Here is a 144,179-nt window from a genome sequence, read left to right as displayed (position 1 = left end):
AGACATTTTTGGAGTGGTTGAAAAACGAGTTTTAATTACTCCAACCTAAGTGTATGTCAACTTCAACTGTAGATGTAGGGTCTTTAGCCAGTTTGCTACAGCAGGAAAATAATCCTGCAGCAACAAGAAATTAATTATTATGTGGATTATAATTAATGGATTTTTTTTGTAGGGGTTGATACTATTTTTGTCAAGGCAAATCTAGTCGGACATTTTAAAGTGGAAATTATAAGCTGTAGATGCCTTTTTAAAACTCAATACACTACAGGAAAATTCTCAACAACAAAAGAGTGATCGAATTAAGATCCTACATCTGTAGTTAAGTCAATAGGACCAAACCAGCAGCGTACCACCCTGCATACCACTGCTGGCTTGCTTCTGAAGCTAAGCAGGGTTGGTCCTGGTCAGTCCCTGGGAGACCAGATGCTGCTGGAAGTGGTATTGAAGGGCCAGTAGGAGGCACTCTTTCCTCTGGTCTAAAAAAAAGATATATATCCCAATACCACAGGGCAGTGATTGGGGACATTGCCCTGTGTAGGGTGCCATCTTTCAAGTGGGACGTTAAATGGGTGTCCTGACTCTCTGAGGTCATTAAAGATCCCGTGGCACTTATCGTAAGAGTAGGGGTGTTAACCCTGGTGTCCTGGCTAAATTCCCAATCTGACCCTCAAACCATCACGGTCACCTAATAATCCCCAGTTTACAATTGGCTCATTCCTCCTCTCCTATTCCCCAGGTCGTTGCTGCAAATGAGAATGTGTTCTCAGTCAATTTACCTGGTAAAATAACAGATAAATAAAAAATAGACATTTATACAGTGTCTTTTTGTTATACACAAATCATAATGTATTACAATAAAGGTACATTTGAGGACTGCATTTATCAATGTTTATTTGCTTCTATATCTCAGTCTCTTCAGCCCAGAAAGTGGGTTTATGAGCTGTAGTAACGAGTGACTCTGGTGTCGGATTACATTACATAACCACCGCCACTGGAAGCTGGAAAGTCAGCCTATCTTCAGCCAATTTCATTCTCTAAAAGGCCTGTCACTTCTTGGCAGAAAGTTACACATATGCGCATGGCACTGTCAAACTAAGTACAAAGCTGGAAATCTATCCTCATCCCCATAACTAGTCTGGGCATCATTCTATGACAAACAGAACATTTTATATTGAGTTCAATATAAGAAAACAGAGAGAGGGAGAGAGAGAGACTGCCAGTTCTTTAATGTAGCCATTGCAAAACATTAAGGAACTGGCAGTCTCGCTCTCTCCCTTTTCTTCAATTTATCTATATGCAGCATAATATTTAAACACTTAGCTGTGTGGACAGGGGGGAACACATGACAGGTGTCATAAGGTATGGTATAAGACAATGGTAATCTATAAGGTATTTATTCTGTGATTTTCTTCTTTGTCAAATATAAACTCAATGACCAGTTTATTAGGTACACCAGCCCGTTTACGAAAATGGTTCGCCCTAATCAAGCTACAAGAAACCTTCCCAGAAACCTTCACAGTTGGAGGAGAGTCCCCTGCTCTTAGTAGAGAACAAATACCCTTTCCCCCTCCCTCTAATAAAATCTACACTCTACTTTCCCCAAATAACTGTTCTCTATGAAGTAACGATAGAAGTAGCCAATGCCAATTGGCTATATAGACACTGAAAAGATAATTCAAAGGGGAAATATAGCATGTATAACAACTGTTCTATGGATGTACATGTGTGTGGGAGTATTGATGTGTTTTTGTGTATATGAATAGAAGTTTGAGGGAAGAGTTAGGGATGGTGAATATACATTAGTGTAGGAGGGTGGGAGAGCATGGGTGTGTAGATGCATAGGGTATATGTTGGACGGGAATGAATGAGAATGGATGAGTAAGTCAATGGATGGACGGGTGTGTCGGAGAGGTACGAGCAGGGCATGCTTTGTGGCAGGTAGATTTAAAAACCTACAAGCTACTCAGATTTTTTTACCAGCAAAAATATTTTTTCCTGATAATATTACACCAACAAATCACAAAAAAAATGATGGTCATGCTTTGTAATGTTTTAAAACAATGAATGCATTACTAGTAAGACGTAATGTGGTACAGTGCCTTTGGAAAATATTCAGACCCCTTGACCCCATAATGACAAATCAAAAGCAGGATTTTTTCAGACCCTTTACTCAGTACTTTGTTAAAGCACATTTGGCAGTGATTACAGCCTTTGAGTCTTCTTGGGTATGATGCTACAAGCTTGACACATTTGTATTTGGGAATTCCTCCCATTCTTCTCTGCAGATCCTCTCAAGCTCTGCCAGCTTGGATGGGGAGAGTTGCTGCACTGCTATTTTCAGGTCTCTCCAGAGATGTTTGATAGGGTTCAAGTCTGGACTCTGGCTGGGCCACTCAAGGACATTCAGAGACTTTTCCCAAAGTCACTCCTGTGCTGTCTTGGCTGTGTGCATAGGATAGTTGTCCTGTTGGAAGGTGAACCTTCGTCCACCATCTGAGGTCCTGAGTGCTCTGGAACAGGTTTTCATCAAGTCTCCCGATTTTCCTCCTCAACATCTGGAGACTGTGTCCAGAGGAAGTCTGTGAAGGCGGAAAATGTGCTGAATGACTAGCTTAGCAGTCTCAGGGGCTGATGGCAGCTTGGGCAGCGGAATGAAATGTGCCGCCTTGGAAAAGCGGTCCACAATGACCAGGATGACCGTGTGTCCCTCTGAGGATGGAAGGCCCGTGATAAAATCCATAGAGAGATGGGACCAGGGTCGAGAAGGTGTAGGCAGAGGATGAAGAAGCCCCAGAGGCTGCTGGTGAGGAGTCTTGTTCCGTACGCAGGTTGGAAAAGCAGCCACGAAGGTCCGAGTGTCCGCCTCCACCGAGGGCCACCAAAACCTCCTCCTCAACAACTCTAGCGTTTGCTGCCCTCCTAGATGAGAGGTGAGACGCGATGAGAGAAAGGGTATCCGGCTTCACGTTCTTAGACCCCGGACGGTACGATAACATGAATCTGAACCGAGTGAAGAAAAGAGCCCAAAGAGCCTGTCGGGGATTGTGGCGTTTAGCATCCTGGATGTAGGCCAGTTTCTTGTGGTCAGTCTAAACCATAAAGGGATGTTCCAAGCCCTCCAACCAGTGTCGCCACTCCTCCAACGCCATCTTGACTGCAAGAAGCAGTCAAGCTCCCGATTGCCGACATCGTAGTTCCTCTCCGCTGGAGTGAGACGCCTGGAGAAGAAGGCACAGGGAGGAAGCTTTTGGTCTTTTGGCGAGTGCTGAGACAGAACCGCCCCCATGCCCACGTCAGAGGCATCCACCCCCACCAGGAAGGGAAGAGAAGGATCCATATGAAAGAGAATGGGTGAAGAAGAAAACCCAATGTTTCAGGTCCTGGAACGCCTTCTCCGCAGCAGGGGTCCAACATACATGTCCAGCCGAGCCCTTGGTGAGTGTTGTCAATGGTGCCACCACAGCACAAAATGTTCTCACAAATCTCTGATAGAAATTAGCAAAACCCAAAAAACGCTGAACTTGCTTGACCATGCTGGGCCACAGCCTACCTTTTTGGAGTCCATCTGTACACAGCCCTGAGATATGATGCACCCCAGGAAGGAGATCTGAGGAACGAACGTGAAACTCACACTTTTTGGCCTTCACAAACAAATGATGAGTGAGGAGTCTTTGAAGAACCTGGCAGACAAGTTGGACATGTTCTACCATGGACTTGGAGAAGATGAGGATGTCATCCAGGTACACAAACACAAACTGGCGAAGGAAGCAGCACATCATTAACCAGGGCCTGGAAATGGCTGGAGCATTAGAAAGTCCAAACGGCATGACTCAGTACTCATAATGTCCAATGGGAGTGTTGAACACTGTCTTCCACTCGTCTCCTTGTCTGATGCGCACCAGATTGTTCGCGTTCCGTAATTCCGATTTATAGAAAACCGTAGCTCCCTGGAGTTTCTCATAAGCTGACATAAGAGGAAGGGGTAATGGTTCATGATGGTAATGTTATTTAGCCCCCGGTAATCGATACAGGGACGTAATCCCCCATCCTTCTTCCCAACAAATAAAAAACCCGCTCCTGCAGGTGAAGTTGACGACCAAATAAAATCAGCCGCCAGTGCCTCCTTAATATAACTGTTCATGGCTGCAGTCTCTGGGCCTGAGCGAGAACACAGCCCTCCCCTCGGACGAGAAGTTCATGACAGGAGGTCGATGGCACAATCGTAGGGCCTGTGAGGAGGTAGTTTGCTGGCCCTTTGTTTGCTGAAGACCTGACCCAAATCCCAGTAATCCCGAGGTACGTGGGAAAGATCAGGCTTGTCATTCCCAGCCCGAGGGACAGGAGGATCGGAAGTCTCCAGACGAGCAGGGCCGGAAAGGTGTGGAGAGAGTTGCTGCCAGGTGAACTGGCATGAAGAATGCCATCCCAGAACTCTTCCCGAAGGCCAGTCAATTTAGAGGATTATGGGTGAAAATCCATGGATGTCCAAGAACCAGGGGAAGTTTAGGAGAGGCCACCAGATGTAACTGGATAAGCTCCACATGGTCATCCAGAACTCGTAGCTGAATAGGCATGGTAAGTTGCTTCACCTTCCCAGACCCTAGGGGTTGCCCATCCAGCACAGTGACTGACAACGGAGTGTCCAGCTTAGTGAGTGGCAGTCTCTGTTGGCGAGCTAGTGTGCGATCCAGAAAACAGAAGCCGGTTGTCAATCTGGATGGTCAGAACGATAAGCTCCTCCAGAGTGTCAGGGTTGTCCCAGGAAGCCAGTTCATCCTTGAGAACCTCACTGTGTCTGTTCAAAAAGACTGAGTGAAGTGCCTCCGTATTCCAACTGTTCTCAGCAGCGAGCGTCCAAAAATCTATGCGTAATCCGCTATGCTGTCCTGCCGAAGCACATTGAGTCCTTGAGCAGCATTCTTTCCACTGATGGGGTGATCAAACAACCTCCTCATCTCCTGGGTGAAGCTTTGCCAATTGAAACAAATGTCTGCTTGCTGCTCCCATATGGCCGTGGCCCAGGCCAGAGCCTCTCCCGAGAGCAAGAAGATGACATATGCCACTCTGGCACGCTCAGTGGGAAACGTTGATGCTTGCAGCTCAAAGACCAGCGAACATTGGAGCAGGAACCCATGACACGTCCTAGGATGTCACTCATAGCGCTCCGTTCCCTGGAGATGAGGCTTCTGAGGGGAGGAAGACAATGAGCTGGTAGAAAGTGGAGGGTTAGGAACCACCACAGGTGCAGCAACCGTTTCTCCCATCTGTCTGTTCTGCAGAGTGAACACAAGAGTTCCTAAATCCTCTGATAATGTCTTCAGTCACACCTCATGGCGACCAATCACAGTTCTATGTTGAGTGAGAGCAGACCATAAGTGGTGGAGCTCGGAGTGTCCCTCGGAGGACGGAGAAATCTCTGCTGGGTCCATTTTTTTGGCTCAGGTCTAGTGTGACAATAAGTGTTATATAAACTTGGACCCAGCCGCAGAGAAACACAGCAGGCAGAGGTGAGGATAAATCCAGAACATTTATTGAAGTTTAAACAGCAAAAACAACAAAGCACTGACTCATGAATCACTAAACAAAACAAGAGACCTGAGCAACATAAGGGTGCCCTCAGGGAGTACACTCAAAGGTGACCTCTGACCTGTGACAGGACGGAAGTCCCGGATGGGTCCGGGATACAAAAATGTCCCGGGTCGGAACCCAGGAACTTTCCTTCGGACTGTAACCCTCCCAGTCCACGAGATACCGACTCACTCCTCGACATGCGTCAGTACCATCTTTTGGATGTTAATGCGAGTGTAGCGAAATGCTTGTGCTTCTAGTTCCGACAATGCAGTAATAACCAACAAGTAATCTAACTAACAATTCCAAAACTACTGTCTTATACACACAAGTGTAGGGGGATAAAGAATATGTACATAAAGATATATGAATGAGTGATGGTACAGAGCGGCATAGGCAAGATACAGTAGATGGTATCGAGTACAGTATATACATATGAGATGAGTATGTAAACAAAGTGGCATAGTTAAAGTGGCTAGTGATACATGTATTACATAAAGATGCAGTAGATGATATAGAGTACAGTATATACGTATACATATGAGATGAATAATGTAGGGTATGTAAACATTATATTAGGTAGCATTGTTTAAAGTGGCTAGTGATATATTTGACATCATTTCCCATCAATTCCCATTATTAAAGTGGCTGGAGTTGAGTCAGTGTGTTGGTAGCAGCCACTCAATGTTAGTGGTGGCTGTTTAACAGTCTGATGGCCTTGAGATAGAAGCTGTTTTTCAGTCTCTCGGTCCCAGCTTTGATGCACCTGTACTGACCTCACCTTCTGGATGATAGCGGGGTGAACAGGCAGTGGCTCGGGTGGTTGTTGTCCTTGATGATCTTTATGGCCTTCCTGTAACATCGGGTGGTGTAGGTGTCCTGGAGGGCATTCATTATTCTATTAACTATGACTGAGCGTGAGACATGTTTTCCACAATGTACGTTTCATGCATAAACACTGAACAAAAATATAAACACATCATGTAAAGTGTGCACCAAAAGCTTATTTCTCTCAAATTTTGTGCAGAAATTCAAATGTTGCTACATAAGAACGAATCCAGGTGGTGAGTCACATATGAACTGTAACTCCGTAAAATCTTTGAAATTGTTGCATGTTGCATTTATATTTTTGTTCAGTACACATTTGAACAAAGAACATCATCATAAATAATGTTTCACCATTTATTGAGTACGAAGACAATTAGCAAAGGTGTCTCAGGCAGTATTTGATGTATCTAAATATAGTGTAACCTACCAATCAATGTACTGTATATCATCTGCCAGTAACTGCTGAATGGATTTTACCCAGTGGTTATTTCAGAAGCTAGCAGGAGTAGTGTAATGCACTTAAGCACTACTTTAGTATTTTTGGGGTGTATATGTACTTTACTTTACTATAAACATTTTTGACAACTTTTACTTTTACTTCACTACATTCCTAAAGAAACGTATGTACTTTTTACTCCATAAATTTTCCCTGACACTTAAATGTACTTGTTACATTATTATGTTTAGCAGGACAGAAAATGGTCTAATTCACAGTCATCAAGAGACCATCCCTGGTCATCCCTACTGCTTCTGATCTGGCGGACGCACTAAACACGTGCTTTGTTTGTAAATTATGTCTGAGAGTTGGAGCGTGCACCGGGCTATCCATAAATAATGAAATACTAGAACATGTGGTCGTCTGCTTTGCCCAATATAAGGAATTTGTCATTTTAGCAATTACATTTACTTTCGATAATTAAGTATATTTAAAACCCAAATACTTTTAGACTAGTCGTTTTTTACTGGGTGACTATCACTTTTACTTGAGTAATTTTCTATTAAGGTATTTTTTACTTTTACTCAAGTATGAGAATTGGGTACTTTTTCCACCACTGGCTAGCAGAAGTTCACATTCATTGCTTTGTCAAAAACACTATCATGAATCTAGCAAATATGTTTTGTGGATCAGGGTGTAGTATTTATTTCATAGCACAAACATTTTCTAGGAAGTTTCTGACACTGGGTTTATGCAATGGAGGGAAAGGCCTGCCCGGGTGCGAAGTTTCCTTCCGTAGGAAAGCAGGGGACAATTTAATGAATATGCATGAGTCTCGACATAGAACCCGTCGGGTGATTGGCCGAGCCTTCTTGAGTGCGTGACGTCGGATGTTCTCCAGAACCATCTGTCATGCCGCCGGCATGAGCAGTTAGCACCGACCAAACGACTTGGGAAACCCGGCTTCAGCTTGATCACCAAATGAATTGGGAAATAAATGAAAGCCTCTAGCTAGCTACCAATCTATTTTAGTTTCACTGTCCGATCATTATAAAATGAGCCCACTAATTTTTATTTTTACCTTTCCACAAACGGTCTGGTATATGTTGCTTGATAGGAGCAAGTTAACCAAAATCCATCAAAGAATAGGTCATGCATTCACAATTAGTTAGCTAGTTCACTGGCAAGCCATTAGCCACTATCTACATTTCAGCAATTAGCTATTCTCCTTAAGGCAGATGTCGGTGGATAGAGTTCAGAAAATGTGTCTGAAAACAAACTAGTTGGCCGTTATTGTTGCCCGTGGTGTAATCATGTCTAACCAGTTGGCTAATGTAGCCTGTGTGCCTATGAGCTCCCTTGTCTAGATAGCTGTGTCTTTTGGCGTTCACGATAAACTAGCTAGCTAGTTGGCTACTGCATGGCCAGTTTGAGCCAGCATGCTAGCTACATTTCAAATACGAAAAATTGGGGTGTTCAGATGATTACACTTAGATAGCGCTTCGGTCTGCAGGTAGTATAACTTTTCATTACATTTCATTACATTTCATTATAGTACAACGGTTTGATTTGTCTAATCTTAGCAATTTCTTCTTAGCTAGCTACATAGCCGTCTTTCTATCAAAGATAATTGCGTAATTATCGTATTTCGTCGTCCTAACGTAGTCTACACTGCTACCTGCCCAGCAGCTAGCCAGCTAGCCAGCTAGCAAACGTCCACCGTCTTCCGAATACCAGCACTGTAAAAAACTATTACACTCAACTGAACGACTTGATTAGTGTAGTGTTAGCTAGCTACATAGTTGTCTTTGCTGTCTTCGTATCCAAGATAATTGTGTAGTTTAGAGTGTGTAGTCTTAGAGTGATTATCTTAATTTACCGAGGTTAGCTAGCCAGCTATTTGTCGTCCTTAACGTAGGAGACACTGCTAGCTAGCCAACAGCTAGCCAACGTCTACCGAATAGAACTTCCTCACTCAACAACCCGGTCGCATTCGCTCCACAGGTAGTATCACATTTTCATTTCATTTCATTACAGTACAACGGTTTGATTTGTTTGATCGTAGCTAGCTACATAGCCGTCTTTGTATCAAAGATAATTGTGTAGTCTAGAGCGATTTTCTAGGTTAGCTAGCCAGCTATTGTCGTTCTTTTAACGCAACGTAACGTAATCAACACTGCTAGCTAGCCAGCTAGCCCCCCGAATAGCAGCACTGTTGAAACTATCACACTCAACGGAACGACTTGATTAGTGTAGTGCCAACAACGCAGCCACTGCCAGCTAGCCTACAAAGTCAACAGCGCAGCCACTGCCAGCTAGCCTACTTCAGCAGTACTGTATCATTTTAATTATTTTAGTCAATAAGATTCTTGCTACGTAAGCTTAACTTTCTGAACATTCGAGACGTGTAGTCCACTTGTCATTCCAATCTCCTTTGCATTAGCGTAGCCTCTTCTGTAGCCTGTCAACTATGTGTCTGTCTATCCCTGTTCTCTCCTCTCTGCACAGACCATACAAACGCTCCACACCGCGTGGCCGCGGCCACCCTAATCTGGTGGTCCCAGCGCACGACCCACGTGGAGTTCCAGGTCTCCGGTAGCCTCTGGAACTGCCGATCTGCGGCCAATAAGGCAGAGTTCATCTCAGCCTATGCCTCCCTCCAGTCCCTCGACTTCTTGGCACTGACGGAAACATGGATCACCACAGATAACACTGCTACTCCTACTGCTCTCTCTTCGTCCGCCCACGTGTTCTCACACACCCCGAGAGCTTCTGGTCAGCGGGGTGGTGGCACCGGGATCCTCATCTCTCCCAAGTGGTCATTCTCTCTTTCTCCCCTTACCCATCTGTCTATCGCCTCCTTTGAATTCCATGCTGTCACAGTTACCAGCCCTTTCAAGCTTAACATCCTTATCATTTATCGCCCTCCAGGTTCCCTCGGAGAGTTCATCAATGAGCTTGATGCCTTGATAAGCTCCTTTCCTGAGGACGGCTCACCTCTCACAGTTCTGGGCGACTTCAACCTCCCCACGTCTACCTTTGACTCATTCCTCTCTGCCTCCTTCTTTCCACTCCTCTCCTCTTTTGACCTCACCCTCTCACCTTCCCCCCCTACTCACAAGGCAGGCAATACGCTCGACCTCATCTTTACTAGATGCTGTTCTTCCACTAACCTCACTGCAACTCCCCTCCAAGTCTCCGACCACTAACTTGTATCCTTTTCCCTCTCGCTCTCATCCAACACTTCCCACACTGCCCCTACTCGGATGGTATCGCGCCGTCCCAACCTTCGCTCTCTCTCCCCCGCTACTCTCTCCTCTTCCATCCTATCATCTCTTCCCTCTGCTCAAACCTTCTCCAACCTATCTCCTGATTCTGCCTCCTCAACCCTCCTCTCCTCCCTTTCTGCATCCTTTGACTCTCTATGTCCCCTATCCTCCAGGCCGGCACGGTCCTCCCCTCCCGCTCCGTGGCTCGACGACTCATTGCGAGCTCACAGAACAGGGCTCCGGGCAGCCGAGCGGAAATGGAGGAAAACCCGCCTCCCTGCGGACCTGGCATCCTTTCACTCCCTCCTCTCTACATTTTCCTCTTCTGTCTCTGCTGCTAAAGCCACTTTCTACCACTCTAAATTCCAAGCATCTGCCTCTAACCCTAGGAAGCTCTTTGCCACCTTCTCCTCCCTCCTGAATCCTCCTCCCCCCTCCTCCTTCTCTGCAGATGACTTCGTCATCCATTTTGAAAAGAAGGTCGACGACATCCGATCCTCGTTTGCTAAGTCAAACGACACCGCTGGTTCTGCTCACACTGCCCTACCCTGTGCTCTGACCTCTTTCTCCCCTCTCTCTCCAGATGAAATCTCGCGTCTTGTGACGGCCGGCCGCCCAACAACCTGCCCGCTTGACCCTATCCCCTCCTCTCTTCTCCAGACCATTTCCGGAGACCTTCTCCCTTACCTCACCTCGCTCATCAACTCATCCCTGACCGCTGGCCACGTCCCTTCCGTCTTCAAGAGAGCGAGAGTTGCACCCCTTCTGAAAAAACCTACACTCGATCCCTCCGATGTCAACAACTACAGACCAGTATCCCTTCTTTCTTTTCTCTCCAAAACGCTTGAACGTGCCGTCCTTGGCCAGCTCTCCCGCTATCTCTCTCAGAATGACCTTCTTGATCCAAATCAGTCAGGTTTCAAGACTAGTCATTCAACTGAGACTGCTCTTCTCTGTATCACGGAGAGCGCTCCGCACTGCTAAAGCTAACTCTCTCTCCTCTGCTCTCATCCTTCTAGACCTATCGGCTGCCTTCGATACTGTGAACCATCAGATCCTCCTCTCCAAGTTGGGCATCTCCGGCGCGGCCCACGCTTGGATTGCGTCCTACCTGACAGGTCGCTCCTACCAGGTGGCGTGGCGAGAATCTGTCTCCTCACCACGCGCTCTCACCACTGGCGTCCCCCAGGGCTCTGTTCTAGGCCCTCTCCTATTCTCGCTATACACCAAGTCACTTGGCTCTGTCATAACCTCACATGGTCTCTCCTATCATTGCTATGCAGACGACACACAATTAATCTTCTCCTTTCCCCCTTCTGATGACCAGGTGGCGAATCGCATCTCTGCATGTCTGGCAGACATATCAGTGTGGATGACGGATCACCACCTCAAGCTGAACCTCGGCAAGACGGAGCTGCTCTTCCTCCCGGGGAAGGACTGCCCCTTCCATGATCTCGCCATCACGGTTGACAACTCCATTGTGTCCTCCTCCCAGAGTGCTAAGAACCTTGGCGTGATCCTGGACAACACCCTGTCGTTCTCAACTAACATCAAGGCGGTGGCCCGTTCCTGTAGGTTCATGCTCTACAACATCCGCAGAGTACGACCCTGCCTCACACAGGAAGCAGCGCAGGTCCTAATCCAGGCACTTGTCATCTCCCGTCTGGATTACTGCAACTCGCTGTTGGCTGGGCTCCCTGCCTGTGCCATTAAACCCCTACAACTCATCCAGAACGCCGCAGCCCGTCTGGTGTTCAACCTTCCCAAGTTCTCTCACGTCACCCCGCTCCTCTGCTCTCTCCACTGGCTTCCAGTTGAAGCTCGCATCCGCTACAAGACCATGGTGCTTGCCTACGGAGCTGTGAGGGGAACGGCACCTCAGTACCTCCAGGCTCTGATCAGGCCCTACACCCAAACAAGGGCACTGCGTTCATCCACCTCTGGCCTGCTCGCCTCCCTACCACTGAGGAAGTACAGTTCCGCGCAGCCCAGTCAAAACTGTTCGCTGCTCTGGCCCCCAATGGTGGAACAAACTCCCTCACGACGCCAGGACAGCGGAGTCAATCACCACCTTCCGGAGACACCTGAAACCCCACCTCTTTCAGGAATACCTAGGATAGGATAAAGTAATCCTTCTCACCCCCTTAAAAGATTTAGATGCACTATTGTAAAGTGGCTGTTCCACTGGATGTCTTAAGGTGAACGCACCAATTTGTAAGTCGCTCTGGATAAGAGCGTCTGCTAAATGACTTAAATGTAATGTAAAATGTAACTACCTAGCAATCGGCGGGTGGGTTGTTTAGCAACAAAACCAATGGGTTGGCAAAACAGACGGGGTTGGCTTACATTAAAAGGATTTATGACAACGTAAACTATATTTAGTCTCCAAATGTTTATTGAAAACATAAATGAATTAGTTTCAGCTGATAATAAAACATGTTTTATTGAGTTACTTTTTCCTCAACTTGTTTCTCTTACTTTGTAGCAAGTCAAGCTAGCTTACGTTAGCTAGCTAGCTAAAAGATAGGCTGAAGATACTGTAGCTACACCTAATAATTGTCAACATAAACAAACGTCATTACTTTTCAGAATGAAAATGGGAAGCTACAGTCATACAGTGGCCCTCAAACCATCACGGTCACCTAACCCCAGTTTACAATTGGCTCATTCATCCCCCTCCTCTCCCCTGTAACTATTCCCCAGGTCGTTGCTGCAAATGAGAACGTGTTCTCAGTCAATTTACCTGGTAAAATAACGGATAAATAAATCAAATAAAAATACAGTGGGTATAGAAAGTCACCAACCCCTTTGAAAATGTTCACATTTTGTTGCCTTACAGCCTGAAATGAAAACACAGAAATTCAGACTTTTTCCAGCTTTATTTACATACAGTAACCCACAAAGTGGGGATTTTTTTAAACTAGGATAATTCATTACAATTTAAACATTAAAATACCATATTTGGATAAGTGAACACCCCCCTGAGTTAATACTTGGTGGAACCACCTTTTACTTGAATTACAGCCATGGGTCTCTTTGAATATGTCTCTACTAACTTTGCACACCTAGATTGTGCAACATTTGCCCATCCCTCCTTGCAGACTTGTTCAAGCTCAGTCAAATTGCATGGTCACCGCTCATGGACTGCAAGTCATTCCACAGAGTCTCGATGGGATTTAGGTTGGGGCTCTGACTAAGCCACTCAAGGACATTCACCTTCTTGTCCTTCAGCCACTGTATGGTTGCTTTGGAGGTGTGCTTTGGGTCATTGTCATGTTGAAACGTGAACCATCTTCCCATTGTCAACTTCCTGGCAGAGGGCTGCAGGTTCTCCTCAAGAATCTGTCTGTATTTTACACTGTCCATTTTCACTTCTATCTTGACAAGTGATCCAGTCCCTGCTGAAGAGAAACCCCCACAACAGGATGCTGCCACTCTTCTTTACTGTAGGCATGGTGTTCTTTGGGTGGAAAGATTTATTGGGTTTTCGCCAATAGGACAATAAGTTCAATTTTGGTCTCATCTGACCAGAGCACCTTTTGCAACTTGGCCTCGGAATCTACAATGTGCTTTTTGGTAAAGCTCAAATGAGACTTGATGTGGCTTTTTTTAGGAGTGTTTCTTTTCTTGCCACACTCCCATAGACGACAGATTTGTGGAGGGTTGTGATATTGTGGTCACATGCACAAATTGACCAGAAGGCCAGAAGCTCCTTCAAAGTCACAATTGGCTTCTTGGTAGCCTTTCTGATCAGTCTCCTCCTTGCCCGGTCATCCAGTTTGGAGGGACAGTCTGATCTATGCAGGGTCTGGTTGGTGCCATACTCCCTTCTACTTCTTAATAATGGTATTAACTGTGCTCCGGGGATAGACAAAGCCTTTGGAATATTCTTATATCCATCCCCATGACTTGTGCCTTTATCTCGTAGCTCTTTTGAAAGTACCTTTCCACCCATAGTGGATTCTTTGCTATGAATTGCACTACTAAGCAGTGGAGTCCTCTATTAACAATTGCTTTTATTCTGAACTAATCAAAGTCACTAGAATTGAGCACAGATGGAAGCCAATTAGCTTGATTTGTGATCTGGAAGTTGGTTGTTTATACCTCAGCAAATTGGCTATTGCAATTCTAAGGGGGGGGGGGGGGTTCACTTATCCAAACAGGATATTTAACTGTTTTACTTTTAATTAATTGTCAGAGTTTTTTTTTCACTTGGACATTGTGGGTTACCATGTGTAAATAAAGCCGTAAAAAGTCCAATTTGATGTGTTTTAATTTCAAGCTGTAAGGCAACAAAAGGTTAACATTTTTAAAGGGGGTGGTGACTTTCTATACCCACTGTATATTATAATTTGCTTGACATTCAATGTACTATTCAACATTTGTTATTAAAATAGTACTCATTTACAGTACCTCATTCTGGGGTTTGGTCATTTCCTGTTCTATTGACGGACTCTGACCGGACTGAAGACGATGCAGAGTTTGGAAAAATGTTAAATAATGCGGCATCCTTTTTGCAACAGAGCCTGTGACACAAGGGGGTACTGCTAGGCCACTCTGTTGCGGACATTCCTCCATTGAAATGAATGACATCCAGCGCAACGCAATGGACTGCAAAGTTGGGATGTGAATGGGGCATTACACTCCGCTGTGATCAAAATCTTCCTCAGTAAAGTGTACTCCCATTAGCTTGAATTCACTGATGCAGCAGTGAAATCCAGTCTCCTGAACTGCACAAACCTCAGCCAGGCTCGAAAATGTGGACTATTCTTGCAGGCTCTCCTCAAGAAAAGGTGTATCCTATGGTATGACTGGTGTTCGAGCTACCGGCAAAAACAGATTAGAGTCGTCAGAGTCGTCTGCGTGGCCTTCACCTGAACAAACATCAAAAGCTAAATAATTTACCTGCACCATGGTCTTTAAGTACACATCACCTAACCTTACATGTGATTGGAAGGACTAGGACATAACTGACGTAACAGATAAATTCAGTAACTGGCAGTGTGGTTAGTAGAAGAGAGTTGATCATGTTGGTACCTATTCAATGGCATGATTCATGATCTTGGTGGACACCCATTTTCTCCACATTTGACTTAGCCTCTACAAGTTCACTTTCATAAGTGACCAACTGCTTACAACTGCTTCACTCTCATTTCGTCCCTAGAAAATGTGGAGGAAGCTTTGTTTGCATGCTCTCTCACTGCCTCTCAAAGGGCTTTGTTTGCATGCTCTCTCACTGCCTCTCAACGGGCTTTGTTTGCATGCTCTCTCACTGCCTATCAAAGTGCTTTGTTTGCATACTCTCTCACTGCCTCTCAACGAGCTTTGTTTGCATCCTCTCTCACTGCCTCTCAAAGGGCTTTGTTTGCATGCTCTCTCACTGCCTCTCAACGGGCTTTGTTTGCATGCTCTCTCACTGCCTCTCAAAGGGCTTTGTTTGCATGCTCTCTCACTGCCTCTCAAAGGGCTTTGTTTGCATCCTCTCAACGGGCTTTGTTTGCATGCTCTCTCACTGCCTCTCAAAGGGCTTTGTTTGCATGCTCTCTCACTGCCTATCAAAGTGCTTTGTTTGCATGCTCTCTCACTGCCTCTCAAAGGGCTTTGTTTGCATGCTCTCTCACTGCCTCTCAAAGGGCTTTGTTTGCATGCTCTCTCACTGCCTCTCAAAGGGCTTTGTTTGCATGCTCTCTCACTGCCTCTCAACGGGCTTTGTTTTGATCTGTCTCCATGTCGTTCAACGGTAGCTGTAATATGATGCCAACATTACATAAGTCAAGCTGGTCCAGATCTCTGGCAGTGGGTTGAGAGTCCTATTAAGAGATATATTATTTTTATACTCCACGGCCATGCCAACCCGCCTGCCATCCCACTGCTCAGTGCCAAATTGAGGCCCTACTTGGGCAGCGGTTTATACAGGGACCAACTGAGGGGTAAATTGCATTGCAAGTAGCATGGTGTTAATGTACGCACACACATGCACGGAACACAAACTCCTGACACATAAAGAGACAGGTGCGCACACACACACACACACACACACACACACACACACACACACTCTCAATGACTCACTCACTCACCCCCCCCATTCCTCTCCTAACCACATGGCCTGATCCCATGCTGATGGCTTTACTGTATTGGGCTGATTTATCAACAGGAGCAGAGGACAGGACAGGGTGACTTAAACAGGTTCTTGTCCTAAACAAGCTGCTCTGATCCCACTCGGTGTGTTGACCTTCACATTTTAGCTCCCAACTCAATGGGTTTGGATTATTATCTTACTTACCTATGAGATTCACATATCCAAATGAACAAGGTGCTAGGTATGAATTAAAGGCACACTCAGTTGCTCCTTGGCGGGTAATGAAGAGGTACTAATCTAAGTGAATGTTAACTGGGTAGCTTATTACAATTTAAAATCGGCATATTGACTAGTCATATTGTTGCAACCTCACTGTCGTATCAACACAGCTCTCAGATTATTACTATGCTTAAGACTCCATATCCCTGGATAGACTGGGCTCTTTCAGAGTGCTTAAAGCTCTATTTAAAGTTGTGTGTAATGTTAAAACCGAAAGTACCGAAGTCAGACCTGAAGTTGTTCTGTGTACATACAGTAGGACTGGACAGGTGTTTTTGGTTATTCCAGGAAGAAATATAGCGTACGCCGTATGCATAGCATTTATTTATAGAAAATGAATCTGCAACTATGAAAGTCCTCTCAGAGTCAGAAACTTAGAAACGCAACAGCGACCCCAGTGGCCAGATCTAAGCCAATGGGTGGTAAGCATTGAGTTGTGGCCGGGGAGAGAAATTATAATTACAGTGTATGATGGATATGTGGGGTCGCAAGCCAAACAACGCGGCACAGAGCATCCTCTCAGAGTCCATTTTATACAGAACAAACACACAAGATGGAGAATGTTTCCTTTGTATATACTGTATATACAGCACTGCAAATACTGTAATACTGTACATATGATGGCTTTTGACTGGAGCATAGATTTCAGTAACGCAAGTAAAGACTGTTGTCTTTTTCATGATAAAGTGACCTTGTCTGTGCCAGTCCAAAAATGTAGTTCAACTGTGTATCTGTTTTGGAGTCAAAACGAATGTACGATCCAAGTAGTTGTTGTTGAAGTTGGTATGTTATTAGGCCTAGTGTTAGACATAATGTTACTGTACCACATTTTGTGCCTGTGATTAGTTTCACTTTTTTTCTGGAGGCATCAATGATAAATCATATGACACATATATTAGGTTTATATGTACATTATGTAATGGGGCTATTTAGATCCATTTAACATATACTCATGACAAAAAAAAGACCCATACTACCTCACTCTACTGTAACCCTGATGAGTTTAATACAGTAACATGCGCACACACACACACACACACACACACACACACACACACACACACACACACACACACACACACACACACACACACACACACACTAAGGTACTGCTTTACTGGAGAAATAGACAGAACAGAAGTGTGGACAGTGTTCAAATGCCTGGGGTTGGATGTCAGCGATTCCTCTATAACCCTAAGCAAAACAATCCATAACCTTAATCAATCTATAACCCCAAGAAAAACAATCCACTTGCTCAAAGGTTGGATTCAAACAACAGAGAAGTGAGGTTGAACTCCTGGGGTTAGAGGCTACTTCAACCTACTGTCGAGGAGTGTTAAACATGTTGAAGGTATTAATGATAAGAACCTGAAGCAGAAGATAAGAGTTCATAGAGATAGAGTTTCTGATGCAGTGTTGCCCCTCTGTGGGCTGAAATAGATATAACACCCAGCCTGTGAGATTGAAGTAACTGAGGTGTATAACATATTGTATTCATTAGGACACACAGTTTTGCAACAGAAAACAAAAAATAGTGTTTCTCATTGGACAAGTTCCCGGGTGACATTGCAAAAACAAATAAAGCAGCATAGATCAATGCAATTGACACCACAGCTGTGGCACCTGACATAACTTTGTTGTGATATACAGTACCAAACGTTTCAGTAAAAGGCATAAGCTGACGCATACCCAAAAATGAAACTAAAAAGAAAGAAAGAAAGAAAGTTGCACACTCTAATTATGCTCCCAAATATGTAATGGGTGTAGCAACCATAGTTGCTACAGTATACCCATTAAATGTTAGCATTATGCTCCCATGAAATATTTAGGAGCACAATTAGAATGTGTCACTTTCATTCCTTCTTTCTATACAAAGTGTTTAATACAGTAACAGCATCACTACTGTGTCATGGGTGTTATATCTGTTTGTTGTACGGTGGAAACTGACCTGTTGAGATGTTCTCTCACACAAATTGAATCATCTACAGTGCAGTTCAAGAAGAGTTAATAGCAAATAGACTAAAGTAAAAAATTATAATAAAAGTAGCACAATAAGAATAACAATAACGAGACTATATACATGGGTACAGGTTAGTTGAGGTAATTAACTTGTGTCTGATCTCAACGTCATTGGACATTGTTGATCAAGAATCAATAGACTGTGTCCCTCCACAAACCCCAATACTGAGATTCTTTAAAAGCTGCAGCGTACTGCGGCGCAGCTTGCATGGTGCCACAGAATTCTATGGCATTGTCACTCCCTGACCTTAGAGATCCTTTTTATGTCTCTATTTTGTTTTGGTCTGGGCGTGAGTTGGTGTGGGCATTCTATGTTTTGTGTTCTATGTTTTTTAATTCTGTGTGTTTGGCCGGGTGTGGTTCTCAATCAGAGGCAGCTGTCTATCGTTGTCTCTGATTGAGAACCATACTTAGGTAGCTTTTTCCCACCTGTGTTTTGTGGGTAGTTGTTTTCTGTTTTTGTGTCTGCACCAGACAGAACTGTTTCGGTCGCTCTCTTTTGTTATTCAGTGTCCAGTTCTATTAAAATATCATGAACACTTACCACGCTGCGCTTTGGTCCACTTCTTCAAACAGCCGTTACAGAACTACCCACCACCAAAGGACCAAGCAGCGTGGTGTAATGGACTCCTGGACATGGGGGGAGATCCTGGACGAGAAGGGACCCTGGAGGCAGGCTGGGGAGTATCGCCGTCCACAGGAGGAACTGGAGGCAGCTAAGGCTGAGCAGCAATATTACGAGGGAACACGGCTGGCAAGGAAGTCCGAGAGGCAGCTCCTCCCAAATAATTGTGTGGGGGGCACACGGGGAGTGTGGCAGAGTCAGGTTGGAGACCTGAGCCAACTCCCCGTGGCGGGCGTTGTACTGGTCAGGCACCATGTTATGCGGTGGAGCGCGCGGTGTCTCCAGTACGTGTTCTTAGCTCGGTGCGCTACATCCTAGCTCCCCGCATCTGCCAGGCTAGGGTGAGGATCCAGCCAGGACGGATTGTGCCAGCCCTGCTCTCCAGACCTCCAGACCTCCAGGATATCCTGCGCCGGCTCTAAGCACGGTTTCCCCAGTTCGCCAGGAGAACCCAGTGCGGCCTGTTCCATCTCCCCGCATGTGTCGGGCTAGACTGGGCATTCAGCCTGGAAGAGTGGTGCCAAGGCTACGCACCAGATCTTCAGTGCTCCCCCACAGCCCGGTCTATCCTGTGCCTCCTCCACAGACCAGGCCTCCAGTAGGTCTCGCCAGCCTGGTGAGTCCTGGGCCTGCATCCTGTCCACCAGAGTCGCCCTCCTGTCCGGCGCCGCCAGAGTCGTGTTCACGGTGACACAAAGCGGTATCCAACTGTAGGAACCAACATCGTGAAGCCACAAGGGAGCTGCCAGATGATGGTGGGTGCAGTAGCAGAGTTGCCGGTACCTCTCCTAGTGGGACGGGATTGTCCGCTGTTCGCGGCCCCATGGGGGCATGAGTTGAAAAAAGGTACGAGCTGACCGAATAAGAGAGCGGGGACGACCCATCGCCTGTGCAGCCCGGAAGCAACCGGTTAACTAACCTGTATCTACGGGTCCGGGGTCTGAGGCGGCTGAACCCCCCCCCCCCCCGAGGAACCACTGGAGGAGGAGCCCAGCCTCCCCACCCGCTGGGGGCCAACTGAGGGGACAATTCGGGACGCCCCAGTGGGAGGATCCAAACTTGAAAGCCGCCGCAGCCCAAGTGACAGCGGTGGATGGACAGCTACCTCCGGGGGTGAGTGACTGGTGATACCCCCATTTCCAAATCAAGAATAACCTTTTGTATCAGGTGTCGCGCCAACAGGGGGAATTTCGAGAGGTATTGTTGCTGCCCCGACGGTACGTGGGAACCGTTCTGCTGGCCCACACCCACCTGTTGGGGGCGCACCTGGGAATGGAGAAGACTCGGGAATGGATCGCCGCCCAGTTCCACTGGCCCAGGATGAGGAGGGCCATGGAAGTCTACTGTCACAGCTTCCTGGAGTGTCAACTCACTGCCCCGAAAGCACACTTCCGAAACCCACTGGTCCCCCTACCGATCATCGGGGTGCACTTTGAATGCATCGCCATGGACATAGTGGGACCCCTGGAAAAAAAACAGCAAGAGGCCATATCAGTACATCAGCCCGGTACATCAGCACCCTGGACCTGAGCAAAGGATATTGGCAGGTACACTTGGCAGGCTCCTCCGGGGAGAAGACGGTGTTCTCGACACCAGACGGTTTGTCTCAGTACCGGGTACTCTCGTTCGGTCTCCACGGAGCCCTGCCCACATTCCAGCGACTGATGAACAGAGTGCTTTGACCCCACCAGCAGTACGCAGCAATATCATCATCCACAGCCAAGGTTGGGAAGAACACCTGACGCACCTCCAGGCGGTGCTGGACACGCTCAGACAGGCCGGGTTGACCACAAACCCCAAGAAATGCAAACTAGAGTTTGAGGAGGTGGAGTACCTGGGGTATTTGATCAGACGAGGGAACGTCAAGCCCCAGGAGACGATGGTTCACGCAGTATGTGACTGGCTCGTTCCACGCACCAAGACACAGGTCAAGTCCTTCCTGGGACTGGTAGGATACTATAGCCGGTTTATCCCCAACTTTGCAGCTATAGCTTCCCCCCTCACCGATCTAGCAAGGGCCCACCTCCCGAAAACAGTGAAATGGATGGACGAGACAAAAGCGGCTTTCAGTCATCTGAAGGAAGCGCTGTGCTCCCATCCGATTCTCATAGCGCCTGATTTCCATGTGCCGATAGTGGTCCAGACGGATGCATGTGATACGGAACTAGGGGCCGTACTGTCCCAGATACAACGATGGGGAGTAGCACCCCATCATGTGCATCAGCCAAAAGCTGATACCTAGAGAAAAAAAAGTACTCTAATGTTGAGAAAGAGTGTCTATCGGTGAAGTGGGCGCTAGAAACTCTCAAGTACTACCTGTACTTCACCCTGGTCATGTACCATGCTCTCTTGGTCTGGATGGCCAGGGGGAAAGGACACAAACAATAACCGGGTCACCAGGTGGTTCTTGTCCCTTCAACGCTTCTCTTTTTCTGTTGTGCACAGGTCAGGGGCGAAGCATGGAAACACGGATGCCCTATCGAGAAAGGAAAAATACGTTGCACTGATGACAGTTCCGTCCCCGACAGAGCTAACACACCTCAATTCAACATAGACTATAGATAATTAACAGGCAGCACTTGTTAACTGTTCTGTTACGTAACGATCACGTTTTGGAACCGTGAGTGCATTCTGACATCACATGCATAAAAACTCACGCTGGGGGCGACCGTTAGAGATATTCGGAACTCACGTATGAAAAGGTTAAATGTCTATTTTAAGATTAACATGTAATGTGCTGAATTTATCAAATAAATCAGCCAATTCAGAAGGGAAGAGAAACTTTGGAGGGAGCTTCCTTTTTTAAGGTAGCTCTCGAGACTAGTCTCTCTTTCTGGGATCAACCTTCACAATAACTGGGCTTGCACTGTCTATCAGTCCCCTAAAGATGGAGGGCTCTCTCCATACTAAGTCTCTACCTAGCAAGTTAAACTCTAGTAACCCATTATACTTTCATACATTGTTAATTTATACAATTCTGTAACCCATTATACTATTAATACTATTAGTACATTTTACACCACTTAATTACATGTGGGTGTGCAAGTTGTGTATATATATATTTTTTTTTCTATTGTTACTTCATCAGATCTCTAGTAACCCATTATACTCAATATTATGTTACTTTATCTCTAATAACCCATCATACATGTGTGTTACATCACAAATTCCTCCTCTACACCATAGTTCTATTCATACAGAGGTTTAAATATTCACTAGTGTTCCATTTAACACCATTATCTTCAACTCACAAGAACAGTGAACCACTAAAGTACTCCTGTAATACTATGTTTGAGATGACATGTTTGGGACCATGTATTTCCCATAATTTGATTCAGATAATGTTTGTGTCTAAGTTAATTGCAGCTAATAAATAATGCTAAAAAGACTTGTGGTCGATGTTTGCCTGTAGATAGACTGGAACCAGTCTACGGCGGCCCTACGCAACTGGATCAGAGGAAAGTGCCTGGCGCCTGAGTGGAGGTTGATGGACAGGTACGAATATTGCCACGGTTCCACCTGTCCAGTTCAGTGACATCAGTGCAGATGAGGTAAAGAAGAAAAGGAAAGGAGGCCACTATCTAAACCTCAACTAAATCTTGTTATAAATAAAACATTTGAGTGAGTTGAGGAGACTAAACTGCTTTGAGTTACCCTGGATTGTAAAACTGTCATGGTCAAAACGTATTGATACAACAGTAGCTAAGATGGGGAGAAGTATGTCCATTGTAAGGTGCTGCTCTACCTTCTTGACAGCACTGTCAACAAGGCAGGTCCTACAGGCCCTAGTTTTGTCACACCTGGACTACTGTTCAGTCGTGTGGTCAGGTGCCACAAAAAAAGGACATGAAAATTGCAATTGTTTCAGAACATGGCAGCACGGCTGGCCCTTGGATGTACACAGAGAGCTAATATTAATAACATCGACGTCTCATAAATACAAGCAGTGATGAAGTCAATCTCTCCTCCACTTTGAGCCAGGAGAGATTGACTTCATCACTGCTTGTATTTATGAGAGGTATTGACATGATGAATGCACCGAGCTGTCTGTTTGAACTACTGGCGCACAGCTCGGACACCCATGCATACCCCACAAGACATGCCGCAAGAGGTCTCTTCACAGTCCCCAAGTCCAGAACAGACTATGGGAGGTGCACAGTACTACATAGAGCCGTGACTACATGGAACTCTATTCCACATCAAGTAACTCATGCAAGCAGTAAAATTAGATTTAAAAAACACCTTATGGAACAGCGGGGACTGTGAAGCAACACAAACGTAGGCACAGATACATGCATACACACACACACGATAACATACGCACTATACACACACGTACACATGGATTTTGAACTGTATATATGTGGTAGTGGTGGAGTAGGGGGGCTGAGGGCACACAGTCTGAATGTATTGTAATGTTTTAATTGTATAAACTGCCTTCATTTTGCCTTGGCAGCAGCTAATGTGGATCCCTAATAAATACAAACACAAATTGAGATGCACTCAAAAGGCTAATTCCACTGTGGTCTCTCCTACTGTCTCCCTTCTAGATTGTGACGTTCTACGGCTCCACTCTGGTTGACAACGGTGCGGCTGCTAAAGGACAACCCCTGCAGATCCCTGGTGTCAGTCGACCCGGTCTGGTCACTAAGGCAGGCCTGGTGCAGTTTGGACACGACGGCAAGATGGTAAGTCGCCTAACGTTACACAAATGTTATTTAGACATACATTTTATTACCAGGGTTGCTACCATAGATTGTCTCTTTTTTTAATATTTTTTTTTAAAGGCTTCCGACATTTTACTTTGGCCCTATGCTTTGGAAGAAGAAACCCTGTTTATTTTTGCAAATACAAAAAAAACTTTTTGGATTTAAACATAGGCCTATGTAGCATCCCTGCATGTAGACATGCTGTACTACCTGGCCTTGAGATCAGGACTATCATGGCATAGTTTCAGTGGCGTTCATTCCCTGCAATCTCTCAGGGACTGGTTCCCGCACCGATTCTGGCTGTTCCCCCTCATTGGCAGGAGAAATAACTTTGGATGTTTTCCAGTCGAACCTTAGGCCTGCGCTGGAAAGCTCTCTGTGAGGTGTTATGTATTCTCTAGGAGCAACTGAGAGAAAGAGTCAGGGGATAGAGAGAAGGGTTCAGAGATTGTGAGTCAAGGAAGTTAGGAAAGATTGGGGCCAGTGTGAGTGAGAGTTTGTTAGTGTTGCATCAGTTTATGGGAAATGTGTTGAAAGAGAATTTTGGGGACAGAGGGCTGCATCACAAAGGGTTGGAGATTAGGCTGTGTGTGTGTGTGTGTGTGTGTGTGTGTGTGTGTGTGTGTGTGTGTGTGGAAGCGGAAGCAGGGAAATTGGGCCGTGTCCCACCGGGTCCAAAACCCGGCACCTATGGTTATTTGAATTATCTAAGGAAAAATGGTTGTCCACATTTTATTTTTCAACAGCCAACAGCACAAGAAGCAACAGCAAAATCAGACAACCCCATTGTAGAACTGTTTACACATTCAATTGTTCAGCATACCATAACCCCACGCCACCATGGGGCACTCTGTTCACAATGTTGACATCAGCAAACCGCTCGCCCACGCAACGCCATACACACTGTCTGCTATCTGCCCGGTACAGTTGAAACCGGGATTCATCCGTGAGAAGCACACTTCTCCAGAGTGCCAGTGGCCATTGAAGGTGAGCATTTGCCCACTGAAGTCGACTACAACGCCGAACTGCAGTCAGGTCAAGACCCTGGTGAGGATGACAAGCACGCAGATGAGCTCCCCTGAGTTTCTGACGGTTTGTGCAGAAATTCTTTGGTTGTACAAACCCAGTTTCATTAGTTGTCCGGGTAGCTCATCTCAGAGCATCCCGCAGGTGAAGAAGCCGGATTAGGTCCTTGGCTGGCGTAGTCTACAGTTGTGAGGTCAGTTGGACGTACTGCCAAATTCTCTAAAATGACGTTGGAGGTGGCTTATGGTAGCGTGGCATTGTGTTGTGTAACAAAACTTCACATTTTAGAGTGGCATTTTATTGTCCCCGGCACAAGGTGCACCTGTGTAATGATCATGTTGTTTAATCAGCTTCTTGATATGCTGCACCTGTCAGGTGGATGGATTATCTTGGCAAAGGAGAAATGCACACTAACAGGGTGTAAACAAATTTGTGCACAAAATTTGAGAGAAATACATTTTTTGTGCATATTCATTTTTTATTTTGTTTTATTTTTTACCTTTATTTAAGCACTAAGACCACGGTTTCTTTCGCAGATGCATGAACACATCAATAAACAACAATTATACTATACATATCTGTATACACCTCAATTACACAATGCATGAAAAGCAAACACAGAACACAAAACACAATCATATGAAACACACTCATCCACCTGAATTGCCCAACATGAGTATTAAGACTAGCTGTATTTCTAAGATATGCTATTGAGCTGCAAACCACACATGGTTTATAGAGCTGCAAACCACACAGGGTTTATATGCAGATGTGATGTATCCAAGCCCAGAATGAGTGCTGCAACAAAGGGGTTTATTTGCCCAATCTGGGCTAAGAGGAGTTTTGACCCAAGTCTACTACACATGGTCTCAGTCTAGATAGGGGAAATACACTACTCTTCTCTACCACTCTTTGACCTCTACTTTTCTGACCTCTACTGGTCATATAACTGTACTACAAGTGGAGCTAAATTCAATGATTAGTTTATCTTTATTTAACTAGGTAAGTCAGTTAAGAACAAATTCTTATTTACAATGACGGCATACCCCGGCCAAACCCTAATTGTGCACCGCCCTATGGGACTCCCAATCACGGGCAGTTGTGATACACCCTGGAATCAAACCAGTCTGTAGTGATGCCTCTAGCACTGAGATGCAATCCCTTAGACCGCTGCGCCACTCAGGAGCCTACAAATTATGGGGACCTCCTTCCCAAATACAAACATCACGTGACTCATTGTAAAAACGAGGAGAATCTAGTTGTGTTCATTAGGCACCACACTGAAGAAAATGTACTGAAATGGAGGGACTACCTAGTCTTGTTCAATAAAAAATACTCATTTGTTTTACTTTATTTGATTGAGTTTATTTTACTTTACTTGATTGAGTTTATTTTTACAGGGACAGTTAACATGAATCAACATTTCAGTAATGTATTTTAATTTTTTTACATTAAATTGTTAAATGTTTTCCGTCGTGTGCACTAATGAACACGCCCCTGGAGTTTTAACATTGCCCAAAATCATGCTGCAATAGATAGGACTTGCTATAGCTATTTATAAAGTTACCCTGCATGCGTGTTTGGACAGTAAAGTCAAATTTGAAGTCTGTCTGAAAAACCCTTTCAGTGAACATATCGGTAATGACGTTCCCTCCATAGTTGAATTGGTAAACATACAGCAAGTTAATTTCCTTTAATAATATGTCATATTTTTCTAATATAGCTGTCAGATTGAGAACTGGCATTCTTTGAATAGGTGTAAGTAAAATGTTAGGCTACGTTGTTTACATTTTAAATATATAAACCTCTGTCTTCCACACATAGGGAAGAGAATGACATCCAAGATGTACAGATTTAAAACATATATATTAGACAGTGATATGCACTCCATTAGTGACTCCCCCAAGCTATGGAAATCCATCTGTTTGACTACCTTGAAGTGCTCCGTTTAAGACGGTCTATAGACGGTCTATAAATGATCGATACAATACAAGGTACCAGAGAACTAGTTACATGGACTTTTTCCTCATGAACTCACTAGCTAGGTTTCCATCCAATTGGCGACAGATTTTCATGTGAATATTCAAAAACTTTCCCACCAGAGATGTTTACATAAAATTTACTTGTTGCGGATGACGTAGTGGACATAAAATAGACAAATAGTGTGGTTAAATTCCCATGAACTGAATTAAAAATACAAGTTGAATGGGTTTCCATTGCATTTTCAACTCTAGTGATGGTTTTGTCAAAAATTAAATTGCGTTATATAGCTTATGTGCCCACTCTGATCTTGGCACGTGTACTCTAGCCAACAGCTTGCAGATACAGTGCAGGTAGGCTTTCCTACATGGTGAGGTTAGTATGGACAAAAGAGCGAGATTACCTCGATTTGTCAAACAGCCAAAAGCATCGATCATCATGTGACCAGAATAAGAGTTTAAGACGGTCTATATTTATTGGAACTGATTAAAGCTCATCACCGTGCACTTTCACCAGCCTGTGAAGTTCATCATTTATTGAATCTGTAGCCTAATAAACGACATGCTTTTTGAGTCGCAGTGGGAGGACCACACAACATATCACCTTGTGACTTTTACTTCGATATATTTGAGAATAAAGGCGTTTCCAGCGCCATTTGTTGCATAATTGACTTTACCGACACAAAGGGATCCCACTCTGTATAGCATGTGTCGACATTTGGAAAGTTAACTGTACCGACAAATTAGCTGCTTCCATCAGGGCTGTCGTGACATATTTCTTCCCCAACGGACTTTACTCGCTTAAAAATATTGGATGGAGAACCACGTAGTGCCGTGAAAAAGTATTTGACCCCTTTCTGATTCCCTCTCATTTTTGGGGGGAACTGAATGTTATCAGATCTTCAGCCAAAACCTAATATTAGATAAAGGGAACCTGAATTTACAAATAGGTATGTATTTGTTGTGTTATTAATAAAGTTATGCAACACCCAATTCCCCTGTGTGAAAAAGTCATTGCCCCCTTACACACAATAACTGGTTGTTATAGACTTGTGTGTTTTGGATTAAATTCAGCTCTGTATCAGAGAATTCTACAGGAGAATGTCAGGCCATCCGGCTGTGTGCTGAAGCTGAAACGCAGCTGGGTCATGCAGCAAGACAATGATCTAAAACACACAATCAAGTCTGCATGAAAATGGCTAAAAAGCAACACATTTGAAGTTAAATCCAGGCCTAATCCCAATTGAGAGGTTGTGGCAGGACTTGAACAAGCAGTTCATGCTTGAAAATCCACAAATGTCACCGAGTTAAAGCAGTTCTGCATGGAAGAGTGGGCCAAAATTCCTCCACAGCGACGTTAGAGACTGATCAACTAACAGGAAGCAGTTGGTTGGAGTCATTGCAGTTAAAGGTGAGTTATTGAGTGTAAGGGGTCAATTACTTTCTCACACAGGAGCATTGGGTGTTACATAACTTTATGAAATACACTACATGGCACAAATGTATGTGGACACCTGCACGTCAAACATCTCATTCCACAATCATGGACATTTGCTGCTACAACAGCCTCCACTCTTCTGAGAATGCTTTCCACTAGATGTTGGAACATTGCTGCAGGGACTTGCTTCCATTTAGCCACAAGAGCATTTGTGAGGTCGGGCACTGATGTTTGGCGATTAGGCCTGGCTCGCAGTCGGTGTTCCAATTCATCCCAAAGGTGTTCGATGGGGTTGAGCTAAGGGCTCTGTGCAGGCCAGTCAAGTTCTTCCACACCATGTCGACAAACCATTTCTGTATAGACCTCGCTCTGCGCACGGGGGCATCGTCATGCTGAAACAGGAAAGGGCCTACCCCAAACTGTTGCCGCAAAGTTGGAGGCACAGAATCATATAGAATGTTACTGGATGCTGTAGCGTTGAGATTTCCCTTCACTGGAACTAAGAGGCCTAGTCCGAACCATGAAAAACAGCTCCAGACCACTATTCCTCTTACACCAAACTTCACAGCTTGTACTATGCATTGGGGAAGGTAGCGTTCTCCTGGCATCTGCCAAACCAAGATTTGTCCATTGGACTGCCAGATGGTGAAGTGTGATTTATCACAAAGAATGCATTTCCACTGCTCCAGAGTCCAATGGCGGCGAGCTTTACACCACTCCAGACGATGATTGGCATTGCGCATGGTGATCTTAGGCTCGACGAACGGTTCTTATGCTGACGTTTTTTTCCAGAAGCAGTTTGGAACTCGGTAGTGAGTGTTGCAACCAAGGACAGATGATTTTTTATACGCTTCAGCACTCGGCGGCCCCGTTCTGTGAGGTTGCGTGGCCTACCACTTTGCGACTGAGCCATTGTTGCTCCGTTCCCACTTCACAAGAACAGCACTTACAGGGCAGCTATGACGGTGCCACGTTGAAAGTCACTGTGCTCTTCAGTATGGGATTTATATACACCTGTCAGCAACTGGTGTGGCTGAAATAGCCGAATCCACTCATTTGAAAGGGTGTCCACATACTTTTATGTATATATATATATATAAATTGTTCACTCAGGTTCCTGTCATCTAATATCAGATTTTGGTTGAAGATCTGATAACATTCAGTATCCAACATATGTAGAAGTAGAGAAAATTGGAAATGGGGCAAATACTTTTCCACAGCACTGTACAGACAACCAACCACATAGGCTACATGCTTTCTAGAAATGCCCTCCCATTTATGAATTTTAGCTAAGATAGGAGCTTCGCCTCAAACTTTTCTTACTCTGTGGACAGATTATGCTTCCTTTTTTCCTTCAATAACACATTTCAATTGTCCTTATCATGACTGCCAGACTAAAACGTCTGTGTCACCAAAGGCATCAGGGAAAGGACAGTAACGTCAAAGGCCCAGGACAATCTTACCACAGGCCACTGTCCTATGCACTTGCAGCTCTCCCATCTGACTGAAGCTTTCGCCACAGTCATGGCATCGGTATGGGTTCTCCTTGTGAGTCCTCCTCAAATGCCCTTTCATATGAGCGTCCTGCCTGAACGCTTTCCCGCAGACTGGGCAGACAAACGGTTTCTCTCCTGTGTGAACTCTGATATGCTCGTTCAGATGACTCTTCACTTTGAAACCTTTCCCACAAAGGTGACAGCTGTGTGGTCTCTCCCCTGTATGAGTCGTCATGTGGTCTCCCAGACCCTTCCTGGCTGGGAACCCCTTTCCACAGACATGGCATCGAAATCGCTCGTATGAAGCGCGTCTCTTCATAAATTCAGACAGTGTTCCTATATGCCTAAATGGTCGTCCTCTCTTTGTTTTCCGTTGCAGGGGGCTCATGTTTTCACTCGGAGCTGCAGAACAGTGTGCGTTTACTGCAAACAGGATCTGTGGGTCACTCGTTGGTACTCCGTAGCCCTCTCCATCGGGTTCTGTTTTCATGTGTTCCACTAGGGTACTCGACAAATTATTAATCTCATTGTCCTCCACAATCTGGGTTTTAAAAAGGTGCGAGGGCCAAGGGTCCTGGTCAAACCCACTTTTCACACGAGGAGGAGTGAATACAAACTCTATGTTATGACTATGAGACTCAGGCCCTTGCAGTTGCTCTTCTACCAGTCTCATCCTGAAGTCCTGTCCCACTGTACTTTGTGCGGGCTCTGAACTTTCTTCCCGCAGACTGAGGCCCTTCGTTTCCTCTTCTGAGACATGATGCCTAGGTTCTGGAGGGAAGGAAAGGCAAATAAATGTTAGTCAACAGAGAGCCATATTAATATATCTTACTGAGACCAGCGGAGTAAAAAAATCTAAATGATCAGCTTCAATTCAGTTGGCGCATAAAAGCACTTTGTCAGGGGTGGGTATAATTTGTGGAACGTTCCAACAGGAATCTGTTCCAAAAACGTCGTTAATAACAAGGATGACAACAAACAACGCATACAAAGTAGCATGATCAACTCACCACGTAGCTTATTCTTAATATTTGTCCATAGGCTACCAGAGTGAGGACAGACATTTTTCGGAATACACCTGGTGAGTGGAAAAACGTAACAAAATTGCCCACTCCCTACCCGGTAACCTGTTCTGCCGCTATACAACTGTGTATATGTGTTGTTTGTTGGCATCCTTGTTATTTACGACGTTTTTGGAACAGATTCCTGTTGGAACGTTCCACAAATTATACCCACCCCTTTGTCAGGCCAAATACAATATATCACACACTCCTTTCTTTAAACATTTATATATTTCCCCTATTGAAAACTGGGATTCATAGTTTACTGGTAACATTACTGTCCTTTACTTTAATTGAAAAATATCCCTCAAACTTTGTTAAAATTCCCTTGACTTGCTAGTAGAGTGGGGAAATTGTTGTAAAGTTGCGCGCTCACAGAATCGTTGGGAGGCACAGAATCGTCTAGAATGTAATTGTATGCTGTAGGATTAAGATTGGCCTTCACTGGAACTAAAAGGCCTAGCCCAAACCATGAAAAACAGCCTGGCATCCACCAAACAGATTCGTCCATCGGACTGCCAGATGGTGAAGCGCGATTCATCACTCCAGAGAGTCCAATGGCGGCGAGTTTAACACCACTGATCTTAGGCTTGTGTTCGGCTTTTCGGCCATGGCAACCCACTTCATGAAGCTCCAGACGAACAGTTCTTGTGCTGACGTTGCTTCCAGAAGCAGTTTGGAACTTGGTGGTGAGTGTTGCAACCGAGGACAGACAATGTTTATGTGCTTCGCACTTCAGAGGTCCCATTCTGTGAGCTTGTGTGACCTACCACTTCACGGCTGAAGTTGCTTCTAGACGTTTCCAGTTCACAATGAGAGCACAATTGACCGGGGCAACTCTAGCAGGGCAGAAATTTTACAATTTGACATGTTGGAAAGGTGACATCCATAACTAGGCAAGTCAGCTACATTGGCCTAGCTGACTTAGTTAGCTAAATTTATCTCCCCCAGAGACCACCAAAGAAAAATCCTGATTCAAACTTTTTCCTCGTCGGTTAACCCTTTCCTTTCTAACAAACTGAAAAGATTCAAAAAACATAATTGATAATAATAATAATTGTTATAAATCCTTAGCCTTTCTCTGAAAAGCAGAGCAGGCCCTCATTGTTCCCCACTGTGTTTGGGTTAGTAAACATTTGTAGAGTGGCTCTTTTTGCCCTCAGCATGCATTTTATTCACCATTCTTATTGTCTAAAGAACCCATATGTTCTTCTGAAATATTAACATAAATACTAAACATTTTGAACTCTTATTATGGTGACGATTTTACAAAATTACAGTCATGATCATTAATTGGACTCGCATTTTTCTGGTCTCGGTCTTGACTCGGTCTCAGACCTCTCGTCCCCACCCGGTCTCGGTATGGACTCGATTCGCTCCGGCCTTGAATCGTTCTCGCTTTAGGTGGTCTCGAACACAAAACTGTCCACAGATATTGGGTTCCAGCAAGTTGATTTAACAGGTGACAAGAGAAGTGACACACACTGTGAGCTTGCAGTGCGCGGAACGTCAAGTAAGGGCAGTGAAATAGAGTAGGATACAAGCCAGTCAAACACTAAGTTGAAGTAGTAGTCGTTACAAACCTGCTCTATGTAACTTTATTTGTGGTTTCATGACCAAATCCAACATGTTCTGTAACCGTTTGTTCTCCTCCTTCGAACGGGAGACTTCTTCTTGATACTCTACTATCGTATTTTCAACTACTCCAAATATCTCTACAGCAGCCGCGATCAATCGCTCACGCAGAAACACATTGAGCAATTGTATTTTTGACATGTTGGGAATGCACTGTTACTAGTATTTTATTATCAATTTATTTCAATTTAAAGCTGTTTTGAAACCCTTCTTGTTAAATGTGCCTGCCAGGAAGTAAACACTGCTCGCTATACTTTTTCACTGTGCGTGCACGGCAACACAATTATCGCACTACCGCCGCCTGTTGTCCGGAGTGGAAACAAAGGTTGACAATACGCTGACGTTTTTCAACCTATATTTTTGGTTCACATGTAAGAAGAGACAGACATGACGCTGGCTATTGGTTAAGATGCTGGTAGTTCCATATAGTCAATAACCTTTCTGTCCTAGTACTGTACACCATTTATGAATACAGTTCAGTCCTGATTCAGGGTATGCTAATGGTATGACTTTGGACTGTTTGGAATAAACATAATAAACTGCAGTGCATGCAGACATGTTGAACTGCATGCTTCTTTTCAAATGAATATGTGTGCACTGTTTACAGTTGAAGTCGGAAGTTTACATACACCTTAGTCAAATACCTTTAAACTCAGTTATTCACAATTCCTGACATTTAATCGTAGTAAAAATCTCCTGTCTTTGGTCAGTTAGGATCACCACTTTATTTTAAGAATGTGAAGTGTCAGAATAATAGTAGAGATAATGATTTCTTTCAGCTTTTATTTCTTTCAGCACATTCCCAGTGGGTCAGAAGTTTACATACACTCAATTAGTATTCGGTAGCATTGCCTTTAAATTGTTTAACTTGGGTCAAATGTTTTGGGTAGCCTTCCACAAGCTTCCCACAATAAGTTGGGTGAATTTTGGCCCATTCCTCCTGACAGAGCTGGTGTAACTGAGTCAGGTTTGTAGGCCTCCATGTTTGTAGGCCTCCACACACTTTTTCAGTTCTGCCCACAAATGTTCTATATGATTGAGGTCAGGGCTTTGTGATGTCCACTCCAATACCTTGACTTTATTGTCCTTAAGCCATTTTGCCACAACTTTGGAAGTATGCTTGGGGTCATTGTCCATTTGGAAGACCCATTAACGACCAAACTTTAACTTCCTGACTGATGTCTTGAGATGTTGCTTCAATATATCCACATCATTTTCCAACCTCATGATGCCATCTATTTTGTGAAGTGCACCAGTCCCTTCTGCAGCAAGGCACCTCCACAACATGATGCTGCCACCCCCGTGCTTCACGGTTGGGATGGTGTTCTTTGGCTTGCAAGCCTCCCCCTTTTTCCTCCAAACATAACAGTTCTATTTTTGTTTAATCTGACCAGTGGATATTTCTCCAAAAAAGTACAATCTTTGTCCCCATGTGCAGTTGCAAACTGTAGTCTGGCTTTTTTATGGCGGATTTGGAGCAGGGACTTCTTCCTTGCTGAGCAGCCTTTCAGGTTATGTCAATATAGGACTGGTTTTACTGTGTATATAGTTACTTTTGTACCTGTTTCCTCCAGCATCTTCACAAGATTCTTTGCTGTAGTTCTGGGATTGATTTGCACTTTTCCGCACTAAAGTGCGTTCATCTCTAGGAGACAGACCGCGAGCGGTCCTGAGCGGTATGACTGCTGCGTGGTCCCATGGCGTTTAGACTTGCATACTATTGTTTGTAACAGATGAACGTGGTACCTTCAGGCGTTTGGAAATTGCTCCCAAGGATGAACCAGACTTTTGGAGGTCTACAATTTATTTCTACGGCCTTGGCTGATTTCTTTTGATTTTCCCATGATGTCAAGCAAAGAGGCACTGAGATTGAAGGTAGGCCTTGAAATACATCCTCAGGTACACCTCCAATTGACTCAAATGAGGTCAATTAGACTATCAGAAGCTTCTAAAGCCATGACATCATTTTCTTGAATTTTCCAAGCTGTTTAAAGGCACAGTCAACTTAGTGTATGTAAACTTCTGACCCACTGTAATTGTGATACAGTGAATTATAAGTGAAATCTGTCTGTAAATAATTGTTGGAAGAATTACTTGAGTCATGCATAAAGTAGATGTCCTAACCGACTTGCCAAAACTATAGTTTCTTAAAAATAAATTTGTAGAATGGTTGATAAACGAGTTCTAATGACACTTAGGTTGGAGTATGTAAACATCCGACTTCAACTGTATGTATTTTGTTTGTGTCCTTGTTCTTCCATCTCAAGTCAGCAACAACTATCCATCATTTTGTTCCTCTGCAGGTTAACTGAATTCTGCAAAGGTGGCCAGCGCAGGGAGAGAAGGACAGAGCAGCATTGACTCATTCTTGACCACCACAGGTGTCCATGTGTACAGCCAGGGCCACCCCAGGCAGAAGGCCATAACAGAGGCTATACTGCAAGACCTGATCATTTCCTGCAAACTGCCTATGTCCTTAGTGGACAACCCTCACTTTAGGCATTTCCTGTCAGTGGTAAATGATAAATATACACCAGTAAGTAGGCCCACGTTGACCAGGTGCCTGCATGACTTAACACTGAACAAAGAGGCTACAATCAAAAGTGCCCTAGAGAAGACAGAATCAGTGTCTGTCACTGTAGATATATGGACTGACATGATCATGAGGGGCTTCGTGGGAGTAACGGCCCATTACATGGCTATGACAGAGAGAAAAAACTCCCCGACTGGAGTCAGTTCCGTTGAGCTGTGATAGATTCACAGGGTCACACACTGGGGAAAGAATCAGTAATACATTTGAAGTAATATGTGATCATTTTGGCATAAAACATAAATTAGATTGATATCATATGTGATCACGCTGCAAATATGAAAAAGGCCTTCACAGTTTGTTTCCCCAAAGTAAGCAATGATCATGATGATGATGATGTGGATAACCCCAGCCTATGGGAATAATTTGGTGAAGAGTACAATGCTGATGTAGAAGCTATCCGAACCAACTGCAGGCAACCGCGCTTACAGTTCTTTGCCCATTCATTACAACTAGTGATTAGAGATTGACTAAAGGAAACACCAATCATAAACAGCCTGCTGGCTAAGGTAACTAAACTTTGCAACTTACTACATACTACCTGTGGTCTGAAAGAAGCATTTGAAGCTGAGTTCGGAGCCAATCGTTGTATCCCTGCTGATGTGTCTACCAGATGGAATTCCATCCTCCCAAGGACACAAGGAACTCTGCTTATCACCAAGGGAATGGAGCCAGCTATTGGAGCTAGTGGACATTTTGGACCCTGTGGTGACTCAGTGCTGCCCTTCCTTGTGTACTGTCACTCAACTATCATCTGCAAAGTATACTGAGCACAAGTTGTCACCTAGTCAGTCTTGTAAAAGCACTGCAGCGGTCACTCAGGCGCCGATTCCAGGGGGTGTTTGTGAATGTCAGAATGGAGCACTCTGATGAACAGGCAACAAAACTTCCATTTGGTGACAATGTATACATAATGGCTGCACTGCTGGACCCATCCCTCTGCCTGTTCTGGCTTGATTATAATGTCCTCATACCACATGAGGATAAAGCTGAATTGAAGGAGTCTGATTGGTAGGTACAATGCATTGCAACATGCAACGTTTTCTATGTCACTTGCAATCAAATAATGATGTATTTTTTTCTCCATATACTGTTATTCTTGATTATATACATCATTTAATGACATTTTTTCAGACCTTGTTCTGGCTGAAGCACGGAAAGTCACCATTACGGAGAGCAGTAGTAGAAGAAGAAGAACAACCACCTGCCAAAACGTCTAGACTGTTCTCTGGCCTCCGCAACAAGATCAGCAAGAAGAAAGGAGACATAAAGTAATCTGTCAGAGCAGAGATTTTATTTCGCTATATTGAGGTATCTTCTGATGAAAATGAAGTTGATTGCTTGGATTTTTGGAGAATCCATGCAAGAGACTTTCCAAGGCTCAAGCAGGTAGCAATGAGAGTGTTATCTGTGCCTGCCACCAGTAGAGAGAGTGTTTAGTCATGGAGGCCTCATCATGCGACCTCATCGTGCCAGGCTCAGTGCAAGAACGCTGACAAACTTGATCTTTCTGAAATGTAACCTGTCTACAACATACATTTTCTCTGTCCTAAGGGCACAGAATGTAATGTACTACTTGCTACAGGAAATTGTGTTTCTGTTAAGTGTCCAGGCCAGTAAGTATATTTTAGGGATAAAGGTTCCGGTTCCGTTGGGGAGTTGCACCGATGAGACAACATCGAAATTACGAAATTGGGGATTAAAAGGGGGTAACAAAAAAATATATATATATATATATATAAAGAGGTACTTTGACCACAGTGGGACAACCTGGTAGTTTTAAAGCTACTACATCACTTTGACAGTGTATTGAGTGTGTTTCCTGTCTCTCTCTCTCTCAGTGGTTCTCAACCAGGGAACTTGGCTTATCCACAGGGGGTACTTGAGAAGACTCATGAGACAATAGGCTTATTGGTCAAATCCACATGAGCGGGTACTTCAGAGCTAAATTCAGTTGGTGGTACAGTCACCGAAAAAGGTTGGTGAACCACTGCTCTAGGCCGTCTGTAATGTGTCTCTGGCTCAAGCCAGTGACCTGGACTGAGCTGTGACGGCTGCCAAGGAGGCGTTCGAGGAGGGAGAGTGGGGCAAGATGAACCCCGGTGACAGAGGCAGACTCATATACAGGTCAGTATATTAGACACAGATACTCATACCAGTATAATATTCAGGTGGCTAGCGGTCTGTCTGACACAATCATGAACTGGTCGAGGTGAACATTTGTACCTAGGAATGGTGCTGTGTATTTCATTTAGTCGTAAATGTTCTATGTGACCCCTCACTGACCCCTTCAGGCTGGCTGACCTGATGGAGGAGCACCAGGAATAGTTGGCCACCATACTCATGTAGCCATCCAGACCTTCTGCTACTTCACTGGCTGGTGTGACAAGCTCCAGGTGAGAGAGAGAGGAACATGGACACAATGTCCATTGTCCAGTATTTTTCATTTTGTGCAACAATAGGCTATATAGCAACTTATAAGAATGTGCTTCAAGGAAAGTGAATATTATCCTTACCTTCATCATCATAATACTACTTCTACTGTGAATATCACAGAGAGAGGGGCGGTCATTCCTAGTTTTGTTAATTAAAGGCTACAGTTTCATAATGCTCTATGACTATAAGGTGCTATAAATATGTTTATAAAGCAATATAACACTTCGTGATGTGCCCAGGTGTAAAGGTGATCACAGTTTTCAGCCCAATCTTAACCTCTCCTTCACCAAGAAGTAACTAATTGGGTGACATACACCACCAGAATTTGAGAATAAACATGTTGTTTGACCTTTGACCTCTCAGAGCATGCGCCATTGTTATTCCCTGGAACTATCCTCTGATGATGCTGGCATAGAACACGTCTGCTTGTCTGGCTGCTGGCAACACTGTGGTCCTCAAACCTGCTCAGTTGAGGAGCACCCCCAATACCTCCAACCATCAGACTACCTTTCCTCTAGGTCATGTTCATTAGGTCACACAGTAGCAAAATGTTTTGCAATGGAAATGAAAACATTTGTCAAGGTATATGAAATATGTTTGGAAATAACACATAGCTAGCATGTTGAATAATTTTGGTTATTCCAAAATGTTCCTATTTTCCCCAGGGGACTCCATTCCCCATGTAACTCCATTGACAGCAGTGAAGTTTGATGAATTAGCAGCGAGGGCAGGATTCCCCAAGGGAATGATCAACATTCTCCCTGGATCAGGTACATTTTACAAACATTTTCATATCAAGAGAGAGTTGAACCCATGTTTTTCTTTACACAGCTTCGATTTTCAGCTGCATCTCAGTTCTCCTCTCAACCCCTTTTAACAGAGAATCTGGGAAAGTGCGAAAAGAATTCCTAGATGCCTGACAGGTTGACTTTATACAAGGCTGTGTTGTAATGCTGACAGTTTGCTGGTACATTTTCTGCTGTCTGTCAGGTGCTCTGGTGGGCCAGCGTCTGTCTGACCACCCGGACGTCCGGAAGCTGAGCTTCACCGGCTCCACTGAGATAGGCAAACACATCACGAAGAGGTGCGAGGTCACTATTTTGGGGGTTAACCTCAGTCCAGAGAGGTCATGACTTTAGGCTCTGAGTGGTTGGCGTTGACCTTGACTTTCAATAGCATACTGTTTGTACAGGATGTGTATGTAGTATAGTAGCTGTCTCTGTGTGTGTATACCTTGACACCTGTTTGTGTTTTCCTCTATCCTAGAGGAAGTCAGTAATGTGCAGTCAGTAATGTGAAGAAGGTGTCCCTTGAACTGGGGGGTACATCTCTTCATCATCTTCAGTGATTGTGACATGGACAAGGCTGTGCACATGGTCAGTGGATCTTCACTGTGTCTTCATTAAATCATTCAAATGTTACTGCAATTTCAATGCTGGTCAGTACCTAACAGTAATATAAAAATATGAATATTTGATATATTCTTTAATATACATATTTCCGAATATTTTAAGGCATCAATAACAGTGTATCTTAGGGCTAGGGTACTTTTTTCAGAATTTCCGCCTGACTGATGTGCCCAAAGTAAACTACCGGTTAGTCAGTAATTAGTAATTGGTACCATTAGATAGAAAACACTTTGAAGTTTGTATAAATGTTAAAATAATGTATGAGACTATAACACAATTGATATGGTGGGCAAAAATCCAAAGACAAATTAACCAGATCCCATGCTCTTTCAATGTAAAGCCATGGGTCCTATGCAATTTCAGCACTCCGATTACAATTCCTATGGCTTCCACTAGATGTCAACAGTCTTTGTTCAAGGTTTCAGGCTTGTTTCTTCCAAAACGAGGAAGAATTTTGAGTTTTGGTACTGGGAGTCACAGTTGGAAATCAGTCTGTGGGTGCGCGACGAGGAGTCTGTGGGCGCGCGACACTTGCTAATTTTACTTTTCTATTGAACATACTTCTTTCCGTATTAAATATTTTTTTTAATATATTTTTTGTTGTTGAATTTTACTACTTTTTCTCCCCAATTTCGTGGTATCCAATTGTTTGTAGTAAATACTATCTTGTCTCATCGCTACAAAAACTCCGGAGAGACGAAGGTTGAAAGTCATGCGTCCTCCGATACACAACCCAACCAAGCCACACTGCTTCTTAACACAGCGTGCATTTTCAGAGGAAACACCGTGCACCTGGCAACCTTGGGAGTCGCTGGTGCGCGATGAGACAAGGACAATCAGTGCGTCGCCCTACAGACCTCCCGGTCGCGGCCGGTTACGACAGAGCCTGGGCGGGAACCCAGAGTCTCTGATGGCACAGCTGGCGCTGCAGTACAGCGCCCTTAACCACTGCGCCACCCAGGAGGCCCGTATTAAATATTATAGATTATTTACCTTTTAGGGTACCTGAGGATTAAATAGAAATGTAGTTTGACTTGTTTTAACAAAGTTTAGTGGTAGCTTTTTGGATTCCTTTGTCTGCATGTTGAACGAGTGGATTACTGAAATCGATGGCGCCAACTAAACTGACTTTTTGGGATATAAAGAAGGATCTAAAAGAACGACCATTCATGTTGTAACTGGGACAATTGGGATTGCAAACAGAGGAAGATTTTTATTGAATCGCTATTTGTGATTTTATGAAGCCTGTGCTGGTTGAAAAATATGTTGATGTGGGGCCCCATCCTCAAACAATCGCATGGTATGCTTTCGCTGTAAAGCCTATTGTAAATCAGACAATGCCGTTAGATTAACAAGAATACCCTCCAATTTCACGGGATGTTGTCAACGGGTATCCCGCTGATGGGACGCCTAGCCCTAAGAAGATTTATGAATATACATTTTTCTGAATATTTTAAGGCATCAATACCAGTGTATTTACTGTATTTCATGGCATGAGCTGTAACGTTCGTCGTTGGGAGAAAGAGAGGAGGACCAATGCGCAGCCTGGTAAGTGTTCATAGCTTTTAATGACGTACTAGAACACTGAACAAAACAATAAATAACAAACGAACAGTCCCGTAAGGTGAAAGATCAAAACACTAAACAGGAAATAAGCACCCACAACTAAAAAGTGAAACCAGGCTACCTAAGTATGGTTCTCAATCAGGGACAACGATTGACAGCTGCCTCTAAATGAGAACCATACCAGGCCAAACACAGAAATCCCAAATCATGGAAAAAAGAACATAGACAACCCACCCAACTCACGCCCTGACCATACTAAAACAAAGACATAACAAAAGAACTAAGGTCAGAACGTGGCATGAGCTCAGTATTCTTCAACAAGGGAGAGAACTTTTGTTTTGTTATAAATGTCATCATGCACCCCGATTGACTCAAAGTTGTTTATTTTAAACACATGAATGCAATTAAATGTTTTCTCACATAGAATCATATCTAACGTCTGAATATTCCCCCTTATATTCCCCCTCATTTCACCTCACAAATCCTGGGTTGATGTCACATTATTTTGAAGTCATTCCTAGTACAATGTAAGAGAGATTTCCTTCTTGTTTGGTCGGCTTTGAGCTTTTTATCTCTGATGTGTGGACTGTACCAAAGAGAGAGGTCAGGCTGTTTACACTGCGAGGTCAACAGACAACAGTCAAGGGAGGACCCCTGGTTGGCAGCAGGTGTGTATTTGTTTTCTGCATACTTTTATGTGTTCGGCAGTTTGTCTCACACACCGAGGATGATCCTCAGTGGAGGTATCCTGACCTGGACTAATAATAGGATGCTGTGCAGGTGGGTGAAGGGATTCTATGTCTGGAGGGGGAAAAGTTTGAGTTGATAGACAGTATGTAGGCTGCCTGTTGTCATGTCGTCATACTTTATATACTAAGTTGATGTACAGTATGTTTATCTGGCTTAATGAAAGATAATTGCGATAGATGCCAAGAAAAGGTACGACATTAAAAAAAACTGGCCTACCGACACTCATTTACTCCTTACTTTTAATTCAATCATAAAACATCAAATCAGAGTGGGTAGTAACACATTACACAAGTCACAGTAATACTAGGAGAGTGAATCATCTGTGACTCTCCGGTGTTCACATTTTGCACATTTGATAAGTGTCTTTCTATTTAGCCTCTCACTCTTTCTCTCATATAGTCTGTGTAGACCGTAGATGCTTATCTTCCGGATTCTGTTTGTGTCGTTGTGAGGTGGCTGAACAGTGGAAGAGGGGAGCTGGAGGGGTTAGGTCGCTGTGATCTAATGAACCCTAACACATCAGTCTTTGTCACAATGGGATGACCGAGGTCTGTTACGTTGTGTGCAGTTTTTAACGCAGCTTAAACTTCATGCAGAGTTTGCATACATCTAAAAGTTTAGAAGGGCTCAACTTTTCATGGACCCCAGTCAGACAAAGTAGGATGTATAAGCATACAAAAATGCAATGCATCCGTCTCTATCTCTACAGGCCCTATTTAAAAAAAAAATGTCACCAAGTTCAACCTCAGACCAGAGGCAAGTTCTGCATAGCAAGTGCCAGACAGTATTCCTTTGGATTTTATTATGCAATCCTGGAACCCAGTCAATGTGTTTGCAATGCGGTCTCTACGCTGTGATATACAGTCCCATAGACCTGTCGCTTTGTCATTTAACAACAAACCCCGAAAGGCCATCGCTATAAATAATCCAGTGTGTACTTGTACGTTTGACTAAGGGCTCTATTCAATCTGTAAAGCTGAAGCGTTACAGATTCCGCAATATAAACGTAAAGGTCATTTCCGATCGAACCGACACATGCAGCGTTTACCATGAATTCAGTCTCCACTAAAGTGGGAACATTTCCGTTTCATTTCAATCATGCTGTAAAGCTGAACTTCCACGACGCAGATTCAATGGAGCCCTAAACTTTGTTTTCACTGCACACACTGAGGATTATGTGGTCTAAAAAGGCCACGTTCACACTCAAGTTGTACAACTGATGTACAGCACATTTGGCACAATGGTTTTTGATACAGCAAAGTTTTTCTTCAGAAAAATAATTATACAAGCATTGTGGAGACTGCACAATGGTTGTGTTTACTGTACATGTATGTTGTATCACAATAATAGCAGTTGTGCCACAACCATTGTGTCAAATGAGTTGAGTATTTTAGAATTTTATTAGGATCACCATTAGCTGCTGCCAACGCAGCCACTACTCTTACTGGGGTCCACACAAAACATTTCAAATCGGAATTCACACTTTCATACACTTAGGTCGTACATTCCATGCTTAATAACATTAGACATACGCCAGCACATACTCCTTCGTTAATCATAATATGTTACAGACCCAGTGGGTCATACTGGGTCTCTTGCGGTATAATGTTAACCTTGGTGGAGTCTTTCATTTAAAAAACAAATAGAGTCACACCGGATTGGAGCCATTCACCCAGTGAACGGAGTCCCATACATATGTTATATGTTATATGTTTATACAGTCATCTCCAGACATAGTGGGTTTCTTTTACAGTGAAGTGAGACAGGTTAGTTGTACAACCTACGTGTGTACGGGGCCATAGAAGCTAAAGTGATTGGTATTTTGACATTTCAGGTTAAGATTTTGTGTTTTCCTCTGACTTTTTTTGGGCAGTTGTTTTCTAGTCATTTTCTGGCCGTTTTTTGGTAGTTGTTTTCTTGTCATAGAGGAAACCCCTACCGGGACTTACTGGCACTTACCAATAAGCTCCTGCTACCCTTCTCCTAAATGTGTCCTTGTGAAATCTCAAGAACTGGATTTACTGTACCACAACTAATCCTCAGAAGTTTATGTTGTGAGACTGAAGTACAAGAAGTTGCATGACATTTCCGGGAGACTATCTCTGTTTGTGTCCCTCAACAATTAGATAACTTTTTTTCCCCTTTTTTTTTTATTCCAGGCTAATCAGAGCAGGCATTATCATATAAATAGAATGACTAATTAAGTAGTTATATTTCTATGAGAATTATCTTATGGGCACAAGCAACACATAATCTCTCAATTATAACTGTGTTCCAGAGTCCTCTAAGCCCTGAGTTTACAATCCGTATTGCAACACAGTGTCAGTGGGGGGAGCAGGAGGAGAGAGCAGACTGTACACATCACGTCTCAGGGACACCTTTCAGCTGAGTCACTCTGTGTGTGTGTGTGTGTGATTTTTGTGTGTGTGCATGCATAATCACTTAAAAGGGAGAGATAAAGAGCTGGGCTCAGTTTCCTCTCTCCCTCTTTAACAGCATGCAAGACTCAAATCTCTGTCATGGTCATGGATGATTAAAAAGTTATTGATTTTTACTTCACTTCCAGTGTTTTGCTGATATTTACTAAATATCTTTCCGGTCAATATTTTTTTCGATGTTTTTTTAAAATCTGAATTTAAGTGAGAAGGAGAGGGGGATAGGGGGAGGGGGAGAGAGGCAGACTTGCTAATAAAGACTGACGCAGAAAGAGCCAAAACCCCATTAGATGCCACGCCAATGGAGGGGAGACAGTCAACCCACCAATCAAAAAGGAGAGGAGATGTCCTTTAGAGGAGACTGGGCTAGTGCCACGTGTTTGTGAGAGGTGAAACACCTGCTGGCACAGAGGATGTGTCACAGAGTATGTGTCACAGAGTGGGGACAGGGAGGCTAGGAGGGCGAGAGAAGAGAGAGAATAAAGAAAACAGAGTTGGGAAAAAGAGTCGTTGGGAGGCAGAGATAGATAGAAAATAAAAAGAGAGCAAAGGAGAGAGAGATTTGAAAAGCAGAGCAATAAAACTACAGAGAGAGAAAGAAAGAGACCCCGTTTCAGTCTGTTAGCCCTGCTCATACAGAAGCCAGCAGCACCCCCTCCCTCCCTCCCTCCCTCCCTCGCTCCCTCCCTCACAGAAGCACCATCACAACAAACTCTGTCTGCATACCAGAGTACAGGAAACCCCTGGTGGCAATGGTACAGGTACTCTAACGCTTTGCCTGGCGACTCACACCTTATCGTTCTCACTCGATGTCTCACTGCAGTCCTTCTTCGGAGCCTTAGAACCACGGACCATCACCTTATTACCTCATTTCTCTTCTGCGACACACCGACAAACAACCACCGTCACGTCTCTCCAACCCAACATGAGGAAGGGGCTCCAGGGAAGCCAGGCTGCTCACACAGGGCAGTGGGAAGAAAAGGAGAGGAAAGAGGAGAGGCATCACGAGCAGCAGCAGCTGGGGAGGGCAGAGAAAAAGTTAGTAGCGTTCTGGTTGTCCTTGTCCCAGAGGACGTGGACATTTTTCAGGCCCCGCAGTGGCGAACGCACTGGCTGCTTCCAGCGGAGCCCCTCCGCAGCTCGCCTGCTGAAGAGCGAGGCGTGAGGATTGCGAGAGGCCAAAGGCAGTCCGTGCCATTCTTCAGCTTCATCCACCATAAGCAAAACATTTTTTTTTGTTATATTAGTAACGTTGGCTAAAGACAGAAGCACAAGAGAGAGCGACAGGTGAAGGACAAGGGGAGGGAGGGAGGTTCGTCAAATGCCCTCTTCTTTTCTGGGCTCCCTCCGGATTCTTTACCTTGGGGAAAAGCATTAGGCAGCAGCTGAACTGTTACTTTTTGAACATTACGACAACAGACTGTCATTACATTTACTTCACGTTCAGAACATTAAGGCAACAAACTGTGACTCAAAAGGCGTTGTGCTGCTGTCGACTGGAAGAACTTCCTGCCCTCCTCTTGTTTTCGTCAAAGCCAGGCCTCCCTCCTCTGAAGAAACTTCCACTCACGAAACTAAACTATAAAGTTTACCATAGAGAAGATATTAGTGGTGGAGATTGCTGGAGGTTAGTGTGACAAGGGGCAGGTGTCGCTCCCTAAACCCCTACTCGTCTTCACAGGAAGAGATGGGGTAACTGGGACCTGCTGAGACCATGGTGGTCACCCATCTGGAGCTGGAACTGTGCTACCAAGGGAAGAAGCTGAGAGGCTTCACCTGTAAGCTGACCCGCTCCCCCTATGGCTACCTGCCTGAGAGTGCCTGGCTCATCGCAGCCCAGATCCTACTGCCCTTCCTGGTGGCCGGCCTGGGCATGGTGGCAGCGGGCATAGTCATGGACGTGGTGCAAGTATGGGCTAACTTTGCGTTTGTGTGTCTTGTAAAGTACATTTGTGTGCATGTGTGTGTATGTAATATCTGTGAACAATATCCATGTATTCATGTCTTTTCTTGACCTATTGTTAGGCTTTGAAACAGTATATTTGTGTATATCAGGGCATGACGTCATGTGTTGTAAATCCCCTTGCATTTAAGCAAAAAAACAGGTGAGAGAGGTGCAGCTCCACAGATGTTTGGGCACCTACATTGTTACATTGCTTTGTATCAGCAATAGCCCACCAGTGGTGGGAACTGGTGGGGTTAGAAAAGGGCACACTGGCTACATCCCAAATGGCACACTGATCCCTTTAAATCTCAGACACACCAGTTTGTCTGCCACAGTACTTAGCACTTCTGAACAGTGTCGGCAGTCAATCTCTTATGTTTACACAGCAAAGACCTTGAAGTCGTCAGCCACCCAGCCTTGTTAAGATACCCCAAACCAGAAGGTGGCAGTAGTGTTGTTTGGCAATGCACGTTTATGTGTGTTGCTATATGGTCTAGTCAATGTTAGCTAGCTACCTAGCTAGCTGCACACAGTTTGCCCTTGTTGATAATAGCCAGATGGCAAGATCACAAATAAACAATTGAATTCACTCTCCATAATCACATACAGGCCTCAGATAAATGTTTAGCTATCTGGCTAATGTTAGCATGATACACTAACTAGCTGTTGTGCTAGCTAGGTAAAGTAAAGATACTGCATTGACTCTCGGCAGCCAGCTACAAGCAGCTGCTACATCGAAACTAATCCATTGTGATTTAATTACAATGTTGCTAGCTACAGTGGCCAAATAGCTAGCTTGGTAAAGCATTAAGTGTTCTGTGCAATGTTCTTCACTTAACACCCCATTTGTTTAATATGAAGTGTGTGCGACTGCATTGCTCAGTTAGCTAGCAAGCTAACTAATAAGGTAGTGCACATTATCAAACCTTACAAAAAAAAATCCTTATTCAAGCACGAAACTCCTTACCGAGATGTAAAATATGTAAAGACTTCCTCTAGAAAGAAAATATATTATGCAGGTTTATTGTTTTAGTTTTATTTATTTTTATTTTTTTAACTTTAGTTTATATGGTAAAAAAATAAAAAATGTAAGTAACACAATAACATAACAATAGCAAGGCTATATACAGGGGGTACCGGTACCGAGTCAGTGTGCGGGGGTACAGGTTAGTTGAGGGTTCATGTAGGTAGTGGTGAAGTGTCTCTGCATAGAGTATCAGCAGTGTACAAAACAAATGGCCTCCCCCCCAGGTGGTAAGGGTAGGTAACAACACATCCATTATGCTGATCCTCAACACAGGCGCTCCTCAGGGGTGCGTGCTCAGTCCACTCCTGTACTCCCTGTTCACCCACGACTGCATGGCCAGGCACGACTCCAACACCATCATTAAGTTTGCAGACGACACAACAGTGGTAGGCCTGATCAACGACGAAACAGCCAACGACAAGACGGAGGAAATCAGAGACCTGGCCGGGTGGTGGCAGAATAACAAGCTATCCCTCAACGTAACCAAGGCTAAGGAGATTATTGTGGACTAAAGGAAAAGGAGGACCAAGCACGTCCCCATTCTCATCGATGGGGCTGTAGTGGAGCAGGTTGAGAGCTTCAAGTTCCTTCGTGTCCACATCACCAACAAACTAGAATGGTCCAAACACACCAAGACAGTCGTGAAGAGGGCACGACAAAGCCTATTCACCCTCAGGAAACTAAAAAGATTTGGCATGGTTCCTGATATCCTCAAAAGGTTCTACAGCTGCAACATCGAGAGCATTGGTTGCTTCATTGCCTAGTACGGCAACTGCTCGGCCTCTGACTGCAAGGCACTACAGAGGGTAGTGCGTACGGCCCAGTACATCACTGGGGCTAAGCTGCCTGCCATCCAGGACCTCTATACCAGGCGGTGCCCTAAAAATTGTCAAAGACCCCAGCCACCCCAGTCATAGACTGTTCTCTCTACTACCGCATGGCAAGCGGTACCTGAGTGCCAAGTCTAGGACAAAAAGGCTTCTCAACAGTTTTTACCCCCAAGCCATAAGACTCCTGAACAGGTAATCAAATGGCTACCCGGACTATTTGCATTGTGTGCCTCCCCCACCCCAACCCCTCTTTTTACGCTGCTGCTACTCTCTGTTTATCATATATGCATAGTCACTTTAACTATACATTCATGTACATACTACCTCAATTGGCCCAACCAACCAGTGCTCCCGCACAGTGGCTAACCGGGCTATCTGCATTGTGTCCCACCCACCACCCGCCAACCCCTCTTTTACGCTACTGCTACTCTCTGTTCCTCATATATGCATAGTCACTTTAACAACATCTACATGTACATACTACCTCAATCAGCCTGACTAACCGGTGTCTGTATGTAGCCTCGCTACTGTATATAGCCTGTCTTTTTACTGTTGGTTTATTTCTTTACCTAACTATTGTTCACCTAATACCTTTTTTTCACTATTAGTTAGAGCCTGTAAGTAAGCATTTTACTGTTAGGTCTACACCTGTATTCAGCGCACGTGACAAATAAACTTTGATTTGATGTCAGTTAGCCTATCAGAAGCGTCTAAAGGCATGACATCATTTTCTTGAATTTTCCAAGCTGTTTAAAGGCACAGACAGACAATACAGTGAATTATAAGTGAAATAATCTGTTTCATCTGGTCTGATGAAACCAAGATTGAACTCTTTGATCTCCAGAATGCGTCTGGAGGAAAGCTGGCACCATCTCTACGGTGAAGCATGGTGGTGGCAGCATCATGCTGTGGGGATGCTTTTCAACAGCAGGGATTGGGAGACTAGTCAGGATCGAGGGAATGATGAACGGAGCAAAGTACAAAGAGATCCTTGATGAAAACCTGCTCCAGAGCACTCAGGACCTCAGACTAGGGTGAAGGTTCACCTTCCAACAGGACAACGACCCTAAGCACACAGCCAAGACAATGCAGGAGTGGCTTCGGGACAAGTCTCTAAATGTCCTTGAGTGGCTCAGCCAAAGCCCAGACTTGAACCCAATCAAACATTTCTGGAGAGACCTGAAAATAGCTGTGCAGTGACGCGCCCCATTCAACCTGACAGAGCTTGAGAGGATCTGCAGAGAAGAATGGGAGAAACTCCACAAATACAGTACAGGTGTGCCAAGCTTGTAGCGCCATACCCAAGAAGACTCAAGGCTGTAATCGCTGCCAAAGGTGCTTCAACAAAGTACTGAGTAAAGGGTCTGAAAATGTATGTAAATGTCATATTTCAGTTTTTTAAATTTGTAATAAATTTGCAAAAAAAAAAAAAAATAATGTTTTGTTATTATGGAGTATTGTGTGTAGATTGATGAGGGAAAAATATTTAATACATTTTAGAATATGGCTGTAACGTAACAACATTTGGAAAAAGTCAAGGGGTCTGAATACTTTCAGAATGCACTGTATCGTCCTTTTGCTTGTTTGATGGCTCTGCGGACGTCGTAGCTCGACTCCTTGTACTAAAAACAAAGGACGCCTATTTAAATATAGGTGTTTCAAGATGGATCGTATAAAGAATGCTCTTGCCAATTCACATGTTATTTTCAATAGGAGTTGGCAAGACAGCACAATAAGATCTGGGACTCAGGGTACTTGTGGCTATACCTCATGGAACATTTTGGAGATGACAACTCTTTTTTTGTATTTTTTTTCTAAGTATACTCTGTAAGACATGCAGAAAGGCATAGTGTGTGTAGCTAGTAGTATAGCAAAAGGACATAGAGGCAGATAAGAGTAGAGCAGTGCAATAGCTCTTTCCCTGGTTAACCTTTTGGAAAGATCCCAGCAGTTGCATGGCATGACTAACTCCCTGAATAATGGAATAGGTTGGTGGGTTGGGAGTCACTTTGACTGAAGTTGGCCTTGAAAGCTATCCCCCATTTGAATTGGAAATGACAAAAATGTGTGTGTGTGGGGGGGAGGGGGAAAATACATTCATTCAAACATTCACCTGTAACTCATAATAGTTACTTTATATCAAGAAAATAAGTATTTGGTCAATAACAAAAGTTTATCTCAATACTTTGTTATATACCCTTTGTTGGCAATGACAGAGGTCAAACGTTTTCTGTAAGTCTTCACAAGTTTTTCACACACTGTTGCTGGTATTTTGGCCCATTCCTCCATGCAGATCTCCTCTAGAGCAGTGATGTTTTGGGGCTGTTGCTGGGCAACACAGACTTTCAATTCCCTCCAAAGATTTTCTTTGGGGTTGAGATCTTGAAATGCTTCTTATCAAGCCACTCCTTCGTTGCCCGGGCGGTGTGTTTGGGATCATTGTCATACTGAAAGACCCAGCCACGTTTAATCTTCAATGCCCTTGCTGATGGAAGGAGGTTTTCACTCAAAATCTCACGATACATGGCCCCATTCATTCTTTCCTGTACACAGATCAGTCGTCCTGGTCCCTTTGCAGAAAAACAGCCCCAAAGCATGATGTTTCCACCCCCATGCTTCACAGTAGGTATTGTGTTCTTTGGATGCAACTCAGCATTCTTTGTCCTCCAAACACGACGAGTTGAGTTTTTACCAAAAAGTTATATTTTGGTTTCATCTGACCATATGACATTCTTCTTCTGGATCATCCAAATGCTCTCTAGCAAACTTCAGATGGGGACACGTCTGGCACTGCAGGATTTGAGTGTGTTACTGATGGTAGGCTTTGTTTCTTTGGTCCCAGCTCTCTGCAGGTCATTCACTAGGTCCCCCCATGTGGTTCTGGGATTTAGGTCTACAATTTTGTTTCTGGTGTCCTTTGACAGCTCTTTGGTCTTGGCCATAGTGGAGTGTGGAGTGTGACTGTTTGAGGTTGTGGACAGGTGTCTTTTATACTGATAACAAGTTCAAACAGGTGCCATTAATACAGGTAACGAGTGGAGGACAGAGGAGCATCTTAAAAAGAAGTTACAGGTCTGTGAGAGCCAGAAATCTTGCTCGTTTGTAGGTGACCAAATACTTATTTTCCACCATAATTTGCAAATAAATTCATTAAAAATCCTACAATGTGATTTTTTTTTTTCTTCTCATTTTGTCTGTCATAGTTGAAGTGTACCTATGATGAAAATGACAGGCCTCATCTCATTTTTAAGTGGGAGAACATGCACAATTGGTGGCTGACTAAATACTTTTTTGCCCCACTGTATGTATCGATAACAGTCACTTATTAATCATGACCTCATATCATTCTCATTCTGAACGTTGCAGACTAATTGAATCTGCAAGAATAACAGTATTTTCTGATTATTCAGTACTACACAAATTAATTGTATTATTTATTTACTAACTAACTAAACAATAACACAGAATACACATACACTATCATGAGACAAAAGTCCCTAGTGGATTGACAAGATATATGGAGAGTGGGGTGGGGGAATATGGAGAGGGGTGGGGAAGAGAGAGATAGAGAAATAGACATTTATTGTGGATACATTCTGTAATTCTCCTCAAAGTAATATTAATACTTTGCTCATGAACCACTGCCCATTCGGATAAGAAATGTAATGTATATATTTACGCATAGATGTCTTTGTTCGTTGTCTATCTCTGTTGAACCAATCAACCCTTCTATGGGGACTGGTGTTGTTCACACTTTGGCGATCGTCTCGGCGTCGGTGTAAGGCTCGGCTTGTCCACCAGAGGTTACAATGTCCTTCTTAGTTGTAGAGCTTCTCTGGTAGTGGTGTTTAAATAGAACCGCTGCTCAGATGCAACAGTGATTGTCTGAGATGGGATTTCTTCCTTTCCACCTTGTGTCTTTAGTCATTTCTATGACCACTTTTACATGCACAGCTGCAGACTGTGAATGTTTTTAGTCTCGTCGTGGAGGTTATCTTCTCATCTCGTGTTGGTGTTCAGAGTTTCCAAACATTTCAATGTGTGGACCATGGTCTCACATCTTCTGTCATGGTATGTTAATTCTTGACGAGTCCATTTAAGCACTCTGGTCGGAAAGGCGGTTCCATCACACTGACACACTATTCTGACCTCATTAGGGGCATGGCTTAGTTAATGTGCCAGGAACACGAAAAACCATTTACGACAGGGTTTGAAGGTGTCATAAAACTGGCCCAGCCCCCCACCTCTGAGGCCTTGGATCCTTGACCAGGAGAGTCATGAAAACAACAACAGAGAGTTATTTTAATCTGAATAAATAAATTATATAATACCGATATTAATCATGTCCTGTTACAGTGAATTATTCTGCTTGCCAGATCTGTTTGTGCTTGAGCCAACTCCTTTGTGTTTTGGCATGACAACGACCAAACAGTTGGCTAAAGCGCTAGTACTGTATATCTGGCAATCAGTCTAGCAGAAAATATGTTGGGAGGGATTGGGATGTTTCATCATTGAGAGGTGTTTAAGGAGATCATTGTGAATGTTTCAGCACTGGCAAGTTCTTATGGATATTATTCAGAGTGGTATGTTTCAGTAATAGCTAGTGTTTAATTGTGTATTATTCAGCACTGGGAGGTGTTTAAGGAGATCACAGAGGTGTTTATCTTGGTGCCAGCCCTGGTGGGACTGAAAGGCAACCTAGAGATGACACTGGCATCCAGACTGTCTACAGCAGTGAGTGGACACGCATTGCCACACACACACTCATAGGCACGCATGCACACACACACACTCGTAGGCACGCATGCACACACACACTCATAGGCACGCATGCACACACACAGACACTGACGCACACACACTCAATGCTGGCACGACCTGTTTAACGCTCAAACTAAAACATGTGATTTTACACACACACACACACACAACCATTTAGAGGCTGTTGCCATATATACAAAGACTTGGAATCACTGGCCACTTTAATAATGGAACACTAGTCCCTTTTAATAATATTTAAATCGTGTTTACGTGCTGCTTTACTCCTCTCATATATACTGTATGCTATTCTACTGTAATCTACTGTATGCCGACATAGCTCTATCTAATATTTATATATTTCTTAATGCCATTCTTTTTGTTTCAGATGTGTGTATCGTTGTGAATCGTTTTTAGATAATACTACACTGCTAGATACTACTGCAGTGTTGGAGCTAGGAACACAAGCATTTCGCTACACTCACAATGACATCTGCTAAATATGTGTATGTGACCAATGAAATTGTATTTAATTGAATTGAAATGTTATATCTCACCACTTTTCCTCTCCAACTCCCCCTCCCTCCTCCCTATCAGGCGAACACTGGGCAGATGGATGACCCGAAGCAGCAGTGGAGGATGGTGTGTAGCAACTTGGCTCTTATTCAGGTGACACCGACGTCTCCATCCAGCAAACACAGCCTAGCTGTGTTTGGCTAGCATGTACAGTCAACCACACAAGTTATTATGGAGTGAGTTTATCTGTGAATCCAACAGAGGGCACAAGAGGGTGTCATTGTATCAAGGCAATGACATGTCTCAGTACCATGCTTCATCTCTCTCTCTCTCTCTCTCTCTCTCTTGCTCTCTCCTCTTCCCTCCCTTACTCTAACCTTTCCCCCTCGATCTACCTCCTTCCTTTCCTGCCTCCCATACACTTCCCTTGCTGACTCACCTGTTCCCTCTCTCTCCCTTTCCCTCTCCCTCTCCCTACCTATCTCTCTCTCTCCCCCTTCTCTCACTGCCAGTTTCTTATTCCCCTTCTCTCTTCCTCCATAGGTCCAGGCAACAGTGGTGGGCTTCCTGGCTGCGGTAGCCGCAGTGGGGTTGGGTGCGTTGACCAGGGGTCGTGTAGACTTTCTACAGGCTGCTGTCCTATGTGGCAGTAGTGTCACGACAGCCTTTGTAGCTGCCCTGTCCTTGGGTAGGTCAACGTAACAAAAGCACAACAGTATACTTGCCACTAGCTTGATATACAAGCTCTGACTGACACCAGTAATTCTAGGTAGAATTGTAGGGAATGGAAAAGTGAACCCAGGTTGCTAGCGTGAAAGGCAAGCGCCTTACCCATTGCGCCAGCGTAATCCTATATACCACCCATGGTTAAGCCACTTTGTGAGAATTGTATCAGGGCTCATTAGTGAAGATTGCTACACCATGTCATCACTTTGATTGTTCCGATGTTTAGCAGCTGTATATTTACTAGGTATACCGGAAATTGAGAGTGATCTTCTATCTTTTGGCAATAGATGACAGTCAGGAACCCTACAAACCTTAAGAGTTGTCCTGCTGAAATGGTTGAATAAATAAATAAAACTAAATATGCACTTTGATATGGATGATTCTATTTTAGATTGACAGTAGGCCATAGTATATGTATCCTCTCTCTGTATCGGTAGGACTAGTGATGGTGGGAGTGATCATCGGCTCCAGGAAGGTGGGCATCAACCCTGACAATGTGGCAACACCCATCGCTGCCAGCCTGGGTGACCTCATCACCCTCTCTCTGCTGGCCGGGGTCAGCAGCTTCCTCTTCAGGTTCAAAGGTCAGATCAATCGCCATAGAATAACTGGAATGTGCCGGAATCCTGTCGAGCTGTAAGTCTCTCAACAGCCGGACCACTTGTACTTATGTTCCAGCCTCGGCTCGACCGCTGTCTGTGTCCTTCCTACCTGTCATTCCTCTTTCATTGTCTGTCCCCCTCACTTCATACTGTCCTGTCAGGAAAAAAAGGACGTTTGAATATCTGATTTCCTTTAAAAGAAAAATAAGCCCACATTTTATCTGAACCTTCACACCTACCACTGACTAGACTCATCTTGAAGATTGCCAGGACTGGATGCAATATTAAGCTAAGCCTAGGTAGAGCCAGAGCCATTATTATATTAAATATATGGCTCTGAGTAGAGCTATTTTCATATGCCTAGGTTCCGATTCCCTACACTTCTTCCCAAAATGGGCACTTGTTCCCCCCCCCCTCATGGATTTAAAAGTATTGGATTAATGTATGCATGGACTAGACCATAGCCACGGGAAGTAGGAGTGACGAGGGTGCTGCAGCACCCCCTGATTAATAATTGTTTTGTTTTTAAATGTCCCTACTAAATTAGAACTTTTATTACCTTTATTACTCCTGTATGAAAAGAGAAAAATACTTGTCAGAAGAGCGGAGAAAAATACTCCTCAGCAACCCCCTCTGTCGACTGCACCTCCGTCAACAGCACCCCACGGGCATGGGCTAGACTAGATGGAGTTTCCACAATATGTTTTACACCAGTCCATGAAGGGGAATTAATGACTGCACACTTTGAGGAGAAGGGTAAAGAATCCGACAGAATCCCAGGTGCTTGGTAGAAAAGAGTTGATTTAAAACTGATCTCTCATTGTTTCCAGCTGGAATAGACTATGATCATAAAGTAGATATTTTACATCATCGTTAGTTCATTTTACATTTAATCTCCTTTCCAGGCAAAAAATCTTGTTGACCGTTGCAGTGAATAAAAAATCTTACGCCTGACAAGGCCAATGAAATCTGCATTTCGCCGGAAGCCCTGCCTTCCACAGGTGACAAGCCCAAGGCTCGGATTCATTCCTTTAATTCTTCTGCTCTTCACTTCGACGTGAGCAGCAACGATTGACACGACTAAAAAACAAACCCTTTGGGAACATTTTGTGGTAGTGCGTGCTCACCCCCTGGGCTTTGTGGGCTGGAGTTGTTGTATTTGTTCTCCTAGTTTCCTAACCACAAACCAACAACTTTTTCTTCGTATTGCTTGACCTGGCTGTAGCAAAGAGTAAGATCGCTGACGTGACCGAAAAGACAGGCTAACAAGCCAGGTTTGGGTTCACGACCATGCCCAAATGAATATAAAGATACTCACATGTGTTGCCTTGTATGTCTCAAAGCATGCTCTGGCTGCCCTCACTTGATTCAGTTTGTGTGCGGGACTAGGGGATGAAGTCAGTAACAGTGGCTTGCCCGCGGCTGGAACTGTTCTCTTGACAATCGTGTAGCATTCTTGAGGGGGCTTGGTGTTTCCGATAGTGACTTCCTCTCCCTGGTGCCCGTACCTCGGCTGAGTCTGAGTTGCTGGACGCAGAGATGGATTGGGTCTGGTTGGAGCAAAAACCTTGTCTGCCTGGGCGTGGTGTACGCGGTTGCTGTCGCCAGTTACGGGAGGCTACTCGAAGAGAGAGGGTGGCAAGGTTCGGTGGGTACCCCTTGCTGCCTGTGTCTGCCTCGGTCAAGCACTGCTTGCCTCTCTTCCCAGACTTGTCAATGATGGGTCCGGTCCTACCTCAGTGATCCGGTCCTATGCAGACTTCCGAGAACAGCCTAGCTAAACAAGTGCTGCATAGCGTGCTAGCCAGGTTAGCTAACTCGCCAAGCTATTCCTGCCACCCCACGTGGAGTTGCTAGGGTAGCTCTCTTGTTTAATATATGTAGCATTAAGTCGCTATCTAGCCTAGCTTAGACTAAAACATCTCCTGGCTAAAGTTGGCTAGCATGCATAACTTCTGGTGAATGAAACTTCCTAGCTTTCCCCCAGGATTATGGCAACTCGTTCCTATTTCCAATTCCTGGAGTGGAGGAAGCGGGGCTTGCGTGCACCTCCGATAAGGAAGAAGCCCCCGAGCACTTGGCTTGGTTAACCCACGGAGCAGGGGGCCTTAGCTCGGAGGGACCAGTGCGCCCCTCCACAAAAACATTACCGTGACAACAGTACCTCCACATTTGGTTACATCCCAAATGGGGTACTTTATTTATTTATCCGTTATTTTACCAGGTAAATTGACTGAGAACACGTTCTCATTTGCAGCAACGGCCCTGGGGAATAGTTACAGGGGAGAGGGATGAATGAGCCAATTGTAAACTGGGGATTATTAGGTGACCGTGATGGTTTGAGGGCCAGATTGGGAATTTAGCCAGGACACCAGGGTTAACACCCCTACTCTTACGATAAGTGCCATGGGATCTTTAATGACCTCAGAGAGTCATGACACCCGTTTAACATCCCATCCGAAAGACGGCACCCTACACAGGACAGTGTCCCCAATCACTGCCATTGGGACATTTTTTTAGACCAGAGGAAAGAGTACCTCCTACTGGCCCTCCAACACCACTTCCAGCAGCATCTGGTCTCCCATCTAGGGACTGACCAGGACCAACCCTGCTTAGCTTCAGAAGTAAGCCAGCAGTGGTATGCTGCTGGCTTGGTCCTATTGACAGATGTAGGATCTTAATTTGATCACTCTTTTGTTGTTGAGAATTTTCCTGTAGTGTATTGAGGTTTAAAAAGGCATCTACAGCTTATAATTTCCACTTTAAAATGTCCGACTTGATTTGCCTTGACAAAAATAATATCAACCCCTACAAAAAAAAAATCCATTAATTATAATCCACATAATAATTCATTTCTTGTTGCTGACTGACCAGGACCAATCCTGCTTAGCTTCAGAAGCAAGCCAGCAGTGGTATGCAGGGTGGTATGCTGCTGGCATCAGCCATCGCCAGAGCCCGGGCTTTGTGCAGGCTATATAGTCTCAAGGAAGCACAACGTATTTATTTATTTTATTCTACCTTTCTTGAAATAGGCAAGTCAGTTAAGAACAAATTATTATTCACAGGAATAAGAATTCCTAGGAACAGTGGGTTAACTGCCTTGTTCAGGGGCAGAACGACAGATGTTTGTCTTGTCAGCTCGGGATTTAATCTAGCAACCTTTCGGTTACTGGCCCAATGCTCTAACCACTAGGCTACCTGCCGCCCCTAGGCTACCTGCCTAAGGGCGGCAGGTACCCAGGGTGAGAGTAATAGGTTTGCTCTCTGTCCACAAGGAGGCACCCCTCCCCATAGGTGGCTCATTTCTGGGATTCATTGCTGATTCCTGCCTGTAGCTCACTAGTCCCTATGAGGCATATCTGCCAGAAGTAGGGGTGCTGAGGGCAGCAGCACACCCTGGAAAATCCTAAATAAATGAATAATAAGAATTTTTGCACAAAAGTAGTGCACTGGGCCTTTAATAGCCCTGTATAAATGCCATGGGCCATTTAACTTGGTGTCCATTGGGGCCGGCTTGGGGCGGGATTTCCTTTCCCCATAGTTCCTTTCCCCCTTTCCCCACTGAAAAGGAATGTAAAGGTATGACTATAACTACTGTTTCCTGAAGGAGGGAAACGAGGTACAACACAACTATGGGGAAATGAATTAAAGGAACAAATCTGAGCCTCGGCTTATCACCTGTGGAAGGATGGGCTTCCAGCCAGGCGCGGATTTCATTACCCTTGTCAGGCGTAAGTACGACTCCCCATAGTTGTGTTGTACCTAGTTTCCCTGCTTCAGGGAACAGTAGTTATAGTCATAACATTCCGTTTTGCTGGCTATTGCAGGTCTGCTTGATAAATGTCTAACACAGTGCATTGGGTGTGTTCCAGATACACATTTTCTTATTTTATACCTGTGTATGTGGAATGTGCTCACTTTCGCACACACACTCGCTACCTGTCCTGTCTTCCAGAGATGTGGTACCTGCCTGTGCTGGTGTGTGGCTTCTTCCTGGTTCTCATCCCGCTGTGGGTGGTCATTGCCCGGCGCTCTCCTCCAATTAGAGAGGTCCTGAGGTCTGGGTGGCAGCCCGTCATCGTAGCCATGTCCATCAGCAGGTAAAAGCCTGGGGCTTTCAACAATCTATTGTTATTCAATCAACATTCTATCAATATTCAATCAATGTTCTATTAATGATCTACAAAAGACTCAAAAGGAGTTTCCAACTAGTTTCCTTCAAGGAGTCAAGCGTGCAGTATACACACTTAAAGTGCATCTTGAAGGACTTAATCGCTTCCTCTTTCCTCACCTTTATCTAAACTGATTTGATATAACTGGACAAGTAAAATATACTTCTCAGTAGGCTTTCAGATCAGTGCAGATAATTTAAAAAATACTTTATTATGACACCTTTCAGCTTTGGACATGTTAAGTGACGTTTGTGTCCCATTGTGTCCTTTTAAACCACAGTATCGGAGGCCTTATTCTGGACAAGACCGTGAGCGACCCGAACTTTGAGGGCATGGCGGTGTTCACCCCAGTAATCAACGGTGAGTGGACCGAACCTTACTCCTCAAACAAATGAAAGGGCGGGACCTGTGTGTAATTCAATGTTGAATGTTGAATAGTTCCTACTTCCTCCTAAGTAACAAATATCCTCAAGAAACCACCCGAGAAACAGCTGTCCCACTGGGAAAATACTGGTTGAATCAACATGGAAAACTGATTGGATTTGCAAAAAGTCGTCAACATAAGGGCATTTAGTCTTTTTTTTAACACAACTTTTAACCTAAATCCAATGATATGGTGACATTGTTGTTGATTTCACGATGAATTCATGTTTGTTGACAACTCCACCAAATGTAAATCAACTAGAAGTTGAAGTTACGTCTGTGCCCAGTGGGGTATGGGAAAAACTAGAAACAGGTTTAACCTTTTTGCAATGCTGTTTACCATTACTAAATATGTCTCTCGTAAAGCCACCATTAAATCTCATTTGTGCTCATGTTGGGAAATGGGTTCGAGTCGAGAAGCCATAGCTTAATTGGTCTCAAATTGTTATAAACACAGCATTACTTTACATATGTTTCTTATCCTTAGCCTGTCCACTACTGTAAGATATTATGTAAGCTTAAATGTAAAAATCTGGTACTCTTTTCCCTCAAAGACAACATCTGGTTTTCTTGGTAGAGAGATATATGACGTATGACAAAATAGATGGGTGTGGGATCTTGTCCTATTTAAACAGTCTTTGAAGTATGACAGTAAATTACTATAATTTGTGTGATTGTTTACAAAAGCACAACGGCTTAATGCAAAGCATCTAAATGGCATCAACATTTATTTCATTAGTCATAAGTTGGTTTTCACACAAGTTGCAGAGTGCCATGTCACTAAAGGCCTAGTCTGTGATATTTACAGCCATTTTTGACCATTTAAATTAGTGATATATACCCATTAATTGTGAAGAATATCACTTGTAAATGCATGAGTCTTGAAAGCCATGACTACGAGGCCTCCCGAGATGTTCATTACTTATACGGAATAAAAGGACGCTAATTTAAACCACTCAGCAGCCTAGTCAGAACATCAGAGGGGAAGGAGGAAAGTATTGAAGTTCCCACATCTTCTGTAAATAAGACTCTTAGTATGGCGATGTTTGTTACCCATGGCTAGCCACCATCGCTGGAGAGGAATAACAATAGGGTTTACATAAACCTCAGCCTGTTTAGAATGACAACTATGCACTCTCTGCTTCGGATTTCCTCTATACTGCATATTTTCCAGCCTCAGCTAGCGATACCAAAGGTTTTCGCTTTTATCTGCATTTCAAGACAGGAAGTACATTTGCATTGCCATTCAGTGATTCTTTTTTCTCTCTCTCTCTCTCTCTCTCTCTCTCTCTCCCTCCATCACTGTTTATGTCTCTCTCGCCGCTCTCCCTCTGCCTCCCTCACAATCTCTCTCTTCCTCTCTTTCTCCTGCCTCTCCAATCACTCTCTCCCTCTCCTCCTCTCTGCCTCTCCACCTCTCTCCGTTCCTCTCAACCCCATCCAATAATATGCAAGACTTAGCTGTTGGCTGTGGAAGCATGGCTGTTGAGAATGTAATTTTAAGAGCTATTGCAGGGAACTACAGCGAGACACGCTCAAGGCTATTAGACATGTTTGTATTCCTCTCGGAGAGATGCGCCCAAGGCAATAAGATATGCATTCATCATCCCATCACATGTTTCTGAGTGAGGATGTTGTTAAGATTATAAGGACCATATTGAGTTTTTCATGACTGGATGATACAGTCTTCAACAACACCTGTAGCGTTGTGCTTGCTACCACGCCTTTAATACTTCTCTGATTTGAAGAGAAGCAGTATAATCTCATGGATACAAGATCATGCTCTCTCTTTGCACGAACTCACTTTAAAGATATGCCATTACAGTTACAGCCGAACAAGCCCTACTTGAGGAACTATAAAAAGTTGCAGAAAACCAAAATTACCTACAATTACCTTAAAGATGCTTCATAACCTTGAAAATACCTATCATTTATTAAACCCAGAGCTCAAGCCTAAATATGTAACAGACCATTTCGACAAATGATCCCAGAAAAAAAAGTATATTTCCAATTATTGTTCTGTTCCATCCTTTCACCCAGGTGTGGGAGGTAACTTGGTGGCCATCCAGGCCAGCCGCATCTCCACCTACCTCCACTACTGGAGCATACCTGGGACCCTGCCCTCCAAGATGGCACAACACTGGCCTGGCCCCTGCCTGACCTTCTGCTCCTCAGGTCAGCAGTCAAAACACACTTCAACTTCAAACACACACATACAGTTGAAATCGGAAGTTTACATACACTTAGGTTGGAGTCATTAAAACTTGTTTAAAACTTGTCCAGGTGCACTTTTGAAAACTTTAGTTTTTTTTGGATAGCAGTGGCTTCTTCCGTGGTGTCCTCCCATGAACACCATTCTTGTTTAGTGTTTTACGTATCGTGTATCGTAGACTCGTCAACAGAGATGTTAGCATGCTCCAAAGATTTCTGTAAGTCTTTAGCTGACACTCTAGGAATCTTCTTAACCTCATTGAGCATTCTGCGCTGTGCTCTTGCAGTCATCTTGCAGGACGGCCACTCCTAGGGAGAGTAGCAACGGTGCTGAACTTTCACCATTTATAGACAATTTGTCTTATCGTGGACTGATGAACATCAAGACTTTTAGAGGTACTTCTGTAACCCTTTCCAGCTTTATGCAAGTCAACAATTCTTAATCTTAGGTCTTCTGAGATCTATTTTGTTCAAGGCATGGTTCAAATCAGGCAATGCTTCTTGTGAATAGCAACCTCAAATTTTGTGCGTTTTTTTATAGGGCAAGGCCGATCTAACCAACATCTCCAATTTTGTCTCATTGACTGGACTCCAGGTTAGCTGACTCCTGACTCCAAATATCTTTAGCCTAGGGTTTCACATACTTTTTCCAACCTACACTGTGAATGTTTAAATGATGTATTCAATATAGACAAGAAAATACAATAATGTGTGTCTATTGTTGTGATTTAGATGTAGATAAGATCAAATTTGATGACTAATTTTTGCATAAATTCAGGAATTCCAAAGGGTTCACGTACAAAAACATATGTATTCTTCACACTACCAGCATCAACTTATTTTTGCTTGTGCAAGTATTCATCCCCATTTTCAAAGGGCCTCTCTTGTCGGACATCTACAGTTGAAGTCGGAAGTTTACATACACTTAGGTTGGAGTCATTAAAACTTGTTTTTTCAACCACTCCACAAATTTCTTGTTAACAAACTATAGTTTTAGCAAGTTGGTTAGGACATCCACTTTGTGCATGACACAAGTAATTTTTCCAACAATTGTTTACAGACAGATCACTTCACTTATACGACCCAGTGTGTCAGAAGTTTACATACACTAAGTTGACTGTGCCTTTAAACAGCTTGGAAAATTCAAGAAAATGATGTCATGGCTTTAGAATCTTCTGATAGGCTAATTGACCTCATTTGAGTCAATTTGAGGTGTATCTGTGGATGTATTTCAAGGCCTACCTTCAAACTCAGCCTCTTTGCTTGACATCATGGGAAAATCAAAAGAAATCAGCCAAGCCCTCAGGAAAAGAATAGTAGACCTCCACAAGTATGGTTCATCCTTGGGAGCAATTTCCAAACGTCTGAAGGTACCACGTTCATCTGTACAAACAATAGTATGCAAGTATAAACACCCTGGGACCACGCAGCTGTCATACCGCTCAGGAAGGAAGCAGACCACTGCTCCAAAACCACCATAAAAAAGCCAGACTATGGTTTGCAACTGCACATGGGGACAAAGATTGTACTTTTTGGAGAAATGTCCTCTGGTCTGATGAAACAAAAATAACTGTTTGGCCATAATGACCATCTTTATGTTTGGAGGCAAAGCCCTGACCTCAATCCTATAGAAAATGTGTGGGCAGAACTGAAAATGCGTGTGCGAGCAAGGAGGCCTACAAACATGACTCAGTTACACAAGATTTGTCAGGAGGAATGGGCCAAAATTCACCCAACTTACGGTGGGAAGCTTGTGGAAGGCAACCCAAAACATTTGACCCAAGTTAAACAATTTAAAGGCAATGCTACCAAATACCAATTGAGTGTATGTAAACTTCGGACCCACTGGGAATGTGATGAAAGAAATAAAAGCTGAAATAAATCATTCTCTCTACTATTATTCTGACATTTCATATTCTTAAAATAAAGTGGTGATCCTACCTGACCTAAGACCGGTAAAGTTTACTAGGATTAAATGTCAGGAATTGTGAAAAACTGAGTTTAAATGTATTTGGCTAAGGTGTATGTAAACTTCCGACTTCAACTGTAAATAGAGATTGTTAAATACCCACACGAACACACAACATGACACAACACTGTCCTGACCCCCCTTGCCTGACCTTCAGCTCCTCAGCTAACCAGTCAAAACAAACTTCAAAAGTAGCGCAAACAGTACAAAATCCCAATTTGACGACTGCACACATCCACACACAATTTTACTTACCCATAGCAGTTGTCTTGCACACTTCCTCCGACCTAGACAGTAATAAGATAGTTAACTTTTTAAAGTTTTAGATGATTTTTTATTAATTTACCAAGAGTGCTGTCATTTAATCCAAACCGTTTTTAAGTCCTCGAATTTTCCTGTTTACATCCACAGGGGTCAACTCCAAGTCAGCCAGAGTTCTGGTCTTCCTGGTGGTTCCGGGTCACCTGCTCTTCCTCTACACCATCCACTTACTGAAGGGCGGCCACGGCGCCCTCACGTCTGCCTTCGTCTGCCTATACCTGTGTGCAGCCCTGCTACAGGTCAGATGTCAAATATATATGTACCACAGACATTCAACTAGCTAAACCATAGACTGTATACAACTCTTACTGTAACAGCTGACATACTGTACATTGAAAAATCTATAGCTGACATATGGACATAATAATAATTAATTAGAGTGCAATTATTTATTTAGGTTTTTGGGTTTATAAACTTCAATGATAAAAACCAAATAGGAATTGTTTAGAAATGAGGGAAAAATGAGTTTCACACCCCTGTGTTAGTTATAGTATTTTATTCTATGTCATTTCATTGAACCTAGTTATTCCATAGTGACACGCTGCAAAAAGAAAGTAGGACACCTTTATTGCCATAAACCTGTGAACTTTGTGAAAAAGTTAGGTCAGTTTCATGGAGGAATGTTTATTTTCTTGACATCTCTTTTTTTGTTTGGATCTCACACATTAAGGAGGGTTTGAGTCCAGGGAATCATAGGTGTACACTAAGAAAATCATTTGGATGACTTTATCACGTCAAGACAAACAATGGCCTTAGTAGAAATGTTTCATAAAAAAAGATTGACAGTTTTTCAGCCCTCTTGCTTGGCCAAACTCCAGCGCTGCAATTCAAACCAGATGTTGCTGAAACAGGTCGACCAACAGACTGACACGTCTGTCTAGAACACAACAGTGTTTTAGTCCTGCTGTTTATCACATCAAATGGTCTTTTTCAGTACAGTTGAAATGACCAGTGTTGCAACTTTTCAGTGTAAACCTGATAGCCGCTTATCAGTAGGGGACGTATAAATATAATTATACACCATATACAGCAACAGACAGATGTGGCTTACAAAAACCATATGTGATATAAATGTGCGGACTTGTACAAGAGCATATGTGTAATAGTAACTATCTAAACCTAGACCGTATAAAAAAACAAGATCTAAACCAAGAGGCAATGGAATGATTACTGCTCAATAAAGATTGGGTTTGACTAAAGTCCAGCATACACAGTGGGTTGTCAGGCCCAGTGTTGCCAAATTACTGTATCAGTTCTTCTTCTCAGCATTGCTCCATGAACATAACCAAAGCTTAATCGTTCAGTTCCAACCAGTATGAACATAACAGTGGCATAACATGGAACAGAGGAGCGCTTGTTTGGTAATACAGTTGAAGTCGGAAGTTTACATACACCTTAGCCAAAAAACATTTCAAATCCATTTTTCACAATTAATGACATTTAATCCTAGTAAACATTACCGGTCTTAGGTCAGGCAGGATCACCACTTTATTTTAAGAATGTGAAATGTCAGAATAATAGTAGAGAGAATTATTTACTTCAGCTTTTATTTCTTTCATCACATTCCCAGTGGGTCAGAAGTTTACATACACTCAATTAGTATTTGGTAGCATTGCCTTAAATAATTTAAACTTGGGTCAAACGTTTTGGGTAGCCTTCCACAAGCTTTCCACAATAAGTTGGGTGAATTTTGGCCCATTCCTCTTGACAGAGCTGGTGTAACTGAGTCAGGTTTGTAGGCCTCCTTGCTTGCATATGCTTTTTCAGTTCTGCCCACAAACTTTCTATAGGATTGAGGTCCTTTGTTGTCCTTAAGCCATTTTTCCACAACTTTGGAAGTATGCTTGGGGTCAACGTCTATTTGGAAGATCCATTTGCGACCAATCATTAACTTCCTGACAGATGTCTTGAGATGTTGCTTCAATATACCCACATAATTTTCCTACCCCATGATGCCATCTATTTTGTGAAGTGCCCCAGCCCCTCCTGCAGCAAAGCACCCCCACAACATGATGCTGCCAGCCCAGTGCTTCACGGTTGGGATGGTGTTCTTCGGCTTGCAAGCCTCCCTCTTTTTCCTCCAAATATAACGATGGTCATTATGGCCAAACAGTTCCATTTTTGTTTATTCAGACCAGAGGACATTTCTCCAAAAAGTACAATCTTTGTCCCCATGTGCAGTTGCAAACCGTAGTCTGGCTTTTTTTATGGTGGTTTTTCAGCAGTGGCTTCTTCCTTGCTGAGCGGCCTTTCAGGTTATGTCAATATAGGACTCGTTTTACTGTGGATGTAGATACTTTTGTACCTGTTTCCTCCAGCATCTTCATAAGGTCCTTTGCTGTTGTTCTGGGATTGATTTACACTTTTGGCACCAAAGTATGTTCATCTCTAGGAGACAGAACGTGTCTCCTTCCTGAGTGGTATGACAGATGCGTGGTCACATGGTGTTTATACTTGCGTACTATTGTTTGTACAGATGGACGTGGTACTTTCAGGCATTTGGAAATTGCTCCCAAGGATGAACCAGACTTGTGGAGGTCTACATTTTTTTCTGAGGTCTTGGCTGATTTCTTTTGATTTTCCCATAATGTCAAGCAAAGAGGCACTGAGTTTGAAGGTAGGCCTTGAAATACATCCACAGGTACACCTCCAATTGACTCAAATTATTTTAATTGGCCTATCAGAAGCTTCTAAAGCCATGACGTCATTTTCTTGAATTTTCCAAGCTGTTTAAAGGCACAGTCAACTTAGTGTATGTAAACTTCTGACCCATTGGAATTAAGATGCAGTGAATTACAAGGGAAATAATCTGTCTGTAAACAATTGTTGGAAAAATTACTTGTCATGAACAAAGTAGATGTCCTAACTGACTTGCCAAAGCTATAGTTTGTTAACAAGATATTTGTGGAGTGGTTGAAAAAACAGTTTTAATGACTCCAACCTAAGTGTATGTAAACTTCCGACTTCAACTGTAGATGTCCGACAAGAGAGGCCCTTTGAAAATGGGGATGAATACTTGCACAAGCAAAAATAAGTTGATGCTGGTATTGTGAAGAATACATATGTTTTTGTACGTGAACCCTTTGGAATTCCTGAATTTATGCAAAAATGTGTCATCAAATTTGATCTTATCTACATCTAAATCACAACAATAGACACACATTATTGTATTTTCTTGTCTATATTGAATACATCATTTAAACATTCACAGTATAGGTTGGAAAAAGTATGTGAACCCCTAGGCTAAAGATATTTGGAGTCAGGAGTCAGCTAACCTGGAGTCCAATCAATGAGATAAAATTGGAGATGTTGGTTAGATCGGCCTTGCCCTATAAAAAACATGCACAAAATTTGAGGTTGCTATTCACAAGAAGCATTGCCTGATGTGAACCATGCCTTGAACAAAATAGATCTCAGAAGACCTAAGATTAAGAATTGTGACTTGCATAAAGCTGGAAAGGGTTACAGAAGTATCTCTAAAAGTCTTGATGTTCATCAGTCCACGATAAGACAAATTGTCAAATGGAGAAAGTTCAGCACTGTTGCTACTCTCCCTAGGAGTGGCCGTCCTGCAAAGATGACTGCAAGAGCACAGCGCAGAATGCTCAATGAGGTTAAGACGATTCCTAGAGTGTCAGCTAAAGAGCATACTAACATCTCTGTTGACGAGTCTACGGTACACGATACGTAAAACACTAAACAAGAATGGTGTAATTGGGAGGACACCACAGAAGAAGCCACTGCTGTCCAAAAAAAAACATTGCTGCACGTCTAAAGTTTTCAAAAGTGCACCTGGATGTTCCACAGCCCTACTGGCAAAATATTCTGTGGACAGATGAAACTACAGTTGAGTTGTTTGGAAGGGACACACAACAATATGTATGGAGAAAAAAAGGCACAGCATACCAACATCAAAAGTTCATCCCAACTGTAAAGTATGGTGGAGGGAGCATCATGGTTTGGGGCTGCTTTGCTGACTCAGGGCCTGGAGAGCTTGCTATCATCGACGGGAAAATGAATTCCTAAGTTAGCAATACATTTTTCGGGAGAATGTTAGGCTATCTGTCCGCCAAAAAGTTGGGTGATGCAACAGGACAACGACCCAAAACACAGAAGTAAATCAACAACAGAATGGCTTCAACAGAAGATAATATGCCTTCTGGAGTGGCCCAGTCAGAGTCCTGACCTCAACCCATTAGAGATGCTGTGGCTAGACCTCGAGAGAGCAGTTCACACCAGACATCACAAGAATATTGCTGAACTGAAACAGTTTTGTCAAGAGGAATGGTCCATAATTCCTCCTGCCTGTTGTACAGGTCTGATCCGCAACTACAGAAAACGTTTGGTTGAGGTTATTGCTGCCAAAGGAGGGTCAACTAGTTATTAAATCCAAGGGTTCACATCATTTTCCCACCCTACACTGTGAATGTTTACATGGTGTGTTCAATAAAGACATGAAAACGTTTAATTGTTTGTGTGCTATTAGTGTAAGCAGACTGTGTTTGTATATTGTTGTGACCTAGATGAAGATCAGATTTTATGACCAATTTATGCAGAAATCCAGGTATTTCCAAAGAGTTCACATACTTTGTCTTGCCACTGTAATATGTTTATTGTTATTCACAGGTGGTGATTCTGCTGTACACGGCTGACCTGATGATGCGCTGGATGTGGCGGCGGGGGCTGGACCCGGACAACTACTCTATCCCGTACCTCACGGCTCTGGGGGACCTGTTGGGCACTGGCTTCCTGGCCCTGACATTCAGAGCCGTTCTTTTGGGCATTTCCTCTGGGATGAAGGGGGTTTGAGAGAAGGGGCTAATCCATCAGCCTATTTCTGTCCAACATGGTTTTATTGAATATATTCAAATAGAGACATTTAGCTTTTGTAGTTATATGTCAGTTATGCTGACGTATTATATGTTGTTCTGTTCATCCATAAGCAAATCTGTTCAGGTCATATTTAAGTGATAATGGCCGAGAAGCCAATGTTCAGAGGCTATATTGGCAGGGTTGTTGTTAGGCCCGAGACAAAATGCCAATATATCCTCCATACACCGGCTTCGAGAACATTATCACTTTTATACAACAGGTTACCAACATATTCATATAATGATTGACATATATGAATTAAAAACGTCATTTTCATGAATTTATTCATACCATTTCATCCTTCCACAAGATATAATCCCGACACAAATCTAGGGTTGCTATCCAAGCCGTTCTATCGGTTCGATTGCCAAAGACGCGACCCAGTCGTTCGTTCTAAATGTTCCACTGCCATACTGACTGGCAACGTTCTTATTCCTTGCTTGCTAGCTAGCTAGCCAATTAGTGCTAACTTACAGTCAAGTCAAAAAGTGCAGCCAGAACAACAGCAAAGTAGTTGCATTTGCATTTGTTTAAGCTGTTTTCAAAATACATTTATTTGGATACATCCATAACAATGAGGTACGATTTCGCAACCACTTCAAACTGAAGCTGGAAAGCCTGAAAACTAGCTGCACTTGGTTTCGTTTGACCTTGTTTCAATTTACATTTATTTGTATATAACCATAAAAATTATGCCAGCTGATTCATTATTTCGACTGGCTAAGACATGCTTCCCGTCTTGTCCCGTTCATTACTAAATCAAATCAAATCACATTTTATTGGTCAGATACACATGGTTAGTAGATGTTAATGCGAGTGTAGCGAAATGCTTGTGCTTCTAGTTCCGACAATGCAGTAATAACCAATGAGTAATCTAACCTAACAATTACAAAACTACTACCTTATACACACACAAGTGTAAAGGGATAAAGAATATGTACATAAAGATATATGAATGAGTGATGGTACAGAACGGCATAGACAAGATGCAGTAGATGGTATCGAGTACAGTATATACATATGAGATGAGTAATGTAGGGTATGTAAACAAAGTGGCATAGTTTAAAGTGGCTAGTGAAACATGTATTACATAAAGATGCAGTAGATGATATAGAGTACAGTATATACACGAGTAATGTAGGGTATGTAAACATTATATTAAGTAGCATTGTTTAAAGTGGCTAGTGATATTTTTCCATCAATTTCCATTATTAAAGTGACTGGAGTTGAGTCAGTGTGTTGGCAGCAGCCACTCAATGTTAGTGGTGGCTGTTTAACAGTCTGATGGCCTTGAGATAGAAGTTGCTTTTCAGTCTCTCGGTCCCTGCTTTGATGCACCTGTACTGACCTCGGACTTCTGGATGATAGCGGGGTGAACAGGCAGTGGCTCAGGTGATTGTTGTCCTTGATGATCTTTATCTTCCTGTGACATCGGGTGGTGTAGGTGTCCTGGAGGGCAGGTAGTTTGTCCCCGGTGATGCGTTGTGCAGACCTCACTACCCTCTGGAGAGCCTTTACGGTTGTGGGTGGAGCAGTTGCCATACCAGGCGGTGATACAGCCCGACAGGATGCTCTCGATTGTGCATCTGTAGAAGTTTGTGAGTGCTTTTGGTGACAAGCCGGATTTCTTCAGCCTCCTGAGGTTGAAGAGGCGCTGCAGCGCCTTCTTCACAACGCTGTCTGTGTGGGTGGACAAATTCAGTTTGTCCGTGATGTGAACGCCGAGGAACATAAAACTTACTACCCTCTCCACTACTGTCCCGTCGATGTGGATAGGGGGGTACTCCCTCTGCTGTTTCCTGAAGTCCACAATCATCTCCTTTGTTTTGTTGAGGTTATTTTCCTGACACCACACTCCGAGGGCCCTCACCTCCTCCCTGTAGGCCGTCTCGTCGTTGTTGGTAATCAAGCCTACCACTGTAGTGTCGTCCGCAAACTTGATGATTGAGTTGGAGGCGTGCATGGCCATGCAGTTGTGGGTGAACAGGGAGTACAGGAGAGGGCTCAGAACGCACCCTTGTGGGGCCACAGTGTTGAGGATCAGCGGGGTGGAGATGTTGTTACCTACCCTCACCACCTGGGGGTGGCCCGTCAGGAAGTCCGGTACCCAGTTGCACAGGGCGGGGTCGAGACCCAGTGTCTCGAGCTTGATGACGAGTTTGGAGGGTACTATGGTGTTAAATGCTGAGCGGTAGTCGATGAACAGCATTCTCACATAGGTATTCCTCTTGTCCAGATGGGTTAGGGCAGTGTGCAGTGTGGTTGCGATTGCGTCGTCTGTGGACCTATTTGGGTGGTAAGCAAATTGGAGTGGATCTAGGGTATCAGGTAGGGTGGAGGTGATATGGTCCTTGACTAGTCTTTCAAAGCACTTCATGATGACAGAAGTGAGTGCTATGTTCATTACTATGGGACAGCTGAAGATCAAATTTGAATATTGAAACAATGTTGCAAATGTCGAAGAGACAGACAGGAAGGTTTGTACAAATCTCCGCTGTTGAAAACAAAATGTTAGACTAAAAGAAACATGAGAATGTCTAAATGCTTTTTATAGTTGAGATCAAGTTTATAAATTGCTTGGCTGGGGTTGATGAGACAATGGATTTAACCAATCAGCATTCAGGATTAGACCCACCCGTTGTATAAACAACTGTATGCAAGTGGCTGGATTTAAGAAGTGAGGGAGAAAAGATTCAACAACATAGCTTACCGACAACCACCGAGCTTGACTTCACATAGTCTTTAGTCTCCGATAACGAATCAATGCTGCTGGACCTCCCAAGTGTCTAGCGATCTAAGGCAGTGCATCACTACAGATCCTGGTTCAATCCCAGGCTGTGTCACAGCCGGCCACGACCGGGAGACCCATGAGGCAGTACACAATTGGCCCAGGATCATCCGGGTTAGGGGAGGGTTTGGCCGGCCAAGTTGTCCTTGTCCCATTACGCTCTAGCTCTGGCGCAATGCATGCTGACACGGTCTCCAGGTGTTTCCTCCGACACATTGGTGTGGTTGGCTTCTGGCGCAATGCATGCTGACACGGTCTCCAGGTGTTTCCTCCGACACATTGGTGTGGTTGGCTTCTGGGTTAAGCAAGCATTGTGTCAAGAAGCAGTGCGGCTTGGCGGGGTCGTGTTTCGGAGGACGCACGGATCTCGACCTTCACCTCTCCTGTGTCTGTACGGCAGTTGCAGCAATGGGAAAAGACGATGGAGAAAAATGGGTAAAAAAAAGATGTGTATTTTTCTTATGCTGCTAAGGGAGTACCTGTATACTGTAGCTCAATGTGCTTTGAGCACCCAATAACCATGTTGAAGTGCTCTAATGTCTGTAAATGCTTCATAGTAAACTGGAAAATGCACTGTACTGAAGCAATAATGTTGTCTGTACCTGTTTTGTTGACTGTCTATACATTTATACTCATGCTCAAAAATGGTCACAACTGCACTCTCTGGATGTACACATTATTAATCAATAGATGACATAGGGTGTATCCGGTGTCACAATTTCAATGATCAAGCACTGCTATTTTCATTTGTGCCTTCAACCCATTACTGTACAAGCTAGAGGAGTCATGTATTTTTTATGACATCAGCAATGTTGCTTATTAGTCAGTTAGTCTGCCACATTTAATTGGTTTAAAAGTTCATGTTTGTATCAATGTATCTTATACCACTGCTTGACATTGTTCACATTTCCCAATTATCATTTTTTTGTGCATAAAATATTTCTCTTCAAATAAATCATCCCTTTTAAATAAATGAATACGCACTTTTAAAAACAGGCTTAAATCATATATTAGCTGTTCTGCATTGAACATGACAATATGACTTCTATAAATTGTATAGAATCGTATTTTAAATTGTACAGGACCCATGTTGACTTAGTATGTATGCTAATGACTCATCTGACTAGATCATACCTAGAGCAGGTTATTTTAGTTACACAATTACTTTGTTTCAATGTGTTCCTTTGTTGGAATAAAACCATTCACATACAATGCCTGTCTTCCATTTTATGACCCCACTTATATTACAGGACAATCAATACCTCATGTGATTTTACAAAACGGATTAAAAAAAACATGACCTCACCACTAACACTCAAATGCGCGTCTTTGTGGCAGCCCTGTATTTCAACACCACGGCACACAGTGCATGTTGGGAAATAACTACTAAACTATCTCCATGTTTGAGTGGTGCGCAAAATCACTGATCTTCAAATCACCTTGCGTTCCAAACAATTACATCCTAAGTGATGTAGATGAGGAAATCGGTGCAAAAAGAGCATTGCTCAGGCCCATCCTCTGAAACACTCGTCCGTCTCCACCTCCAGACCAGAATCTGCCCAGGGGATATACTGTAAATACCTGTGCTGAACACAGTTATCCCAATAGTTATTTCACACCATACGGTAAAATGCCAGTTACAACGGTGCATATTTCCTAAAGCTATGTTTGCTGTAGGTATAGAACCGTGTCAGGGTCAAGGTTCGTGGCTCTCAGCTGTGTGTGGAGCACATACAGTACACATACTGTAGAAGAATACACAAACAGCACTCTTATTAAAAAAATTGTTATTCAGCTGTCCCCATATGAGAAACCCTTTTGGTTCCATGGAAAACACTATGGAAATGATTCTACATGGAACCCAAAAGTGTTCTACCTGGAACTAAAAAGGGTTTTTCAAAGGGTTCTCCTATGGGGACAACTGAAGAACCCTTTTAGGTTGTAGATAGCACCATTTTTTTCTGAGAGTGTAGAGGAGCCTTGTTGACCTTGTGTCAGAGAACATGACAGGTATCCAGATTGAGTGAAGCCTTTGACAAATGGCGAGACCTTTGCTTAAAGTATAACTGACAGCATTTTAGCAACATGAAATCTCATTCAAATCTGTTCATACACACCCCCAGGAAGAATATGACCCTTTAAAAAATATATATATAATCTGACAAGCGAGCACTTAGATATGGTTTTCATAAATTCTTAGAATGGAATTACATATACTAAGGCATTTGTGGAGTCTACGCAGACCGATGCACCATAGCCAATCAGAGCTACAGTAGGCATTTATGCAAACTAGCCATTTACCACACAGGTCTGCAATCATTCACTTTGAACTGGACTGTGTGTTTACAGGCAGTTGCAACAGCGCGACTTTAAATCATTACAACGCATTCACCAAAAGCCACAAAATACACCTGAATGGATTTATGCAAATATGTAAATACCACGGGATTCTTCTTACATTTTGGAACTTTACTGTCCTATTGATCGAACAACCATGAAAAGAAAGGCTCTCTCTCCATCACATAAGCAACAACAAGATCTACAACTAATGCTAGCCAGAGCAAGATGAGCTAAAATTTAAAGAATGAACACTAGATAAACCCTCAAACTTGTTTAGCTAGTTGCCTGTCAAAATTGCACTAATAAATAATGGGGAATTGTAGCCTACTTGTCCTTCTGCAGCAGCTTGCCTACCAATGCATTAATTATTGTCCCAACCAAGCACCCAAGCTAACTGGCTAAAGTTGGCTCGCTTGCTAGCTAACTACTTCCAGACACAAATGAATGCCTCACTCTGACCATTTTACTTACCGTAGCACAGCTGGTTAAGCTGTTAACATGTTATCTAGAGCGTTCATGACTAACAATTATATGTTTTGCCTAAGTTTACTGACACCATATCTAGCGAGTGTTGAGCATTCGTAAATTCAGCAGTTATTCTGCACTGGCATACAGACGAGAGTGCTCTGAAATCGGAGTGAATTTACGAATGCATGAGGTATGCTAACTGGATAGCAGTATTTCAAGTTCTTGCTAGTTAACCAAATGACACTTGCATCCCTAACTGTATATAGCCACTGAAAAACGACATGAGGGGAAAAGGTCAGTCACTCACCTACTCCTTCAATTACATTACATAACATCCTCCTAGCAGCTATATAGCTTATGTTAGGCTCCGTGTTTTTAGCTTGGTACATAAATCGAAATCAGTCAATTGAAATAAATTCATTAGGTCCTAATCTATGGATTTCACATGACTGGGAATACAGATACATCTGTTGGTCACAGATACCTAAAAAAAAAGGTAGGGCCGTGGATCAGAAAACCAGTCAGTATCTGGTGTGACCATTTGCCACAGGCAGCGCGACACATCTCCTTCGCATAGAGTTAATCAGGATGTTGATTGTGGCCTATGGAATGTTGTCCCACTCCTCTTCAATGGCTGTGCAAAGTTGCTGAATGTTGGCGGGAACTGGAACACGCTGTCGTACACGTCGATCCAGAGCATGCCAAACATGCTCAATGGGTGACATGTCTGGTGAGTATGCAGACCATGGAAGAACTGGGACATTTTCAGCTTCCAAGAATTGTGTATAGATCCTTGTGACATGGGGCCATGCATTACCATACTGAAACATGAGGTGATGGCGGCGGCTGAATGGCACGACAATGGTCCTCAGTATCTGAGGCCGATTGGACATACTGCCAAATTCTCTAAAATGACGTTAGAGGCGGCTTATGGTAGAGAAATGAACATTCAATTATCTGGCAACAGCTCTGGTGGACATTCCTGCAGTCAGCATGTGAATTGCACGCTCCCTCAAAACTTGAGACATCTGTGGCATTGTGTTGTGTGACAAAACGGCACAGTTTAGTGGCCTTTTATTGTCCCCATCACAAGGTGCACCTGTGTAATGATCATGCTATTTAATCAGCTTCTTGATATGCCACACCTGTCAGATTGATGGCTTATCTTGGCAAAGAAGAAATGCTCACTTACAGGGATGTAAACAAATGTGTGCACAAAATTTGAGAGAAATAATATTTTTGTGTGTTTCTAAAATTTCTGGGATCTTTTATTTCAGCTCATGAAACATGGGACCAACACTTTACAAGTTGCGTTGATATTTTTGTTCAATGGACATGAAACAATTCAACAACTTAAAGTCTATTGCTATCAAATTGACTGGGGCTGTTGTTGAACTGACAACAAGAGATTTGCTGAACCCAGTCAATTTGACAACAAAAGCCAGTCTGTCTTTTGTTGACCAATAAGAGGGCTGCACCATTAGAATGCAATTTTATGTGGGCCGAATAAAACATTTGGTGGAAAAAATATTGTGAAACACTATCATTCCACTACTACTGTTGTAGATACAGTATATAAAGGCCATTTTCTGAAATTACAATGCAAAAATATGACATCTATCGCCTTTAAAATTACATATTTATATATCTGTTTCTTTACCTTGAAAGCAGTTTATAGACAAGGAGTCCACACTTTGGGTTTGTTAAACTACCCTCTGCCAACAAATGTAATTTCTATGTACTATCCCTTGTCTTAAGGCCTTCCCACACCGTACTTTGGATTCAGTCTTTTACGATTATTACATGACCAAATAAAAATATTGATATCAACCTGGCCAGATTATAGATTTTCTTCAGTTCTGTCATCACATTTTGTGACTGCCTTGCGAGGCTACGTCAACAGCGATGTAGGCTACGTCAACTGCGATGTAGGCTACATCAACTGGGCGTGTCAAGCATGGCGTGAAAAGAACAACAACAAGTTGTTGCTGTGATGTTGGCTGTATTTTGTCTCGAGAAACCCAAGAAAAGAAAAGAAAAAGGGTATGGACCCGTTTATGGCTGGGAACGAGGGCAGTATGGGCACGCCAGCATGGCGTCATTGGCAGTGTTCCTATTGGTCAGTCACCGGGATCGGCTCGTAACACCAGCCACACTATACGATGAAGGCATAACAAAAATTGGACACTGACAGAACTTGACAAAGCCTACAACCGCACGTAGTGGTACTTAATTGGCAGACCTAGGCCCTGTCATACTGAACGAGCCAAGATCTCCGACAATCATTTACGACCTAAGAATTTGCCTACGACATGGACATTTTGTCTGGGACGGCAAAATCGTGGCATAAGATGGCTAAAATCGTACAGTCGGGGCGGGCCTTTTAGGTATACTTTATCAGACAGGGTTCCAAGCCTCCAGGGGTGTCACTGTTGATGCTAGCACAATATTAACAGTGTAGACATGAAGACTGGTAATAATAATGACTATCGTGACAGCTCATCTTTCAGAACATTGGACACAAATCGGCTTTCCATACGTTCTTTCAAAACAACTACAAAACAGCTTGATTTTTACCTCAATATTTCAAACATTCACACAGTAAATTCCACATATTGCACAGCTGGATTCTTATCCTTGATGTTGACCGGACCACCAGCATTCCAGACAGGGAAACACAAAACCAGCAGTGTTTATGTGTTTATTTGAATATGTCTGAAGTTATGGTAGATATTCCAAATGTCTCTGTGTGATCTAACCGCAGTTTGTTGACATTGAGACGCAAATATCACAATGATAGTCAATGCCATGCTCTGTACACACCAGAGACACTCTCTACAGTACAAAGAAGACGCTGACGTCAGTCACATTTCCAAAGGATGTCATACACCTTTGAGTCATAAGGCCAACACTCAAAGGCACTACATTTACATTTACATTTAAGTCATTTAGCAGACGCTCTTATCCAGACAGCTTGTGTTCCTCTTAGTCTGACTGTAGAATGGACATTGTTGGTGACAATAGAAACTTTGAAAGAAAAAAACAAGGTTTGTTGGTGGTGTCATAGAGTTTGGTCATTTTGAGTTAATGTGCACTATACTGTAGGTGCATTTTACACATACAAAGGCAACAGTTCAATCTCCAGTGGCTCATTGTTACAGTACAACATCATTTGCCTAGTTTAGTCAACTTCTCCATCTTGAGAAAGTGTCCATTGCCGGTTGTGAGGACATCTCATCTTAAAGCCACTCTTACCTTTGATAAGAAATATATATTTAGTTAGTTGCTTAGAGTTCACCAGGTTAGGTCTCTCAGTAACAAGTGTTATTGTGCTTTGGAGAGTCCCGGGATCCATGTTAAAATTGTCTGTAACAATTATCTTGAGCCCTCTGTCATAGGTTATACAAATGTTGTCATAAAGCAACAGCTGCTAAAAGTCATACAAACAGCTGATATCAGCTGTCTGATATTTGACTACTTCAAGCTGCCACGACACAAGCAATAAGCTAGTGGGGACTGGGCACGACTTCATGCTTACAACTGCATTACCTAGTCCTTATGACAGACGGTTCAAACAAAGCCTACTCCTAAGAAAAGTTACTTCATCGAAACTTCAGGTACTCCGGCGTGGAGTAGTTGAACAGCAGGAAGTCCATGTGGTATAGGTTGTACAGCTTCTTCTGGTAGAAGGGGCTGATGCTGTGGAAGAACTGGGCAGCCATGTCTCCCGTAGTCCTGGTGCTCTTGGCTGAGGTGGGGAAGGTCACCTGGCCCTTCACCCCGGCCAGCTGCAGCACGTAGCGGGAGTCCTGCTCCAGCGTCTCGTACTTGCCCACCACATCATAGTGGATGAGGCAGGGGTGGCACAGCGTGTGCACCCGCTCCCAGTGCTCGTTGAAGGGCTCCTCACGCTGCGTGGCCGGGTCCACCAGGTAGTACACAAATTCCTCAAAGGATACGTCGTCGCCCCGCTCCAGCGCCTCGGCCTGCGGGTCAGGCCGATGCTGGCGGATGATTTTGGTGCCATAGCGCTTGTGGAAAGCTGTGTTGTAGCTCCGTGTGAACTTGTTGCGGTAGGCCGAGACGAGCCGCTCAAAAGGCTCGCGCACAAACACAAACTTCAGGTAAGAGCGCAGTCGCTGGTTGATCTGGGAGGTGGAGTACTCTGAGAGGGTGCGTAGGTTGCCCGGCACGTGGGCCTCATTGGCGGGAATGGCGAGGGGGTCGCGGTGGGGGCCGGCGGCGCCTGTCAGGACCATGAGAACTCGTTTCCAGTTGGTGCAGGCCACCTTGGGCACGTAGCAGTAGAGCAGGCCATGCTGGTCGTCCACAATGATGTGCTTGAGGTCCTCGGGGATGAGGACGCGGCGCTTGCGCGTGTACGAGCGGCAGGCGTCTTCCAGCAGCTCCCGCCGACCCTGGTGGGTCACCTGCACTGCCGACTGCTCCAGCTACAGGAGAAGAGAGGAGAGGATTCAGTGAGTATTCCAGGTAGTGACATAAAAAAAACAGCTTGAATTTGTCTGAAATTCTGGTAGATGTCTCGTGTTGTGTGATCACAGTTTGTTTTCTTGAGGTGAGTAGAAAGTGAGATGGTTATGGCTGGGGGATACTTTATATCCATGTTACTGAACACATTGGCATATTTCAACAGGTTAACGCAGGAAGTTTCAACACTCATCAGATTGCAGAATGGGAGACAAGAAACTGGTCTACACAATACGAAAAAATATATATTTAATGAAGCTGAACACAAGGCTGGACAATCTACGAAGGGTTCTGGCCCCACAACAACCCCTAGCCCAAACACACTTCAAGTACATCCAAAATAATTGGATAGGTATAGGCAATGTTGTTGTAGCGCCACCTTGCCCGTATCTTGATTAATCAACAAAAGTATAATAACACCCTTGCTTTTCTCGAACTAACAACTTGCACTTGTATTTTCTTAGTAGCACTGGCTTTGCAGATAGTTTATTGAGGAGAAATGTACGTACTATGACATGTGGTCGTCTCACCTACATATCTTAAGATGGATGCACTAACTGTAAGTCACTCTGGATAAGAGTGTCTGCTAAATGACTAAAATGTCAAATGTAAAAATGAAGGGGAAAGGGGAGACCTAGTCAGTTGCACAACTGAAAGCATTCAACCAAAATGTGCCTTCTGCATTAAACCCAACCCCTCTGAATCAGAGAGGCTAGATGGATGGAATTGTGTTTCCATGTTGCTTATACCCATCCAATTCTTTCAGATTTACACAAGTGCCTTACCCGCACAGAAAATTCATTCTGAAAAGGAGTTCGCTACGTGCTTATGTAATAGTATAAATGTCTGGGAGATTAACCGTAATAGGCATAATCTGTCCAAGAATGGAGCTAATCTCCAGAAAATTGAGAGTATACGGAGAGGTAGAAAATAAGATGAAAATGTGTGCATTAGGGAATCTGCATCCGAGACGAGTATGTTCGTGCTGAATGACTCTGAATTACATCTTCTCTAAATGATCTTATTGTTTGTCAATCTTAAGACTTGATCGTTGAGTTTTGATAGTTGAGTTTTAATGACCCATTTCTCTCCCACGTGCACACACACTGTAGCTGGATGTCATAATCATATTTGCTGTAAATCTCTCCCATCGACACACCGTCAATACCAACACTACTGGTCAACCAGTTCAACTTGGCTTCCTTCCTGTACAAAACCTGTGTTTACTCCTTCCATTTACTCAGCCAAATGCAGAGGCTCTCAGTTTGTGTCTGTGTCTGGTGGCATATGTGAGCTGGTTTGAGAAGACACTGTTTACACTGAAAGCTCAAGGACACACTCAAGCAGGCTACAACGATGCCAACTCTGAGCCTTCACTCATTGTGTAGCTGGGAAGTTATATCTCTCTATAAAACACAATTTTGTCAAGCAGAAGTTATCAAGTAAAACATCAAGTAAAAACTATCACTTTATCTTTTGGCACCAGGTAAGCAATTACTTATCAATGTCATTCATTATCAATAACAGTGTAAAGACTATCTTATATGACAATCTGAGTGGAATTCGTGGAGCAATATGTATTTTTATGGTACATACTCTTACCTTGTCGGCTACGACTGACCTCAAGTAGATTCAATGGGTTCAACGTAAACCTAACACGCAAACCACACCGGCCCCGTTGCATGTGCAAGCGTTGCAAAATACATTTACACATACATATTATTCAACCATTTCACCCACACCGCTCATGCGCGTGAACGAGCATCTGCATAGCCAAGCGCTAAAATACAACTTGGTTCTATTTGACACACATGACGCGCTGCAAGTCCCGCCTCTCCCATCTTCTCATTGATTTTCAGGAGCATAAAACCCCACATGGATGAACGATTAATCATAGATAACTTACTAAAAACTCAGAGATCATAATTTGGAGGTCATGTGAATTAAAGATTTGAATTGCCTATTTCAAAGTCATGCCCCCCCCCCATCCTTGAATTTTCCTAAATAAGTCTATTCAAACTCTGTTCTCTCCTGATCTCAGGGGCTCCTCCTCAGTACGATCATCATCCAAACTCTCTCTGCCTTCTTCTGTCGTCCGATCGATAAGGTGTGCTAAACGTGATACCAATTGGCAACATTCCTGTGTCCTCAGAGTGTTTTTCTTGAACAGGGACAGTGACTGTGAAGGTGACAGCATCTGGAATTCCCCTCTGGTAATTGCCCTGATCAGAAAGGTTTAAATCGGTAAGGGTGAGAGAAAGGTCTCCCTGTCGGTAAGTATCTATGATATTTGACCCAGATATACCCTGTTCTAAAATCTAGGGCCATAGGTAAAAATGATCTCCTATGACAGACAAAACATTCTTCTGATCTTTTTCCAATAGACCTGTACCTCACTGTCAGGGGTAGGGTTGCAAAGAATCGGAAACATTCTGGTACATTTTCTGGAAATTCTCCATGGGAAGTTAAGCCCTGAAATTTGGGGAATTTGGCTTAAATTCATTAAAAAAATAACTTTTTGTGGGATGCACATAAGGCAATTCTAGGTCTTTGGCATATTTTGATTAAACTACCCCCAATTCAATAGAATTGCAACCCTCTGCATGCACAGTGCACTCTTCAATCACATGTACAGCTGATTCTCAAGATCTTGTACACTAATGAGATGCTATTGAGCCCACACTACTACACTGTCTGAGCCAAGGACTACAGGCTTTCTGGTAAGTTATGATTACAATACTGGGTGGGGTGAATATATTTTAAATGACATACTAGAATTTTTGTTAACTAGTAAATAGTTGCCTACAGCAAAGTGTGTTTAAATCATTTCTAACTTGTTAACAATTTCTGCTAGTTAGTTTTTGCTACAATGTGGATTTTAGCTTGCTTGAGCCTGCTAACTGAGGAGTGTTAATTCACCTGTTTCATTTTAAAACATTTATCTTACAAAGGAGTTGTTTAATCAAACTGCTTAACTATTTATATGTACATGGATTTGTATTTGGGTTTTTTAAACTCATTTTTTCCCTCATATTTACAGGAAAACGCAATGGGCACTATCTGATGTGTGGAGACATTTCACTGCAGCTAATGAAGGAAAAGCTGTGTACATTTCCAAATACTGCGCCAAATCATATGTGAATAATGCAACAAAGATGCAGAATCATCTGGCCAAGTGCATAAAGTTACCTCAGCGCTCACAACAAGCAACCTCTGACAAAAGTCCCTCTACTTCTATTCGAGGTGAACATTATTAATCAGACACTGAGTTTTTGAACTCGTTTTTTTCTAATCTTTATCGATAGCAACAGCTCATGGTCCTCCTGGAATCAGAAGTTTTTTTTGACTCAATGGAGGAACGTAGTCAGAGAAGTGCTGATGAATGTCTTGCTCGAGCTGTGTATGCAACTGGTTCACCTCTGATGCTCACAGGCAATGTGTATTGGAAGAGATTTCTGAATGTTCTTCACCCAGCATACACCCCTCCAACCAGACATGCTTTATCTACTCATTTGCTGGATGCAGAGTTCAACAGAGTTCAAGTGAATGTCAAGCAAATCATAGAGAAATCAGACTGTATTGCAATCATCTCTGATGGGTGGTCGAATGTTCATGGGCAAGGAATAATCAACTACATCATCTCCACTAGAGGTCGACTGATTATGATTTTTCAACGCCGATACCGATACTGATTATTGGAGGACCAAAAAAAGCAAATACTGATTAATCAGGCGATTTTTATATATATATTTGTAATGATGACAATTACAACAATACTGAATGAACAATGAACACTTTTATTTTAACTTAATATAATACATCAATAAAATCAATTTAGTCTCAAATAAATAATGAAACATGTTCAATTTGGTTTAAATAATGCAAAAACAAAGTGTTGGAGAAGAAAGTAAAAGTGCAATATGTTCCATGTAAAAAAGCTAACGTTTAAGTTCCTTGCTCAGAACATGAGAACATATGAAAGCTGGTGGTTCTTTTAAAATTAGTCTTCAATATTCCCAGGTAAGAAGTTTTAGGTTGTAGTTATTATAGGACTATTTCTCTCTATACCATTTATATTTCATATACCTTTGACTATTGGATGTTCTAACAGGTACTTTAGTATTGCCAGCCTAATCTCGGGAGTTGATAGGCTTGAAGTCAAACAGCGCAATGTTTGAAGCATTGTGAAGAGCTGCTGGCAATACAGCCTGCTGCTGCCTACCACCGCTCAGTCAGACTGCTCTATCAAATCGTAGACTTAATTATAATATAATAACACACAGTATTACGAGCCTTAGGTCATTAACTTGGTCAAATCCAGAAACGATCATTTCGAAAACAAAACATTTATTCTTTCAGTGAAATACGGAACCGTTCAGTATTTTATCTAACGGGTGGCATCCATAAGTCTAAATATTGCTGTTACATTGCACAACCTTCAATGTTGTCATAATTATGTAAAATTCTGGCAAATTAGTTCGCAACGAGCCAGGCGGCCCAAACTGTTGCATATGCTCTGACTCTGTGTGCAATGAACTCAAGAGAAGTGACACAATTTCCCTAGTTTAATATTGCCTGCTAACATTAATTCCTTTTAACTAAATATGCAGGTTTAAAAAAAATATACTTCTGTGTAATGATTTTAAGAAAGGCATTGATGTTTATGGTTAGGTACACATTGGTGCAAATTTGTAAATGATCCCCCGTTTAGCAAAGTTGGCTGTCTTTGTTAGGAAGACATTGTCTTCACACAGTTCGCAATGAGCCAGGCAGCCCAAATGGCTGCATATACCCTGAATCTGTTGCACAGAATGCAAGAGAGTGACACAATTTCCCTAGATAAAATAAATTCATGTTAGCAGGCAATATTAACTAAATATGCATGTTTAAAAATATATAATTGTGTATTGATTTTAAGAAAGGCGTTGATGTTTATGGTTAGGTACACATTGGTGCAACGACAGTGCTTTTTTCGCTAATGCGCTTGTTAAATCACCTGTTTGGCGAAGTAGGCTGTGATCCAATGATAAATTAACAGGCACCGCATCAATTATATGCAATGCAGGACAAGCTAGATAAACTAGTAATATCATCAACCATGTGTAGTTAACTAGTGATTATGTTAAGATTGATTGTTTTTTATAAGATACGTTTAATGCTAGCTAGCACCTTACCGTGGCTCCTTGCTGCACTCGCATAACAGGTAGTCAGCCTGCAACGCATTCTCCTCGTGGAGTGCAATGATTGGTGTCCAAAAATGCCGATTACCGATTTAATTAATCGGCCATTCCGATTAATCGGTCGACCTCTAATCTCCACCCCTCAACTAGTATTCTACAAGAGCATAGACACAAGGGACAACAGACACACCGGTCTCTACATTGCAGATGAGCTGAAGGCAGTCATCAATGACCTTGGAGCACAGAAGGTATTTGCACTAGTGACAGACAATACTGCGAACATGAAGGCTACTTGGTCTAAAGTGGACGAGTTCTACCCTCACATCACACCCATTGGCTGTGCTGCTCATGCATTGAATCTGCTCCTCAAGGACATCATGGCACTGAAAACTATGGATAGACTCTACAAGAGAACCAAGGAAATGGTTAGGTACAGTGCCTTGCGAAAGTATTCGGCCCCCTTGAACTTTGCAACCTTTTGCCACATTTCAGGCTTCAAACATAAAGATATAAAACTGTATTTTTTTGTGAAGAATCAACAACAAGTGGGACACAATCATGAAGTGGACCGACATTTATTGGATATTTCAAACTTTTTTAACAAATCAAAAACTGAAAAATTGGGCGTGCAAAATTATTCAGCCCCTTTACTTTCAGTGCAGCAAACTCTCTCCAGAAGTTCAGTGAGGATCTCTGAATGATCCAATGTTGTCCTAAATGACTAATGATGATAAATACAATCCACCTATGTGTAATCAAGTCTCCGTATAAATGCACCTGCACTGTGATGGTCCGTTAAAAGCGCAGAGAGCATCATGAAGAACAAGGAACACACCAGGCAGATCCGAGATACTGTTGTGAAGAAGTTTAAAGCCGGATTTGGATACAAAAAGATTTCCCAAGCTTTAAACATCCCAAGGAGCACTGTGCAAGCGATAATATTGAAATGGAAGGAGTATCAGACCACTGCAAATCTACCAAGACCTGGCTGTCCCTCTAAACTTTCAGCTCATACAAGGAGAAGACTGATCAGAGATGCAGCCAAGAGGCCCATGATCACTCTGGATGAACTGCAGAGATCTACAGCTGAGGTGGGAGACTCTGTCCATAGGACAACAATCAGTCGTATATTGCACAAATCTGGCCTTTATGGAAGAGTGGCAAGAAGAAAGCCATTTCTTAAAGATATCCATAAAAAGTGTTGTTTAAAGTTTGCCACAAGCCACCTGGGAGACACACCAAACATGTGGAAGAAGGTGCTCTGGTCAGATGAAACCAAAATTGAACTTTTTGGCAACAATGCAAAACGTTATGTTTGGCGTAAAAGCAACACATCTCATCACCCTGAACACACCATCCCCACTGTCAAACATGGTGGTGGCAGCACCATGAGTCTGAGACCTGAGACTGGGGCGGAGATTTATCTTCCAACAAGACAATGATCCAAAACATAAAGCAAAATCTACAATGGAATGGTTCAAAAATTAACATATCCAGGTGTTAGAATGGCCAAGTCAAAGTCCAGACCTGAATCCAATCGAGAATCTGTGGAAAGAACTGAAAACTGCTGTTCACAAATGCTCTCCATCCAACCTCACTGAGCTCGAGCTGTTTTGTAAGGAGGAATGGGAAAAACATTCAGTCTCTCGATGTGCAAAACTGATAGAGACATTACCCCAAGCGACTTACAGCTGTAATCGCAGCAAAATGTGGCGCTACAAAGTATTAACTTAAGGGGGCTGAATAATTTTGCACGCCCAATTTTTCAGTTTTTGATTTGTTAAAAAAGTTTGAAATATCCAATAAATGTCGTTCCACTTCATGATTGTGTCCCACTTGTTGTTGATTCTTCACAAAAAAAATACAGTTTTATATCTTTATGTTTGAAGCCTGAAATGTGGCAAAAGGTCGCAAAGTTCAAGGGGGCCGAATACTTTCGCAAGGCACTGTATGTGAAGGGTCATCAAGTTATAGCAGCAACTTACCTCACCAAGCAAACTGAGCAGAATAAGAGCACCACTTTGAAGCGGCCCAGCAACACCCGTTGGGGTGGTGTTGTCATCATATTTGACAGTCTCCTGGAGGGGAAGGAGTCTCTCCAATAAATGGTCATATCACAGTCTGCCGATATGGACAGCCCCATCAAGATGATCCTCATGGATGATGTATTTTGGGAGAGAGTAGTAAGCAGCCTGAAACCTATAGCAGAGGCCATTGCACGGATTGAGAGAGACAATGCCGTCCTGTCTGATGTTCAGACTCTGCTTGCAGATGTAAGAGAAGAAGTCCGTACTGCACTGCCCACTACACTATTGCTCCATGCAGAGGAAACTATAGTTCTGAAATACATCAAAAAGTGTGAAGACTTCTGCCTGAAGCCCATACATGCTGCAGCGTACATGTTGGACCCCAAGTATGCTGGCAAGAGCATCCTGTCTGGTGCAGAGATCAATAAGGCCTATGGTGTCATCACTACCGTGTCTCGCCACCTTGGCCTGGATGAGGGCAAGGTTCTTGGCATTCTGGTGAAGTACACTTCCAAGCAAGGGCTTTGGGATGGAGATGCAATATGGTAGTCATGCCAACATATCTCATCAGCCACCTGGTGGAAGGGACTTTGTGGATCTGAGGCTCTTCAACCCTGTTGCCTTCATCATCCTTCAAATCCCACCAACATCAGCCGCCTCAGAGCGCAACTGTTCCTTGTTTGGGAACACACACACCAAAGCATGCAACAGGCTGACCAATACAAGGGTTGAAAAATTGGTGGTCATCCGGGCATATTTGAGGCTTTTTGAGCCTGACAACAAGCCATCCTCAACAAGGTTGTAAAGTGACAGTGAAGATGAGGCCTCAGAGTCTGATGTTCAAAAGGTGGACATTGAGGAGGTCCAGGAAGAAGACATGGAAGCCTGAGAGGAAGACAACCAAAGCTTTAGTTTCTAGACTATCATTTTACAGATGTATGTTGAAAACGTTTTTGGGAGATGCGATGGATCATTGGGAATCATTCAATATTCCCTTTCTTTTGTTGTTCAGTGAAATCATCCCATGTGAAGAGTCAACTCATTTAATTAAAGTTTAATTCGTAACAATTTGTTTCGATTTTTTTTCTGTTGGAAGGATTGAATAATTTGCAATTATGTCAACTTGTGATCAGGTAAAAGGTTTATGTTTCTGTCTCTATATGATATGGTAAATATATCCAATGCTAAAAACTTTTACATTTAAATGGTATTAATATTAATTTGCATATATTTCCATTAATTCCTGTTAATTCCCACGGAAAGTGTCCAAACCCTAGTCAGGAGTTTGTTTTTCAGTTGAGCCGTGGCAAGTAAGCTTCACGTTATCTCCAACATGAGCAGATTTTACATTGGGGACCAAAACGACTAGTTCTACATCCTGTAAAATGTTGTTATTGCAGATACACTGATAGTAGCCCAGCTGAGGTAATGGTGAGAGAGAGGTCTCCATTCTGGAGTTTAACCCTGTTTTCAAAGCCCTCGACCTGGGGTGAAAATCCTGTTGATCAACTAGCCACCATCTTCTGGTTATCGTACATTGGTAAAATAACAACTCAATATTTATCTCCCAGGACAAATAAGTTAGCAATGGAGGCTAGATAAATGTCCATGAATATTTCAGGTGTGTTTGACATGACCCGCAATTAATATAGTTGGTTCACAGTTGGTTTAAATATTTTTACCTGCGAGTCATGATCACGTCTGGTATGGATGAACAAAATCTAAATGCTTGCGATGGCGCATGCGGACGTACGTGCATGGCCAGTGTAGTCAGCATATAAGGGTAACTTAAGCATGCAAGGTCAACTCTCCATGCATTGTAAAACCTTTGCTTAAGTTACATTTCCAGTATAAAGTAATTACACCCTTTCGTGTTCCAAAACTAAAGTTAGACAAATCAGAATAATATTTGTTAAAATCTTCCACCAGTTTTGCTTGCTGCCTGCATAAACTCAAACTCAAATTCCTCAAAGTATAGCAAGAGCACAGAGTTCCACTTTGGACAAGCTAAGTGCAAAATAACAAAAAGAAAACTGCAAGCGATTATAAGTAAATAATGTCTCAAGCAGTTCTGTCATTTGGCATGAGCCACAGACTACCCTCCCTGTATGATTTAATTGGCAACAGCCAAGCTAATTTCTCTCACATTCTCTCCAAGTCTTAGTTCTGGAACAGTCCCTACGTAATGTCATACTGTATAATATACCACAACCTGTATATACAAACGCATATATTAATTCGAGATTTCGGCTGTCCGCGCACACAAAATGTTTTCATGAGGTAAGTTGAAGTTTGGTAGCCGAAGTCTACAACCCTTCACGGTGATACAGTAGGTCAACAGTAGGGGTGGGAAATATGGACGGGATTCTTCAATTAAGCGTTTGCTGTCATTCAATGAGAGAGCGCAGCAGCAGCAGAATTAAATGTCAGTTTTCCTCAACCAATAAGGTTAACACTCTCACATTATACGGAACTTTCAGCAAGTAAACAGCAAAGGCTCCGAATATTTTAAAAATGCACCTTGAAAAACTCACAAAACAAGACCAAAACAAGTTCAGTGGTCATCAACACTCATGTAGCTATAAATTCATCAGCCAATGATGTGAAGGCTACCTGGTGGTGGGCGGGACTTACCTGGTCACTGTCATAGAGCATCTGGAGTGGACTTCTCCCTGACTTTCCCTGGCCGCTGCTCCTCCCACTGCCCTGCGCCGAGGCTGAGAAAACACACACAGGTACACATATCTAGGTCAGTACAGGCAGATTACCTATAGTACACACTCAAGACCGCTAGCCATCTCTGCTGCATTCTAAATTGGTATCCACACACTCCATGTTATGCCATTGTGGCAAATCATCAGGTATGGCAAGTTATTACTGAACTTTCAATCTGAATGCAAATTTCATGTTTGTTTAATGTTGAGCCCAATGCTTGATAAGCGACCACTCTGACACAGCCTAGTTGAAACTAGGGCAAAATGTATTTTACGTCCGTGCCATAGTTTAGTTAGTGTTAGTGAAAATGCGCAACTTCCTAAAAAAGGGCAAGAGAGATAATCATTGAATCATGTTAAATGTAAAGATATGAATGTAACCACAATCAGAGACTTTAATATAGCCTAATAGAAAGTCACAAATACAGTTGAGTCATAGGGAGACCAGAAAGAGAAACTCACCCATGTGTAATTTTTTACATACTGTACACACTACTACACACCTGAGGGTCATTACACACTAACAAACAGGTGCGCACACCTGGTTGTCACAGAGAAAATAGAGGGTATTTTATGTAAAACCAGGCCTCAAAAAGGACTGTGCATCCATTCAGACTACTGTATCTTTTACTGTAGCTCTCTCCTAAACATACAAGGCAGCAACACTACTGAAAACAGCACTCCTTTATGGGAGCAGAGGAGGAGGTGGAAGGAAGTATGAGACGAAAAAGGGTGAAAATTTGCTTGCAATCATAGAAAACCAAGAGAGCAGATGGAGGATAAACAGTGGTAGGAAGCCTCTGGGACTACATTAAAGTTACTTTAAGAAACATGACGTGGCATGTAGATTGTTGTTGTATAGGCTGTTGTTGTCGTAGCCTCTGTTTCGTATGCTGTGGCTCATGTGATGTTCTATAAAAACAAAATGGTTGGCGGTGCAAGCATGCAATTTACTGTGTTTGGTAAAAAAATGTCACATTTGTCAGACAGTGTCGGTGGACAAGAAACCTTCACATCGGAATTGAGAGAGACAAAGAGTCACAGACATGGTCTCTCGAGACAGGGGATGGTTGGTGAGGGTGCAGCCAGACAGGGCATGGCTGAGATAATTGTCTGTGTTTCAGTGCCATCAAGCACGTCTTCAGAAATCCGACATCATAAATGGCACCAATTTATTCCTTCATGTTACTGTACAAGAATGGAGCATTCACCTACTGAGAATAATTTGCTTAAAACTTAAATTAATTAGCATGACTCCCAGTATCTAATTAAAAACTAAATATGACTGGGATTGAACATAAAATTATGAAAAGGATAAAACAAACTGATGTGTCACTCTGACCAAATGAGTGGAACACACAAACACACACTGCAACCCACACTAAGGAGGTCAACAGGACCAACTTAGCCACCATACAGTACACCAGTCTGGTGGAAAGATTTAGACTGGAGAGACTACAACTGGTGGCATACAGTCTTCCTATGTACCCAACTGTCCACTGACCCAACCACCGTAGTTTGGTCTAAAATTGTCACGTCTCCTCCCGCTACGGCACTCAACATCACCAGTCTACTAACCGCCGGTCCTGGCAACCCATCATTACGCTCACCTGGCAACCATCATTACACACACCTGCGCCCCATCATGAGGCACACCTGGACATTATTACTACCTGATTACTTCCCTTTTATCTAACACTCTGTTGTATCACCCATTAGGTAGTATTGTTTCCTGTTTTCATGTTTAGACGCTACTCCTGTTGTTGTATTCAGTCCATGTTCGTTCCTATTAAACCCACAGGCTGCACCTGCTTTCTGACTCCCTGCGTCTCCTTCACAAAAATGTAACATTCTCGTACTAGTCACTACTGTTGGGTTCTGAGAATATGAAATACACTTATTCATGTCACTGAGGAAGAGAGGGTAACGTATAATGGTTTACATTATGTCAGGATATGTTATTGTTAGACATCAGGAATCCTATGGGAGGGATCCTCTGGGAGAAGAGACAGTCTGGTACCAATCACCATGACAGCCTTGAGTTGGGGAGGAGTGAGGAATTTGGGGTAGAGGTCAATGGAAGTGAGGAAGAACAGATATCACAAAGGTTCTGTCTAGCAACAGAGATGCGTTGTCTGTTCAGATGTTTAGGAGGAGACTCAGCCTAGGAGGAAGGGTTAAATATCAGTTCTTCTGTGAAAATGTATTTGTCTAATGCAGCTGTATTGATCCTCTGGGAAGAATAAACTTGGGTTAAGCTTTCATAGTGTCCGTTGAGTTTTACCCACTGGGCACAGGCGTCATTTCAACGTCTAGTTTTGTTTTACATTCGGTTCAGTTCAGTCAGTCAACTTCAACGACAAAAATTACCACGTGATTGGATTTAGGTTAAATGTTGTGTGAAATAAAGACGAAATTCCCTTACGTTGATGACTTTTTTTCAAACCCAATCAGTTCCACATTAATTCAACATCATATACATTTTTGTTGTTGTTCAAATGACCTGGAAACAATGTTTATTAAACCAGTTTTTACCATTCAACCAGTTTGTGCAGTCTACTCACTACACACCAGAGATCCATCAGCACATGACTTCAAGAGGACATCAACATTCAGAAAAGATGTTTATACAGTCATCCCGTATGTTTCTATATGTTCAGCTCTTTTGGCAAACGCAAGACAGTGTTTATGTTAAGTTTAAGGACATTGCAAACAGCTGAAGCACATACTGTAACCATGCCATAACATTTTCAGGAAACACTTCTCTTCTAGAGGTGTAAAGGCCACCTGGTGTGTTCTTAGTCCTTGCATCAAGACATTGAAAAAAGGTATGGGGCTACATATACACAGATGACATTTTACACAGTCATTCCCAGCTCGTAAGACCTGTCCACCTGCTTTCAGTATACCCGATTTGAATATATTATCCTCTGCTTTAACGACCTCCGCTGTTCAAGTCAATACCAACTCAGCCCTGTTAAGGCCGTAAAAGCAGTCAGTCTCTGTCCAGTTCAAAGAGAAAGAGAGGGCCTCTTCTGACAGTGGTCCGACATGTTTCAACTCTCGGGTAAAGCTACACGGAGGCACTTCTCAAACCTGTCAAAATGGAATTGAGGAGACTTTCTACCTGCAAAGTTACGACCGTCATAAATGTGTATCACTGTATACATTTGTATCGCCTGGATTTTCTTATTCCACTTTACAATTGACTGCAAAACTTGAGATGTGATTTTACGGCATAAAAGACCAGCTGAGACATGCAGTGTTTGACACTTGGCAAAACGAGCATTTTCGATATTTTGTCCGTTTTTTCTTTACTGGGAGAATTTATAATTGATATTCTTTAATGGAAGAGAACTGGTTTAAGACTTGGCATCACAATTTTAAGTGGCATCTGTGTGTTGACCCAACGTTAGCCTCAATTTCAGGAGTATGGGAGTATGGTAAGGTGAGACTAACCCGAAGCAAATGACTATGCATTTCATCTGTTTTAAGAGGTAACTTTAAGATAGAAATTGTCCTATAACTGTTAGGATCAGCTTGAGCTCCCTCTTTAAATAAAGGACGCAACGTGGCTGCATTCTAAGCACTGGGAACCTCCCCAGAGAGGAGAGACATCACACAGAGAAAATATAAATATACATTGTGGTACGTTTATTTATTTTATTTTGTATTTAACCTTTATTTAACCTGTTCAACCTATGGGGGCGCTATGTCATTATTGGATAAAAAGACGTGCCCGTTTTAAGCGCAATATTTTGTCACGAAAAGATGCTCGACTATGCATGGAATTGACAGCCTTGGAAAGACAAAACTCTGACGTCTCCAAAACTGCAAAGATATTATCTGTGAGTGCCCCAGAACTAATGCAACAGGCGAAACCAAGATGAAGTTTCATACAGGAAATGCCCCAGATTCTGAAGGCGCTGTGTTCCAATGTCTCCTTATATGGCTGTGAATGCGCCAGGAATGAGCCTGCGGTTTCTGTCTATTCCCCGAGGTGTCTGCAGCATTGTGACGTGTTTGTAGGCATATCATTGGAAAATTGACCATAAGAGACTACATTTACCTGGTGTCCCGCCCGGTGTCCTGTGTGCGTAATCTGTAGGTCCATGCGCGTTCCATTTCTTCAGAAGCGAAAGTAAACTGCCACGATGGATTTTATCGTCGATAGATATGTGAAAAACACCGTGAGGCTTGATTCTAAACATCGGTTTGCCATGTTTCTGTCGATATTATGGAGTTAATTTGGAAAAAAGTTTGCGTTTTAATGACTTAATATATATATTTATTTTTTTCCCTCCCCAAATGTGATGAACAAAACGGAGCGATTTGTCCTAAACAAATAATCTTTCAGGAAAAACTGAACATTTGCTATCTGAGAGTCTCCTCATTGAAAACATCCGAAGTTCTTCAAAGGTAAATTATTTTATTTGAATTCTTTTCTGGTTTTTGTGGAAAATGTTGCATGCTGAATGCTAGGCTTAATGCAATGCTAGGCTATCAATAATATTACACAAATGTTTGTTTAGCTATGGTTCAAAAGCATATTTTGAAAATATGAGATGACAGTGTTGTTAACAAAAGGCTAAGCTTGAGAGCAAATAGATTAATTTCATTTCATTTGCGATTTTCATGAATAGTTAACGTTGTGTTATGCTAATGAGCTTGCGGATAGATTTACACAATTCTGGATACAGATTTTTTTCCGTAGCTAAACATGACGCAGAAAACGGAGCGATTTGTCCTAAACAAATAATCTTTCAGGAAAAACTGAACATTTGCTATCTGAGAGTCTCCTCATTGAAAACATCCGAAGTTCTTAAAAGGTAAATTATTTTATTTGAATGCTTTTTCTGGTTTTTGTGGAAAATGTTGCCTGCTGAATGCTAACGCTAAATGCTACGCTAAATGCTACATTAGCTATCAATACTGTTACACAAATGCTTGTTTTGCAATGGTTGAGAAGCATATTTTGAAAATCTGAGATGACAGTGTTGTTAACAAAAGGCTAAGCTTGAGAGCAAATAGATTCATTTCATTTCATTTGCGATTTTCATGAATAGTTAACGTTGCGTTATGGTAATGAGCTTGAGGCTGTAGTCACGATACCGGATCCGGGATGGCTCGACGCAAGAAGTTAACTAGGCAAGTCAATTAAGATAACATTCTTATTTACAATGATGGCCTACCAAGGCAAAAGGCCTCCTGTGAGTATGAGGGCTGGGATAAAACCATTTTTAAAAGTAGGACAAAACACACATCACGACAAAAGAAGCACCACAACATTAGATAAAGAGAGACGTAAGACAACACAACAATGGTAGAAACAAAACAATTGTAGCAACACATGACAACAACACAACATGGCAGCAACACAACATGGTAGCAATACAAACATGGTGCAAACATTGTTAGGCACCGACGAGAGCATGAAGGGCAAGAGACATTCTTCTTCCCGAACCCCATGACCTTTGCTTTGGAGGTGTTCAGAACAAGGTTAAGAGCAGAGAAAGCTTTGGCCATGTCAATAAATATAGCAGCAATATTGCTTAGAGTCAAGTGCAGTGGTATAGACATCAAGAAAGCAAGTCAGTTGATTATTGACAAGTTTCTCAAATACTTTTGACAAACAGGGCAAAATAGAAATAGGACTATAAAGGTTAGGATCAGCTTGATCTCCCTTTTAAATAAGGAACGCAACGTGGCTGCCTTCCAAGCACTGGGAACCTCCCCAGAGAGGAGAGGCAGATTAAAAAGGTCAGCGATAGGCTCGGCGATGATAGGGGCAGCAAACTTAAAGAAGAAAGGATCTAAACCATCAGACCCAGATGTTTTTTTTGGTGGTCAACTTTTAAGGAGCTCCTTTAGCAAATCAGACTCAGAGACCGCCTGAAGGGAGAAGCTGTTTAGCGGGTCAGGGGAAAAAGAGGGAGGAGCATCAGGGTTAGTCGCATTAGAAGGGCTGGGAGATGAGGAAGTGTTGGACGGGCAAGTAGACGTGGCAGAGTCAAATAGGAATCCTGACTTAATGAAGTGTTGATAAATGAGCTCAGCCACAGTCACTACCAGATTATCAACATTAAGTGACATGGGCAGCTGTGAGGAGGAGGGTTTATTCTCAAGGTATTTCACCGTCTTCCAGAACTTCTTGGGGTTAGACCCACAGAGAGAACTGCTCCTTTAAGTGGAGCGGTTCGAGAACTTCAAGTTCCTCGGTCTCCAAATCACTAAGGACATAAAATGGTCCACTCACACACGTACAGTCATGAAGAAGGCATGACAGCGCCTCTTCCCCCTCAGGAGGTTGAAAAGGTTTGGAATGGGCCCTCAAATCCTCAAAAAGTTATATAGCTGCACCATTGAGAGCATTGTGACTGATTGCATCACTGCTTGGTATGGCAACTGCACCGGCCTCGATCACATGGCGCTACAGAGGGCGGTGTATACAGCCCAGTACATCACTGGGGCCGAGCTCCCTGCCATCCAGGACCTCTATATCAGGCGATGTGAAAGGAAATTCCGGAAAATCGTTAAAGACTCTGCTTCCGCACGGCAAGCAGTACCAGTGCATCAAGTCTGACACCAACAGGCTCCTGAACAGCTTCTATTCCAGTTATATGACTGCTAAATAGATAACAGAATGGCTCAACAGGCTATCTGACTTGACCCTTGTGTTAAATTTTGTATTTTGGACTGTCTCTGTAGACACTCACAGGACTCTACACACTCACGCACACTGACACTCCAACACACACATAACATGCACACACATTTATACTAACTACACTCACATGCAATCATCATTTACGCTGCTGCTACTCTGTTTATCATATATCCTGATGCCTTACCCCTATACATACAGTATCTACAGTACCTCTATCACTCCAGTATCCCTGCACAATGTAAATATGGTATTGAAAGTGACCCTGTATATAGCTTCTTACTCTCTCGTGTTCTTATTTCTTATTTTGTATTTATTTTGTCATTTTGTTCTACCTTATGTTATTTTTAGTGATACAGTAATATTGATTACCGCAATGTTGGGTTTAGAGCTTGCAACAAAGGCAATTCACTATACTTGTGCACATGACATTCAAACTTGAAACCAGGTGCCCCATGTCTGTAAACGACACAACTCAACGTGCTGTGGCTGGATTAACCCAAAAGGCATACGTTCTAAAAGAGGGAGGAAAGTGACACCTAAACTGCAGTGTGGATTAACTTCAACACACACACACACTGACAGAAGAGGAAAGGCTGGGTGCATCAGGAATCCAGCAGAGCAAGACTGCCACGCAACCAAACCTTCACCTGCAACAAGGATGAGGGGGAGTTAAGAATAGGTGCCTTGTGCGTGTGCACGGTATATACTCTAGGAGTCCTGATGTAATATGCTAAATAAGATATAGTGTAAAGAATGGCTAAGGGAAAATGTTTTGTTTCTTAGCATTCATGCTATCACATTGAATGGACTGGCTCTGATAGCTTAATCTTGTCCGATCCCAATCCAATCAACCAATAGCATGCTATCGCAATATTTATAAGGCTGTTGAGCTTGAAGCTCTATATATACCCATTAGGCTAAGCAGCATTAGATCCAATTTGATGATGCTGTTGTGACATGAGTCAGGAGTGAGTGACTTTATAGAGATACACCGTATAAGCAGGAAGCAACGTGTGCGGCAGGCTCAAGGAGGGGAAATGCTATATGCACACTCCTGACCTGCAAACCAATATTTAATTTAAGAATTGGTTAAAAATAGGTTAAGGTTAGGGTCATGGTTAAGGGTTTAGTTAAGGTTAGGGTCATGGTTAAGGGTTTAGTTAAGGTTAGGGTTAATTTAAAGGTCAGGGACAGCCACTGTGGTCTACAATGCTGTTTCTGCATTACATGGTAGTTCCACCAAGGATAAAGGCAATTGAATACTACTTTTGTAAGATGAAGAGTATAGAGGGAAATGTATGTATGTGTGGCAAGGAAAAAGGTAAACGGACGATGTGTGTGTCTCTCTCTCCACGCCCGTGTGAGACTCGGCATGTCTGAATGTCAAGCCACTTGTGAACAATGAACACACTCACACTCTCCATGCCAGAGCAAAGCATGCGGGAATTATATACTGTAGACCACTGTAGCTGGGGATAACCTATAAACCCAACAGCTACTAAGTTGGCAAGCTAGATCTGAATAACTGCATGTCAAAATATAATATTTTTTGAAAACTTGCTCATGTCTTGCTAATAGAAATGACATGTTATTTGTGTGGAGAAACAACCATTCCATGAACAATTTTTACCTTTATTTTACTAGGCAAGTCAGTTAAGAACAAATTCTTATTTTCAATGACGGCCTAGGAACAGTGGGTTAACTTCTTCTTTTTCTTTTTTCTCATGTGTTTTTGTTCTACCTTATGTTATTTTTAGCACTACATTGATATTGATCATTGCATTGTTGGGTTTACAGCTTGCAAGAAAGGCATTTCACTGTACTTGTACTTGCACACATGACTGTGGAACTTGAAATTATACTGACCAAAAATATAATCGATCCCGCAGGTGAAGAAGCCGGATGTGGAGGTCCTGGGCTGGAGTGGACGTACTACCAAATTCTCTAAAACGATGTTGGAGGCGGCTTATGGTAGAGAAATTAACATGAAATTATCTAGCAACAGCTCTGGTTGGCATTCCTGCAGTCAGCATGTCAATTGCATGCTCCCTCAAAACTTGAGATATCTGTGGTATTGTGTTGTGTGACAAAATTGCACTTTTTAGTGGCCTTTTCTTGTCCCCAGCACAAGGTGCACCCGTGCAATGATCCGGCTGTTTGATCAGCTTCTTGATATGCCGCACCTGTCAGGTGGATGGATTATCTTGACAAAGGAGAAATGCTCACTAACAGGGATGTAACCAAATTTGTGCACAAAATTTAGAGAAATACGTTTTTTTATGCGTATGGAACATTTCTGGGATATTTTATTTCAGCTCATGAAACATGGGACCAACACTTACATTGGGTTTATATTTTTGTTCAGTATTGAAGACCATTTAAAGGTTACTTTCTCTACAGACATAGCTTTACCATTTGTGGGCCAATCACAATGACAAAAATAATGTTGATGCTTAAAATAATGTTGATGATAAAAAAGGTGTTGCCAGTGCCACTGTTGTCAATGGAGCCAACTTGTACAGTAATAGAGAGAGAACAGGTCTCCAAAGGGTAATGTTGTCACTTTGGCCTGGCTCTTGCCTAGCGTGTGCCAAGGTGTGGGGGCATTTTGTGGTGAACAGTGATACAGTACATTGATGTATTTCAAACTGTTTTATAAACACATTACAACTTCCTTATGGAAATTGCCACTGTCAGTCAAGGCAGCACACATTTTAAATACGACCCCTCCCAAACCTTTTCATTTTTTCCCTAATTAAATGCCAGGAGTACAGGTAACGTCAGTACTATTTTTGAATATGCGAAGCAGGACCTGGCAGAATGTGATGACTATAGCTACTGTATTCCAGGAACGAGCAGAGATGACACATTGAATCAATGCGCTCTTAGTACCATAACTTCCTGTTGTTATTATTAGGGCCGGGACGATACCAGTATCTCTATACTTATTAGTATCGTGGCAAGGGAATAAAACATGAAGTGAATGTAACTTATTTAGGAAAACAGTCATAATGTTGGAAACAGACATTATAATGTTGTCTTCTAGTCATTTTAATTTATTTTCCAAGCTACAGCACACAATATTTTACAAACAGCAGGTTTTTAAAGGACCAAATTGGTCTGCTTCGTGTTTTCATTTTTGTCATGAAAAAAAAAACAAATGCGATACTGGTATTGTCACAGCACTAGTTATTATCATTCTACAACCATGGAAAGTTACACAAAAAATCTACAAATCACTCTATTTGTTATTCTTCTGATGAATTAAAATTTATTCGGATGAAAACTAATGAGCAATACGTTCAGGAGTTTCCCATCCAATTACGGAAGATAAATTGTTGCATTTTTAAGCATTACCAGCCAGCGGCTGAAGATCTAGGCCTAAGTAAACCCCCAAAATTGCTCATTGTATATGTTGACTGAGTATTGCTCAGAATAAGATTGTTTCTTGCTTGCTTCTAAAGCTAAGCAGGGTTGGTCCTGGTCAGTTCCTGGATGGGAGACCTGCTGCTGGAAGTGGTGTTGGAGGGCCAGTAGGAGGCACTCTTTCCTCTGGTCTATTTTTTTTTATCCCAATGACACTGCCCTGTGTAGGGTGCCGTCTTTCGGATGGGACGTTAAATGGGTGTCCTGACTCTCTGAGGTCATTAAAGATCCCATGGCACTTATCGTAAGAGTAGGGGTGTTAACCCCGGTATCCTGGCTAAATTCCCAATCTGGCCCTCAAACCATCACGGTCACCTAATAATTCCCAGTTTACAATTGGCTCATTCATCCTCCTCCTCTCCCCTGTAACTATTCCCCAGGTCGTTGCTGCAAATGAGAACATGTTCTCAGTCAACTTACCTGGTAAAATAACGGATAAATAAAAAGATCTGCTAGCTAAGGGACAAAAAATTTAAACCAAGTACAGACTTGTCTACCTAATAGAGCCCCACAGTGGATGTGTCATAATACCCATAAAACCTAGCGGTCAAACAGGGAAATGGTTCCAATCATTTTTCCACGATTCATTTTTCCCATAGGGAATTTTAGAAACACTTAAAATAAGGGCTGTGTTTCATGTCGGCTTACGTTTGCGTGACATTTTGATAACCAGTTAAATCTCAATCAGACAAGATGAGTTTTATCAATATATTTGGCTCTATTTACTCTCAGATTCTAAAATGCTAATTAGCATCAAAGTAGACATTGTGCAAGACCACAAATCCTTGAAAGCTCCTGCACGCCATCTCTAGCTGACACCTTTGCTAACAGGTATTTAGTCAATTTAAAACTTCAAATTTTAAACAGTTTTAAACAGTTTACAGAGTTGTAAATTTAAAGAAATGTAGCCAATGTATTAATTACTAAATTTAGCTAACATTAGATAGTTAATCCAGAGATTCTTACCATTCTATTCTATTCGGCAGTCTCATCCATATCCATATCATCATGGCATTTGTAGTTCTATATGATAGCCACATTAGCAGCTAATTAGCATTTCATTTCGGGGGAGTAAATACAGCCGCATACTGTATATTGATAAGTCACCTTGTCCTGAAAAGATTTACACGGTTATTAAAATGTCATGCCAGGCTAAGCCTACATGAAACACAGCCCTTATTTTAAGTGTTTCTAAAATCCCTATGGGAAAAATGAATGGTGGAAAAACGATTGGAATCATTTCTTTGTTTGACCACATGGTTTTATGGGTATTATGACTCATACCGTGGTACTCTATAAAGGTGTTCATTGCACTCAACCAAAAACCCATTTAATGTGAGCTGACCAAGTCCTATTAGCTAACACTGTGAAGTTAGAACCCATGCTGATCCTCTCTCTTTCCCACTCTCCCTTTCTGGTACAGTAGCAAGATCTTAGGAGATGCAGAATGTAGAAAGGCCAATGTGTGTTTCTCCTGTCCCTGCCATGAACGCTGCTCTGTGTGGAAATCCCTCGGGGAGCAGGGGCCCCATCCCCCTCCACGGGCTCTCCAGGTCTGCCAAAGAGAGGCGCTTTACTGAGAGAGACACTGCTGTGTGGAGGCCGATCCCCGCTGCTGCTGCAATGTATGTGAAGTAGAGGTCAACCGATTATGATTTTTTTCAACGCCGATACTGATTATTGGAGGACCAAACAAGCCGATACCGATTAATCGGCCGATTAAAAAAATGTATGTGTAATAATGACAATTACAACCATACTGAATGAACACTTAATTTAACTTAATATAATACATCAATAAAATCTATTTAGCCTCAAGTAGATAATGAAACATGTTCAATTTGGTTTAAATACTGCAAAAACAAAGTGTTGGAGAAGAACGTAAAAGTGCAATATGTGCTATGTAAGAAAGCTAACGTTTCAGTTTCTTGCTCAGAACATGAGAACATATGAAAGCTGGTGGTTCCTTTTAACATGAGTCTTCAATATTCCCAGGTAAGACGTTTTAGGTTGTAGTTATTATAGGACTATTTCCCTCTATACCATTTGTATTTCATTAACCTTTGACTATTGGATGTTCTTATAGGCACTTTAGTATTGCCAGTGTAACAGTATAGCTTCCGTCCCTCTCCTCGCTCCTCGCTCCTCCCTGGGCTCGAACCAGCAACACAACGACAACAGCCACCACATCGAAGCAGCGTTACCCATGCAGAGCAAGGGAAACAACCACCCCAAGGCTCAGAGCGAGTGATGTTTGAAACGCTATTAGCGCGCCCTAACTAGCTATCCATTTCACTTCGGTTACACCAGCCTCATCTTGGGAGTTGATAGGTTTGAAGTCATAAACAGCGCAATGCTTGACGTACAACGAAGAGCTGCTGGCAAAACGCACGAAAGTGCTGTTTGAATTAATGTTTACGCGCCTGCTTCTGCCTACCACCACTCAGTCAGATACTTAGACACTTGTATGCTCAGTCAGATTATCAACCATGTGTAGTTAACTAGTGATTAGGATTGATTGTTTTTTACAAGATACATTTAATGCTAGCTAGCAACTTATCTTGTCTTACTGCATTCGTGTAACAGGCAGTCTCCTTGTGGAGTGCAACGAGCGAGAGGCAGGTCGTTATTGCGTTGGACTAGTTAACTGTAAGGTGTCAAGATTGCATCCCCCGAGCTGACAAAGGTGAAAATCTGTCTTTCTGCCCCTGAACGAGGCAGTTAACCCACCGTTCCTAAGCCGTCATTGAAAATAAGAATGTGTTCCTAACTGACTTGCCCAGTTAAATAAAGATTAAATAAAGGTGTAACAAAAAACAAAAAAAACAACAACAATTGGAGCCCAAAAATACCGATTTCGGATTGTTATGAAAACTTGAAATCGGCCATTCCGATTAATCGGTCGACCTCTAATGTGAAGGGTGTTAGTGCACATCCACGGGTGCATGGGTGGTGGGGGTTATCTTTTTTAACGAGAGTGAGAGTCTTAGGAGAGTGCAAGCAGATGTGGGGCAGGTAATTGTTTTGGTCTTTCCCCGAGACACATAGTATGGATTACAGAACAGGTGGGGGCTTACATTGTGTACAGGCACATTTGTGGGGGTAAAAAGAGTAGCAAGGCTGCCTATAGCAGCAAAGCAGACTATGGTGTTCCACAAGGAGGGCCGTCTTCCAGACGGTTCTTTGGATCGTCACCAAGGTTGAAGTCTTTAATTGCGTGCCAGGTTGATGACATGGGAACACCTTACATGCTACGCCCGTTATGTGCCGGTCAGAAGACAAGTGTTTTGCCTAGTGAGGAGAACAAGCCTCTCAAAGCGCTTCACGGGGATCTGCGAAATTGCTGAGTCAGCATGGGCAATCTAGGGGGGATAAAGTGACCTTCAGCACAGATCTAGGAACATTTTTAACTTCAAAGCTAACATTTAGGTGACAGTGCCAAACTGGGGAAAAAACAAGAACACAGGGTTGACAGAGTACATCAAAATTCCACAAAACAAAATGATGGAGAGAATTCCCATTGCTATTCCCAGTAGTCCTCTGTGTGAGAAGATAATCCAATCCTAGATAGGGATTTGTGCCATGGTGAGAGCAGCTGGAAGTAATAGAGGCCAATTATGAACAAAACCAGAGTGAGCAAAGAAATCTGTGTTCCCACATCACAAAAACTAATCTAATCCTGGAGCGATTGATCTACATCATTGGAGGATGCTGAGCAGGAGGACGGCTCATAATAATGGCTGGAACGGAGCAAATGGAATGGTATCAGATACCATTCCACCCATTCCGCTCCAGCCATTACCCGAGCCTGTCCTCCCCAATTAAGGTACCACCAACCTCCTGTGTTCTACATGAATATGCAACTGGCAGGGGGAAAAGAACAGGTTGGAACAGCAGGGCTGAACTGAACTGTCATCAATATCCCAAGATGGCAGAACTAATTTCACTTGGCAACCTGAGAGTACCATCGAGATCTGCATATCAGACAGTCAGTCGGTGTCTCTTCTGGGACACATAGTACTAGACTGAAGTCAAACAACAATGACAAACATATGAGAGACTGGAACATTCCCCAGAACAAAGTTCAAGACACTTTGTGCTCCTACTCTTCTAAAAGGTAAGACAATGTACAGATTTGTGGCTAAGGATATTTTGTATAGGTCTGGGGCACTGCAATTGTTTTTGACACTCGCGTGTTGAGCAGATAAGTATTTTATGACCCCAATGCTCTTGAGTCAAGCCCAGGCAAGGCAGGTATGAGGTGGGGACCAACTTCACAGTGTAAGCTGATAGTTGCCCCAAGCACTGATCTACAGCCAGGTTTCCTTAATTAGCCCTAATGATTATGGTTGGGGCCAAGATAGGGCAATCAGGCCTCAGAACAGAACTAAATGAGTGAAATCATTGGTTGGAGCCTTGTGTGTCTTCTTTCACCTGTCCACTTGTAAAACATATTTCTGACTTGTACACCACAGAAGCCTGCGCTGGCTTACAGGGCATATAGAGAGGTTAGTGGTGGAACGATCCTGACAGTGTGTCTGCGTTATAGACATAACATTCCATTGAGGTTTAGTGCCACATGCTGTCTCACATCTTTTCAAAAGTAGTGTTGTTCCACCAAAGGCTTTTTTTGTCGGACCCTCAAGATCCACTGGCTTTCGCTGCAAACCACAAAGGGTATATTGGGTTGAATACACGTTGTGGCCACCACAAACATTTTATTTGTGTCTCCTGGGTCAGGGGGGATCAGAGGCTATAGCCAGAATCTGGTGCAATCTATGTAATTATCTTTCTTGAACATGAGAGTGAGGACTGTGCACACAAAAATCCCATTCAGCAAGTGGGAGAAAATTGACGCGGCCCTTTTTGTAAGTTAAACAATGCTGTCCAGTGTGATATGATACTCTCCCTTTGTTAACATAGTAAGACATCTACGTCAGACTGGGGTCTGACAAAACAGACTTAGAAATGGAAATGTTCCCAAAGTCTCATCTGCACGCCCGACTGCAACATTTAGAAGCCCATCCAAATTCATTTGGCAAAGGATGCAGATTTCGTTACCCAGACCTGTGCATCGGTATGAAAGTGTGCTCTTTCACATAGATCTATTGACATCTGAATGCTCAGAGGCATTTCCTGTTACAGAACTCCATGCATACATTTGTGCTTATGTCATGCTGAAGACCTACAATAAGATGCACCTGTAAAATGCCTTTTGGTTAGACATGTAGTAGTGACAAACCCATATTGATTGACCTTAGCTTGAGCAAAACCTGTCATGGCATTAGGCTAGATAGAAAGGGGGTAATTTCAACCACATTTTAAGTTTAGGACTTTGATTTGATAAACGGAATACGTTCTTAAAAACAATGTCATAAGTAGAGCAACACGCACCTACAGAGCTCCACAAAAGGTGACCATTCTGTTCAAAAGTTTTTAGAAAAAGCCCAAAATGTTACCTTGTAGGACCACATGGACTGAGTATGGTTGGACATGTCTGAATGAGGCCATTGTGCGGGCAAAGAGGGACCAGTGTGGGGCTAGAGGAGAAGGCCGGGTCTCACAGTGAACGGATACACCGACAGCAGCAAACTCTCACCACGTTATTCCACATGGCAGAGGAAACACTGAACCAATCAGGCTGGTAATTCAAATGTTCCTCCATTCTGCTCTACGTCCCAATGGGAAACGGAGACAGAGGGTGGGACATGAGGTAAAACAGTTGTGAACGCTGTTGAGTGGGGTTGGGGTGGAGACACTGTACAACAATAACTCACACTTTAAACATATCCTCTCTGTGGCTTTACTCACTGACCGCAAGGGCAAGGAGACGTGTTTCTATAGTAGTATAGCGTGTGGTCTAGGTCTAGTCAGGCCAACTTGGCCAAGTCTGCACAATGACAAAACTTTCTCACTGAAGTAGAATTTCTGTTGAAGTAAATGGGCATATACATTGTGTACAAAACATTAGGAACACCTTTCTAATATTGAGTTGCACCCCATTTTGACCTCAGAACAGCCTCAATTCGTCGGGGCATGGACTCTACAAGGTGTTGAAAGCATTCCACAGAGATGCTGGCCCATGTTGGCTCCAATGCTTCCCACAGTTATGTAAAGTTGTTTGGATGGCCTTTGGGTGGTGGACCATTCTTGATACACACGGGACACTGTTTGCTTGAAAAACCCAGCAGCATTGCCGTTCTTAACACACTCAAACCGGTGTGCCTGGAACCTAATACAATACCCCTTTCGAAGTACTTAAATATTTTGTCTTGCCCATTCACCCTCTGAATGGCACACATACACAATCCATGTCTCAATTGTCTCAAGGCTTAAAAATCCTTCTTTAACTTGTCTCCTCCCCTTCATCTACACTGATTGAAGTGGATTTAACAAGTGAAATGACATTTACGTAATTTAGGAGAAGAGCAACTTACAGTAGTGTGAGTGCATGCATTTTTGTACTGGTCCCCTGTGGGAATCAAACCCACAACCCTGACGTTGCACCATGCTCCACCAACTGAGCCACATGGGACCAACATCAATAAAGGATTATTGATGTTGGTCAGTCTATGTCATGGAAATAGGTGTTCCTAATGTTTTGTACACTGTGCACACCTCTATCGAGCCTTTTAAACCCATTATAATGAAAAGTGTGAATAAGTGCTGGCATGGAAGGCTGTAGGCTACTTGGCTATCATCCATGGTAGGGATATGACATGCCCCTGTTATCTATTCACACTGTATTAGAACGCAGGAGACATTATAATATTATTCATTGTCTAAATACAATGGATTTTTTTTGTTACTCCTAAAATATGCAATTTAAGAGTTTTAATAGAGATGAGTTCAAAAGTAACTTTGTATGCAAAACACTTGGGAAAACATGCATATTCCATTCAATGTACTGAAATGTGACAAATTCATGAATACAATAAAAGGCTTGTGCAGGATATTTGACTCACCTGGTTTCGGGTTGCTGTGAAAATAGAATATAACCATTATAAAACACCACAAGCACATTGCAAGAACCATCCGATTAACTTTGGGTTTTCTCATCCTGAATCTTTAGGAACGACAAAGCCGACCCAAGTCCTTCTGTGGTTCATGCGAAAAAGGACCGTTCAACGCTCAAGTAAGGTTAGGGATTTGGAGATTCGAGTACATTGCTCGGGTACAGATAGAACCGTCTCTTCTTCAAGTCAAATTGCTGGTTGTTACTTGTGCGATTCATCATTTTGATGTACATCCACGCATATCCTGCGCCGGTGAAAAGTTACAACAGTCCAACCGCAAAAGGAGCGACAGTTACGTGAAGTCAGCAAATAATTAGTTGCAGGCACAACTTGCCATGACAGTCGCTTGAGTTCTGAACACATTTACTGGCCAGGGTAGAAGGTATTTTATTCGAAATAAAAACGGCAATCGACTTCTCTTACGACGAAGGGGTTTATAATGCCCTTCAGCAACCCTTCAGAGCTTAAGATCTTTCCAAATGTGAGCTTTGCTGTTAACTATTTACTTCCCAGAAACATGTATGGAACAGGTGACGCTTTGGCTACATACACCCCCAAGCGTTGGAACATTTGGGAAATAAATATGATACGGTATTCAATTAACCATTCTGGTATCAATGCACTATCAACGATATGATTACAGTGATATTTAGGCTATAATGCCTTTTAGAAATCAATCAATATTTGGCATGTGTTTATTGACCCTGCATCTACCAGCAGTGGCTAACTAAACGTTATCAGTAATAAAGTAAGATAATGATGCATTCTGGTATTTAGTATTACATGGTAGCTACATACGCTGTTATAGTGTAATTACAGTCGAGGTACAAATAGTTGCATAGCAGCCTACTTATACATCTCTTATACCTTCGGCATGTGTATATGTAACCTCTCACCAAAGGCGTGTATATTGAACAATCTACTCATAGTTACAGCATACCTGTACATGTATCAGGGACACATTCTTAAGTGGACATGCGGTTGTTAGAGGGACTGAATAATCTGTTTGCTGATCATATAGTAGCGACCTCAATACCTAGCGACCTCGTCAAGAGGTTTTGACCTCTTGGCATAGCGGTTAAGGTGTTGGCATGACAGTTGCTGGACCCGAAATTGCTACATTGGTGTTAGAAGTAGGGCCATTGGAGAGGCGTGTACACACGAGGGACACGGTAAAGAGAAGCGTGAGGACACCCTCTCCCAAAGGAAGAGGGTAATGTAGCGACTTTAACCCAACACCTAGCGACCTTGTCAAGATGTTCGGACCTCTTGGCGTAACAATTAACTTGTTGGCATGACAGTCGTTGGACTCAGGTTCGGGTCGGGGCATGTACTTCTAATTAAGAGCTAGTAACATGTCCTGTACAGCAGCCTTTGCCTCTTGACCCCCCCAGACATTTGGCACCTCCGCTTCCCACTGGGTCTCAGAGCAGAAGATCCTGCTTGGAACCAGTGTGGATTAGGAGCCAGGTGTGAAGGAGCTAGGTGTGAAGCTTGCCAGTTTATTAGGGAGATAATGGTGAGGGTTCATTGTCAGCTCTGAGGCCAATTAGTCTGTTGTGTTTAACTAGAACCCCCCTCCAAAAAAAATGTATTTTAAAATAAATAAAACCTTCCTGGTCTTTTCCTACTAGCACTGCCTTTGTTGATAACTTCTTTACTGAGGAGAAATGTACTTACTACGACTGTGTTATGTGGTTGTCTCACCTAGCTATCTTAAGATGAACGCACTAACTGTAAGTCCCTCTGGATAAGAGCATCTGATAAATGACTAAAATGTAAAGCAGATGGACCTGTTTGAAAATAGAAAAAAAATGGGCCGATCCCTAAGGCACTGCACCTCAGTGCTAGAGGCGTCACTACAGGCACACTGGTTCAAATCCAGGCTGTGTCACAACTGGCTGTGATTGGGAGTCCCATAGGGTGATGCACAATTGGCCCGGTGTTGCCTGGGTTTGGCTGGAGTAGGCCGTCATTGTAAATAAGAATTTGTTCTTGAGTTGCCCAGCTAAAAAGAAAAAAATCTGCTGTGGTAACTGTTTTAGCATTAGTAGGGCAAAGGAGAAGGTGACAGCAGAGTGCAAGTGAGCGAGAGCCTGGCATGGTCTCTTGCTCTGCGCTTGACACAGGTCCAAGGCTGAGCTCCCTTCTGACAGTGTTGAGGTATATGAGCTCACTCCCTCACTTCTTACCTCCCCCCGTTACCACCTCTTCCTCCTTGAAAACCCTACACTTGCTCCAGGGTTTCATTGGAAACACATTTTCTCCAGAGGAGGAGAAGGGTACATTTGTTTATTGGGAATATCATGTTCCCAGACTGTACAGCAAACTGCAGCCATTCCAAGGTAATTCTGGGAGAAAAGTTCAAGGCGTTAGCTGATAATGGTGCTTCTTGAATAGTCCCAAACACATACAATGGGTAAAAAAAAAATCAATAGGAGTCAAAATATGCAGACTGTATTGGTCTTTATGCAAATACATGTTTTGCTCTAGACAAGTTGCAAACTCTTATCTGTTGGGCTAAAAACCTTTCCCTTCTCATGCTGATGAACAACAATGACCTTTTCATGCTTAATTGATCACTGGCTGTCAATTTGGACCACCCTCAATTTAGGGGCCAGGAGGCTGGTATTGGAAGGGTGTAGGGATAACAGTAATGCTCTCTGAAATCACTTTACTCCGTAGCAGTTGATTGATGGTTTGGAATGGGAACACACTAACCCTTCATGGACTAGGAGGTAGTGGTTGGAGAGGAATATGAGACTGTGCTGTCCCCTGCTGGACATCATTGATAAAAGTGAAACATGTTGAGACAAGGAGAAACAAAATGATTCTCCTTATTCGTAACTCAGTCTAACTGAAAATGTTACTTATTTTACATCTCTACTTATTTTGAATCAAAGTTATCCACTGCTCACATTCATACGAGGGTGTTTGGTAGAATGGTCGCACTTTAAACTAGTCTAAATACATCCATTAAAAGGCTCATGGAAGCCTTCAAAAGCTTCACTCTATATAGCACCTAGTCTTTTCCTCAGAAAATGTAATAGTCCAAAGCATCAGTAGGGGGCAATGTTGAGTCCATGTCCCACACTCTGCCATTGTGTGAACAACACAGTAGATCATAGGAGGAAGAAGTGGGAAAATAAACCCCGAATACAAACGCTACATTACCTCAGTAATAAGGAAGGATCAATCCATTCTTACTAAATGATAGGATCAGTGAGTCACTGATGCAAGAGTCAGTTACAGCTCAAGGAAGTTTGAAAAACACAGTTGTAAATACAGCAAACTACATTACCTGTTCAGGTTGCAATCCAAGCTACTTAACTTAATTACATTCAATGGAAATATGTGAACTACCACTGATGAAAAGAATAACATAATGGCACGTAAAACCAGAATACCTTCTATTAGACAAGGACATTTCAACAAAAGACTCCTTCATTACAACATATGGTGTGGTTGGGGCATGTTGATAAGGAGGGCCAGCCATAACTGTGGTCATGGTTTGCAGTGGGACAGGACTAATATGTCTCGTCATTGATAGCATATCGCGAATCAACACAGGAACTGCCAGCCTTGGGTCCTGTAACAAAAGTACACTGTGGTTTTGGGGATTTGCATATTTGCAATCCTTGACACAACTTCCTCAGTGAGACAACTGTATGGAGAACAAGCCTCGTTCTTGAAACAATAGTCAAAACAGCAGTATTTTCCCTACCTGGGTCGGTATTCAAAACGTGTCTCAGAGTAGGAGTGCTTATATAGGATCAGCCTTTTAGCTCATAAATACATTTACATGGACTCATTTCCACAAAGACAGAGTATGAGTGCTGACCTAGGGTCAGTTTGGCCTTTTAGAGCATCATGAATAAGATTGTACGGACAGGTCCTAGATCAGCACTACTACTCTGAGACTTTGTAGATACATAACTAAACCGGAAGAGAGTCTACTTCCCACTTTATTCAAACTCTGGATTGTTCGTTGTCACACATTTCTAATAACTTGTCTTATGCCTTGAATTACTCAGGTATCACCCTGAACACACCCAGGGAAAAGGTTGACTAACATTTGGCTAGAGCTCCGGACATTGGTGGGAAAAAGTACCCAATTGTCATACTTGAGTAAAAGTAAAAAGATACCTTAATAGAAAATGACTCAAGTAAAAGTGAGCCACCTAGGTAAATACTATGAGTAAAATGATAAAAGGATTTGGTTTTATATACACTTAAGTATCAAAAGTAAATGTAATTTCTCAAATATACTTAAGTACCAAAATTAAAAGTATAAATCATTTTAAAATTCCTTATATTAAGCAAACCAGACAACACAATTAGTTTTCATTTACAGATAGCCAAGTGCACACTCCAACACTCACACATCATTTACAAACAAACAAGTGTTTAGTGAGTCCGCAATATCAGAAGCAGTAGGGATGACCAGATGTTATCTTGATAAGTGTGTGAATTGGGCCATTTTCCTGTCCTGCTAAACATTCAAAATGTAAAAGAGTACTTTTAGGTGTCAGGGAAAATGTATGGAGTAAAAAATATATTATTTTCTTTAGGAATGTATTGAAAAGTTGTCCAAAATATATAAAATATAAACTAAAAAACTACTTAGGTTTACAAATCTCTCATCTGAATGACAAACAGATTAATTTAATCATATTGCTGGTAGATTGAGTTTCAATTAAACTGTAGGACTAAAGTAAATTAAAATTCACAAAGGCCAGTTGTCATGGCAGCGTGTGCAGGTGACAACGCTCATACAGCTAAGCGTAGGACGGAACCACTAAACCCAACAAGCGCGTCACACCAGTCTAGGTTCTTTTGATCACAACCGCCACTTGGCTGGCTGAATAGACCCATAGAAATAAAAATACACAAAATGAAAAGGAAACACCCCGTTTTAAAATGTTTCAAACCCTCCCTTTTCGGATGTTGGGTGGCCACTTCAACAGACTGGCTTGATCCACTGTACCGATGTGGGCGATGAATGAAGAGAATGAAAATAATCCAATAATGATCATCACTATTAAACAGCACGCCCACTTGTATGGAAAGAGGGATCTCAGTAAACAATGTGAAAGAGTTTTTCCTAAAATCCTCCCTCAGTCATAATTAAACTTTAGAAACTTACAGGTTCAAGAATATAGGTTGAAGAACAATTGCCTTGACAAATAGCCAACATATCTTTCCCTTTACCAATACACTTGTACTAATAATAATTTTTGATATGCAAGTAATGTCCCAGCTCCAATGTCAGTCACACTTGGCAAGATGACACAAGAGGATCACGGTGTAGGCTACATTGCTGGCCCTTTCCAGTAAGAAGGAAACAACACCACAGACTGAAGACTATACACCCGACTACGTATCTTTGCAGGTTGCTAAGGAAACCTAATCACCCGTCCTTCAGTACTTTCCTGTAAACCTGACATTCTTGCATGCACAAGATTACGCCAACCACTAACCCCACGGAACAGATCGCTTCATGATAGAAAAAAAAAAAAAAAAATCTTCAATTTCACTTTGAGACAGCAAACGAACAGCCAAGATGGTAGCTTGCATGTTGACATAACTTTTATTTGTCTACAAAAGATAATCTACAAAGGTGATACCAGTGAAGTAGTCATTTATACAATTTGACTGGTGTCACTGCTCAACAACAGTGGTCAGATAGGACAGTATTTTAAGAGTAAATAAATTCCTCTACCAGATTGGCTACATCTTAAATACACAAATAACACAGAGGCAAACAAAACAGCAAACTGATACAAAGAAGCATTTGTTTAATTCTCCACTGTAAACTTGAGATGTATTTATTTTTAACATTCAGTACAATTCGAGTTTTATGTATTCATTCCTTGGAAGTCCTAACAGAAAGTGTTTCCTAAAGCAGCAGAGCTTTGAATGTCAGAGGCTTTCTCTTGACTTCCGTCACCTTTTTGGGTAACACTTTGGTAAAAATTGGAACTGGGAGGCATCTTTAATCTAAGGCTAACGACCTTGATGTGGAGAAAGGTCGATACCATGAGAAATGCAGATTAAAAACAAATATATACTTTGCCCCCCACATTAATTAACCTCAATGATTTTTTCTTCTTCATACGAGATATTTGACAGTACACTTCTGCCAAGAATGTTGATGGCTTGACAGAAGAGACCTGATGACAAAAGTAACAATATCTTACGTGAGTGTATGCATGCGTGTGTAAAATGTGTTTAAGTTGGGGAGTTGGACGAAGGGTTCGGTTCACCCCATGTGCCTTTGGACACAGAGGGACATCGATCCTAGCCCACCGCAGCGACTGGGTTAAGGGCCAGGACGTCAAACAGCACTCACACATCCCTAGAGGGGTGGTGCACCTCTGAGCAAGACACACAAGTGGCACCTTGTAAAAGCAGCAGAGTAACCCCGCTGTCTAGTAGGCTATCCCATAGATCGTAACTCACCTCCTCTCATTATCTCACCTTGTATGTCCACGCTACAGGCCCCCTCAGTGCATCTTTTGGCTCAATCTTTCAGACAGTGAGACATATTTCCCCATCCACCTCTATTCCCAAAATGAGTGGATTTATTCATTCAGACCCCGTTACCCTGGTTTCTTATCACCTCATTGTTTTTTCCTGAGAAGAGATTGGTCTTGGATGTAGAATTTGAGTGGTGGCCAGGTTGGCAGAGATACAAGGTGAGAGCGAGATGGAGATATCTAAGATGAAGTACGGGACAGCCTGCTAAACGAGCAGGGTTTAACCTCAGCAGCCCACCTGGGTGATGTCACCGCCCGAGCTCTTGGTCACCTCCATGGTGGTGAAGATCTGGAAGAGAAGAAGCAGAACGACCGTTGATCTCTGTGGTGTGGTGCTGCGGCTCATTCACAAATGTAAAAACAACTGGGCAAAAGCAACCGATTAAAGCTACAACCATAGAGATAGATAGAGGGTACACTTGCTACAAAATACTGTGATAACATTAGCCTTGAACATAATGGCAATAGTAACCTGTGGCACTAACTGTCAGCTGTTACAGTAGTTAGTTTTCCAGCCTTTAGTTAACAATTACATTCTTGATTTGATAGGTTCTAAGGTCGAATAACCTGTTGTGGCTCACTGCCAGATCGACTCAGGCAAATCAGAAAACGCTCTGCAAGTTACTTTTTTGCACCATGGCGGGACTTGCATGTTATACATTCACATGTTGTTTTTTTACGTCAATCAAAAGCAGTCATAGAAGTGATTCATGGGGAAAATGGAGATGGATAGAGGGCGCACATCCTATGTCTACACCCGATCCAAGGAGGAAAGAAAACGGGGGCAAAAATGGGGGAGCAAGTCGAATGAAAACGCAGCCTGCAGCTGGTGTGTGATCAGTCTTACCTCAGCGCAGGTGGGGTGGATGCCGATGGTGTTGTCCAGCTGCTCTTTAGTCAGTCCGCACTTCATGGCCACGCCATAGCCCTGCGTCACCTCGCCTGCGTTGGGCCCCAGGTAGTGGAACCCGATCACACGGTCCTGCAGAGAGTGATGTTACTGATAGATCAAGTGTATAGGTAATCTACTAGTTTGTTATGTTAGCCAGACCCTGCATATCAGAACTTGCATTCTTCTTCAATATGGCTATTGAATTCGACATGCGTGTCCACTGTTATTCTAGAACAGCTTTCAGAAATATGGTGTCAAAAGTGACAAAGTGTTCACATAGCTTCTTGACCAGAGACAAAGGTGGAAGATTTTTGTTCCTCCAAAAAAATCATTTTTTGGGTTTCCTAGAAGTTTTTAATGTGAGAATTTTTTAACTCTACACAGCAAAAGTGACAATTGCAGTGTCCATGAATCAAACAGGTAGTCAGGTAAGTTAGGAGAGGGGAGGGTTCCTACATTGTCCAGTTTATTGCAGATGATCTTGGAGTAGCACTTGTTGTTGTCCCTGTTGGGGACAGTGAACTCCAGAGGCCAGAAGAGACTGTGGTACACCTACACAGTTAAGGACACACATTAAATACACACACATACAGAAAGGGCAGAATAACTTGCATTAAAAGTTTCATGCATGTATGTTTCTAGAGTGTGGTGTTATAACTAGGCCCTGTGTTCTGTGCAAGCGTGTGACATGTTTATTTTATTGAACCATTATTATAATTTTTTTTAAATTCATCAAACTGTCACCTTTTCTTTTTATGCCAGATGGTCCAGCACCATCCTCAGACAATACCTTTCATTTAATGAGCAATTCTCATGTCTGGATAAGGCTTAAAATACAGGATCAAATCCTGCTGTGTCACATGATTGCACAAAACACAGGGCCCCATTTATAACAGTATTACCGGTATTGAACTTGACCTTTGTTTTTTTTGTCATTCTAACAGCATGTTACAGTACGGTGTCAGCAGTGGGATCCATTTCAACACAAAATGTAAAGCTCTTTATTGCAGAAACACTAACACTACAACATTAATAAACTGACCACTGAGTGTATACGATCGGTATCACCGTTTAATAGCTGGCAAGTCAATATCCACATTTAAATTGGTATGCATATTGGAGATTGGAGCAGAGCCTAAATGTCAGTTGATTTTGGTCTATAACATTCAGTGCAAGGAAGTGTGTGATGTGGCTGTGGTACCACTAGGCTGGAAGTGGGCTCTGTGTCTGTGTGTCTGTGTGTTGCGTCAGCAGCTACCTCCAAGTTGTCTTGGCCGTACAGCTCAATAGCTTTCTCCTCAGAATGCCCACAGGCGCCATACTCCAGAGGGGTGAACACAGTGGTGGGAACGTTTACGTAGTCACACTGCACACAACAACATTCAACCGCAGTTAATAATAAACAACAAGACATGACAATTTACAGTCTTCATCAGGTGGAGTCACATTGGAGGTTCACCAGACAGAATATACTACAGTATGACGATAGAAGCTAGGGATTTTTTTTTACATGGTTTCTCCTCGTTTTTACATTTTAGGTGGAGAGCAAAGGCCCCACCATATAACATCAACGAGGGCCAACATTAAGATTTGAACTTGAAAGCAACAAAAGCCAATCTTATTAAAAGCAGAGGGACAACAGAGAGAAGAGTCACACTGACAAACTGCCATAGTCTATCAATAGAAAAGCATGTCAACTCCCAGGGGGTGAATCGAGGCCCGCTGTCCAATAATTACCTTGAGCGAGGCTCCCGCGTACAGCCGGCGTGCCAGCAGCTTTCCGGCCTGGATGGCCACGGGTGTCAGCTCCCACTTGCCCTCCAGGATGTCTCCGATGGCGTAGATGTGCGGCACGTTGGTCTGTTCCTCGTCGTTCACCGGAACCTTACCGTTCCTGGGGGAGGAAGAGTGGAAGCTTAGCTAGGGTAAAATGACTGGCAAATAGTCAGATAATGTTCTGTTAGTCCCATACACATGTTTTCTCCCCCTTGACAACATTAAACTGTACAAACCCAAGGTGAAAAACTGTAGAAAATGGTTTCCAGTTGCACGTATCCATTTGACTATTATAGATCCCCATGGAGCCACAAGTTGCAGATCCCTGGTCAAGACTTATTACACATACATTTTGCAGAACACATACGCACCAATCTATTTGAACTTTATTATCCAGTGGACGGATTGAAAAATATTTAGGGCATCATAGGAACTCATTGGAGAACAGAGTAAAGTGAAAGGTCCAACAAGTACAGAATTTGGTCAATAAATCCCACTTGACAATTAAGTGGAATACAAACAAAGTAAATATTTGATAATTCCCAACGTGCATTCTACATTAAGCTAAGACTATTCAGTGAAAATGTTCGCAAATGAAAGAATCAGATCTTGCGACAGACATTCTCAGTGTGATGTGAAATAATTATGTAATGTGACCATAGGATGTTGACAAAAGAGTGGTTGTGTGTTTCCCGGTTGAGAAATATCTATGTAAAGAACACGGTTCCGTGATTGAGGGTAAACCAATAAGAGGGTGTTCGGGTCACACTTTTTAATGGTGCATTATTTAAGTAAAGAAAATACCATATACAGTGCATTCGGAAAGAATTCAGACCTAGACTTTTTCCACATTATGTTACGTTACAGCCTTATTCTAAAATTGATTACATTTACCCCCCCCCCAATCTACACACAATACCCCATAATGACAAAGCAAAAATAAGTTTAGAAATGTGTGCAACTGTATAAAAATAAAATATCACATTTAGATAACTATTCAGACTCTTTACTCAGTACTTTGTTGAAGCACCTTTGGCAGCGATTACAGCCTTGCGTATTCTTGGGTATGAGTTTACAAGCTTGGCACACCTAAACTCAGCAAAAAAAACAGGAACATCCTCACACGGTCAACGGTGTTAATTTTCAGCAAACTTAAAGTATTTAAATATTTGCATGAACAGAACAAGATTCAACAACTGAGACAAACTGAATAAGTTCCACTGACATGTGACTAACAGAAATGGAATAATATGTCCCTGAACAAAAGGGGGGGGGTCAAAATCAACAGTCATAGTATCTGGTGTGGCCACCAGCTGCATTAACCTCTAGCGACGAGCAATCCCGTATCCGGGAGCGTAATCATAGCTCCAAGCTCATTCCCATAACGCAACGTTTCCTATTCATGAAAATCGCAAATGAAATGAAATAAATATATTCTAACACAAGCTTAGCCTTATGTTAACACTGTCATCTCAGATTTTCAAAATATGCTTTTCAACCAAAGCTACACAAGCATTTGTGTAAGAGTATTGATAGCCTAGCATAGCATTAAGCCTAGCATTCAGCAGGCAACATTTTCACAAAAACAAGAAAAGCATTCAAATAAAATAATTTACCTTTGAAGAACTTCGGATGTTTTCAATGACGAGACTCTTAGTTAGATAGCAAATGTTCATTTTTTCCAAAAATATTATTTGTGTAGACGAAATAGCTACGTTTTGTTCATCACGTTTGGCTAAGAAAAAGACCGGAAAATGCAGTCACTTACAACGCCGAACTTCTTTCCAAATTAGCTCCATAATATCGACAGAAACATGGCAAACGTTGTTTAGAATCAATCCTCAAGGTGTTTTTCACATATCTATTCGATAATCTATCAGTGGTGGCAGTTGGCTTCTCATCAGAAGCAAATGGAAAAATACTGCAGCTGGAGATTACGCAATAATTGCAACGGAGGACACCAAGCGACCACCTGGTAGATGTAGTCTCTTATGGTCAATCTTCCAATGATATGCCTACAAATACGTCACAATGCTGTAGACACCTTGGGGAAAACGTAAGCTGACTCCTAGCTCCTTCACAGCCATATAAGGAGTCATTGGCATGAGGCGGTTTTAAAAAATGCAGCACTTCCTGATTGGATTTTTATCTGGGTTTCGCCTGTAACATCAGTTCTGTTGCACTCACAGACAATATCTTTGCCGCTTTGGAAACGTCAGAGTGTTTTCTTTCCAAAGCTGTCAATTATATGCATAGTCGAGCATCTTTTCGTGACAAAATATCTGGTTTAAAACGGGAACGTTTTTCATCCAAAAATTAAAATAGCGCCCCCTATATCCAACTGGTTAATTGAATGATTAGAATATTCCACCCTGAAACACAATTGTATGGAATTGATTAGAATGTATAAAATCATAATTCCACAGGTGCATGTTCATTAATTGTTTGTGGTTCATTGAACAAGCATGGGAAACAGTGTTTAAACCCTTTACAGTGAAGATATTTGGATTTTTACAAATGATCGTTGAAAGACAGGGTCCTGAAAAAGGGACGTTTCTTTTTTTGCTGAGTTTATATTTTAGGAGTTTCTCTCATTCTCTGCAGATCCTCTCCAGCTCTCAGGTTGAAAGAGATGACAGATCGGGATCAAGTCCAGCCTCTGGCTGGGCCCCTCAAGGACATTCAGAGACTTGTCCCGAAGCCACTCCTGGGTTGTCTTCACTGTGTGCTTAGGGTCGTTTTCCTGTTGGAAGGTGAACCTTCACCCCAGTCTGAGGTCCTGAGAGGTCTGGAGCAGGTTCTCTTAAAGGATCTCTGTACTTTGTTCCGTTCATCTTTCCCTCGATCCTGACTAGACTCCCAGCCCCTGCAACATATGAACTGCCATATAGCTGCAACAAGATGTTGACATGCTCACACCAACATCTTGTGGCATCGGACCATGCTGAGTGAACGGCAAGAACGTGCTCGTGAATCAATGGTCAACAAACTGCTCTCTCCTTGAGTGACAGCGGGCAAGGCATGGTGGGAAGCGGCATGCAGGAGGAGAGGACTACTCAAGAAGCAAAACGGAGTAAACTATAAAAACGGACATTACACAAGCCTGAGTTGCATATCACATTTAACAAACATAAAAATATCATCATAGAAGGTAAAGTAAAAACGCCAACTGGCCCATGCATCATTAGCGGTATAGTCAAATAGGGCATAGCGCCCAGCCCTAGGTTGTGGCCATGAAGAATGGTACTGACTGTCTGGATGGGGCTAAGATCTTGCCATCACAAAAACAGAGACAAAGTATTCAACAACGATGAGGATGATTCATCATCAACGACAGTCATGAGCACAAATGAGACCTGCATATACACTGAACAAAAATGTATAAAAATGCAACAATTTCAAAGATACTACTGAGTTACAGTTCAAATGAAGACGTCAGTCAATTTAAATAAAAGCATTAGGCCCTAATCTATGGATTTCACATGACTGGGAATACAGATATGCATCGGTTGGTCACAGACACAGTACCTAAGAAAAGTAGGGAGGTGGATCAGAAAACCATCCATTATCTATATTTCCCTTATGCTGCGTGACGCATCTCCTTCGCATAGAGTTGATCAAGCTGCTAGTTGTGGCTTTTGGAATGTTGTCCCAGTCCTTTTCATTGGCTATGCGAAGTTGCTGGATATTGGAGGGAACTGGAACACACGGTCGTACACGTCGATCCAGAGCATCCCAAGCATGCTCAATGGGTGAAATTTCTGGTTAGTATGCAGGCCATAGAAGAACTTGGACATTTTCAGCTTCCAGGAGTTGTGTACAGATCCTTGTGACATGGGGCCGTGCATTATCATGCAGAAACATGGGATGATTGCGGCAGATGAAATGGCACGACAATTGGCCTCAGGATCATGTCACAGATGTCGTCACAGTATTTAAATTGCCATCGATAAAATGCTATTTTGTTTGTTGTCCATAGCTTATGCCTAACCATACCATAACACCACGGGGTACTCTGTTCACAATGTTGACGTCAGCAAACGTCTCGCCCAACGTCTGCCCAGTACAGGGATTCATCCGCGAAAGGCACACTTCTTCAGCGTGCCATTAGCCATCGAACGTGAGCATTTGCCCACTGAAGTCGATTAAGACGACGGACTGCAGTCAGGTCAAGGCCCTGGTGAGGTCGACGAGCATGCAGATGAGCTTCCCTGAGACTGTTTGACAGTTTGTGCAGAAACTTTTCAATTGTACAAACCTACAGTTTCATCAGCTGTCCGGGTAGCTTGTCCCAGGCGATCCTGCAGCTGAAGAAGTCGGATGTGGAGTTCCTGGGCTGGCATGGTTACACATTGTCTGTGGTTGTGAGGCTTGTTGGACTTGCTGTTAAATTCTCTAAAAACAACAGAGGCTGCTTATGGTTGAGAAATTAACATTCAATTCCTGCAGTCAGCCAAGTCATGCCAATTGCACGCTCCTTCAACTTGAGGTGGCATGGCATCTGTGGCATTGTGTTGTGTGACAAAACTGCCTTTTAATGGCCTTTTATTGTCCCCAGCAAAAGGTGCACCTGTGTAATTGATCATGCTGTTGAATTAGCTTCTTGATATGCCACACCCGTCATGTGGATGGATTATCTTGGCAAAGGACAAATGCTCAGTAACAGCTATGTAAAAATACACATGGAAACTACTAGTCTGGTTGATACCAAACTCAAAGTCCACCTGACTTGGGTCGCTTTAGCCAGCCTGGTAAGCTACACTCATGTAGTGTAACCGAGAGGCCGAACCTGGTGCACCTTAAGCTGTGTGTCAGTCAGCTCCATGTTAAAGAGATTCTCCGTTATGTTTGTATAATTTTTTGGCCAGTAGTTCTGAAAGGAGCACTCACGAGCCAAAAGTGGTCACCGAAATCTGTGTGCTACGTCACATATGTGCATCACGTCATTGCTCTCTCTCGCTCTGCTGTGTGTGCGCATTGGTCTACTTCTCACTCAAATGGTGAGGTGCTGAACCTCATTGGCTGGAACATGAATTGCTAGGGGGCTGGCCCACGTGGAGGAAAATGTAAGGAAAATGGCACTGCGCAGCTTCCAGTAAACAGTCACTTTCAAACTACGGATTTCGTAGCTAATTGAGTTAAAACAGTCATTCTTCTCATAGATTATGCATATATGAACTACACATTCATGTCCTTAAATGCTGCTAGGGACCAGGTCATATGACTGAGGCATATGACTGACTAAGGCACACTCACTCCTAAGCCTGGCTCATGCGCTTGCTTAATCCCGTTGGCCGAGAGAGCACTCTGTAGGGCTGACCCATTCATAACCAAACTGCATGTTAGAAACCCCATGAAAACACTTCTTCCTCAATCAATCCGGTTAACAATATTTTAAAGAAGCTTGAGATTTTTTAGATACCGTTAGGTCCAAATGTAACAGCACAAAAAAGCACAAACACAAAAACTCTTATCCCCACAAAACCCCTCCCGTTCAGTTCTCACACACACACACACACATCTGGTGAGGCAATAGTGCTGAATCACCATGACTGTAGAGAGCCTTAAAGGTACAGGCGTGTGCACACACACCCTTGTCTGCGTCTCATTGGTGACAGTCGCGAGGGTGCATGAATGAAATGAGAGAATAGAAGAAAATAAAAGGAAAGTTAACTTAAGGAAATGTTTTTACTTAAACTTGTTTTTTTTTGCCTAAAATTACATACCCAAATCTAACTGCCTGTAGCTCAGCCCCCAAAGCATATGCATATTCTTGGTACCATTTGAAAGGAAACACTGAAGTTTGTGGAAATGTGAAAGGAATGTAGGAGAATATAACAATAGATCTGGTAGAAGAAAATACAAAGACAAAAAACAACGTTGTTTTCTACCACCATCTTTTAAATGCAACAGGAAGGTCCCTACATCTAGCCATCACTCTGGTTGTAATTGCGATGGTGTCCACAAGATGGCAGTGTATGTGCAAAGTTTCAGACGGATAATTTGAAGTATGAGCAAACTACATGGCATTTAGTGTGAAGTCACCCGGAGACATTTACATTCTCATTAAAGTTGTCTGCAAGAATATCGTCAAATCTGTATACTTGGGCTTTGATTTAGCTTTTCCAGTATTAGTAGCCATATTATAAGTTCAACATTTGCAAAACACCCCGTTTTCATAACTCTCCATGCTCTTAAATATTTGTCCAAAAGGAAAGGCTTGACGTCGGACAAGGTTAGCAGCAACATTTTGCGACAGATACTGGGTTTCCGCATACTCCCGTAAAGCCCCGCTCATTGGCTATCTAGCTAGCTTTGTTTGACCCCGATTGGGGCTTATTTTCCAAAGTTAAAGTCAATCATGTGAAGACCGCCCGCGTCATCGGCGTGCCATGAAGGTGTTGCTCTCTGAACAAATTTGGTGTCCTATAGGATATACTACACTCCTAATAATATAGTGAAGTCTGGTTACGTTCTAGGATCTCTGAGGAATACATCGAAATGCGATTTGACTGGTTGAAACAACGTTTAGGGTTAGATTTTCACCGATTCCTTTCTTAGCAAATTTAATGAATGGAAATACAATATTGATCGTGCATGCTTATATGGACATTTGTAGGAAATGAAAAATAAATTTTATCTAACAAAACGACACTTGATGTTATCTCTGGGACCCTACGGATGATACATTCTGAAATCTTGCTCTGATTTAAGTACACATTTCACCTTCAGAGGTGAATTGATCTAACCTAACGTGGTGAAAAAAAAGTGTTTTGTTGTTGGGAGCTCAAATAATAGCATGGCATTTTGTTCCAGTAATAGCTACTGTAAATTGGACAGTGCAGTTATACTAACATGAATTTAAACTTTCTGCGATCGTGACACACGACGCTGAATGATTTACAACTGTTCTGTCTGAAGGGACACCTATCCCTAAGTTAAACTTACTTGGGGTTGACTTTGACTCCGGCTTGATCCAGGCCGATCTTGCCTGTACACGCGTCACGCCCCACGGCTATCAACACCTGAGGGACGACAAGGAAGTCACCGGGTTAAAGGGACCATTCACCCAAAAAATAAAGCCTGTCATCCCTACAGAGCAAGAATGACTCAATTTTGCTGGACAAAACATCTTATAGTGATGAAGGCTCAAAGACTGACAAAATAGCTCCAATCATGCAGAGTTTGATAATGCCTAATGCAATATGTTAAAGTACTTTGTTCGCAGATTTAAGTAACAGTATTGGTTTCATTTCACAGATTTACTTTGGCTATTGGGGGTTAAGGGGACTTTAATGCGTACGTACAGTGTTGTATTCTCCCTCGATGGTCTCGTCACTCTCCGTGCTCTTGGCTGTCACCTTCAGCCTCCCAGGAGTGCCTGCCTCCAGCTCCTCCACCTGACATATAAAATTCATTGTATGGGGGAAAAAAATGTGTATCTAGCTACAAAATTCTCTATAATACTATAATTGCCAAGGCCGGGTGAACTGAAGGCATCTTTCACTCTGAAAGATCGTGGTTTTTAATTTAGTTCACCTTCAAAGACTAACATCCATGAACTTTAGACTTAATCTGATGACAAGACTCTTCTGATAAATAGCGAAATATTACACAACTTCCCTGATGACAGAACAATTTAGTCCAGGCATTTCCGAACCATAAAAAGGCCATAAAGAAAGCCCTGAACAGCGGCGTAAAGATACAAAGGGTGTAGTAGTAGTACCTGAGTTCACATACACATTGAAATCATTTCAAATACTAGCCGTGCATGATTAAGCTTAACTGTTGCAATGGGAACCAATAGAAAAGTCCCATGAGTGCAAACTTGACCCAGGCTAAGGCAACATTCATAGTATTTGAAAGACTTCAAACACTATTTGAACCCAGGTCTAGTAGTAGATCACTCACATTGGCTCACCTTGACTGGGACGTACTTCCGGATGAACTTGACACCATGCTCTTCCATGTGTTCCCCGGCGCGGTTGGCCATGTCCTGGTCGAAGCCCCTCAGCAAGATGGAGCGTACCATGACAGTCACGTCCAGGCCCAGGCCCGCAAGGAAACCCCCGCACTCCAGTGCCACGTAGGATGCCCCGATCACCAGGGTCTTGCCGGGGCAGTGGGGGAGCGAGAACAGGTCATCGCTGCAGCATAGACACCCACAGACAGGGGAAGATCAGCCATAGTAGAGTGCACTTCTGTTTTTAAACCCATAATACACTTAAAAATGTATAAAAACGCCACAATTCACCCAGTCTTTCTGCGATTAGTATGTGAAATACCTGGAATGTCAGATTCATTCACTAGACCAGTGATCACAAACCAGTCAATCGTGATCGCCTGGTTGATCTTCAAGGCATTCCTAGTCGATTGCCAAACATTTCTGTAGAAATTCCAACGATAAAGCCTTGTGCTCCTATTTGTTTAAAATTTGTCCCACGCAGTTTGTGGTAGGTTCACTTGATTCAGCTGCCTTCCGTGCCAGGTAAGCGAATTGTTCCCATTTAGAACCATTTCATTTGTCTCAAGGTATAAAACCTGGCCGACCCGGAGTGCTAAATCAAGTGCACCTATTGCTGGCCCAATCGGATTAGGATAGCTCAAAATCACTGTGCCTGCAGCTTCTACGGCAAAGTTTGTTACTAAGTGAGATGTTAGAACTTTTAAAACTATGATCAGAGAGAGAGACTGTCAAGGAAGGCAGAAAAGAGCTGCTGTTTTTATGAGTGATTTCATGTTTTAAAAAGTGAATCACTTGAAAATAAAAGAGAGCCGCACACTCTAGGAGCTCAGATGCAAAAATGTAATACCAACGTTGACAGCCAAGCTGTCTTCCTCAGGGTATATACGAAACATTGGTATTACATTTTTGCATCTGAGCTCCTAGAGTGTGCGGCTGTTTTATTTTCAAGTTTCTATTCCGCTAGCCAGCACCTCGTCTTAATAGGTGTGCGTTTCTTTTTCTTTTAAAAAGTTAATAAAATAATGTACAAACCATAAAACGTGCTTCTCCCGATTTACATTCTCCCAACCAACCAGCACTGCAGCTGCAATGAATATGTAGCCAATCGATAGGCTTGCATTTTTATTTTTAGGGGCTCGTTGTTTCCGTTTTAATATCAAGGAATATTTAACTTTCTCTGGCCATAGAAACAACGTTAATTTGTGCAGGAGGTAGAAATAATACAGGTGGAAGACTGACCACTCTCTGATCAGTCTCACCGGAGGAAGGGAGAGAGCAGGGACTACGAGAGGGGAAGGTGTGTGTGTGTGTGTGTGTGTGTTCCGGTGCACAAGCTTAGTGGCAATGTTCCACATCCCTTATCCTTTTGTGACTAGGGGGCAGTATTTTCATTTTTGGATAAAAAAACATTCCAGTTTTAAAACGGGATATTTTGTCACAAGAGGCTCGACTATGCATATAATTGACAGCTTTGGATAGAAAACACTAACGTTTCCAAAACTGCAAAGATATTGTCTGAGTGTAACAGAACTGATGTTACAGGCGAAACCCAGATAAAAATCCAATCAGGAAGTGCCCCATATCTTGAATGCTCTGCATGCCAATGACTCCTTATATGGCTGTGAATGGGTTACGAATGAGCTTACGCTTTCTACGTATTTCCCAAGGTGTCTACAGCATTGTGACATTTTTACGCATTTATGTTGAAGAATAGCCGTAAGGGACCACATTGAGCAAGTGGTCACATGATGGCTCCCGCAGAAAATCTTGCGTAAAGTACAGAGGTAGCCATTATTCTAAACAACGTTTGCCATGTTTCTGTCGATATTATGGAGCTAATTTGGAAAAAAGTTTGGCGTTGTAGTGACCGGTCGATTTCTCAGCCAAATGTGAAGAGCAAACGGAGCCATTTCGCCTACAAAAATAATATTTTTGGGAAAAAAAGGAACATTTGCTATCTAACTGACAGTCTCGTGAGTGAAAACATCCGAAGTTCTTCAAAGGTAAATGATTTAATTTTGATTGCTTTTCTTATTTTTGTGAAAATGTTGCCTGTTGCTAGCAGGGCATAATGCTATGCTAGGCTATGATAAACTTACACAAATGCTTGTCTAGCGTTGGCTGTAAAGCATTATTTTTAAAATCTGAGATGACCGTGTGATTAAAAGGCTAAGCTGTGTCTCAATATATTTCATTTGTGATTTTCATAAATAAGAAGATTTTATAGGGATATTTATGTCCGCTGCGTTATGCTAATTAGTTTAAGGCGATGATTACGCTCCCGGATCCGGGATGGGTAGTATCAAGAAGTTATGTCCATCCACATTTCACTTGCTTTTTCTGAGTGAAGGGGGGGATTACCTGAACTTGTCCAATAAGAAACTTCCGTTTCTAATGCCGATGGAAATAGTTTTACTACAGTGTACACTAATGAAACCACCTGCAGTGTGTTTATACAGTGCATTCGGAAAGTAGTCAGACCCTTTGGCTTATACCACATTTTGTTACGTTACAGCCTTATTCTAAAACTGATTAAATTATTTCCACCCTCAATCTACACACAATACTCCATAATGGCAAAACAAAAACAGGTTTCAAAATGTTTGCAAATTTACCAAAAAATGTAAAACAGAAATACCTGATTTACATAAGTCTTCAGAACTTTTGCTATGAGACCTGAAATTGAGTTTAGGTGCATCTACATAAGGTCCCACAGTTGACAGTGCATGTCAGAGCAAAAACCAAGCCATGAGGTCAAAGGAATTGTTCGTAGCGCTCTGTGTAAGGATTGTGTCGAGGCACAGATCTAGGAAAGTTCCCAAGAACACAGAATGTCCTTGAGCGGCCCAGCCAGAGCCTGGACTTCAACCAGATCGAATATCTCTGGAGAGACCTGAAAAAAAGCTGTGCAGCGACACTCCCCATCCAACCTGACAGAGCTTGAGAGAATATGCAGAGAGGAATGGGAGAAACTCCCCAAATACAGGTGTGCCAAGCTTGTAGCGTCATACCCAAGATGACTCGAGGCTGTAATCTCTGCCTAAGGTGCGTCAACAAAGTACTGAGCAAAGGGTCTGAATACTTATGTATATATATTTTACGTTTTTGCTTTGTCATTATGGGACATTGTGTGTAGATTGATGAGGGGGAAAAAAATTGTTGATTTTAGAATAAGGCAAACTGTGGAGAGTGTCAAGGGGTCTGCATACTTTCTGAATACACCATCTTGTTGTGTTGATTGAATAATGAGGGCTTTCCACTGGCTGGACAGCAGTCAAATTGGTTTGTATGTTAAATAATGGGCACATCACTCTGTCCAGGTGTTGCTTATGCATACCAGATCTGGATAGGTATTTTACCTATCAGCAACCCACATCTTATGTTATAACAATCTGGTGCCTGACGGCACAGTCAATGAAGTGGTACACAACCATTGGCATGCAACGTCTGAGCAATTGGGGAGGGGGTGGTCTCACCTGGTGATGCAGTACTCTTTGTCTCCGGGGATGCCCAGGTAACGCGGCCTCTCGCCCGTCGCCAGGATAAACTTAGCTGCTGTGTGGAAGGTCTCCTTTCCTCGCTTGTTGGTCGCCTGAGGGGAAGTAGGGTGTCAAACGCTCTCTTACACACTGAAAGAATAGTCGTTTTAAGTCACCCAGCGTATCCCAGTCTGTTGCGTCAATCCTACAGTATGGTTTAAATTAATCGATGCATCAATTCAAGGGTGTGGTTTGAAACCGTCCATGAGCTGCTGTACTAAGTGTTGTGATGTGTGTTTGTATGGAGTCATTACATATCTTTGTGGTTTGTTTACGATAAGCCAAGGAACTAACACAGTTTCTATCTAGTTTCAGAATACATTGTGCCGTGCATCTAAAAAAAAAAAGTTTAGCAATTTTAACCATGAGAAGACAGTCAATTCAGTATGAAAATGGAAGGCAAGTCAATTCAAAATTAAAACGCATCTGAAAATAACCATGGTTAGACATTTGCTTATACATTTTTAGGGTGCCAACCTTGATTTTGTGTGGCTCGATGAACTCTGCGTAGGAGTTGACGTAGTTGACGTTTTTGTCGCGCAGTGCCACCCGGTAGCCCCAGTTCAACGAGCCAATGTAGTTGTTCACTGCAGTCTTCATCGTCTCCCAGTTGTGCTTCACTGGAAACCAGACCAGAATGACAAAGTCAACAAAAATGTCTCTAAAAAAAGTGTATTTAGTAATTTATTACCCTTACTGAAAAAGTACTCAGCCAGAAGTATTACATTTTGACCTCTTCATTATATGCTGAATGTTTTCAAAGAAAGAAAAGTGTACTCTTACACCTCATGTTTCATGCCTAGCACTGACCGTGGCTCTGTTCCAAATATCCTTAGAAGCATACAACTTTGAATGAGGTGGCTAATACAGACACTGCAACCTAACTAGACACAGTAACCTAACAGACGCTACCTGTCTCCTCAGGCACCTCCCAGCCAAACTTGCGGGCGTCCTGCATGGACGTCCCGAGCAGGGCTGTCTGGTGCATCAGCTTCTTGGGGATGCAGCCCACGTTCACGCACGTGCCACCCAGGCCTGTTCAGGGACACGTACAGAATTACACATTTGGAGATTTCATTTAGATCCCATTGAACAACGCAGACATGTTGCAACTGAAAACAGCAGTATTCTGCTAGCTATTTTGATTTATGCGTCGGTGGCCCTGCAGCAGTTTCTGTAAGATTGTATGTCTGAAACAACAAAAAAACAACTGCAAGTTAGGTTGAAGACACACACACTAGTAATATAGTAAAACTATCTTCAAAGTAATGACTTGAGACGTCAGGTATAGGATGAAAGCTTATAGTACTTGTTCACGCTGCATTTCACCACTTCAGACAGTTCAAAACAAAGAAAGTTGTTAGTGCAAGCCAGGCTAATCACGTCACTTGTTTATAACTGGAGCATTCTCATCACTTCCTGTCGCAAATCCATTCTGGTACTTGCAGTCAATAGTGTAATCCAAAAGAGATAGTTCTCAATCTCCATTACATGAAATGTAATACAATTACTCTTGTAAATATGTAAATAACTGTAAATAATCAATGAATTAACTGTAAAACTTAACTCCGTAACCCATTCAAGTTACCACAACCCCCCAATAAACAACTGTTCACCTAAATCGACCGAATAGGTCTCAACAATGTCCCCGAGGTAGCACAAACTGAACATAACCTAACTAGGCCATCTCGGCCTGGAAAAAGGTTACTTGATCTTCCCTAGTTTCCAGGTTTGTCTGGGTGTCATATTCTCCGATGAGTGCAAACATCACCCACTTTTAGTGTGGTGGGCTGTGTGCTGACTAAGTCCAGCAAGTAGTCTCTTCGCCAGCTGTTCCAGAAGCTGGTCACAAGTCTCTGCCTGTACTTACATCGGCATGTCTTTTCCTACCTTGTTGAGCATCATTCGGAAATAGCTTGGGCGCCAGGAATAGGGCTGGTGTCAGGAGTTGTGGTTCAATCACTTCATTGTACTTGAAGGTCAGAGGCCTAGAGATTAGGATTACTTCAACCCGCCAGGACTGTGCACATTACATTTACATTTTTGTAATTTAGCAGGTCCTCTTGTCCAGGGCGATTTATAGTAGTGAGTGCATTTTCATATTTTGTGTGTACATTTCTTCAAAAGTTGAGTGAAGCTCTCGAGAACTTCTCAGGCATGTTTTGACTGATCTGACGAGTCTCACAGAATCTGCCCCACCAGGCTGCTCACTTGCCGATGATGATCCTCCAGGCAATGCCTCTTTCTGAGAAGAACTCCCAAGAGTTGGGAGATATTTTATTGATTTCTACAGATCAAGTCAGATTCAAGTCCTGACCACCTCCCTTGAACGTTTTTGCATTGTCAGAATGAGTTACTCTGCATAACCTAACATGACATTTCTCTTGACTGACCTGAGATCAGATCCAAATCTATTGCTCTGGGAACAGCACAAGTGAACCATTTGCTTTCACGTAAAACGATCCGGCAAGATCCACATCTGTGGTGGGGATTCAGTTATTCTGTCTTTTGGTAAAAGCAGTGTCCTGCTATCCGGCCTTTGCTTTGAATCGCAGATTGTGCATCTAGCCATGGTGCTCTTGACTAGCATGCAAGATCCAGTATCTTTGATTTGCACGAGTGACTGATATTCCGGAATGCATCACCTTCTCATGATAGTACTACATCAGCATTTCTGAGTATCTGGGCTTGCTGGGCAGAACCCATGGGTGCTGCTCTCTGAATGGTATGTTGGACTGTTGCATTCTTCCTCCTACATTGAGTAGTTCTTCCTTGTCCAGGAACAGTTTGTTGTTTGATTTCACAGTCATTGTTTAGGTTTTTTCCTGCATTCAGCAGTTTGATCTCCTGACTGAAACGCGTGTTACTTTGAGCCAGTACTTTTCTGCTTCAAACAGTTTGCCAGCATTCAGTTCACCTTGTGAGCATTGGCTGTGAATCGCTATTTCCAGGAAGTCACTGTGAACACTCCTTTCAGTTTGCTGTACCCATCGAGCTCCAACAATGGCTCAGTGATGTCTGTGTTGTTTACAGTGACCTCTACAGTGACCTAGTGACTGGACTTAAGTTCTGTGAGCACCTCTTCCGGGATCTTATTAGCTTCCTCTGACTGATCGCTAGGTCCGTTCCACCATAGCTGGCTCTAATGTTTTGAACAGTTTGTCCTCCTTAGGGAGATCTGCTGGATTTGTTTTCCCTTCATTGTGTGACCAGGACTCTCGGTTGGTCAAGGACTGGATCTCCGTCACTGTTTGCGACAAACGGTTTCCATTTTTGAGCTGAACTGCAAAGCCAATGCAGCACAATCCTCGAGTCTGTCCACACTCTGATCTGTGTTTGTACCATTTTTCAGTGTGGTCAGATTGGAGCGAGACTAGCAAACAATCACAGCTCCAGCGTCATTTTCCGGAGAGGGGCCATCCTGGACTTGTTTCGCTGTTTTGTGTTACACCTTACAGGTAAGATACTGCACTGTAAGCCTTTTCTCTTGTCACAGAACATGTCTAGTTTCAGGGTGTGGTTTTTCTGAGGCTGCATATCTGTTCTGTACCACCTTGGTATGGCAAGATGGTGTAGTTCTGAACACATTCTAGTGTCAAATCCGGTGGTCACTCATTTGTCCAAGCCGAGTCCCATGTCAGTCCCACACTTCCTGGAACACACACTTGATCCTGGTAAAGGGGGTCAGGAAGCCAATAGGGTCGAAGATGCATGCAAAATGATTGGAAAACCCTTCTCTTTGCGTTCTCCTTTTGCTTTAGAATGTACAGTAGTGGTCTGAGGTCAAACAAAGTAATCGGTTTCTTGTTTCTACACTAAGCCTAACATTTTCAGCACTGCTCCGTGTCCCTGCCACCAACATGTGGTCAGTTGTTGTACTCTCCTCCCATTTTATTTTGAGCTCAGTAGAGTCGTCCACTTGCAGAGGTCCATGCCTGCAGTCGATACAACTGCAAAGCAAATGCTCACAGAGTAAGCCTCTAACATTGCGTGAACTTGAAATTAAGTAATCTACATCGAGTCACTCTTTGTCCCTCTACAACTCCTGGTTATTCTGTTTTGTATTGTTTCAGGTGCTTCCTGATTGTAGCTGCGAGCAAGAATGGACTTGGGGAAGCTCCAAATACCACTCGTCATCATCAGCACACAGCTCCTCTTAATTTTCTCCATTTGGTGACCCACAGGACTTTCACGGAGTCGCTGTCTCTCAGCTAGGGATATCTGCAGAAAGGCTTTCTTGATGTCTGCCATGCGATCTGCGATCTCGTGCAGTCTGAACTGTAGTCGTCTCGGGTTCTAGTCGTTTGTGTTTTCATGGTAACTCCACATGGTATCGTCCATCACTGGTGCCTACACCGACCATCCAAAAGTGCTCTCTAAAGCAACTAGCATCTCTGTTAGTCTCTCCACTTTGCTGGATACTATCTGCCAGTAGTAGTCTGCTCCTATCAGGACAGAGAGTTCAGGATCATCACCTCCTGTAAAGTCTGCGAGCAGCAGTCCTTTCCTCTTGAGCTCATGTTGAATCTGCTCACCAAACTTTCCTCAAGGCTGTGCATCTTTTAGTAATAATACTTGTTCATGTAAAAGTGTAACACATTAGATCATACCAAACAATAAAATAACGTTGCTAGCACAAGCCAGGCTAATCACTTGGCAGTAATTGGTATTCTCATTCTTTCATTTCCAGTCAATAGCGTAATCCAATACTAACCAATGATACAGAAAAAAATGCACACATACATTTAAGTCGGAAGTTTACATACACCTTAGCCAAATACATTTAAAATCAGTTTTTCATAATTCCCGACATTTAATCGTAGTAAAAATTCCCTGCCTTGGGTCTTTACTTTAAGAATGTGAAATGTCAGAATAATATTAGAGAGAATGATTTCATTCAGCTTTTATTTCTTTCATCACATTCCCAGTGGGTTAGAAGTTTACATATACTCAATTAGTATTTGGTAGCATTGCCTTTAAATTGTTCAACATGGGTCAAACGTTTTGGGTAGCCTTCCACAAGCTTCCCACAATAAGTTGGGTGAAGCTTGGCCCAATCCTCCTGACAGAGCTGGTGTTTATACTTGCATACTATTGTCTGTACAGATGAATGTTGGACTTTCAGGCATATGGAAATTGCTCCCAAAGATGAACCAGACTTGTGGAGGTCTACATTTTTTTTTTCTGAGGTCTTGGCTGATTTCTTTAGATTTTTCCATGATGTCAAGCAAAAAGGCACTGAGTTGTCAATTAGCCTATCAGAAGCTTCTAAAGCCATGGCATCATTTTCTTGAATTTTCCAAGCCGTTTAAAGGCACAGTCAACTTAGTCTATGCACACTTCTGACCCACTGGAATTGTGATAGTGAATTATAAATGAAATAATCTGTCTAAACAATTGTTGGAAAAATTACTTGTGTCATGCAAAGTAGATGTCGTAATAGACTTTATTTATTTATTTCACCTTTATTTAACCAGGTAAGCAAGTTGAGAACAAGTTCTCATTTACAATTGCGACCTGGCCAAGATAAAGCAAAGCAGTTCGACACATACAACGACACAGAGTTACACATGGAGTAAAACAAACATACAGTCAATAATACAGTAAAAAAAAACAAGTCTATATACAATGTGAACAAATTAGGTGAGAAGGAGGTAAAGGCAAAAAAGGCCATGGTGGCAAAGTAAATACAATATAGCAAGTAAAACACTGGAATGGTAGTTTTGCAATGGAAGAATGTGCAAAGTAGAAATAAAAATAATGGGGTGCAAAGGAGCAAAATAAATAAATAAATTAAATACAGTTGGGAAAGAGGTAGTTTGTTTGGGCTAAATTATAGGTGGGCTATGTACAGGTGCAGTAATCTGTAAGATGCTCTGACAGTTGGTGCTTAAAGCTAGTGAGGGAGATAAGTGTTTCCAATTTAAGAGATTTTTGTAGTTCGTTCCAGTCATTGGCAGCAGAGAACTGGAAGGAGAGGCGGCCAAAGAAAGAATTGGTTTTGGGGGTGACTAGAGATATACCTGCTGGAGCGTGTGCTACAGGTGGGAGATGCTATGGTGACCAGCGAGCTGAGATAAGGGGGACTTTACCTAGCAGGGTCTTGTAGATGACATGGAGCCAGTGGGTTTGGCGACGAGTATGAAGCGAGGGCCAGCCAACGAGAGCGTACAGGTCGCAATGGTGGGTAGTATATGGGGCTTTGGTGACAAAACGGATTGCACTGTGATAGACTGCATCCAATTTGTTGAGTAGGGTATTGGAGGCTATTTTGTAAATGACATCGCCAAAGTCGAGGATTGGTAGGATGGTCAATTTTACAAGGGTATGTTTGGCAGCATGAGTGAAGGATGCTTTGTTGCGAAATAGGAAGCCAATTCTAGATTTAACTTTGGATTGGAGATGTTTGATATGGGTCTGGAAGGAGAGTTTACAGTCTAACCAGACACCTAAGTATTTGTAGTTGTCCACGTATTCTAAGTCAGAGCCGTCCAGAGTAGTGCTGTTGGACAGGCGGGTAGGTGCAGGTAGCGATCGGTTGAAGAGCATGCATTTAGTTTTACTTGTATTTAAGAGCAATTGGAGGCCACGGAAGGAGAGTTGTATGGCATTGAAGCTTGCCTGGAGGGTTGTTAACACAGTGTCCAAAGAAGGGCCGGAAGTATACAGAATGGTGTCGTCTGCGTAGAGGTGGATCAGAGACTCACCAGCAGCAAGAGCGACCTCATTGATGTATACAGAGAAGAGAGTCGGTCCAAGAATTGAACCCTGTGGCACCCCCATAGAGACTGCCAGAGGTCCGGACAGCAGACCCTCCGATTTGACACACTGAACTCTATCAGAGAAGTAGTTGGTGAACCAGGCGAGGCAATCATTTGAGAAACCAAGGCTGTCGAGTCTGCCGATGAGGATGTGGTGGTTGACAGAGTCGAAAGCCTTGGCCAGATCAATGAATACGGCTGCACAGTAATGTTTCTTATCGATGGCGGTTAAGATATCGTTTAGGACCTTGAGCGTGGCTGAGGTGCACCCATGACCAGCTCTGAAACCAGATTGCATAGCAGAGAAGGTATGGTGAGATTCGAAATGGTCGGTAATCTGTTTGTTGACTTGGCTTTCGAAGACCTTAGAAAGGCATGGTAGGATAGATATAGGTCTGTAGCAGTTTGGGTCAAGAGTGTCCCCCCTTTGAAGAGGGGGATGACCGCAGCTGCTTTCCAATCTTTGGGAATCTCAGATGACACGAAAGAGAGGTTGAACAGGCTAGTAATAGGGGTGGCAACAATTTCGGCAGATAATTTTAGAAAGAAAGGGTCCAGATTGTCTAGCCCGGCTGAATTGTAGGGGTCCAGATTTTTCAGCTCTTTCAGAACTTCAGCTGAATGGATTTGGGAGAAGGAGAAATGGGGAAGGCTTGGGCGAGTTGCTGTTGGGGGTGCAGTGCTGTTGACCGGGGTAGGAGTTGCCAGGTGGAAAGCATGGCCAGCCGTAGAAAAATGCTTATTGAAATTCTCAATTATGGTGGATTTATCAGTGGTGACAGTGTTTCCTATCTTCAGTGCAGTGGGCAGCTGGGAGGAGGTGTTCTTATTCTCCATGGACTTTACAGTGTCCCAGAACTTTTAGAGTTAGTGTTGCAGGAAGCAAATTTCTGCTTGAAAAAGCTAGCCTTGGCTTTTCTAACTGCCTGTGTATAACGGTTTCTAGCTTCCCTGAACAGCTGCATATCACGGGGCTGTTCGATGCTAATGCAGAACGCCATAGGATGTTTTTGTGTTGGTTAAGGGCAGTCAGGTCTGGGGAGAACCAAGGGCTATATCTGTTCCTGGTTCTAATTTTCTTGAATGGGGCATGTTTATTTAAGACTGTTAGGAAGGCATTTAAAAAAATATCCAGGCATCCTCTACTGACGGGATGAGATCAATATCCTTCCAGGACACCCCGGCCAGGTCGATTAGAAAGGCCTGCTCGCTGAAGTGTTTCAGGGAGCGTTTTACAGTGATGAGTGGAGGTCGTTTGACCGCTGACCCATTACGGATGCAGGCAATGAGGCAGTGATCGCTGAGATCTTGGTTGAAGACAGCAGAGGTGTATTTAGAGGGGAAGTTGGTTAGGATGATATCTATGAGGGTGCCCGTGTTTAAGGCTTTGGGGGTACCTGGTAGGTTCATTGATAATTTGTGTGAGATTGAGGGCATCAAGTTTAGATTGTAGGATGGCTGGGGTGTTAAGCATGTTCCAGTTTAGGTCGCCTAGCAGCACGAGCTCTGAAGATAGATGGGGGGCAATCAGTTCACATACGGTGTCCAGAGCACAGCTGGGGGCAGAGGGTGGTCTATAGCAGGCGGCAACGGTGAGAGACTTGTTTTTAGAGAGGTGGATTTTTAAAAGTAGAAGTTCAAATTGTTTGGGTACAGACCTGGATAGTAGGACAGAACTCTGCAGGCTATCTTTGCAGTAGATTGCAACACAGCCCCCTTTGGCAGTTCTATCTTGTCTGAAAATGTTGTAGTTTGGAATTAAAATTTCTGAATTTTTGGTGGTCTTCCTAAGCCAGGATTCAGACACAGCTAGAACATCCGGGTTGGCAGAGTGTGCTAAAGCAGTGAAAAGAACAAACTTAGGGAGGAGGCTTCTAATGTTAACATGCATGAAACCAAGGCTATTAAGGTTACAGAAGTCATCAAAAGAGAGCGCCTGGGGAATAGGAGTGGAGCTAGGCACTGCAGGGCCTGGATTCACCTCTACATCGCCAGAGGAACATAGGAGAAGAATAAGGGTACGGCTAAAAGCAATAAGAATTGGTCGTCTAGAACGTCTGGAACAGAGAGTAAAAGGAGGTTTCTGGGGCGATAAAATAGCATCAAGGTATAATGTACAGACAAAGGTATGGTAGGATGTGAATACAGTGGAGGTAAACCTAGGTATTGAGTGATGAAGAGAGAGATATTGTCTCTAGAAACATCATTGAAACCAGGAGATGTCATTGCATGTGTGGGTGGTGGAACTAATAAGTTGGATAAGGTATAGTGAGCAGGACTAGACGCTCTACAGTGAAATAAGCCAATAAACACTAACCAGAACAGCAATGGACAAGACATATTGACATTAAGGAGAGGCATCCTTAGTCGAGTGATCAAAAGGGTCCAGGGAGTGGAGAGGTTGGTTTGGGGGTCACGGCGATTTAGACAGCTAGCCAGGACATCGGTAGCAAGCTAGCATAGGATGGAGGTCTGTTGTTAGCCACCTCTTGCGTTCCGTCAGTAGATTAGTGGAGTTCCGTGTTGTAGAGGGGATTAGTCCAAATCACACAACAACAAAAAAATAAATAAAAAATAAATAAAAATAAAAACAATAGATAGTTATAGAGGCCCAAGAAGAAACATAATAATAATAAAAATAAATAAATTGTCCGATTGTCTATTCTGAGAGCAGCCGGTAAGACAGCTAACGGTTAGCAGGCCGCAGATGGGCGTTCAGGTAACGTCGCGACGGAGGAGCCAGCCGGATCTCCTTCGGGTAGATAACGTCGGCAGTCCAGTTGTGAAGGCCCGGTGGGGCTCCGCGTAGGCAGTAAAACGGGTCCGGATAGGTGACTGCAGCCCAGGAGTGATTGACGGAGCTCAGGAGTGATTGACGGAGCTGGCTAGCTCCGGAGTAATTGATGTTTGCTCCGGAATCGACGAAAGCAGATAGACACACGGATAGCAGCCAGCTAGCTGTGAGATCCGGGAGTGAATGTCCAGAGAGCAGTTGAAATCCAGGGACATGGAGAGAAAAATCGGTCCGGTATGTTCCGTTCCGAGCCGCGCCGTACAAAACTGGAAATAGATTTTGACTTGCCAAAACTATAGTTTGCTTAACAAGAAATTTGTGGAGTGGTTGAAAAACGAGTTAATGACTCCAACCTAAATGTATGTAAACTTCCGACTTCAACTGTACATACATACCAGTATGTGGACACCCCTTTAAATTAGTGGATTTGGCTAATTCAGCCACACCCATTGCATAAAATCAAACACATAGCCATGCAATCTCCACAGACAAACATTGGCAGTAGAATGGCCTTACTGAAGAGCTCAGTGACTTTCAACGTGGCAGTCATAGGATGATACCTTTCCAACAAGACAGTCCATAAAATTTCTGCCCTGCTAGACCTGCCCCGGTCAACTGTTAGTGCTGTTATTGTGAAGTATAGTAGCAACAACGGCTCAGCCTCGAAGTGGTAGGCCACACAAGCTCACAAAACAGGACTGTCGAGTGCTGAAGCGGGTACATTTTTTTTTTTAAATTGCCTGTCCTCCGTTGCAACACTCACTTCAGAATTCCAAACGGCCTCTGGAAGCAACGTCAGCACAAGAACTGTTCGTCGGGAGCTTAATGAAATGGGTTTCCATGGCCGAGCAGCTGCACACAAGCCTAAGATCACCATGCGCAATGCCAAGTGTCGGCTGGAGTGGTGTAAAGCTCATTGGACTTTGGAGCAGTGGAAACTGAAGTAATGAATCACGCTTCACCACCTGGCAGTCCAAGAGACAAACCTGGGTTTGGCAGATGCCAGGAGAACGCTATCTGCCCCAATGTATAGTGCCAATTGTAAAGTTAGGTGAAGGAGGAATAATGGTCTGGGGATGTTTTTCCATGGTTCGGGCTAGGCCCCTTAGTTCCAGTGAAGGGAAATCTTAACCCTAAAGCATACAATGACATTGTGTCTTCAACTTTGTGGCAACAGTTAGGGGAAGGTCCTTTCCTTTTTCAGCATGACAATGTCCCCAATGCGCAAAGTGAGGTCCCTACAGAAATGGTTTGTCGAGATAGGTGTGGAATAACTTGAGCCTTGACCTCAATCCCATCGAACACCTTTGGGATGAATTGGAAAGCCGACAGAACCAGGCCTAACCACCCAACAGCAGTGCCCGAACTCTCTAATGCTCGTGGCTGACTGGAAGCAAGTCCTTGCAGCAATGTTCCAACATCTAGTAGAAAGCCTTCCCAGAAGAGTGGAGGCTGTTATAGCAGCAAAGGGGGGAACCAACCTCATATTAAACGCCTATGACTTTGGAATGAGATGTTCGACGATCAGGTGTCCACATACTTAGTCATGTTGTGTAGTTCTCAATCACATAAAAGTAATAAAATTCCCATTGCACGTCAATAAACTCTTTAAACAATCTGAATGAATTCATTGTAAACATGAACTCGGTAACCCCTTAAAGTTAATACAAGGTTGGCTGAAGAAGAGTGACACGTAAGCAGTACGCCAGGGAAGCCCTACTCACCCCAGGAGTTCCCTTTTGGTGTGGGCACCACATAGTCCAACACCATCACCTTCTTCCCCAGCGTCGCTGCCTCCTATCCCATGGGAAGCACAAGAGGGCAGATATCCATTTAAACAACTTGATTAAAAGGTACTCAGCAATACTCAGAAAATAAACAGCGTAAAGGGTACATTTCTGCAGCGAAGAGCGTTGAAGCGCGAGGCTCAACTTCTCAACTGTTTGGTGCCCTGGCTACCATTCGGGTGAACAGGGCGAAACGAACACGTGCCCATACGCAGATACTGTGTGAGAGCGAGGTCTTGCATCTCAATATCTGCGGTGCTGATCGTGGAAACTTCATTTCGCAGAGTCTGAAAACATTACTAGAAGTCAAAGCTCATTAGAGAAGAAGGTTTGAGGGAAACCTTGGATCCTCTCCTCCAATCCGTTTTGAGAGGAATTGAGGAAACAAGGACAGAGGAAGCAAGGATTGGACAGCTAGTAATGCTTTCAGACACAGCCCATAATAGACTAGAGCCTTCCTTCAAGGGCCGCAACACTTGAAAAGGTACAGGCCTGTAGTTATGCTTGGTTTGAGATGCACTGTCTGGGAGGCTCTCACCTTTGAGCAGGCCAGGCCTCCCGATCCGCCCCCGATGACGATGAGGTCGTACTCGTAGACCTCACTCTCCCCGCACAGTAGCTTTTGCAGGATGCCATCTTTGTGGGCCTGAAGAGGATGACAGGTGGTCAGCTACCATTGCAAGAACAACATTAACCCAACAAAATCTTAAAAAGGCACACAAACATGTTTCAGCTTGTGGTGGGAAAAAAACTAACGTAATGTAGTAAGGACACCCGACATGCTGATTTATGATCCAGAAAAAAAAGGTGTTATTCAAAAAATGTGCATGGCTGTGAGGTTATTCTACATTCAATAGCGATGCCATTCATGCCGGAGAGGGCATTCTTCGTGCCACATAAAATGAAACTAAACCAGCATTTCCAAGATAAGGGCAGGAGACAGAACGCATGTACATTTTAAGGATAAAAATACATTATACACTGAAGGAGAATGTGTTGGTGGCTTCAAGTAAAACATAAGCTATTGTGTCATGCTGGCAAAGTGTCACCTTATGCTACGCATGAAAAGACAAAAACAGAGTTTCATAAGCTAATTGCAGCTCAGTGTAGAGTGAAGAGGAGACACTAGATTTGGGTGTTCTTAAGTAGCCATTTTCATGTAAATAGCGTCAGGCTCTTATAACCCCACTTGACCCAAATAGATCCACTCAACCCTTGTTTCTGGCAAATGGACAAAAGACACTCGTCAGTAATATTACAATGCAATTAAAGCCTGCAGGTGGGCATAATTTACCACATACTAAAATGCAAGGGGAACCTATGACATCAAATGTAAATGTCACTTTTTTTGCCAAAACCTGACATTTTAGCAGAAGTTTGAGTTATGGGTCCTGTGTGGCACAGTTGGTACAGCATGGCGCTTGCAACGCCAGGGTCGTGGGTTAAATTCCCAATGGGAACCAATAGGGGGGGGGGGGGGTATGAAAATCTATACATTCACTACTTTAAGGTCACTCTGGACAAGAGCATCTGCTAAATGACTCAAATGTAAATCAAAAAAGGATAATTCCAAAAGTTGGTGGCATTTGCAAAAACACGAGTGAAATGACAATGAAGTTGTTCTTGAAATCTTACGCTACAACGATCCATACCTGCATTGTTTTGTCACAGCCGCCAATGTGGGTTTTGTTGACGAAGACATTGGGGACAGTTTTCTGCCTGGTCATCTCAAGCAGAAGTTCTTGATAGTTTGATCCGTCATCTAGACAACAGTTAAGAGATGTTAGCAGAGTAGCAGCTAAATGTATATGAAATTAACCATTCATACCTCTGACATGTGCACTAGGGTCATTATAAGTCACATTCATACAAACTAGAGGTGGACCGATTATGATTTTTCAACGCCGATACCGATTATTGGAGGACCAAAAAAGCTGATGCCGATTAATCGGACAATTTTTAAAAATTTGATTTATTTGTAATAAATGACAATTACAACAATACTGAATGAACACTTATTTTAACTTAATATAAAACATCAATAAAATCAATTTAGCCTCAAATAAATAATGAAACATGTTCAATTTGGTTTAAATAATGCAAAAACAAAGTGTTGGAGAAGAAAGTAATATGTGCCATGTAAAAATGTGTGCCATGTAAAAAAGCTAACGTTTAAGTTCCTTGCTCAGAACATGAGACTTCAATATTCCAAGGTAAGAGGTTTTAGGTTGTAGTTAATATAGTATTTATAGGACTATTTCTCTCTATACCATTTGTATTTCATATACCATTGACTATTGGATGTTCTTATAGGCACTATAGTATTGCCAGTGTAACAGTATAGCTTCCATCCCTCTCCCCTACCTGGGCTCGGACCAGGAACACATCGACCACAGCCACACTCGAAGCATCGTTACCCATCGCCCCACAAAAGCGCAAGGGGAATAACTACTCCAAATCTAAAAGCGAGTGACGTTTGAAACGGTATTAGCGCACACCCAGCTAACCATTTCACACTGGTTACACCAGCCATTGGGCTGATAGGCTTGAAGCCATAAACAGCGCTGTTTTTGCGAAGAGCTGCTGGCAAAACGCACGAAAGTGCTGTTTGAATGAATGATTACGGGCCTGCTGCTGCTCAGTCAGACTGCTCTATCAAATCAGACTTAATTATAACATAATAACACACAGAAATACGAGCCTTTGGTCATTAATATGGTCGAATCCGGAAACTATAATTTCAAAAACAAAACGTTTATTATTTCAGTGAAATACGGAACCGTTCGGTATGTTATCTAACGGATGGCATCCCTAAGTCTAAATATTATTGTTACATTGCACAACCTTCAATGTTATGTCACAATTACGTAAAATTCTGGCAAATTAGTTCGCAATAAGCCAGGCAGCCCAAACTGTTGCATATACCCTGACTCTGCGTGCAATGAACGCAAGAGAAATTACACAATTTCACCTGGCTAACATTGCCTGCTAAACTGGATTAGTAGTTATAAGTAGTGATTATGATTGATTGTTTTTTTATAAGATAAGTTTAATGCTAGCTAGCAATTTACCTTGGCTTCTACTGCATTTGCGTAACAGGCAGGCTACTCGTGGAGTGCAATGGTTAGAGCGTTTGGACTAGTTAACTGTACGGGTGCAAGATTGGATCCCCTGAGCTGACAAGGTGAAAATCTGTCGTTCTGCCCCTGAACAAGGCAGTTAACCCACCGTTCCTGGGCCGTCATTGAAAATAATGTGTTTTTAACTGACTTGCCTAGTTAAATAAAGGTATAATATATATATATATATTTTTTTTTTTCCCCGGAAATTGGCGCCCAAAAATACAGATTTCCGATTGTTATGAAAACTTGAAATCGGCCCCAATTAAATCGGCCATTCCGGTTAATCGGTTGACCTCTAATACAAACAGTACATGTATAAACATTACAGTTGTCCCTGACACAAAAAAACTACTTGCAACACTGTATCAACTATTAACTTGCAACATTTTATAAAATATTCTGGGTCCTCAGTTTCCTGTGCCAGTGAGCTCAGGACAGACCCAGCTGTAAGCTATTTGCGCAAGGGATAAAAAGAAAACAGGTAGGCCTATTTTATGACATTTCCAATGGATCAGAATGACATTTTTCCCTTTCACACCAAGTGGTTAACGAAACAGAGAGAGCTGATAAGATTTGTCAAATACATTGCGGATGTGTTGTCATTCTCAATGATGTAAAAACAGACGACGTTTGCTGTTTGAGGTGAAGAAAATATTACTTTGAGAAGCTCTACGGCGGATTAGTGGTGATGCGTTAATTCAATCGGAAATACTATCAAATCCCCAAAATGGGCACGTTTATATGCCTATATTTGTGCGCAGGCCAGGTAGCCTATAGGCCTAATCAGGTGCGCTTCCTAACGCAACATTGACAGGAGCGCTCCAAACAAAAGACAATTAATAAATTGACAAAATTCACAAATGGAATTAAATAAATAAAAACTTTAGTATAGGTTGTGCGCTCTGCAAACAACATTCCACTCAATGAGAGTGGTAAAAGACTGGAATAATAATATATTGAATGCATTAACAGAAATTAGCAAAACAAACATTGTAGATTAGAAATAATAGGAATTAACAGTAAATGTACTAATGGTGAAATGTAATGGGGAACTGATTGAGACTGACAGTCAAATGCAAACACTTCACACAAATGAACTTATGAAACAATGAATGTGCACAAATTGGCAGGAGAGAGTGCATTCTGCAGAGGGGTGCATTGGGCATCTTAGCCACACTCCCCTTCTTGGACTTCGCCATCCCCGCGGTCTCCGCAATCGATTAGTACACTGAGATCATCGTTGTCGAATAAGACTGGTGTCCCGTGTGTTATGAAAAATATATACACATTTGCTTCTGCTCGATTAAAACAAATCTAGCTCGACCAACAGCCTATCGAACAAACAATCGGCCATTAGAACAGACTAATTGGAGTCAGCAGTAAACGTAAAACATACAACTTGAATTCTAAGTGCTGACAGTGGGTTCAGTCTGATGCAAATGTACTTTGGTCTGTTCTGCAAACAAAACCGTTTAAATAGACTGCATAATTCAGTACTGGCAATCTTTTCCAGAGCAATTTATGTAGTGTCCAGTGTGTATTTACCAGAACAGCTGTGACCGGTGAGAGATAAAATGGCCAAGCATCCAGAGGAGAGAAAGAGATTGAGGGAGTGACTCAGCACATTTTGTGGTGGCCCTAACAAACATTGACAGTGTGTTCTGTGATAAAACATTAACATATTGACTATGCAAGTAAAAACAATGTTAATTTTATTAAAGGGCACCCATTAGCCTTTTTTTTTTTAAACCTTCTGATCAACCATTAACAAGTGAGAAATATCAGATAATGCCATAACGAACAGCTTTAAGGTGAGCTTGAGGACACAATCCATTAGTAGAATAACAGGTCCTGTACATATTTGTGTGTTTCACCATTCAAAAGACATATTGCAAATGTGTGTATGGTCCATCAACATTTCACAAGTTAATTTAATTGACTAATTTAGCACTTGATAGTCCACACTGACTGAATGACCAGGCAACTGGTCTAGAGGCATGGATCCTTAGTAGAGTACTACTTAATAGATTTTGAACGTCCAACTTCCAATTCAATGATATCCTAAAACGTATAACCAACTTTACTGAGGATAGAAAAATACTGGTCATATAACAAAGAGAACTTCATTTCAGACTTTTGAATGCTGTACACCGGCCTTCCAAGAAAGAACCTTGCCACCACTTCCTGTGAACAATTCCTTACCAATTAGATCCAGCTCCACCACATTGCAATTCACGTTCAGTTCCTTGAACAGATCCTTCACCTGAAAGCAAAACAAATATGCTGCTTGAATCCCGTTTTATCTTCGCTGGATTAACTACCCATCTATCTATCATGCGTGTTACTGTAGTCATTTAACGTTACTTAATTCTGTCAGAAGCTAGCAAGTAACCGGCAACTACTAACTAGCTAGCAAGGTAGGTAGATAAAAAGTAAAAACAAATATTTTGGACTTACTTTCACACAAAATGGACAGTGGCTTTTACTGAATACCAACACTTGGTTTGAATCAATAAGCTCCTGTATCCGAGTTTTTAGTTGATTCCTCCCAGTGTCATTGTCGATGGGAGGCATTGTTGGACTATTTTCGCCTGGCTTGCCTCCTGGCAAGCTTGAACGTATGCGAAAAATGGGAAAGAGCGAAACTCCCTCCAACACGCAACCTAGCTGTTAAACGATGACCCAGCAAGTCCGATATCTCAAGTAGTTGTCCTTGCGAATCACAGATCGATAGAAACTACCTTGCTAGCTAGATATAATTCCAACAGGTCAACTTTTGCCCTCATGTCGTTTCAGCACCCGCCCGGTATATCAACCCCGCGAAATGTCTTGCGTAAATTTTGTTTAGGGTCAGAGAGGAAGAGGCGAAGCGAGAGGGTTTACCCCGCCCCAAATCTGTCCACGATAAGCAGATCATTCATTATTAAGCAAGTGATGAGTTTTTGTATGGGGGGAGGGCGACAATGAGAGTGTCGAATTTAGTCAATATAAACATGTATAGCTATTTTCGTAATGGTTAGGTTGTTACGAGTGTACTGTTTATATCGGAGTTTGACAGCCCACCGTTTCCGCTCTGTGGACAACGAATCATTGTGTTAAGGCGGAGACACAAGCATCTCGTCATTATATACAGTATCTCTGGTAAAGTCTCTGGTTTTAGGGGGGGGGTGAGTATGTCTGTTTACGTGCCTGAATGTATACTAACAATTGTTTCAAACTCTACCCGAAAGAAATATATTTATATATGATCAAACCACATTATATGATAAATTGATGAAGCAGTGAAATTGATAATCCACGTGATATTAATCAGAATGTATAACATTGTTGGATGACGCGGACCCAACAGGCAATATTTTCAGACAGCTACAACGTTACTTTTGGCAGGGTCCGTGCTATCTTGAATCGTTAAGACATATTTTTTTTATTCGACATTTATTTAACTACGCAATTCAGTAAAAAAAAATCTTATTTATAATGACGTCCCTAGCCCATTGAAATTTAAATGTAAAATGGTTGAATGAAGGATTTGGGTTAGGTAAGGATTATAGTTAAGGTTTTAGCGCAGGTTCCCGAGAACCGAGTTTGGGTAAAGCGGGGTTAAGGTCTAGTGTAGGGACGTCCCAAGGATCCCGCATAGCACTGAACCGTTTGACAGCGTTCCTTCTGAGTCAGAGATGGAAAGTCCCACTCCCTCATTTGTTCTCTTTAATTGAAGGCAATGCACTAAGTACACCAGACCCAGCTGCATTGGTAACTATGGGAGAGCCACCACTTAAAATAGACAGGAACTGACCATTTGTTTCAATGGAAAACGGCCAGAGTGAACTATCTTAATTTATCCACCTTTTTTGTCTGAGTCGCCCCAATGAAAAGTCCTG

At 42.8% G+C, this 144,179-nt stretch overlaps 4 protein-coding genes across 7 annotated transcripts; 1 reads left to right on the top strand and 3 right to left on the bottom strand.

Moving 5' to 3' along the window:
• Positions 1–25,298: 25,298 nt before the first annotated feature.
• LOC115143623 (zinc finger protein 567-like) lies at positions 25,299–32,711 on the bottom strand. The gene is made up of 2 exons (XM_029684114.2): positions 32,399–32,711; positions 25,299–30,525 (listed from the first exon to the last, which is right to left on the bottom strand). The coding sequence occupies exons 1-2, from the start codon at positions 32,589–32,591 to the stop codon at positions 29,699–29,701; spliced, it is 1,020 nt and encodes a 339-aa protein (XP_029539974.1). The 5' UTR covers positions 32,592–32,711; the 3' UTR covers positions 25,299–29,698.
• Positions 32,712–37,349: 4,638 nt separating this feature from the next.
• On the top strand, positions 37,350–68,284 carry LOC115142804 (solute carrier family 41 member 1-like). 3 transcript variants are annotated; one of them, XM_065001638.1, is made up of 10 exons: positions 37,350–37,436; positions 52,065–52,172; positions 52,794–52,865; positions 53,256–53,400; positions 53,876–54,022; positions 57,996–58,140; positions 58,493–58,572; positions 60,676–60,810; positions 63,227–63,375; positions 67,763–68,284. In XM_065001638.1, exons 2-10 carry the CDS (start codon positions 52,143–52,145, stop codon positions 67,943–67,945), a joined length of 1,086 nt encoding a protein of 361 aa, XP_064857710.1. In that variant the 5' UTR covers positions 37,350–37,436; positions 52,065–52,142; the 3' UTR covers positions 67,946–68,284. The 3 variants fall into 3 exon arrangements, with proteins under 3 accessions (XP_064857710.1, XP_029538418.1, XP_029538417.1); XM_029682558.2 differs by lacking the exon at positions 37,350–37,436 and adding an exon at positions 39,883–40,433; XM_029682557.2 differs by lacking the exon at positions 37,350–37,436 and adding an exon at positions 44,210–45,545.
• An 8,007-nt stretch (positions 68,285–76,291) lies between these two features.
• On the bottom strand, positions 76,292–108,564 carry LOC115142803 (carbohydrate sulfotransferase 11-like). 2 transcript variants are annotated; one of them, XM_029682556.2, is made up of 3 exons: positions 108,424–108,564; positions 87,934–88,016; positions 76,292–78,055 (listed from the first exon to the last, which is right to left on the bottom strand). In XM_029682556.2, the coding sequence occupies exons 2-3, from the start codon at positions 87,952–87,954 to the stop codon at positions 77,207–77,209; spliced, it is 870 nt and encodes a 289-aa protein (XP_029538416.1). In that variant the 5' UTR covers positions 87,955–88,016; positions 108,424–108,564; the 3' UTR covers positions 76,292–77,206. The 2 variants fall into 2 exon arrangements, with proteins under 2 accessions (XP_029538416.1, XP_029538415.1); XM_029682555.2 differs by lacking the exon at positions 108,424–108,564 and adding an exon at positions 105,072–105,594.
• A 2,125-nt stretch (positions 108,565–110,689) lies between these two features.
• LOC115142802 (thioredoxin reductase 1, cytoplasmic-like) lies at positions 110,690–143,139 on the bottom strand. Its single transcript, XM_029682554.2, has 16 exons — positions 142,756–143,139; positions 142,501–142,561; positions 138,829–138,938; positions 137,715–137,822; positions 137,114–137,186; positions 126,747–126,869; positions 126,312–126,454; positions 125,772–125,887; positions 122,251–122,476; positions 121,637–121,729; positions 121,278–121,354; positions 114,291–114,447; positions 113,812–113,919; positions 113,010–113,105; positions 112,509–112,643; positions 110,690–111,950 (listed from the first exon to the last, which is right to left on the bottom strand). The coding sequence occupies exons 1-16, from the start codon at positions 142,870–142,872 to the stop codon at positions 111,888–111,890; spliced, it is 1,806 nt and encodes a 601-aa protein (XP_029538414.2). The 5' UTR covers positions 142,873–143,139; the 3' UTR covers positions 110,690–111,887.
• Between the last annotated feature and the right edge of the window lie 1,040 nt (positions 143,140–144,179).

The sequence above is a fragment of the Oncorhynchus nerka genome, linkage group LG15 (assembly GCF_034236695.1).
Source record: "Oncorhynchus nerka isolate Pitt River linkage group LG15, Oner_Uvic_2.0, whole genome shotgun sequence".
Lineage (NCBI taxonomy): Eukaryota > Metazoa > Chordata > Actinopteri > Salmoniformes > Salmonidae > Oncorhynchus > Oncorhynchus nerka.
Note: the sequence above shows the minus strand (reverse complement) of the source record. Positions and strands in the feature narration are given on the sequence as shown.

Bases quoted from the DNA above. Each gene is read 5' to 3' on its own strand.
- LOC115143623 (XM_029684114.2), bottom strand. From the start codon at position 32,591: ATGTCAAAAATACAATTGCTCAATGTGTTTCTGCGTGAGCGATTGATC. The intron at 30,526-32,398 runs GTTTGTAACGAC...CCTTCCCTCCAG, and splicing joins AATAAAGTTACATAGAGCAG to AACCTAGGCATCATGTCTCA.
- LOC115142804 (XM_029682557.2), top strand. From the start codon at position 45,351: ATGGTGGTCACCCATCTGGAGCTGGAACTGTGCTACCAAGGGAAGAAG. The intron at 53,401-53,875 runs GTAGGTCAACGT...CTGTATCGGTAG, and splicing joins TGTAGCTGCCCTGTCCTTGG to GACTAGTGATGGTGGGAGTG. The intron at 58,573-60,675 runs GTGAGTGGACCG...CCTTTCACCCAG, and splicing joins GTTCACCCCAGTAATCAACG to GTGTGGGAGGTAACTTGGTG.
- LOC115142803 (XM_029682555.2), bottom strand. From the start codon at position 105,165: ATGAGAAAACCCAAAGTTAATCGGATGGTTCTTGCAATGTGCTTGTGG. The intron at 88,017-105,071 runs GTGAGTCAAATA...GTGTTTTCTCAG, and splicing joins TCACAGCAACCCGAAACCAG to CCTCGGCGCAGGGCAGTGGG. The intron at 78,056-87,933 runs GTAAGTCCCGCC...CTTCTCCTGTAG, and splicing joins TGCTCTATGACAGTGACCAG to CTGGAGCAGTCGGCAGTGCA.
- LOC115142802 (XM_029682554.2), bottom strand. From the start codon at position 142,872: ATGCCTCCCATCGACAATGACACTGGGAGGAATCAACTAAAAACTCGG. The intron at 113,106-113,811 runs GTAGCTGCTGAC...TTAACTGTGTAG, and splicing joins ACGGCCAAGACAACTTGGAG to GTGTACCACAGTCTCTTCTG. The intron at 112,644-113,009 runs GTAGGAACCCTC...CACTCTCTGCAG, and splicing joins TCTGCAATAAACTGGACAAT to GACCGTGTGATCGGGTTCCA.